Raw genomic sequence first — 144,179 nt, 5'->3', positions numbered from 1 at the left:
GACAACCTAGTAGACAAACTCAATCTGTCTAACCGTAGCTCAGATCTTCCCTCAAAACCCCATTCACAGCCTTCCATGCCTCCCTTTGCACTCATCCCCATCTTCCATCAGCTCAGCCACGACCTTGGAGCCATCCTTGGAGACTTCCTACTGCTTGTCACATTCCTCGAATCCAGCTGTCAGAGAATCCTAGTGGTTTGCTTGAAATCGATCCATGGTTCCACGACTTCTTGCCCTAGGGCTGCCATCTTTGACTTGGATCTTCAGCAGTGTCTAAGGCACCCCGCCTGCCATTGCCCTGGAACCTACACAGCACTCATTCAACACGGTGACCACAGTGAGTCTTTTCAAACACAGGCAGGCCTCGGAGATGTCTCCGGCTGGGTTCCAGATGGCACAACAAAGCAAGTATGTCAATAAAGTGAGTCACATGAGCTTTTTAAAAGGTTTCCTGGTGCATATAAAAGTTATGTTTACACTATCCTGAAGTCTATTGGGCTTCCCTGGTGGCTCAGACAGTAAAGACACCACCTGCAACACAGGAGACCTGGGTTCGATCCCTGGTTGGGAAGATTCCCTGGAGAGGGAAATGGCAGCCCACTCCAGTATTCTTGCCTGGAAGAATTAAATGTGCATATGTCTAAAAAAGCAAAGTGCATACCTTAATGAAAAGTACCTTATTGCTAAAAAATACTAACCATCATCTGAGTCTCCAGTGAGTCCTGATCTTTTTGCAATGTGAAATTAAAGATCACAGGTCACCATAATAAATGTAATGTAACCATGAAAAAGTCTGAAATATTTCGAGAATTCCCAAAATGTGACACGGGGTCAGGAAGTAAGCAAACGCTGTCAGAAAGATGGCGTCAAGAGACTTGCTCACCGCAGATTTGCCACAAACCTTCAACTTATAAAACATATAACATCTGGGAAGCTCAAAATAAAGCAAAGTGCAGTAAAAGGAGGTCTGCCTGTATAAGTCTGATTGATGTCATTTTTCGGCTTAAAACTAAATTCCCAAGTGCTCCCCTTGCACTCAGAGAAAACTCTTAGTTCTGATTGTAGCCCTGCCAGGCCCACGAAGGGCTTCCCAGCTGGTGCTAGTGGTAAAGAGCCCATCTGCCAGTGCAGGAGACGTAAGAGAAGTGGATTCCATCCCTGGGTCGGGAAGATCCCCTGGAGCAGGAAACGGCAACCCACTCCATATTCTTGCCTGAAGAACCCACGGACAGAGGAGCCTGGTGGGCTGCAGTCCATGGGGTAGCTAAGTCACAAACAAGACTAGGCATCTGAGCATGCAGGCCCATGAGATCTGGGCCTGTGCCCTTTCTGACGCCCTCTGTGCCAGGCTCCCTCTCCTCGCACCCTTTGCAGCAGCAAGCCAGCTGTGCCCCCTGCCCCTTCCGTGGGCCTCTGCTCTTACTCAGAGTCTGCTTCTCAGGGCCGTCCTCCCCAGATATCCACAAGCTGATGCCCTTCCTCCATCAAGCCCCCGCTTAAGTGTCTCCTTCCCTGACCTCCCTGATTTATAGTGGATTTTTCTGCTTGTGGTCTTTATTTCCCCAGGGTAGAACATAAGCTCCATGAGGGCAGGGATCTTTGCTTTGTTCATTGATTTATCCCCAATGACTCAAACAGTACCTGGCACATTCATTCAATGAATAGTGGTCACTGAATTGCTCTGCATCAGGCCCTGAGCCAGCCACCTTCCACCGCGATCCTGTTTCAAGGCTAAGCACTCCTGTGAGTAACGGCAGAGGCAGAACAGCGGGGCACCAGGAGGCTGGAGGGACTTGTCCAAGGACACAGAGTAAATGCCAGCCCAGAAGCTGCCCCCGAGTCTGGTTGGAGTCCAGGGCAGAGACGCTGCCGTGCTGCAGGCAGAGCCAGTGCCAGGCCGTAAGGGCCCTGGGTGCTCAGCTGATGAGGCTGGACACTGTCTAGGCCAGGGGCTCTCCCCCTTTAACAAGCATCAGAATCACCTGGGGATGTTGATAAACACCGATTCTTGAGTACCAGCCCTGAGTCTCTGAGTCAGTAGAACTGGAATGGAGTCAAGAATCTGCTTTTTGGGGACTACCCTGGGGTCCAGTGTCCCCACTTCCAGTGCAGGAAGCCTGCGTTCGATTCCTGGTCAGGGAACTAGATCCTGCATGCCACAACTGAAGATCTTTTGTGCCACAACTAAGACCCAGTGAAGCCAAATAAATAAATGAATATTAAAAAAAAAAGAATCTACTTTTTGAACATGTTCCTGGGTGATGCTGCAGCTGCTCTGGGGACTCAACTCAAGAACCACTGGTTAGGCCATGAGAACCACGGAGGGGCTTTCATCAGGAGAGGCAGAAAGGGCCATGGGCAGGTTGGATGGGAAGGGAGGACCCCTCGCCGGGAGCAAGACCAGGTTTCAGGCAGAAGTGGAGCAGAGGGTGGCCAGGCTGAACAACAGGTCGGGCAGCCCCAAGTCCCCTTAGGTCCTCTCCCCCAGCTGGTGACTATATCTCCTAGGAAGAAGAGGCAGGCCTCCTGGCTCCTCGCTCACTTGAAATTTTAATTATCTGCCAGAGCGTGATTTCCACAGCCACCCCCTCTAGAGGCGGGTGTGAGACAAGCCAAATAACTCCAAAACACATGATTTCAGCAAAAAGGAATCACAGTCTCCCTGGCAGCGCCTTGGCAGCAGAGTGGTGACGAATCCAGAGTCAGTGGAGGAGGAGGCAGGCAGGGGCCCTGTATAAGCCCCAGAACTGCGTTACCTCAATTGTCAGATCAGTTACCCAAGAACTACTCAGGAGTGTCTGCCCCACCTGGGCCCTGGGGGCTGAGGACTCAAAACGGGCCTTCTCTGCGGGCATCGAAGGGATCAGATATATGTGCCATCCCAGGGTGTGAGGTGCACACTGGCGTCTTCACTGTGATAGTTGTGTGTCTATTCAGAAGTGAAAAATGTATAACTAGCACATTCAATCTGTGCTGTTATGGAGAACTCTTTCTTACAGTGGAGCTACACAAGTTTTTTTATTTTTTTAAGCGAATTGATCTCAAGAAAATGTTAATTAAGCCATGGGTATCCAGCAATTCTATAATGCTTACTCACTATTCATGGATGAATTCATCAAAGCTTTATAATAAGCCTATAAGATAGGTGCCATGATTATACCTATTTTACAGATGGAGAAAACAGAGGTGCAGAGTGATTAGTTTGCCCAGTAGGGAGTAGAGGGGAGCTGAGATCTAGGTTCTGTGCTTGTAACAGCCTCTTGGTGACATAGGCAAGATGTGGTGCTGTACTCTGGACAATGTTCCTCCGAACACTGATGGTTGGGAAGCACCCAGCAATCATCCTTCCTGCCTCAGCCATTCTACGATTTCAGTTCAGTTCAGCTCAGTCGCTCAGTCATGTCCAACTCTCTGCGACCCCATGGACTGCAGCATGCCTGGATTTCCTGTCCATCATCAACTTTTGCAGCTTGCTCAAACTCATGTCCATTGAGTCAGTGATGCCATCCAACCATCTCATCCTGATGCCATCCAACCATCTCATCCTCTGTCATCCCCTTCTCCTCCCGCCTTCAATCTTTCCCAGCATCAGGGTCTTTTCAAATGAGTCAGTTCTTCACATTAGATGGCCAAAGTACTGGAGTTTCAGCTTCAGCATCAGTCCTTCCAATGAATATTCAGGACTGATTTCCTTTAGGATGGACTGGTAGGATCACCTTGCTGTCCAAGGGACTCTCAAGAGTCTTCTTCAACACCACAGTTCAAAAGCATCAATTCTTCGGGACTCAGCTTTCTTTATAGTCCACCTCTCACATCCATACATGACTACTAGAAAAACCATAGCTTTGACTAGAAGGAACTTTGTCGGCAATGTCTCCACTTTTTAATATGCTGTCTAGATTGTTCATAACTTTTTTTCCAAGGAGAAAGTGTCTTTTAATTTCATGGCTGCAGTCACCATCTGCAGTGATTTTGGAGCCCAAGAAAATGAAGTCTGCCACTGTTTCCATTGTTTCCCCATCTATTTGCCGTGAAGTGATAGGACTGGATGCCATGATATTAGTTTTTTGAATGTTGAGCTTTAAGCCAACTTTTTCACTCTCCTCTTTCACTTTCATCAAGAGGCTCTTTAGTTCTTCTTCATTTTCTGACATAAGGGTGGTGTCATCTGCATATCTGAGATTATTGATATTTCTCCCGGCAATCATGATTCCAGCTTGTGCTTCATCCAGCCAGGCATTTCACATGATGTACTCTGCATATAAATAAGCAGTGTGACAATATACCACCTTGACGTACTCCTTTCTGGATTTGGAACCAGTCTGTTGTTTCATGTCCAGTTCTAACTGTTGCTTCCTGACCTGCATACAGATTTCTCAGGAGGCAGGTCAGGTGGTCTGGTATTCCCATCTCTTTCAGAATTTTCCACATTTTATTGTGATCCACACAGTCAAAGGCTTTGGCGTAGTCAATAAAGCAGAAGGAAGTAGATGTTTTTCTGGAGCTCTCTCGCTTTTTCAATGATCCAACAGATGTTGGCAGATCTCTGGTTCCTCTGCCTTTTCTAAATCCAGCTTGAACATCTGGAAGTTCATGGTTCACGTACTGTTGAAGCCTGGCTGGGAGAATTTTAAGCATTTCTTGCTAGCATGTGAGACGAGTGCGATTGTGCGGTAGTTTGAGCATTCTTTGGCATTGCCCTTCTTTGGGATTGGACTTCAAAGTGTACCGAAGCAGTGATGCAGGAAGCATGATGTAAAGAGCTGCCTGTAATCCTACCAACCACTCACCAAGCCTCGCGAGAGGACAGAGATGGACTGGATATGTTTGTTCCAAATGTGAAGGGCCTGTGGTTTGTCTCCAAAGCCCTTCCTTTACTGTGGGTAAGCAGAGAGGAGCCTGTCCTGAGGGCTGGAGGGTGGGAGGTGGAGTGAAGCACAGGCAGCAGGCAGAGCAGGGGGGAGACATGACCTGGGGAGACCTCAGGCCCTGATAGGAGTCTTCAGTCCCACAGAGATGGATGTAATTTGGAATCTTCCAGGTCCTAGGCTTCCAATCCTCATACACAAGAGACTTCCCTTTTTATAATCAATATTTAAAGTGAATCAGAAATTTGTGTAACTGGCATATCCATGCTGCTATGGAGAGTTCTCTTTTAAGCTAAATTTGCTTAAGTCTTTTTTAAAAAGTGTTCCCTTTACTATCCTGAAGTTTTAGGTAGTAAAACATACCTACATACATGATTTTAATATATATGCACATATATATGAAAGCTCCCACCCATAGTGTAAAAGAAAATAATTCATAATACAGTAGCACAGATTTCAATATGTCAGTGCTCTGGCCTGACAACATTAGATGAGGTAGTGAAGGGATAGACAGTGAGACACTGGCTCCTATTTATTCATATAATGTATTAATTTGTCTTAAAGAAGAATAAGGCACTTGGATGCCTGATGCCAAAAAGTATAAGAAGCCTAGGAAAATGAAGAGCCAGAGGCTGAGTGGCTGCTGCTGCTGCTGCTGCTAAGTCGCTTCAGTTGTGTCCGACCCTGTGCGACCCCATAGACAGCAGCCCACCAGGCTCCCCCGTCCCTGGGATTCTCCAGGCAAGAACACTGGAGTGGGTTGCCATTTCCTTCTCCAATGCATGAAAGTGAAAGTGAAATTGCTCAGTCGTGTCCGACTCGTGGAGACCCCATGGACTGCAGCCTACCAGGCTCCACCGTCCATTGGATTCTCCAGGCAAGAGTACCGGAGTGGGGTGCCATTGCCTTCTCCAGAGGCTGAGTGGACCCTACATTAAAAACCAGCATCAGCATTAATATAAATAGACCTACCTTATTCACAGGTGATAAGAGAAAGGGAAATAACCTGAACTGAAGTTTGGCGAATATGTCAAGACAAATGGCGAACAGCCTCACAGAGAAGCTGGGCCTTCTCTAGAAGAGCAGTGTCCAGATAATTCCTGTGCTGTGGCCTACGACAGGGTAGCCCAGAGTATGCAGAAAACATACCTCCTGCCTTGAAAGTTCAGTACCTGCTGAGGCACACAGCCAGGCGCGAGGAATGTGTCGTTGGAGGGAAGACAGGACGTAGCATATACATGGAGAAAACTAATAATAATAACAATGCTAGAGGCTTTAGAAAGGTTGTGTGGTCAACCGAAAACTCTATCATCATAAAAATGGAAAATAATAAGCAACCCCCAAATAAATAAATTTAATGTGTAACTTTCAGAACATAAATCTCTTATCATTAGGACAAAAGAAAAAATTAAATTATTTTTAATAGCCAGAATTTTTAACATTTTGGAAATTTTTAGTTATGAAATTTAGCGAAAGTTCTGCATATCACATAGCGCGACTAATTTAATACAGCTTTGTTCTAAGTCTCTGACAAGAAAGATATGAGGAGTGATTGCTTTTACAGACTGTTGGAAGCCCTTTTCAACTAGTAAATATGGAGTTGTAAACTCGATGGTAGAAGATGAGTTGGATGCATATAAGAGAGAAATTGGTTATAGTCATACCACCTGAAGGCACCTGATCTCAGAAGCTAAGCCGTAGGGGGCCTGGTTAGTGCTTGAATGGGAGAAACTGGTCAATAATCTCCAGACAGAATGTTCTCTTCCATTTAAGCCTCTCCCATTGTAAAAACCCTTTTTTCCTAAATTACTAGGATTTCATGCAAAGTCTTGTAAAAACTTGTCCTTTAAACTATTGAAGCATTCTTGATTGCATTTGTGCTCTTTAGCCCAGGGAGATGTTTTCAAGCCTGGAGAGATGCAGACAGTTCTTCCTTGTGCCTTGCTCTGCAGGACCACCCTACCCAGAATAGGACTCAGGCATCCTGGCCCCCTCCTCGACATGCCAGCAGCATTCACCGTCCTTGGGACAATAAAAATCGCTGCTCTCCATTTCCAAAATTCCCCCCTAGGGGGTGTTATCAATCAGGGAAGAATCCCAGATCTGTACCGTAAAGGAAAACTCCTGATCTCTGGCTTTATTAAGTCCCTACTATGTGCCTGGTTCTCAGGGACTCCTCACAGCAGACTTAGAAGACCATTTTATTATCCCCATTTTACACATAAAGAAATGAAAGTGCAGAGGGATAAAGGGATGAGGCAAATGTCACCCAGCTGGTGAGAACTTGGCTGTGTCACACCACTGTCCTCATTTGTCAGATGACTGGTAAGCAAGCACTCAGTAAGTATTTATGGAACGAGAATACAAAGAATAGACTGGGAGAACTGTCTGGGAAGTTTTCTTCACTCTAGCACCCAATCCAGTATGTTTCTGGAATTCGTAAAATAAAAAATGAACTTCCTGAATTTGATAAATCATGGAATAAGAATTCCTATTTAAAGAGTATAGAAATTAAACAAGATCCACATTTTGAAAGCAATTGACATATAATACTTTCATCCTTCTTTACTCTACTCTCACCCTTCAAGATCAAGATAAAAATTCACCTTAATAAAAAAGATCTTGCCCTTGACTTCAGCACATTACAGATGACGAAACTCTTCCATATACATGATCTCAATTGATCTTCTGATAATTCCAAGCGTTCAAAGAGTTGGTTTTGAGCCCCCACTAGATATCCAGAGACACCAGCTCAGGGAGGAAGCCAGACCCTAGTTCTTAGCCCCTCTCAGATTCTCTCACATTTCCTCCCACTCTTCAAGGATTCTGCTTGATTAGCATTACAAGCAGGTCTTTGGCTAAGCCCAGCCCTGCACAATCTGGCCTTGGGTGAAAATTGCACTGCAACCAACTTTGCTGGAATACTTCCCTTCAAGCTTACATTGGCTCTTCAAGGAATTTTTCCTCTCCCCACCTGAAAATACCTTGAAGATACTCTGAAAGCTCCTCTCTAGAGGGTTTTCTCAGCAGACCCCTTTCCAGCCTGCTCCCCTTGGGGTGGCAAGTGGGAGCTGCCTCACATCTTGTTTTAGGGAGAAGTGACTGGTAAAACAGAGGGCAGGAGCTGGAGAGGGCAGGACCAGAGTCAAAGCTGCTCTTGCCTGGAGCTGAGATGGAGTCCACCTGCCCGCCAGATGTGACTTCCAGCATCTGAGATAGGGAAGGGATGGGCAGTTAGAAATGGTGGAAATAAGGACAAAACAAGGTCTCCAGCAGCCGCTTAGGGATCCTTTGGAGAATATTTGCATGGGAGGGATGTAGGTGGGCAGGAGCCAGGGACTGCCAGTCTTTCTCACAACGAACCACTGTCCCTAATCCTGCTGAATTCAGCCACATGGTGGGAGAGGGCAGGAGAGGGGATGGTGAGCCCTGTCCAGACCAGCGCCTGCAGACCAGCAGGGGCAGGGGCAGGATGTGGTTTCCTGAGTCATCAGAGGAGACATGTTTTCCTCCAGAATTCCCAGCTTGGACTCTTCCCAACGCATGCCCCAGCATCCCTGGCCCAGCCAAGAGTGTGCTTTTGTTGTTGTTGTTCATGCCACAGAAAAATTCAGGGCAAGAGAAAGGACAATTTATGACTGAGCTGCAGGGAAGGGGTGGGTCCATTCTGCAAACATGAGCTCCCCAGCTCAGTCCTTCCCAAATGCTGGATCCCAAGTGTCTCAGACCAGATCCAGTACCCATAATAGCTGCTTAGAAAGTACTTGTTTACAGAGGAAAGAGGGAAAAGAAAACAGAAAGACCACCTTTTTCCGTTTGGTCATCCTTTCCCATTGTGTTTGTAGCAGGCTATGAAATGCATGAATTTCGAGTATATATTCTCTTACTACTTTCCAAAAGCCACCAGAACTGAACTTTTAACTAGAGATTTTGTGCTTTAAATGAGTTTAAAATATCTTTGCAGAGAGTGCAATGGATAAACCCTTAAGAAATGCTAAAATTTCCAGCCCTTTGAAGCATTAACTCTTAGAAACATTTACTTAAAAGGAAAAGACATTCCTAATGAATTAATGGATCCAGGCCTTCCTCTCAGGGTCTGCTCATTTAAAAAGAGAAGTCGTCTTGCAAAAGAAAGGAAAAAGGACTCAGCCTCGAGTGGATCCAGCCAGCAAGGAACAGGAAATGCAGGAGGCTGAGGACCATGCTGTCAGCAGCAACGGAGTGGGAAGCAGGGGTGAGGGGGTGGGGGGCAGAGTGAGGAGACGCAACGTGACAAATGAGCTTGTTTCCTCAAAAACAAAACGGTGCTTTTAAAACAGAGAGAGAGGGAGCAGGAACGCCTTAGATGGGTGCTAGGATAATGCACCGACCGATGGTGACTGTGTGATCCATGCCTACTCGGATCCCATTAGAATATGTGTGGCTTCTGCTTTCCTGTTGTGTTTGTTTGCTTGCTGGTTTTGCCACACCATGTGGCTTGTGGGATCTTAGATCCCAAACCAGGAATCAAAACCAGGTCCGCGACAGTGAAAGCCCAAGTCTTAGCCACTGAACCTCCAGGGAATTCCCATAGCATGTGTTTTCAAAGAAGGAAGAGGGAGGCAGTCACTCACAAAGACAGCAACACTTATTTCTTTAGGGAGTGGAAAAATCTTAGCTATTACAGTGATATGTGGTCTCTAAAGGCCTGTAGTATGTAAAGAAATATACAGTTCATCTGTGGTATTAAAATTTCATGGAGCGGGATGGGAAGTGTTGTGATTGGTGGGGGGAGGTTTTAAACAAGGGGGCCATGATAAAAAAAAAAAGGTTTGGAAACACACAAATTGTGAAGTACACATATATGAGGCAACGGGAAATAGTGACAATGTAGTGAGTATCTGATGAAGTATTAATTGATATTAAATATTAAGTGATAATGGTATTGTGGTTACATTTTTAGAGTCCTTATCTTCCAGAGACAACGACTGACAGAGTGACAGATAAAACAGAGAATAGGAGAGACAAGACAGAGACCAGGCACCCGAGGTAACGGGGAAGAGTTTCATTGGTGTTTCTCAGAACAGTAGAACTTCCTTGCTGCGTTTGGGGACCCACTAACTAGTGGGCCATGGATCAAACTCAGGCCACAGTATGTTTTATTTGACCCTCGCAGTGTTTTAAAATTATTTGAGCCAACATTTTCAAATAAGGAATTTCACTTCCCGTTTCCAGCTTCTTTTGAGGAACCAGACTCTCTGGCATTTGGACCTGAGTCCTTAAACAGAGCCTCTGTTCTTCTGGAAAAGCCACCCCGGATCATGCTGGAAAAACCCATGCTCACAGTATCTCCCTTCCCGCCTTTCCCTTCCCCGCCCGCCCTCAGTGTATGGAAATCATATCAAGAGAAATGGCCATTTACCCCTGTTCACCAATGGCAGGCCAGGTGGAATTTGGCCATATGGTCTCATCGTAGTCTCTGACAGACCTTGATCATCTCTATCTTACAGATGACGACAAAGGCTCAGAGAGGTTCAGCAACTTACTCAAGGATACACAGCTATGTAAAACTGCTCTGTTGATTCCAAAGCCTGTGTTTTCATTTGTCATACCAGCTCAGCCTCTTTCAGGTCACACAACACACCAGCTCAGTCTCCCAGATCCTTGGGCAGTCCTGCTCTGAGGTGGGAAGGCAGGAGTCACTCCAGCTCCCAGTCTGTGGAATGACTTTTTTTTTATTTTTAAACAAGAGGAAAATATTTTTATTCATTCAAACTGCATAAAATGTTACCCACTAAAGATCTAGATCAAATATAATACACAGTCACCCCCGGTATCCATGGGGGATTGGTTGCAGGACTCCACCCCGCCACCTACATCCTCAAATGCCCAAGTCCCTTATATAAAAAGGCTAGTACAATTGGCCCTCTGGATCCGCAGCTGGCTGACTCTGAGGATGGGGAGCCCGTGTGTACTCAGGGCCAACTGTACTCTTCTCAGTACCTGACCCCAGTCTAGTTGGTTCCCTGGCAGGAGTACACCTACCATATTCGACACCCAGAGTGGATCAGTTTTCGCATTTTTTCCCTCTCTATGAGGGAGGTATTCCATTATAATAATCTGAAATAAAATAATATTCTAAAGTGAAATTTGTGGAGCAGTATTCTGAGGTCATAGGGCAATATTTCCAGAATTAGCCAAGCTCCATAACATCCGTGGTCATGAGCCATTTTGTTTGTCATGAACCATCCTGTCCCTAACTAGCCAGCTCCCATCCCCGTATAAGGCAAGGTGGGCACCAAGAGACCTCTGACCAATGATTTAAGGCCACCCTTCCCCATAGGAATTTTCTTTGTCTTGAGACTAAAAACTGGCCGCAAGCCCATGAAAGAGGTCAGCTCTTCCTGGTCTGTCAGGAAGTCGGCCTGCTGTCTCTGCAGTGCCCCCTCACTACCTCGGCCCTTTGTTCTCAATAAATTCTTTCTCTTCTAAAATACTCTGTGTCTGGAAATTCTTTTCCAACCTGCGCTTGGACTGCCTCAATAGAATTGACATATTTCGTGTATAAACTGAAATTTGCACTATCAAAGGAAAATATTACACCTCACAGTTGGTATTTCATTCCACTGTTTTAAATTTTAAACATAAATACAAGCTCTAAGTAGCCTCTTGGAATGAAGGAATTGAAGAGACTCAAGTTCAGTTTCTTAGTCTTTGGGGTCACTGTGCTTTCACATATTTCAAATCTACGGCCCAAACACGGGAACACCCAGCAGCGTTAACCCCTCCCAAGGTGAACTGGACCAATTCCAAATCGTTATGAACTTATTTTTCGAACAAGAGCTTAAAGCTGAGCCTGAGTGTATGGCGAGTTCTCAGAATTAATTTAAATGTAGAATGATACACTTTTAAAGAATATATAATAAAAATGTGCTAAAAGGAAGCCGACATGTATTATTACAACTCTCAACAAGGACAAAGCCAAGTACCTAGAACTTACATCAACAAATGTATTTTTAGGGAATAATATTTTACCACTAAGATTATGGAGAGTGACAGACATAAGGTGATAATACGGTCATTGTTCAGTTCTCAGGCCTTGTACCCCTCATCTCCTGCCTGATCACCCTGTGTGCCCAGTCCCTCCAGGACACACTTTCCTGAGTCCAGCGGGGACCTGGGGGGCTTCCGCTGAAGTAACAGAATGGGGGAAAGTCCAAAATGTGTTGTCAAATTTGGTATCTCAAGTGAAAGTTCTTTATAAACCATGAGGCAGTGTACAAAGCCAGTCAGTATTCTCAGCTTGTGCTTCTGAAATGTACAAGCATTTCAGAAGATTCTAGCATAGTTTGAAGGTGCATAGCTGCTGTTTATTGAGTACTGGGCTCTAAATTCAGGGGACTCCCACAAGCTCCTCCTCGAGTTTAAGAATTTGTCAGAACAACTCATGTGCTCAGTCATGTCTGACTCTTTGCGACCCCATGCACTAGCCCGCCAGACTCTGTCCATGGGATTCTCCAGGCAAGAATACTGGAGTGGGTTGCCATTTCCCCCATTGGGGGATCTTCCTGGCCCAGGAATCGAATCCTCGTCTCTTGTGCCTCACACATTGGCAGGTGGGTTCTTTACCACTAGCACCACCTGGGAGGCTCATAGAATTCAGGAAAGTGCTTTACTGACTAGTTTCAGTTCACTATAAAAAGATAGAACTCAGAATCAGACAGATGGAAGAGGTACATGGGTAAAGGGCTGAGGGAGGGGCCAGGGGCTTCCATGGTCTGTCTGGACACTCTACCCCCCAAGCACCTCGATGTGTTCACCCACTCAGAACTCTGCTGTTTAGGGGATTTTACGGAGGTCTCATTCCACAGGCATCAAATTATTGGCCATTAGTAATTAACTCATTCTTCGGCCCATCAGCCTTCCCCAGAGGTTAAGGGAGAAGCTGGAAGTTCAAACCCTCTAAATCGTGCTCTGGTCTTTTAGCAACCAACCTCTTCCTGAAGCTATTTAGGCACCCCAAGACACCAGTCATTACATATAAAAGACAACCTTTCTAATGAAACAGAGTTGATTTACAACATTATGTTAGTTTCAGATGTACAGTATGATGACTAGTGTTTTGCTTTTTTTTTTTAAAACACATTATATTCCATTACAGATTACTACAAGGTAAACTCCAGGAGCTGGTGATGGACAGGGAGGCCTGGCGTGGTGCAGTCCGTGGGGTCGCAAAGAGTCGGACACGACTGAGCAACTGAACTGAACTGAACTGAACTGTAGAGCATGGGTATAATTCCCTGTGCTATACAGCAAATCTTTGTTGCTTATCTTTTTTATGTATAGTGGTTTGTATCTGTTAATCCCGTACTCCTGATTTGTCTCTCCCCTGCTTCACTGTCTACTTTGGTGACCATAAATTTGTTTTCTCTGTCTGTGAGGCTGTTTCTGTTTTTGTACATAAATTCATCTGTATTATTAAAAACATTCTTGCCGCTCCCAAATGTTCCAAGGGTCTTAGGAGCTCTGTGATGGGAACCAGGGACAAAGTGCAAATATATAGTTGTCACAATCTGCCAGTTGGCATATACCATCCCATTTAATGTCTTCCTCATTATAATTCTGGGAGGAGGATACTGCCATCTCCATTTATTTATTTATTTATTTATTTTTATTTATTTATTTTTTTGCCACCTCCATTTAAATGATTAGGAAACGGAGTCTCAGAGAGGTTAGCAAACTTGCCCAAGGCATCACAACCAAGGCAGGATTCCAATCCAGGCCCTGGATTTTCCACGTCTTCTGGATCCAGAGGAGGGAGGGCTTTACCCTGCTTGGCGTGTGGTGAAAAGGAGACAGGTCCTGTCTGCACATCACCCTGAAGCCAGGGACATGAGAACCCAGTCCCACTGACGGAGCTGGGCCTGTTGATCATCGGGGAGAAGTCACAGCAACAAGGAGGGAAGATGGGTGTGCTTACCTGTTCTTGCTTATTTAAAGGACGTTTTGGCAGCTGAGTGAAAGAGGGATCAAAGTGACCTTGTGCTTTGGGCCAGGCAGCCAGACCGCTTCCAGACCAAGTTAGAATGTGCCTTGGGAGTCCAGCTGGCAAACTACCAGCGAGATAGCCCAAGTAATCAGCCCTGGGGAAGACAGAGTGACAGGAGGACAGATCTGCATCCCTATTTCAGGTTTTGAAAGCTAAAGCTGAGAGAGGCAAAAATGACTTGACCAAGGTCACATAGGCCCCAAGTACCTGAGTCAGGCTCTGAAGCCCCGTCCACATGACTGTGTGGTCAGTGACGTGTCCACAGTGTGGGGCTGCCCCAGGAGGAATGGAAGGCTCCGGGGTCCGGATTTCTTCCCCGGAAGCCACAGCCTCTTATCTCTCGCAGCAAGAAGTTCCCACAGCAGTGATGGCTCTGCCTACGACTTTTTCTATTCTGAGTGCAGGGCATGCAATTAGCATAAATCTGAATACATTTCTCGTTTTTAACAGGAAATAGAAATACATGAGGAAAGAGATTAAAAAGCTCATGTTAACTAGTGAAACTCTGTGTCAGCCCTCTTTTAGAGTCTACCTTACTTTCTTCCTTCTACGTAAGGAGCCCATTCTCAACAGTCGCCCTGTAACAGACTCCTCTTTATCCTCAAGGCCCAGCTGAAAGGTCCCGTCTGTGGTAGAGCTTTTGTGGATCCTCCAGGGCAGAGTTGATGGCTTTTCTCCTCACACCTCCCTGGACTGGGATAGCCTCCTCACACCCTATCTCCCTGTGTTCATCACCTGAGGTTGCCTCAAGTCCATATACCTCAGGGGACTGGCTTGACTGAAAAGCTCTAGAAAGTTCTCTTACTGCTGCAGGTGCCTTGACGCTCTGTCTGCAATTCCCAGCTTCAAATAGAGGAACCCACACCCCAAAAGCTGTCAGGCTGACTTCACACCGGTTTTCACAACTTCCTTCTGACTTTGCGACGTGGTCTGAGAGTCTGTCAAACTCAAAGCAGCGAGGACACGGTTCTGTCTCAACACCAGGCCAGTGGTTAGCTGCAAAGGGCCTGCCACAGAGTCCCCAGTTATCCTGAATATGCCCCGAATATAACTCAGATGGCAGATCCCTGGAGATCCCTGGGCCTCTGGGGATCTGGGCTGAGCCTACTCTTGGATATTTAAATAAAAATAGCCCACATCCCCCATCTTAGATAGCTACATTTCTCCTAGGCAGCCTTTGCTCTTATCTCTGATTTCCTCTGCATTCCCACTCTCCACGCTGTCTTTGCCTCCCTGCGCCACCCCACACTGGACTCAGGCCTGATTGCTTCACTGCCCCCAAATTACCACAAACACAAGGTCCTGTGTATAACAGATTTCCACTCAAAGTTTAAGAGGCAGGAAGGTTGGTTACAGCACATCACTTCGTGCAGGTCACAGCTTTAACTTGAATATCATCTTAAAACCCCACCAAGAGGAGTCTTTCACTGGCCACTTGGACCCTTTGATACTAGGTGCTTGCTTCTTGATATTTTCCAGGTCTTTTCCTTCCAAGGCAGCCCCTCAGCTCCCCCATTTTCCATTTTAATTCTCCCCTCAGCTAGGAGACTTCAGCTTTCTGCTCCCTACTCTGTTAGAGGCTCGGGGAACACTCACAGGCCATCCAAGGGCCCGCTACACCAGTTGGCTGTCCTTGAGCTGCATGGAGAGTCTGCAGGACATTGATTTAACCGTTCCCCTTCCTGTGACCAAATTCCAGGTTGGGGGGTCTCATCTAGGAACAAAGGAAATCCCAGGGCTTGTATGTTGCTGTTTTTCTTTCCGGTTCATCTCTCCAGTCCCATTTTTCCCCAGAACCCTGGATGGATAATGAAAGAGAGAAGAAATGAATGGATGGATGATGACACAGCACACAAATCAAAAGAAGGGCAGGAGGGAGCAAGGGGGCACTTTGGAGTTGGAGTTGGCTGTGAATTTACTGATAACCACACATTCCTGGAAGGGTCCAGTCATGTGGAAAAGCACCTGTCTCTCTGTTTGGTACGGATCAGATCATCTGAATGGTCATTGTGGTCAAATGTATTCACTCCTGTCCTGCACCGCATGAGCAGAATATACATCCTTCACCCATGGACTTGGACTTGGCCACGTGGCTTGCTTTGACCAAGGGGACCCGAGTGGAGTGTGGCCTCTCTAAGGCGAGAATTTAAGATGCATTGCCTGTTTGTGTTCTTGCTCTCAAGCTTTCAATGTTGGCTGTGAGAAGAAGTCATTCTGGGAAGACCAAGAATTGTAAACACATGGAGCAGATTTGAATCCAAGCCCAGCTGAGTCACAGCTGACCCAAAGATCAGGGAGTGAAACATAACCATTTATTGTTTGCAAGCCACTGAGTTTGGGGGGAGGTTGTTTGTTCCCAGTACACACTAACTAACATGGACATCTAGTTCAACCTCTGCCCCAATGCCTAGTTCTACCAATTGGAAATCAAGCCTCAGTTTACACACCTCCAGTGATGGGGAGCTCACTACTTTACAAGGCTGCTTAAACCCATCTCTGGATAGTTAGATCCCAACCCACCTCCCCCACTTAAATTCACCTGTTAGTCCTAGCTCCTTCTGTTTTTTCTTCCTGGCCTCACAAAGCAAGACCACCCTGGTACAGCAGAGATTGTGTGGCAGAGACTGAAGCAGTGTGGTGTTGCAGCACCACCCCCTACCTCCTTAGACCTCCCACTGTTCCTATACAACACGGTCCCCTGTACCATCTCCTCTCTATCTGCTTGCCTTGCCTAGTGTCCTCCACAAATGCAGAGTCTAGAACTGGCTACTGCACAGTAGCCAGTTGACCAGGCCCTCATTTCTATTCGTCTAGACAATATTCCTTCCTGGGAGCTACCTGGTTAGAAGCAGACTGGAGCTGGACAGACCCAGGGGCAAACCCTAGACCTGCTGTGTCACCTTGAACACGCCACTTCATTCTTGGAACCTCAATTTTCTCATCTGTAAAATGAGGATAATACTTGCCTCTACCTTATAGAAGCAGTACTATGCACCATACACCCTTAGCACAGAGCATAGAAAGTACTCAGTCAGGTCGGCAGGTGCCCAGAATGCTACTGGAGATCAGTGGAGAAATAACTCCAGAAAGGATGAAGAGACGGAACGAAAGCAAAATCAACACCCAGTTGTGGATGTGAATGGTGATGGAAGTAAAGCCTGATTCTATAAGGAGCAATACTATATAGGAACCTGGAATGTTAGGTCCATGAATCAAGGCAAATTGGAAGTGGTCAAACAGGAGATGGCAAGAGTGAACGTCGACATTCTAGGAATCAGTGAACTAAGATAGACTGGAATGGGTGAATTTAACTCAGATGACCATTATATCTACTACTATGGGAAAGGATCCCTTAGAAGAAATGGAGTAGCCATCATAGTCAACAAATGAGTCCAATATGCAGTTGCTGTTGCTAAGTCGCTTCAGTTGTGTCCGACTCTGTGCGACCCCATAGACGGCAGCCCACCGGGCTCCGCCGTCCCTGGGATTCTCCAGGCAAGAATACTGGAGTGGGTTGCCATTTCCTTCTCCAGTGCATGAAAGGGAAAAGTGAAAGTGAAGTCGCTCAGTCGAGTCCAACTCTTAGCGACCCCATGGACTGTGGCCTACCAGGCTCCTCCATCCATGGGATTTTCCAGGCAAGAGTACTGGAGTGGGGTGCCATTGCCTTCTCCGCCAATATGCAGTACTTGGATGCAATCTCAAAAACGACAGAATGATCTCTGTTCATTTCCAAGGCAAACCATTTATTATCACAGTAATCCAAGTCTATGCCCCTACCAGTATTTCTGAAGAAGCTGAGGTTGAATGGTTCTATGAAGACCTACAAAACCTTCTAGAACCAACACCCGAAAAAGATGTCCTTTTCATTATTGGGGATTGGAATGCAAAAGTAGGAAGTCAAGAGATATCTGGAGTAACAGGAAAATTTGGCCTTGGAGTATGGAATGAAGCAGGGCAAAGGCTAATAGAGTTTTGCCAAGAGAATGCACTGGTCATAGCAAGCACCATCTTCCAACAAAACAAGAGAAGACTCTACACATGGACATCACCAAATGATCAACACTGAAATCAGATTGATTATATTCTTTGCAGCCAAAGATGGAGAAGCTCTATACAGTCAGCAAAAACAAGACCAGGAGCTGGCTGTGGCTCAGATCATGAACTCCTTATTGCCAAATTCAGACTGAAATTGAAGAAAGTAGGAAAAACCACTAGATCATTCAGTTATGTCCTAAATCAAATCCCTTGTGATTATACAGTGGAAGTGAGAAATAGATTCAAGGGATTAAATCTGATAGACAGAGTGCCTGAAGAACTATGGACGGAGGTTCATGACATTTACAGGAGGCAGTGATCAAGACCATCCCCAAGAAAAAGAAATGCAAAAAGGCAAAATGGTTGTCTGAGGAGGCCTTACAAATAGCTGTGAAAAGAAGAGAAGCAAAAGGCAAAGGAGAAAAGGAAAGATATATCCATCTGAATGCAGAGTTCCAAAGAATAGCAAGGAGAGGTAAGAAAGCCTTCCTCAGTGATCAGTGCAAAGAAATAGGGGAAAACAATAGAATGGGAAAGACTAGAGATCTCTTCAAGAAAATTAGAGATACCAAGGGAATATTTCATGCAAAGATGGGCACAATAAAGAACAGAAATGGTATGGGCCTAACAGAAGCAGAAAATATTAAGAAGAGATGGCAAGAATACACAGAAGAACTATACAAAAAAGATCTTCATGACCCAAATAACCACGATGGTGTGATCACTCACCTAGAGCCAGACATCCTGGAATGTGAAGTCAAGTGGGCCTTAGGAAGCATCACTACGAACAAAGCTAGTGGAGGTGATAGAATTCCAGTTGAGATATTTCAAATCCTCAAAGATGATGCTGTGAAAGTGCTATGCTCAACATGCCAGCAAATTTGGAAAACTCAGCAGTGGCCACAGGACTGGAAAAGGTCAGTTTTCATTTCAATCCCAAAGAAAAGCAATGCCAAAGAATGCTCAAATTACGACACAATTGTACTCATCTCACACACTAGCAAAGCAATGCTCAAAATCCTCCAAGCCAGGCTTCAACAGTACGTGAACCATGAACTTCCAGATGTTCAAGCTGGTTTTAGAAAAGGCAAAGGAACCAGAGATCAAACTGTCAACATCCCCCGGATCATCGAAAAAGCAAGAGAGTTCCAGAAAAACATCTATTTCTGCTTTACTGACTACGTCAAAGCCTTTGACTGTGTGGATAACAACAAACTGTGGAAAATTCTTCAAGAGACGGGAATAGCAGCCCACTTGACCTGCCTCCTGAGAAATCTGTATGCAGGTCTGGAAGCAAAAGTTAGAACTGGACATGGAACAACAGACTGGTTCCAAATAGGAAAAGGAGTACGTCAAGGCTGTATACTGTCACCCTGCTTATTTAACTTATATGTAGAGTACATCATGCGAAATGCTGGGCTGAGTGAAGCACAAGCTGGAATCAAGACTGCTGGGAGAAATATCAATAACCTCAGATACACCGATGATACCACCCTTTGGCAGAAAGTGAAGAAGAATTAAAGAGCCTCTTGATGAAAGTGAAAGACCAGAGTGAAAAAGCTGGCTTAAAACTCAACATTCAGAAAACTAAGATCATGGCATCTGGTCCCATCACTTCATGGCAAATAGATGGGGAAACAGTGGAAACAGTGTCAGACTTTATTTTGGGGGGCTCCAAAATCACTGCAGATGGTGACTGCAGCCATGAAATTAAAAGACGCTTTCTCCTTGGAAGAAAAGTTATGACCAACCTAGACAGCATATTAAAAAAGCAGAGACATTACTTTGCCGACAAATGTCTGTCTAGTCAAAGCTATGGTGGTTCCAGTAGTCATGTATAGATGTGAGAGTTGGACTGTAAAGAAAGCTAAATGCCAAAGAATTAATGCTTATGAACTGTGGTGTTGGAGAAGATTCTTGAGAATCCCTTAGACTGCAACCAGTCCATCCTAATGGAAATCAGTCCTGAATATTCATTGGAAGGACTGATGATGAAGCTGAAACTCCAATACTTTGGCCACCTGATGTGAAGAACCGACTCATTTGTAAAGACCCTGATGCTGGGAAAGATTGAAGGTGGGAGGAGAAGGGGACGACAGAGGGTGAGATGGTTGGGTGGCATCACTGACTTAATGAACATGAGTTTGAGTAAACTCCTGGGGTTGGTGATGGACAGGGAGGCCTGGAGTGCTGCAGTCCATCGGGTTACAAAGAGCCTGACATGACTGTGGGTCTGAATTGAACACTCTTTTGAAGAGGTGTTTAATTTTTCAGGAGACAAATGCTACCTCTCACTTTCCTTACCCCGTCCTGAGGGAGGACGCAGAGGCAAAAGAGTGAAAGAGCCTTTGGGGTCACGCAAACCAGTCTTGGATCCCATCCTTGTCTCTCACTGGTGTGCGACCGTGGGTCAACAAATTCACCTTATATCTTGCATCTTTGGGATGTGAAAGGATTTTGTAACAACTTTATTTACATATAATTCACACACCATAAAATTTGCCCTTAAGGTATACCATTCAATGGCTTCTAGGGTATTCACAGAGCTTCGTATCCATCACCACAATCAATTTTAGAACATCTCCATCAAAACATTACATCAAAAAGAAACCCCACCCTCCTTAGCCATCAAGACCAATCCACGTGGATCTCCAGGCTACCACTAAGCTACTTTGTGTCTCTGTAGGTTTGCCTGTTCACAGAAATGGATACTGCCTTTTACAACTGGTTCATTTCCTTATTAATGCTTTCAGGATGCATCCCTGTCATGTGAAGAATTTTTTTTTTTAATTATCAATCTGGACTTTTTCACATGTCACTTTCACTTCTAGGAATCAATATTAAACCTAACAGCCCCCATGGATACTAAAGGCCATTATCTTCCATCCTTTCACATTCAGTCCTCATAGCAAACCTGTGACAGAGCTTGGGATATCTTGCTGATGGGAAAACAGAGGCTCTTTAAGTGAGGATGCAAGGAATTCTTAGAAAAGATGTTCCCGGCTTGCCTATTTTATACTTCTCTGACCTCACCAGGCAGCATCTCCAGAGTTCCCAGAAGATGCTCCAGCAGACTCATCTACAAAACCTCCCAGGCCCTAGACTCTGGGCTCTGGACCTCTGGGTCAGGGTTCCAAACCACACTGAGACATTTTAAATGTTAATGTATTTTATTGGGCTTTTATTGGTATTTTTAAATAGCCCAGGACTATAAAACTCTTAAAATAAAATGGGAAACTTCAATGACATTGGATTTGGAATGATTTCTTGGGTTATGACACCAAAGGAACACACAACAAGTGTAAAAATGGTTATATTGGACTATATCAAAATTTAAAACTGCACAGAGTGAAAAGGCAACCTAATAGGAGAAAACTATTACACATCTTATATTGGATAAGGGCTTAATATCAGAATACATGGAGAACTAATAGAACTCAACAACAACAACAACAAAACCAGCCCAGTTTAAAAAAATGGGCAAAGGATTTGAACAGATATTCCTTCAAAGAAGATAATGTAGAATGAAATCTTGCCATTTGCTACAGTATGAATGCACCTTGAGAACATTGTTCTACACGAAACAAGCCAGACAAAGACAAATACTATATTATTTCTCTAAAAAACGAAACAAACAGACAGAAGAAAACAAAACTCATAAATATAGAAAACAGAATGATGGTTGTCGGGAAGAGGGGTGCAAAAGGTGGAGGAAATGAAGAGGGTCAGTAGGTATAAAGTTCCTCCCATTATAAACTGAAAAAGCCATGGGGATGTGTTGTATGAATAAAAAAGGAAAAAAGTAGGATTCAGAGAAAATAAAAGGTAGAAGAATTTAATTTTAAAAGAAGATATACAAATGGCCAGCAGGCAAATGAAAAGATGCTCAACATCATTAAAATGCAAATCAAAACCAAGATAACACTTCATATCCATTATGATGACTACTATCAAAAATAAATAGGTATTAGCAAAGATGTAGAGAAATTGCAATCTTTGTGCACTGTTGGTAGGAATGTAAAATGGTACAATGGCTGTGGAAAACAGTGTGGGCGTGCCTTAAAGCACTAAAAATAGAATTACCATATGACCTAGCAATTTCACTTATGAGTATATACCCACAGGAACTGAAAGCAGGATCTCAAAGAGATATTAATACAGCCAAGATTATAGCAGCAATATCGACAGTAACCAAAAGGTGGAAGAAACCCAAATGTTTATCGATGGATAGATAGACAAGTGAAATGTGGTGTATACATACAATGGAATTCAAGCCTTAGAAGCAAAGGAAATTCTGACACATGCTACAACATGGATGAACCTTGAAAACATTATACTAATGGAAATAAGTCGGTTACAAAAAGACAAATACTGTATGATTCCACTTACGTGAGGAAGAGTAGTCAGATTCCTAAGACAGAAAATAAAATGATGATTTCCAGGGGCTGGAGAAGGGAGGAATGGGGAGTTGTGGTTGACTGGGTACAAAGTTTGTTTTTCACAACTGTGTGAATGTGCTTCATACTGCCGAACTGTACACTTTAAAACGGTTAAGATGTTCAATTTTATGCTATGTGTATTTTAGCCACAATTAAAAGCAGAAGTATATGAATGAATAAATGAATGAATGAAAAGAGCCCAGAGTCTCCCAAATTTCCCAAAGGCCACAGTCCTGCAAACTCCAAGAAGACCCAAATGGGTTCCCAGTTGGGAAGGAGTCCCTCCCGCCCCCTGGTGGAGGGAAAGTTGTTTTTAGGCAGGGAAAGTTTTAGGCTGGTAAGTTGTTTTGGGGGGCTTCCCTGGTAGTGAAGTGAAAGTCGCTCAGTCATGTCAGACACTTGGCTACGCCATGGACTATACAGTCCATGGAATTCTCCAGACCAGAATACTGGAGTGGGTAGCCTTTCCATTCTACAGGGATCTTCCCAACCCAGGGATTGAACCTGGGTCTCCTGCCTTGCAGGTGGATTCTTTACTAGCTGAGCCACCAGGGAAGCCCAAGAATACTGGAGTGAGTAGCCTATGCCTTCTCCAGCGGATCTTCCTGACCCAGGAATCAACCAACTGAGCTATCAGAGAAGCCCCCGACTGTCAGCTTGAAGCGTGGTTAATATGCTAGATCTTTCATGAAATCAGGCTTCCCAGATAGCTCAGTTGGTAAAGAATCCACCTGCAATGTGGGAGACCCTGGTTCGATTCCTGGGTCGGGAAGTTCTCCTGGAGAAGGGAAAGGCTACCCACTCCAGTAAACTTGGGCTTCCCTGGTGGCTCAGACAGTAAAGAATCCACACGCAATGCACGATCCCTGGGTTGGGAAGATCCTCTGGAAGAGGGCATGGCAATCCACTCCAGTATTCTTGCCTGGAGAATCCCATGGACAGAGGAGGCTGGCGAGCTACAGTCCATGGGGTCGCAGAGAGTCAGACATGACTAAGCATAGCACACATTGTTTTTAGGCAGGTACAGAGTGTGCTATACCTAACACCCTTTTGGCCCAGGCCTAGGAAGGCAGCACAGGGCTAGGGACAATAAGAGGGTCCTCACACCTTCGTTAGCACACAAAGCACTCACACTCACCCATCAGATTCATTTTGCAGAATGCTGCTTAGGTGAAAATTTTATAGATAAGTAAAGAGGCTTGTTCAAAGTCACACAGCTGGTAAGCCGTAGAGTAAGTCCTCAAGCCCACAAACCTTTTCCAAGCCTGTGCTCTTTCCTCAACCTCTCAGCAATGTGCCACAGAGCCCGAGTGATGCTACCAGCTCTCTCAAAAAAGCTCTGAAAAAAATTTCTCCTCCCAGGCCTTTATCCTCCTCTTACAGAAAATGAAAGTTCCAGGGTTAAAATGTCTGTGCATGTCACTCATTCAGTCCTTCAGCAGGTAGCAGTGACAGCATTCTGGGCTCTGGGTACTTCCCTGGCCCTGTGGATGGAGCGGGAATCAGGTGGATCAGGCCCCTGGCTTCATGGAGCTCACAGACCATAAGCATGGAAACAAATGGGAGATCCCCAGAGTACAAGTGCCCCAAAAGACAAGGCCTAGAAGATCTGGGGAAGACTGCAATAAAGGGCAGCAAGAGAAAGCAGGGCGGGTTCCCTCGTGTGTTTGTGTGCGTGCGTGTGTGTGTGCGTGTGTGTGTGTGTGTGTGTGTGTGTGGTCACTCAGTCATGTCTGACTCTCTGTGACCGCATGGACTATAGCCTCACCAGCTCCTCTGTCCATGAGATTCCCTAGGCAAGAATACTGGAGTGGGTTGCCATTCCCTTCTCTGGGGAGATCTTCCCTCATAGCTCAGTTGGTAAAGAATCTGCCTGCGATGCGGGAGACCCCAGCTTGATTCCTGGGTGCGGAAGATCTCCTGGAGAAGGGATAGACTACCCACTCCAGTATTCTGGCCTGGAGAATTTCATGGACTGTATAGCCCAAGGGATCGCAAAGAGAAGGACACAACTGAGCAACTTTCACTTTCACTTTCTCCAGGGGATCTTCCCAACCCAGAGTTGGAACCTGGGTCTCCTGCATTGCAGGCAGATTCTCTACCATCTGAGCCACCAGTGAAGCCCCTAGTGGCTCAGCGGAAGCATCCACTGGCTCAGTGGTAAAAATCTGCTGCCAATGCAGGAGACCCGGGTTCGATTCCTGGGTCTGGAAGATCCCCTGAAGATGGAAATGGCAACCCACTCCAGTATTCTTGCCTGAGAATAAACAAGAACAGCAACAGAGAAAGCAGGTCTCCTAGAAAAAAGTGGCATTCCGGTTGAAAATTAGAAACTCAAAAGGAGCCAGCCATTAAAGAGCAGCAGAGAACACGCCAGGCCTAAATAACGCAAAAGTGGTGGGAATGTACGTGGCTTCTCAGGAAAACAGCTAGGAGGCCAGCCTGGCTAGAGGGTGGTGAGCGAGAGGTGGGCGGGTAGGAGATGGGTGGGGAGGGAGGCAGGAGGCAGGTGCTGAGGGCGGGAAGCCAGGGAGCAGGGTTCGGATTCTGTTCCAGCCGAGAAGGAGTGTCTTGGAGGAAGTGACAAGAAGAACTCCAGAGTGCTGTGTCCTTGTGAGCGATGACACCCTTACTCTTCCGGGGTCCCCTTTTGTGCCAAGTGAAGGATCCATCTTCCAGGGGCTCTTTTTCCTCCATCCAGGTCTGTCTTGATACTCTGGACAAACGGACACACCTAGGAGCTAAGCAAGCGCTAGCTCGCTCCTCTCATTTCCTTCCCTGTTTGCTTTTCCCAGGCCTGATAGGCTCTGGGCTTGGGTTCTGAACTTTCCCAGGAGCTCCCTATCTGGGCCTTTAGTGAGTAGGCAAGGGTGACCTTCACCGCCTGAGCAGTGGAGCCAGGGGTGAGCACTACTCTGGGCGGGCCCTGAAGGAGAAAGGGCTTAGAAGGCAGAGATCAGTGAGGAAGCTCAGAAAAGGGGAAAATTTAGTGCTAAGTAGAACCTGGAGAGCGCCCGCGGAAACCTAGGCCTGAAGAGAAAAAGTAACTGAATCTAAGGTCGTATAGCAAGTTAACTCCTGTGGGAAGCTCTTCCACCACACCCAGTAATCTAATGGTCCTAGTGCATAGTAATAATAGTAATAACAACAATAATGACTACAGTATAGCTATTGGTAATAATCATTAAGCTCCCACTCTGCCAGACACTGTCTGAAGGCATTTACATGTTTAACTTTTTTGCTTTTCGCAGCAACCCTATGAGGTAGGAGCTATTAGATACCAATTTCTAGAGGAGAGACACAAAGAGATTTAGCCACTGGATCGGGTTCAGACTCAAACCTGTTGCCTTCAGAACCCCAGTCTTTCTTTTTACAGAAGTATAGTTGATTTATAAAGTTCTGTTAGTTTCCGGTATACAGCAAAGTGATTCATTCATAGATATATGTGTTCTTTTTCAGATTCTTTTCCATTATAGAGTATTTTAAGATATTGAATGTTAATTCCCTGTGCTATCCAATAGGTCCTTGTTGTTTATCTATTCTGTTAATCCCAAACTCCTAATGTATCCCTCCCCCACTTTGGTAACCATAGTTTGTTTTCTATGTCTGTGAGTCTATTTCTATGTTGTATATAAATTTATTTGTATTATTCTTTAAGACTCCACATATAATTGACATCATATGACATTTGTCTTTGTCTGACTCACTTCACTCAGTATGATAATCTCTAGCTCCATCCATGCTGCTGCAGACAGCAGAATTTATTCTTTTTTATGGCTAATATTCTATCATCTAGTGTATATGTATGTTTGTGTGCATACCGCATCTTCTTTATCTATTCATCTGCTGATGGGCGCGTAGGTTGCTTCCATATCTTAGCTATTGTAAATAGCACTGCTACGAACATCGGGGCGGGTGTGTATCTTTTCAAATTAGAGTTTTCATTTTTTCCAGAAAATTACCCAGGAGTGGCATTGCTGGATCACACGATAGCTCTATCTTTAGTGTTTTAGGGAACCTCCATGCTCTTCTCCATAGTGGCTGTGCCAATTTACATTCCCACCAACAGGATAGGAACAGGGCCCCACTCTTAACCACTACACTACTAGAGGAAGGCTCAGAGCAGGGAAACCCCTCGCCCATGGTCCCTCCAGCTCACTCACACTCACGCTGTAGTCGCTGCTGGCCACTACCCTCCAAAGGGCATGTCACGTGCCTTTTTATATTGATGGCACCAAGCACAGCATAGGGTTGGCTCCGAGAACACCGGTTGAACTGGAACTAATTGTGGTAACAAATTTTGCCTAAGTGTTGCAGATTCATCCAGTACATGCAGGGGGAAGAGAGAGAAGTTGCAGGAAGGAGACGGATGGAACAAGCCCAGCTGGTGGTCATAGCAGAAAGCACATGGGCTTTCTGAGAAGTCACAGACTGCTCATCTGCGGGATCTTCAGCAAGTCGTTTAGATATACTCAGCATCAGTTTCCTTGTCTAGAAAACTAGGATACAAGTCACAGCCTCACACAGCATGGACTAACTCAACTGATGGACACAGAGTAGGATGTGGCCGATTTTTTCTGCAAAGGACCAGGTAATAAATGTTCTCAGCTTTGTGGGCCATAGCGTCTCTGTCACAGCTTCTTAATTGTTTTTGTAGTGCAAAAGTAGTTACGGACAACACATACTCACAAAAGCAGGCAGCAAGCTGACTGGCCCGCAGGCCATGGTTTGCTGATACAAAGCACCTAGCCGAGATGGGGCACATACAGAGCTGGGTATGACTTGCATGGGCCCCAGGAACCTGTGCCTTTGTGGATCCCTTCCACCATAATAAAATTGTGTGAGGCCTGGAAATCTTCCTTTTAATGTGAAATTTTTTTCCTTATGATTTTAAAATAAACTATTTTCATAGGATACCAAAATTATTGTGGGCCCTAGGCATTGTGCCTCTGTGCCTAATGGATGAGTCAGCAGTTGGCAGACAGCAGGCACTCAGTAACTGGGACCTCCCCTCCCACTCTCTTTTCTTTGCTGGGTGGGACTGTATCTTTGTTGTCTAGAAGTGCATGAGAAAATATCAGAGACTGGGTGGCTTAAATCACACAAAGGTATTTTCTGCTGGTTCTGGAGGCGAGACATCCAAGATCAAGGAGTCAGCATGCTCAGGTGCTAGTGGGGCCCTTCTTCCTGCCTTGCAGACAGCCCCTGTCTCACTGTCTGCTCACATGACCTCTTTTTAGTATGACGGAGAAGGGCTGGGGAGAGAGAGCCAAGAAGCTCTCTGATGTCTCTTCTTATAAGGAAACTAATGTTATCAGATCAAAGCCCCACCCTTATTACCTGGTTTAACCTTAATTACTTCCTTAGAGGCTGAATCTCCAAATACACCCACACTCTGGGTTAGAGTTTCAACATACAAATGGGAGTGGGGAGACAAATGTTTAGTCCTGAACAGCCCGAAATGGGACAAGAAGGAAGGACAGCTTTTATGAGCTCAGGCTTTGCAGTAAGGTCAACTGGGTGTTAGATCCTGGTGGACCCTCCCTGGCATTTATCAGAGAAATCATTTCACTTTTTCTGCCCCCAAGTTCTTCTTCTACAAAATGGGGATAATTTCTATGTCATTGGGCTATCATGGGATATGTATCAAGCATTCAAGAGATACTCACACGTGGTAAGCACACCATCAGTGTTAGTGATAGTGGGCCAAGTGCTGACCCATTCATCAGGCACAGCACCTGGAGCCCACAATACTTTCAGTGTCCCATGACAATAGTTTAATTTACTTTAAAATCACAACACATACACGCATACAAATTTCATATTAAAAAAAGGACATTTCTAGGGCCTGTAGAATTCTACTATGTTAGAAAGTGAAAAGAAAGTCACTCAGTCATGTCTGACTCTTTGGGACCCCATGGACTGTAGCCCGCCAGGCTCCTCTGTCCATGGGGATTTTCCAGGTCAGAATACTGGAGTGGGTAGCTGTTCCCTTCTCCAGGGGATCTTCCCAACCCAGGGATCGAGCTCAGGTCTCCTGCATTGCAAGCCTATTCATTACTGTCTGAGCCACCAGGAAGAGACCCATAAAGGCACATGTTCCTAGGGCCCACAAAAGTCATACGCAGTGCCGTGTGTGCCTGGCCTTGGCTAGGCGCTTTGTGTCAGAGGTCAGCAAACCATGGTCCACAGGCCAAGTCAGCCTTCTGCCTGTTTTTGTAAATATGTATTGTCTATGGTTACTTGTGTACTACAGAAGCCATTGAGAAGCTGTAACAGAGACTATATGGCTCACAAAGCTGAGAAAACTTATTACCTGGCCCTCTGCAGAAAAAAATGGCCACCTCCCACTTCATATCCATCAGTTAAGTTACTCCTCGCCCTGTGATGTTGGTGATGTTGTTAGTGAAGGTGAAGGGATGCATATGAAGATGGTGGTGATGATGTTGATAAGGCTCATCTTATTAAAAAAAACAAACAAACAGAATATGGCCGCAGTGGCTGGGGATCTTGAGCTAAGCATAAATCCTTGCTATCACCAGTGCAAGGAAGATCCACCAGAAGGAGCGGATCCTGGCATCCCTGAATGGGGACCCAGACACGCTGAGTCACTTTTTCTGGGCTCCTTGCACACAACCTTTCTGTTCAAACTCTTCATCCAGTTGAACTAATACTTGTGGCCCCGTTTACACCCTGACACCAATTCTCTGAGATCAGACGGATGTGCTGGAGCTAGTGTCATGCCCACAGGTCTAAGATCTCTTCTGTAAGACTGCCTCCACTTGAGATGCCAGCCACCAGTCTCAGGAGCCACCCACACTTCTCACTGGCTGACTATAAATTTCCAGGTTCCCATGGCTCCCAAAGGCTTGATAATTCTCTAGAATGACTCACAGAATGCACCGAAAGTGCTATACTTATGGTTACAGTTTCATTTTAAAGGATACAGATCAGCACCAGCCACGTGAAGAGGCACATAGGATGAGGTCTAAAGAGAAGGATTCAGAGCTTTTTTATCTTCTGTGGAATACAGACACATCACCTTCCCAGCACACCAATATATTCACCAATCAGGAAGCTCCACCGTGCCATGGTGTCAGAGTTTTTATTGGGGTTTCATTAGGTAGGCATGACTGAGTAAATCATTGGCCACATAATTGAACTCAGTCTTCAACCCCTCCCCTCCTTCGAAGTCAGGCTGGCCCAAAGTTCCAACCCTCTAGTGATAGGTTTACCGTAATACTGAATGGTTTGCCTTGGAAACGAACAGAGATCATTCTGTCGAAGAAGCTGAAGTTGAACGGTTCTATGAAGACTTACAAGACCTTTTAGAACTAACACTCAAGAAAGATGTCCTTTTCGTTACAGGGGACTGGAATGCACAAATAGGAAGTCAAGAAACACCCGGAGTAACAGGAAAATTGGGCCTTGGAGTACAGAATGAAGCAGGCAAAGGCAAATAGAGTTTTGCCAAGAGAGTGCACTGGTCATAGCAAACACTGTCTTCCAACAACACAAGAGAACACGACACATGGACTTCGCCAAATGGCTAACACCAAAATCAAACTGATTATATTCTTTGCAGCCAAAGATGAAAAAGCTCTATACAGTCAGCAAAAACAAGATGAGGAGCTGACTGTGGCTCAGATCATGAACTCCTTATTGCCAAATTCAGACTTAAATTGAAAAAAGTAGGGAAAACCACTAGACCGTTCAGGTATGACCTAAATCAAATCCCTTACAATTATACAGTGGAAGTGAGAAAAGATTTAAGGGACTAGATCTGATAGATGGAGTGCCTGATGAACTATGGATGGAGGTTTGTGACACTGTACAGGAGACAGGGATCAAGACCATCCCCAAGAAAAAGAAATGCAAAAAAGCAAAAATGGCTGTATGAGGAGGCCTTACAAATAGCTGTGAAAAGAAGAGAAGCCAAAAGCAAAGGAAAAAAGGAAAGATATATCCATTTGGATGCAGAGTTCCAAAGAATAGCAAGGAGAGATAAAAAAGCCTTCCTCAGTGCAAAGAAATAGAGGAAAACAATAGAATGGGAAAGACTAGAGATCTCTTCAAGAAAATTAGAGATACCAAGGGAACATTTCATGCAAAGATGGGCTCAATAAAGGACAGAAATTGGATGGACTTAACAGAAGCAGAAGATATTAAGAAGAGGTCGCAAGACTACACAGAAGAACTATACAAAAAAGATCTTCATGACCCAAATAACCACGATGGTGTGATCACTCACCTAGAGCCAGACATCCTGGAATGTGAAGTCAAGTGGGCTTTAGGAAGCATCACTATGAACAAAGCTAGTGGAGGTGATGGAATTCCAGTTGAGCTATTTCAAATTCTCAAAGATGATGCTGTGAAAGTGCTGTACTCAATATGCCAGCAAATTTGGAAAACTCAGCAGTGGCCACAGGATTGGAAAAGGTCAGTTTTCATTCCAATCCCAAAGAAAGGCAATGTCAAAGAATGGTCAAACTACCACACAATTGCACTCATCTCACACGCTAGTAATGTAATGCTCAAAATTCTCCAAGCCAGGCCTCAACAGTATGTGAACTGTGAACTTCCAGATGCTCAAGCTGGTTTTAGAAAAGGCAGAGGAACCAGAGATCAAATTGCCAACAACCGCTGGATCATCAAAAAAGCAAGAGAGTTCCAGAAAAACATCTATTTCTGCTTTATTGACTATGCCAAAGCCTTGGACTGTGTGGATGACAATAAACTGTGGAAAATTCTGAAAGAGATGGGAATACCAGACCACCTGATCTGCTTCCTGAGAAGCCTGTATGCAGGTCAGGAAGCAAAAGTTAGAACTGAACATGGAACAACAGACTGGTTCCAAATCGGGAAAGGAGTACATCAAGGTTGTATATTGTCACCCTGCTTATTTAACTTATATGCAGAGTACATCATGAGAAACGCTGGGCTGGATGAAGCACTAGCTGGAATCAAGATTGCTGGGAGAAATATCAATAACCTCAGATATGCAGATGACACCACTCTTATGGCAGAAAGCGAAGAAGAACTAAAGAACTCTTGATGAAAGTGAAAGAGGAGAGTGAAAAAGTTGGCTTAAAGCTCAACATTAAGAAAACTAAGATCACGGCACCCAGTCCCATCACTTCATGGCAAATTGATGGGGAAACAGAGGAAACAGTGGCAGACTTCATTGCTGGGAGCTCCAAAATCACTGCTGATGGTGATGGCAATCATGAAATTAAAAGACACTTTCTCCTTGGAAGGAAAGTTAAGACCAACCTAGACAGCGTATTAAAAAGCAGAGACATTACTTTGCCAACAAAGGTCTGTCTAGTCACAGCTATGGTTTTTCCAGTAGTCATGTATGGATGTGAGAGTTGGACTATAAAGAAAGCTGGGCCCTGAAGAATTGATGCTTTTGAACCGTGGTGTTGGAGAAGACTCTTGAGAGTCCCTTGGACAGCAAGGAGATCCAACCAGTCCATCCTAAAGGCAATCAGTCCTGAATGTTCATTGGAAGGACTGATGTTGAAGCTGAAACTCCAGTACTTTAGCCACTTGATGTGAAGAGCTGACTCATTTGAAAAGACCGTGATGCTGGGAAAGATTGAATCGGGGAGGAGATGGGGATGACAGAGGATGAGATGGCTGGATGGCATCACTGACTCAGTGGACATGAGTTCGGGTAAACTGTGGGAGTTGGTGATGGACAAGGAGGCCTGGTGTGCTGCAGTCCATGGGGTCACAAAGAGCCAGACATGACTGAGTGACTGAACTGAACTGAATGATAGGTTTGGTCTTTCCGTTGACCAGTCCCCATCCTTAGGCTATCTAGGGTCGCACTGTAATCTCTTCATTAGCACAACAAAGACACTATTATCATTCAGGAAATTTTAAAGGTTTTTAGAGATCCATGGCAGGATGAAAACCAGATATATTCTTTATTATACCACACGTCCCTTGGGAAGCATCTCCTCTGCCTCTCCAAAGCCTTGATTGAATTCCCAGGCTCTTCACTTACTTCCCAATAAGAGCCTGGGAATTCAACCTGGGAGACATCTTGCCCCTGGAAATGACCTCTACAGGGGCTGAGCTCATCTTTCAACCATACGTGCTCATTCTGCTCACCTCGAGGTAACCACAGGCCCTCCCTAAAACTCCTTCTGACCTGGATCCTGAGCTGCACAACTAAACCGCACCTCCTCAGCTGAGGCTGGGTTTCCTCACTTGCTTATATCATTTCCTGGATCTGCTCAGATTCCCTATCTCACCTGACCACCGCCCAAGAGCTCTCTTGTTTAAAGTTAATTTTCATTGGTGTTTAGTTGTTTTACAATGTTGTGTTAGTTTCTACTATACACCAAAGTGAATCAGCTATACGTATACATATAACCCTTCGTTTTAGGATTTTTTCTCCCATTTAGGTCACCACAGGGCATGGAGTTGGGTTCCCTGAGCTATTAATACATAGTAGGTTCTCTTGCTGTGCTTCCTTAGCTCATCCCAACTTCAGACCCTGAGATTACTTAGCTTTCAAGAGAAGCCTAGAACTCTGGCTTGAAATGAGTCCTAAAAAGACATTAAGTCCAATTACCAATAGCACATCCCAGTTTTGCCATTTCTTAGTTGGATAACCTTGAGCAAATCACTTCAAGTCCAGAAGGTTACATTTCCTTATCTGGAAAAGAGAAAAATAATTCTCTATTAGTCAGGATTTGGCTAGGATTTGCCACAATGACAAATGCTTCCTCACATAACAAAATGCTTTCTCAATCACAGCACAGCTCTGTCCCATTACTATATCATATAGAGCACATGGTCTCCAGGGTCACCAGGGCAGAGGATATAGAGGGGATGGAGGAGGTACACTGGCTCTCAGTTGTCCTGGCCCAAAGTGACCCACATCAACTTCACTCACAAGCTACCAGCCCACAGTTGTCATGTGGCTCCCACATACCTGCAGGGATTGCTGGAGGATGTCTATGTGCTATTTGGCAAGTGCCCACAATCTTTCCAAAAGCTCTTTGACTCAGTGGGAGGTGGGGGAAATCAAGAAAGCTCATGTATGTGAAAACTCCAGCCTCAGAGCAAGTGATTGCTAATCAGTTTCCTGATTCCACAAAGGGCTCTGTTTGGCTTGGTGAACCCTTTGGCCCTGATAGGACAGGTGGGTCCTGTTTGTGCTGTTTCACAGTACAACCTCCTGGCTTACAGGCTGCCAGGATAGGACAGGTCCTAGTGATCTGGCCACTGGGGCTATTCATTCCGGGCTGAGATAAGCCCTGCAAAGATTACCACCTTACTTCTCCTGGCTCCTCACCCCCACCCTCACCCTGGGATCAGAGATCCTAATTTCCTCAAATCAATGACAGAGACAGAGCTTATCTCAAATATCATTGACGTTTACCTTGGCAATCAAAGACTGAAAACAATCTGACTTAGTGCGGTCACTTTTTAGTTTCTGGCAAAGTTTAGTCTGTGTAGCTATAACCAAATTGGTTAGTAGAATGGAGTGCAAGACATGGAGTCAAGACAGCATTTGCAGTGACAACAAAAATAGCTGCTGCTGCTGTTGCTAAGTCGTATCAGTCGTGTCCGACTCTGTGCGACCCCATAGATGGCAGCCCACTGGACTCCTCCGTCCCTGGGATTCTCCAGGCAAGAACACTGGAATGGGTTGCCATTTCCTTCTCCAACGCATGAAAGTGAAAAGTGAAGTCACTCAGTCATGTCCGACTCTTCGCGACCCCATGGACTGCAGCCCAGCAGGCTCCTCCATCCATGGGATTTTCCAGGCAAGAGTACTGGAGTGGGTCACCAGTGCCTTCTCCGAACAAAAATAGCAGCAGACATTTATTGAGCATTTATTGTATGCCAGGCTTCTAACCAAGCATTTTATGAGAATCATCTCACTGAACTCTCAGTATCTCTGTGAGGAAGATCCTATTATCATCCCCATTTTATAAGTGGAAAGATGGAAACCTGTCCGTGTGTCACAGTTGGTATGCGGCAGAGCCAAGATCTGTCAGATTCCTTGGCCTAAGAGATAGACCACCCAGCTCCATGCCTAGGATCAAACAGGCTTTGCTGCTTACCAGTGGTAAGCACATTTACCAAATGCAAAGGATTTCCAATGTCTAGGGTATATGAGGATTAAATTAATTCATCTTTCAGCAACTGTTTACTAAGTGCATGCCATGTCTAAGGACCTGGCTAGGTTCTGAGGTTGAGGAGATGGGTCAGGTGTGGCGTTCTTAAAGAGCTCATGGTTCAAGATATTGTTAATTCCCAAAGAGCAAGAAAGAGGCCTTGGGAGTATGAGAGGGAGGAATGTGAAAGTTGGAGACAAGAAAAGAAAAGATCAAGAAGGGCTGAGCCCTGTTGGATGGATAGGCATCAGGAAGCTAAGAAAGAAGGGCTCTACAGGCAGAAAATGACACGTGCAATGGCATAGAGACACGAAAGGACATTGTCTGGGAACTGCAAATGGGCTCTTCGTTGTTGGAACATAAAATCTAGGATGGGGACAGGATGGGGATACTGTTAGGAGATGTGACTATAGAGGTAGCTGGGGCCACCTTCATTCACCCATTTATTCATGCATTTAAGGGCTATCCACTGAGCATCAGAGGATTCCAGGTGCTGTGAGAGACACTAGAGATCCAACAGAGATCTTAAGCAGAGCTTAAAGTGTGCAGGAGGGATATGTGCAAGGAACCAGTAGGTGAGTAAATGAGAGAGTTTCAGAGGGATGCAAGTAAGGGTAAGGGTCTTGAACGCCAGGCCAAGGCGGGGCCATGAAAGAGTTGTAGGCAGAGGACAAACGAGGTGAGATCTGTATTTTGGAAGCTCACTGCATGCAGGAGGGGAGGCTGGTGCACCACCTGAGCAGACACCCCCAGCCCAGGGCCAGGCACATGGTGGGTGCTCAGATAACGCTAGGTATATGGCTCTCAGTGTTGCACTTCTGGATCTGGGGCCTATATCCCTCCCTACCTGGCTTCTTTGTCCCCAAGGACATCTGCTAGACGCCTCCTAATCACTCTGCTGGCTCTGTGCCCAGCGAGGACTGGACAGAAGGAACATCTTGATAAGCATCAACGCTCCAGCTTTGACCCCTGGAGGAGGAGACAGCCTGAGCCCTTGTGCTCCCCTGCTGAGGATTCAGGCACTTTTCCCCAGGGCCTCATCCATCCCCTGAATGGATGGCAGACAGAGATGTGCAAGTCAAGAGCCTTGAGCACAACCCTGGTCTCCACCTCTGACTTGCTGTGTGTCCCAGGTAGATTGCTTCCCTACTCTCTGTTTCCTTCTTAGCAAAACAGGGACAGTAATCCAGCTTCCCACCTCAACAGGCCTGTGATGGGAACAGGAGTAACAAGCCATTTGCTCCTCAACTAAGCACTTCCTGGGGGCTCTCCATGTCAGATGGGAGGGGTGCAGCCCACAGAACAAGAAGAATACATCGCTCCTATTCACTGAGCACTGCCCAGGACCCAAGATCTGCTCTAATAATACTACATGGATTTGCTTCATTTAATGTTCATAGCAACCCCATGAGGTGGGTCCACTCCTCAGCCTCATTTAACAGTCTAGGAAAATAAGGCAGAAAGGAGCTGTAAAACTTCTCCTGGGAGAGGTCTACAAAAAGCAGCAAACTAGGATATGAACTTGGTCTGAGTCCACAGCCCACCCTCCTAGCCACTAGTCCACACTGCCTCACTGCCCACATGGGGCTCACAGCCTAGGTGAGGCCTGAAAATACTCAAAATCAGATGGAGAGTCACACGCTGAAAAGCTGTGTGGTATAAAGCAGGAGGCAGAGACAGGAGGAGTTGGTGGGAGTGAGACCTGAAGGAGGCAGGTGCCTGGAGAAGGGGATATGAGCAGGGCAGCGGGAGGACAAGGCTTTAATTGAAGTGAGGAAGAGGGTGGGTATGCAGAACTCAGCAGGGGGCTGCAGGCCTGAGGCCTCACGGGGAGTTTGCACTTTCTACCAGGAGTGAAGAGAGCTGCTGGAGGAATGTAAGCTGATTGCATTTTGAAAAGAATCCTCTGGACTCGAGGGACAGTGGGAAGACATGGGAAGGCCATTCATAGGACCCTGCAGTGACCCCAGTGAGGGAGGTTGGCCTAGACAGGGGTTGGCCTTGGGGATGGGGAGAAGGCAACTTTGGGAGGATATCTGATGAATATTCAGGACTGATTTTCCTTTAGGATGGACTGGTTTGATCTCCTTGCAGTCCAAGGGACTCTCAAGAGTCTTCTCCAACACCACAGTTCAAAAGCATCAATTCTTATTGCTCAGCTTTCCTTATGGTCCAATTCTCACATCCATACATGACTATTGGAAAAACCATAGCTTTGACTAGAAGGACCTTTGTTGGCAAAGTAATGTCTCTGCTTTTTAATACGCTGTCTAGATTGGTCACAGCTTTTCTTCCAAGCAGCAAGCATCTTTTAATTTCATGGCTGCAGCCACCATCTGGAGTGATTTTGGACCCAAAGAAAATAAAGTCTCTCAGTGTTTCCATTGGGAGGATATAGTGAAGCTGAATTAACAGGAGTGGATAGTTGACAGAGGGTGATGGTGGGAAGCGTGAATCATGGAGGAGCTTCGGGTCTCAGAGAACATCATCTCAACAGGCTGGTTCTCCAAGGAAACAAAGGCTTTGTAAGAGTCATTATGAAACACCCAACTGGAGAAGGAGGGCTCAGATAGACTCAGTAGACAGGAAACCCTGACTCCACCCCCCAACCGACCATGTGACTTATGACTAATTACTTTACCTTCCTGACCCTTAATTTCCATCTTCCAAAAGTAGAGATGGAAACACCCACCTCACAGAACTGCGGGGTTCACAAAGGTGACAGCTCCTGCCATTTGGGTTTTGAATCACTACATATCCTTAGCTACAATTTATTGAGCATGGAGGATGTGTCAAAGTCTATGTTGCAAAATGTTATATACACGATCTCAGTAACCCTCCTATCATTCCACTGAGGTAAGCAAAGTTATTCCCTTCATTTCTCAGTAAGGAAATGGAGGATCAGAGAGGTTAGCAGTTTGCCCAAGGTCATGTAGTGGCTAAAAGAAGAGGTAGAATTTAAGCACAGGGAGATCTTGTTTCAAAGCCTGTGCATTTCATCATCATACTAGCCAGGATTAGTTGGGATGAGGTCAGTGGCAAGTAACAAAGTGCAGACAAAGGTGCTTATACAGTGAGGGATTTGTTACTTCCACATATCAAGAAATCTGGTCATAAGTGATTCCAAGTTAGAGGCAGTAGTTTGATCATGTCATCAAGGACCCACATACCTCCCAGCTTCCAAATCTATCCCTACCGTTCTATCACCAGTATCTTCACTCATGTTTGCAATATGGCTGCCATAGCTCCAAGTATCATAAATGTATCCCCAAAAAGAAGAGATGACATAAAGGGAGTATTCTTTCTTATCATGAAAGAAAAAAATTTCCTCAGAAACTTTATTTCTCATTGGCCAGAAATAGGTCACAAACAGTCCTAAACCAATCTGTGGTAAAAGAAAGTAGAGATAATGTGATATGGCAGTTTTCAAGGGTATCTGCATATTCTTATCACTCTTCTCATCAAGAAGTGGGGTTCCCTGGAATTTGAGCCAAATTTACGAACTTCTTGACCAATAGAACATGGCATAAATGACATCACGTGACCTCGGAGACTAGATCATAAAAGGAGATTCATTTTCTACTCAGTTCACTGGAGCCTATGTGCTGGAATCCTTAGCTGTTATATCAGTCCTAGTATGAGGCTGCCATATTGTGAAGAGGCCCAGCTGGCCATCGCAGATATTCCACACGGAGAGGGCCTATATGAAGAGAGAGAGAGATGCTTGGCCAGCCCTAAGTGCTCCAATCACATGCATGCATGCTCAGTCGCTTCAGATGTGTCCAACTCTTTGTGATCCCATGGACTGTAGCTTACCAGGCTCCTCTGTCCATGGGATTTTCCTGGCAAGAATATTGGAGTGGGTTGCCATGCCCTCCTCCAGGGGATCTTCCTGAACCAGGGATGAAACCCACATCTCTTAAGACTCATTCACTGGCAGGCGGATCACTAGCGCCACCTGGGAAGCCCAATCCCCAATGTCTATCAATGTTTCTGAGATGAGGGATTGATAGCCCAACTCTGAGAAAGCATAGTGATGCTAGGAAGTTTCTCATTGGCCACGCATAGCCTGATGCTCTGATTGCTTGAATGGTGCAAGGTTCACATGAGAGCTGGAGACATCAGTGCTTCCTGATACAGGTTCCTGCACTATTAACACTCTCTGCCCTGCTGGGACAGCTGATTCAATCACTCAATCAATCCTGAGAACTTCCCTGTGCCAAGTAGTCCCTGGGCCCCGAGACAGAGAGATGAAAATATAATGCTTGTTATGCCCTTTGGGAGCTCTCACAGTCGGACAAGCCCAGAAAAAACTTCCAAGTCAGAAATTATGTACGTGAGAGAGTGCAACTCAAATGTGGAAGGAGTTCAGAGCCAAGCAGTCTCTTTTGAATTTTGGGAGGCAGGAGATGAGTGAGGAGGGGCTTTGCAGTAGTGGCAGCCGTGCAAAGCATGGCATCTCTCCTGCCCACCTGTCCTCTTGTTCTTTCCCTCTCCCGCTGTTTCCCTACTATGTAGCCTTCTTTCTGTTCCTGGAACTCCTTAAGCTCATTCCTGCCCTAGAAACTTGGCACTTGCTGTTTACGTTTAGGAAACAGGGAAACATGAAATCCACATCTAAGGAGTATAGAAATAAGGGAGAGAAGGCAGCAGGCACTTGAATTGCCCTCCCAGTGGGCAATGGGCTTCTCGTCCACCCTCAAGTGCTCTGGTTCAGGCCCATGGCCAGGGTTCCTGCACAGGTAGCAGATCTACCTTGGCCCACAACCACCCTGTATATGTCTGGCACTGTGCAAGGAGTTTTATAAACTTCCACTTGCTTCACAATAATCTTGTAAGGTGGCTGTTAACATCCCATTGTACAGATGAGAAGCTGGAGCTCCAGGGAGATGGATGAACGGTTTGCCCACTGATGCATGACTTCCAAGGAGAAGAGGGTCAGCTCCAGGGTCCACACTGTTCTTTCTGCAGGGCTTATCAGAAATAAGGGGAATCCTAGAACTACAGGCCCCAGAGTCACAAAGAAAGCCTCTCCAAGCTTGAATATTTCGGCTTGAATATTCACAACTGCAAGAAACTCAGCCCATGAACTGCCAAATTCTCGCCTGGTGGATTTGGGAAAGAGTAGATCCAGGAAGAAAATCCTAGAAATAGACTGAAGGACCTGGGAGTGGCGTTCATGGGAGAGAGAGTAGCTTTGATTTGAGCTTTGGGAACTTCTCCAGAGACAGCAGGCGTCTCTGCTGCAGTGGAGTTTGAAGGGCTGGAGGCCATGGAGAGCAGTGCAGATACATTGCCATCATGGACACTGGGTGTGGGGTGCTGCCGGGAGATGACGGGCCACCTGCTCAGCAAGGACAGACAGACAGGGACTGGACAAGGGGGCCGTCTTCTGGCTGCACCGGGCCCCCGAGGACGGCATTTTGCATGTGTCCTAGAAGCAAAGCCATTGTGTGGCTGGTGCCCTCCTGTTGCAGATAAGATCAGTGGGTGAGGTCACAGGGGGGCCCATTGTCTGTTAGTCTGGGGCCCTGGCAGCCACATCAATCATTAGCTGGTAATCAGAGGCCTCCAGAAGCCATGCCCTTCTGCAGAGCAGTCTGTCTCCAGCAGTTTCCCACAAGTGCCCAAACACCCCCTCAACCTCCCCTGCAGGAATCTTGGGTCTGCTAGGCTCCCAGCTAAGGACTTGAATAAGTTTCTCCCCACATGCACTGAAAGAGGGCAGATCATTCGAGCTCACAGTCACTGAATCAGAGGGGTTTCATTATGGCCCCTCAGGTGGCCCTAATGCATCAGAAGTGTCTGGCTCTGGCCTCCCCTCGACCTGGGTTCAAATCTTGTTTTGAGTGGTTCCCTCTATCAATCAGAAAAGCATTGTCGTGCGGGTGTTACTACAAGAGCTCAATGGATGGTCATCTTCCTGTAGCATCCTTCAGTTGCCTTTTACTGTCCAAAAGAAAGGTAATAGGTGTTTTCAAAGAGACAAAACTCCACACTGGCTATAATCCTTCTATAAAGTTACAGAGACAGACGTTACAGACAGAGCCATGGTTGTGTGTACATCCATAGGATTCACACAGGAATGGAAATTCCACCAGGCAATCTGGATTGTTCTTTTGTCACTCAGCAAACCATTGCTGACTGCCCATTCTACATTCTGAGAGCTGGGCACACAAGATCAAAACATACGACTCCTGCCAACAGAGAGGCATCCCTGTGAACAAACAATTCCAATCGGCCTGGTAATTCCCATCACCCACGTGTGGACCATTTTCAGTGGCAGCCTTGAAAAAGGAGTCCTGCCTGATGCTGCCTCTGGATACAAGTTGAAAACTCATGGTTCCTTCATCCCAAGAGTTTAGAATTTAGAACAGAAAGAGATACATGGGTAAAAATATCAATATAACCAGATTATGGCATTCACAGATTCATGGGTCATTTTCAGCAGGAGCACAGGAGAAGGAGCAGCTAATCTCCCAGAGGAGGTAAGCCAGGCTCCCCAGAACAGACAGGAAGTGAAATTTGGGAGCCTCCCTCCTCTCCTCCCAGGGCGTCCTGCCCCAGGGAACTCCTGGTGCCAGCTCCCTGCCTCGCTCAGCAAGGCAGCTCTGCCCACACTCGGCACCTTCCCCACTTCTGCTCCGGGGAGACCTCCAGTGCTGGGCTCTCCCGCTGTTCCCCAAGGTGCCCACTGGCACGAAGCTGGCCTCAGGCTTCCAGGAAGGTGTGGCCGAATCAGGTTCTGTGCCCATGGAGGTTTTTTAAAAAGTGTACTTTTTTGGCTTTCTCTGTCTGCTTCAGGAAGATGGTAACTCCTATTCTCCAGAGTTCACAAACACACCAAAGATTGACTTACCCTCCCCCTAAGAGCAAGTTCACAGCCTATATGGTTAACTCATTGTACATCTTTTAGAGAAGAGAAAACAGAACCTCAAGGCATTAAAAAAAAAATGGCAGCGGTGGAGTGAACTCCAAGTCCAAGGCTTTGTCCAGCACAGCACAGCTGCCACGCTTCACAGCAGAGATGAATCAGGTACAGGTGGCTGTGAACTGGCCCCCAGTGAAAAGGATCAAAGGGTCACCATTTATTCAACAAATAGCTATGAAGCTCCTACTATGTGCCAGGCACTATCCTACACACTCGCAATTTGTCGATGATCAAGACAGACAAACATGAATTTCAGTGAAAAAAGATAAGTAATAACTGAGCAAAAAAAAAAAAGAGTAAATGGAACCATTTCAGAGCGTAACATATGCTGTGAAGAAAAATAAAACAGAGTAATAGGATAGAGTGATGGGAGGTGAGAGGGGAGACTTATTTAGATAGAGTGGGCAGAGAAGGCCGGACTGATGAAAAGAGTCCAGTCTTATCAAGAGCTCAGGCCAAGAAGCAGCAGGTGCAAAGGCCCTGAGGTAGGAAGTGCATAGTGTGTTCATGAAACAGCCAGTGTGGCTGGAGCAGAGTGAGGAAGAGACCGAGTGCTATGACATGAAGTCAGAGAAGTAGATGGGACCCAGTCATATAAAGCCTTCTCACACAGGAAGGAAGCCAGGACTGACCACACAGAGAAAAGTCAGCTGAGCACTTGTCACAGAACTTAGGTGGACTGTCCACTTGCTGAGATAAGAGAGCAGGTTGCAAAGCCTGAGATCCCAGTAATCCACTCAGTGGCCTAGAGTCTGCTTACTGGAGGCTGCTTGGCCTTCTGATATATCCTTTTCTACTATCGTGCCTGGTACTACTTAGGGCTTCCCTGGTGGCTCAGATGGTAAAGAATCTGCCTTTACTACGGGAGATCCAGGCTCAATCCCTGGGTTGGGGAGTTCTCCTGGAGAAGGGAATGGCTACCCACTCTGGTATTCTTGCCTGGAGAATTCCACAGACAGAGGAGCCTGGTGGGCTACCATCCACAGGGTCACAAAGAGTTGGACACAACTGAGCAACTAACGAGCTTCCCTTGTGGCTCATCTGGTGAAGAATCTGCCTGCAATGTGGGAGATCTGGCAAGGCATTGCTGTTGAACACAGGCCTTGCACAGTCCTGTGGACGCTTGTCTACTGCAGCAGCTCACTCTGGCTGGTCTGACCCTTCCTGTTGATGCCACAGATGTGCTCTCTGCTTGACACCAAATTTCAACTCCCTTGGGGAACACCCTATACTCAGCTCTTCTTTCTAAGCACTATCCCAAGCATGGTAGTTGGATCCAGAGGGGCTTTCAGCCGTGTGAACTCAGCTCCTCCCGTAAACTCAGATTCCCTTTTCTTTACTGATGAATTCTCTATGGGATGACCAGCGGATTCAGGCCAGGAGCATCACAATGAACTTTCCTAATTTTAAATATCAGAGAGCAGAGCAGGGCTTGAGGGTTTCAGTTCAGTTCAGTTTAGTCGCTCAGTCGTGTCCGATTCTTTGCGACCCCATGAATTGCAGCACACCAGGCCTCTCTGTCCAACGCCAACTCCCGGAGTCTATCCAAACCCATGTCCATCGAGTCGGTGATGCCATCTAACCATCTCATCCTCTGTCGTCCCCTTCTCCTCCCGCCCCCAATCCTACCCAGCATTAGGGTCTTTTCCAATGAGTCATCTCTTCGCATGAGGTGGCCAAAGTATTGGAGTTTCAGCTTCAACATCAGACCTTCCAATGAACACCCAGGATTGATCTCTTTTAGGATGGACTGGTTGGATCTCCTTGCAGACCAAGGGACTCTCAAGAGTCTTCTCCAACACCACAGTTCAAAAGCACCAATTCTGCAGTGCTCAGCTTTCTTCACCGCCCAACTCTCACATCCATACATGACCACTGGAAAAACCATAGCCTTGACTAGACAGACTTTTGTTGGCAAAGTAATGTCTCTGCTTTTAAATATGCTATCTAGGTTGGCCATAACCTTCCTTCCAAGAAGTAAGCGTCTTTTAATTTCATGGCTGCAATCACCATCAGCAGTGATTTTGGAGCCCCAAAAAATAAAGTCTGACACTGTTTCCACTGTTTCCCAATCTATTTCCCATGAAGTGATGGGACAAGATGCCATGATCTTAGTTTTCTGAATGTTGAGCTTTAAGCCAATTTTTTCACTCTTCTCTTTCACTTTCATCAAGAGGCTCTTTTTTCCAAAAGATCCTGGTATAATTTGTTTTAGAAAGGAAATTCACATGAGTTTATTGTTGCCAAATCTTCCCCTTTTTACTCAGCAGAAGCCAGAATTTATTTTATGTGAAACTTTCAGACCTTAAAAAGACCACAAAGGCCTATCAACTACTGAAAAAAAAAGAAAAAGCACTGTTAATATATCATGTATTGGATTTCTGTCATACAAACACATCATACACACATGTATATACATATACGTGTGTTGTATAACACACACACACACACACACACACATATATACGTGTGTGTGTGTACTTTTCCAAATTTAGAAATCAGATTTTTTTTCTTTTATCAATGAGGAAGTGAAAAATGGCTCTGCTGTCAGCCAGACCCTGATGTTCCCATCTGAATATAAATAATACTCAGCGCTCACAGAATACACACTGAGACCCAGTGATGCCAGGCTCAGCCAGGATCACGCTGCATCTGTGTTTTGAACATGGCAAAGAAAAAGCCGTTCAGAGCCACAAAAATAACTGAACACCCCTCCTTTTAGTAATGTGAATGATTCCTGCTTTTTTACTGTCTCCTAGGTAAAGCACGTTAAGACACCCCATGAGCGAACTGCCCTTGCTCCTTGATAATATCCAATCCAGAACCTGCTTCCTTAATCCCACAGTAGAATCATTCAAGGCCAAAGTCTCTAAGAAACCTTCTCAACCACCACCGCCCCCAACCCCACCTCGTGGTTCCTCTGGGCGACTCTCTCTTACCGCTGCAAGACAAACAGACCTAGCTTTTGACTACCTTTGACAAACTACCTTTTGCCCCGGGTGGTCTTTGGATGAGGCCCTTGCTAAAGCTGAGTGCAGAAGAATTGATGCTTTTGAACTCTGATGTTGGAGAAGACTCTTGAGAGTCCCTTGGACTGCAAGGAGATCCAACCAATCCATCCTAAAGAGATCAGTCCTGGTTGTTCATTGGAAGGACTGATGTTGAAGCTGAAACTCCAATACCTTGGCCACGTCATGCGAAGAGTTGACTCATTGGAAAAGACCCTGATGCTGGGAAGGATTGGGGGCAGGAGGAGAAGGGGACGACAGGATGAGATGGCTGGATGGCATCACCGACTCGATGGACATGGGCTTGGGTAGACTCTGGGAGTTGGTGATGGACAGGGAGGCCTGGCGTGCTGCGATTCGTGGGGTCTCAAAGAGTCGGACACGACTGAGCGACTGAGCTGAACTGAACTGAACTGAACTTGATAACAGCTTATCTTCAGCACTTTTCCTTATCTGTCACTAGGACTATCAACTCCTCTTTCATGGTTGCATTGGATGGAAACATCTATATTACTTCAAGCTTTTTTTTAAAAAAATCTTTTAAATTTTTTTAGCTGCACTGAGTCTTCGCTCCAGCACATGGGATTCTCTAGCTGTGGTATTTTCTCTAGTGCTGGCATGCAAGCTTAGTTGCCCCGTGGCATGTGGAATTTTAGTTCCCTTGTTGTTGAGTCACTAAGGTGTGTCTGACTCTTTGTGACCCCATGCAGCACGTGAGGCTTCCATGTCCATCACTATCGCCTAGAGTTTGCTCAAGCTCATGTCCATTGAGTTGGTGAGGCCATCCAACCATCTCATCCTCTGTCACCCCCTTCTCTTCCTGCCCTCAATCTTTCCCAGCATCAGGGTGTTTTCCAACGTATTTGCATCAGGTAACTGAAGTATTGTAGCTTCAGCTTCAGCATCCATCCTTACAATGAATATTAGTTCCCCTGCCAGGGATCAAACCCTTGTCCCTTGCATTGGAAGGTGGATACTTAACCACTGGACCACCAGGGAAGTCCCATTTTCATTTTTTAATACTCTCCATCACATATTTCCTGGTCATGGTATCTCCTCACATACTGTAACTGTTTTGTTTTATTGTATTTATTTGTATCATTTGGCCTTAGGAATCATTACTATGAACAAAGCTAGTGGAGGTGATGGAATTTCAGCTGAACTATTTTTAATCCTAAAAGATGATGCTGTTAAAGTGCTGCATTCAATATGCCAGCAAATTTGGAAAACTCAGCAGTGGCCACAGGACTGGAAAAGATCAGTGTTCATTCCAATCCAAAAGGAAAGTAATGCCAAAGAATGTTCAAACTACTGCACTCATTTCACATGTTAGCAAGATTATGCACAAAATCCTTCAAGCTAGGCTTCAGCAGTACGTGAACCAGGAACTTTCAGATGTACAAACTAGATTTAGAAAAGGCAGCAGAACCAGAGATCAACTTGCCAACATCTGCTGGATCATGAAGAAGACAATGGAATTCCAAAAATTCTACTTCTGCTTCATTGACCACACTAAAGCCTTTGTGTAGATCACTACAAACTATGGAAAATTCTTAGAGAGATGGGAATGCCAGACCACCTTAGCTGTTTCCTGAGAAGACTGTATGCAGGACAAGAAGCAACAGTTGGAATCGAACATGGAACAATGGACTGTTTCAAAATTGGGAAAGGAGTACGTCTAAGGCTGTATATTGTCACCCTGCTTATTTAACTTATATGCAGAGTGAATCATGCAAAATGCTGGGCTGAATGAATCACAAGCTGGAATGAAGACTGCCAGGAGAAATATCAACAACCTCAGATATGCAGATGACACCACCCATATGGCAGAAAGCGAAGAGAAACTAAAGAACCTCTTGATGAAAGTGAAAGAGGAGAGTGAAAAAGCTGGCTTAAAACTCAAAAATCAAAAAACAAAGATCATGGCACCCGGTCCCATCACTTTATGGAAAATAGATGGGGAAAAAGTGGAAACAGTGACAGATTTCATTTTCTTGGACTCCAAAATCACTGTGGATGTTGACTGCAGCCATGAAATTAAAATATGCTTGCTCCTTGGAAGAAAAGCTATGACCAACCTAGATATCGTATTAAAAAGCAGAGACATCACTTTGCTGACAAAGGTCCGTCTAGTCAAAGTTATGGTTTTTCCAGTAGTCATGTATGGATGTGAGTTGGACCATAAAGAAGGCTGAGCGCTGAGGAATTGATGCTTTCAAACTGTGGTGCTGGAGAAGATGCCTGAGAGTCCCTTAGATAGCAAGGAGATCAAACCAGTCAATCCTAAAGGAAATCAACCCTGAATATTCATTGGAAGGACTAATGCTGAAGCTGAAGCTGAAGCTTCAGTACTTTGGTCAGTTGATGCAAAGAGCTGACTCATTGGAAAATACCCTGGTGCTGGGAAAGACTGAGTGCAGGAGGAGAAGAGGGCAACAGAGGATGAGATGGTTGGAAGGCATCATTAACTCAATGAACACGACTTTGAGCAAACTCTGGGAGATATTGAAGGACAGGGAAGCCTGGCGTGCTTTGATCCATGGGGTCGCAGTGTTGGACATGATTTAGTGACTGAGCAACAACAACAATTTGCTTTATGATAACTCCTCATTTTCTGTTCTTCCCACAGGACCATAAGCTCTGTGAGGGCAGAGACCCCCATCCAGCCACCAACTAGAAGTCTGAGAAGAGCTTAGTAAACGGTGAACAGAATCAGATGGGGCCTAGAAGAGTGTTCATCACCAAAGGAAAAAGAGCAAGAGAAATAGTACCAGTTGCAGTATGGACCGTTGGCCTCAGCAGGCAGATGCAGGAGGGGAAATGAGCCCGGCAGGCTTTGGCTGGCTGCCTGCAAGCTGAGACCTCTCAAAGTCTATGAATAGCCATCACACAGGGGAACCCAGCAGAGCTTGAGATCCTGGGACTAGAATCAGTGCTCTATTAATAAGGACAGCAATGCAGTTGGGTCGGGAATGACCTCCAGCCCTGGGACTGAACTTTTCCTCTGTGTTTTTGTCAGCAACTCTGAAATAGATTAAGTCAGATGGCCTTCTTTTAGCTCAGAGAACTGCAAAATGCCAATGGTCCCCATCATCCTTGCTTGTCCAGCTATGTTATTAAATGTTCTAGAAATCCAAAGAAACTCCCTGAGTCTGCTAAGAAATAGAACTCAAGAGGAATGTCACTAACAGCTCAGTAGGTGCTGACTCCCATGTCAAGTTGAATCTGAGGACCTCCTGAGGGAGCAGTGTCCTCTGTGCTGAGTCTGGAAGGAAAGACTCTACTCTTTGGAGCTGAGATGGGAGTAGAGTCAGACAGGGGAGCTCACACTTCTGCTGTGGCCAAGACATGAGCCAGAATTTGTTTGTAGAAGAAGAGATTGTGAGCCCTAAACTAGATGTTAGAAGACCAACTGTTGTCCTTGAGCCAGCTCCAGCTCCCCACACGCGCCATTCTAGAAAACAGGCGAGTGGGAATTTGTGGTCACCAAAGAACAGGTTCTTTTTGTTCTCTTTCTGGTCTGTGTTATGTGCTCTGGGGCAAGTCACATGTCCTTTCTGGTCCTCAGTTTTCCTGCCTGTAGGGAGAAAGAAGGAAAGAGAAACAGAAGGGAATAAATCCTGATTAGAGTCACGTAGACTCTGGGCCAGACATCACGCTGGGCAGGGGAGGTGGAGATCAAAGACACTCTCTGCGTGCTTGGGAAGCCCATTATCTGGAGAGGGGACAAGTAAACAGCTGATCCTAACGCTTGAGGGGCAATCAGAAGTGCGAAGGAAGGAGGCTTCATCAAGGTGTGACAGCCGAACCTCAAAGAATGAGTAGGAGTATCTCCGGGGAGAGAAGCAGGACATGTGGGGGAGGCAGTGATGGCTGGGAGGTGTCTTTTGTTTGGTGAGTACCTAGTGGGGAAGGATTTGTGTATGTATTCTGGGTATTTGCAGCAAAAGTCACAGAGTCCAGTGCCTGCGGGGGCCAGGGAGGTGATGTATATGAGTGAGGCAGGCAGGTGTCTGAGACCAAAGGATGTGTGGGAGCTTCCGTGGAGTAGAGAACTCATGCCCCGTGGAAAGAGAGACATTACTCAGTTCCCATCGAATGCCCCCTTGTAACAACGAGCCCAATGTCTTCTGAGAAGACAAAAAAATCTGTATTTTTATGTGAAGTCTTCTAATTTGTAAATAGCAACTCCAGTGTGCCAGACAGATGAAACAGGTTGGACGTGACTTCTTGGTTCCCCAGTTTGCAGCCTCTGGGCTAGGTAGTCCCTGAAGTCCCTCGCAGCATTTCTTTTTGAAATAAAGCCATGTAGCATAGCGATTGACAGTATGGGATAGGGAGCCAGTTCAAATCTTAGCACTGGGTCTTACCAGCTAATTCACAAAGTTCATGAATGTCATCACCTGGGGCTGCGCAGTGCATAGCCTGAGCAGCTGTTTATGGTTGCCTTGTCTGTAACTATAAGCAAGGGCCTTCTCCTCTCCAAGTCCCATCACTTGTAAATCAGGGATGAATACATATGAGGGTAAAATGAACTGATATGGGTATATGTGCTTAGCTCAATGTGGGGCAGACAGTAAATACTCAAAACAGGACATTTTTTCTTTTTACCCTAGTGTCATTCTGAAGACTCCAGCTGAAAGTACAGGCTCCCTGTGGAAACACACTTCTTTGTGCTGAAGAACTCTGGCTGACGATTGGAAGGGAAGACCCCTCTCTTTGGAGCTGGGCTGGAGTAGCTCATTATTTTCTCAGTAAGACATGAGCCAGGATTAGAACGTGGGGAAACAGACTGTAAAAAACCCAAGCACTAGATTCAGGTTTTGAGAGAATTTTTTTCAAGAATTTATTGAGAGAATCAGTTTGGAATATGTTTGGAAGACTTACTTTTTTAAAAAAATTTCTTGTTCAATAAGGAAAAAGGAAGTCCTCCTCTGCGCCCCACTCCACCCCATCATCTCCCACCACTCCATCAAATGCATGGCAAACGTGAAACCAGTGACTTGGACAATAAATACAAGTGGATTCATTGAAGGTTGGTTTACACAGGACTTAGAACAGAGGACTTAGAACAGAGGACTTAGAACAGAGCCCTGAGAACAGCCAGAACGATTCTCAGCATCCCCCCTCACTCCCTAACTCTCTCCCTGACCACTTACCCCTTCTGTCTCCTCCCTCCTGTTAGCTGTTTATGGGTTTGCCTCCCTGGGCTATGAGCATCTTGACCTCAGGGAACCAGTCCTCAATGCCTTTGTGTCTCAAAACATCCAGGGCACAGTACACATTATAGGTATGAAGAGAGCAAATGAAGGACTGAATAAATGTCTCAGCTCTTAAGGTGGCTGGAGTGACAATGTTATCAGTTGAATTGTGTCCCCCCAAAAGATGCTGTTAACCTGGGAATGGGCACTTATTTGGAAATAGGATTCACAGATGATCTAGGATGGCACCTAACCCAGTATGATGGTTTGTCCCTACAAAAGGGGGGAAATTGGGGGAATTCCCTGGTGGTCCAGTGGTTAGGGCCTCATACTCCCACTGCAGAAGGCACAGGTTCAATCCCTGGTTGGGGAACTGGGATCCCACTGGCCGAGTGGTGCAGCCAAAAAAACGCAATGTGTGTGGGGGATGACTGGGGGCGGGGAATGATTTGGACACAGAGAAATCTATACAAAGGGAAGAAGATGAGGGAGAACACCATTTGTAAGCTGGGGAACAGGACAGTGGCATGAACAGATTCTCCTTCACAGGGCTCAGGAGGAACCAAGCCTGCTGATGCATTGTGATGCCCAACTTCTGGCTCTCGAACTGTGGGAAATAAATGTTTGTAATATCAGCCATCCAATCTTCAATATTTTGTTATGGCAGCCCAGACCTAGCTGATAAACAAAGTTGCTGGGACTTAAACGGGGCATCTGGTCACCCATCTGGCCCAGAGATATAGGACAAGTTCACGGTTGAGGGCTTGGGTCCAGGGTTCTCACTGGGAATGGCGAGCTGAAATGCTGATTTTAACATACACAGGACTGCAGGCCATCAGCTGATGCAGCCAACCTGATTGCTCTTTTCATCTGCTGCCAGCTCGATCCCTCGCCGTTGGCTCCCCTGAGTAAAGTTCTTGAGTATATTTTACCTTACTAGGGTCCTGCCTTCCAATTAGGGTCTGGAACGCATTTCACAGTGCAGAGGCATGGGAAGGCAGCTCTCCTGGGGACCCTGATGTGGGAGTTGGGGGACAGCACAGAGTTGTGTCCCAGACCTCAGACTCTGGGCTGGGCCGCCTGGATCCGGGTTCCAGCTCTGCCTCTTGGTAGCTGGGTCACCCTGGGAAAGGATCTTACCTCTCTGCACCTAGTTTCCCTGAAAAATGCTGACAATAATAACATCTACCTCAGAGGACCATAGTGGGGATTAAATACGTTAATACAAATGTAGCTTACAAGAGTCTGGCTCGTGGGCCTTGCTGTGTGTTTGCCATTACTCCCCTGGGGACTGATGTGTGACTCTTAGCTGGGGTGGCCAATCTCACCCTGGCTAGCCACACCTCTCCAGCCCCAAAGATCCACTGTTTCAAAGAGCTCCATTGCCCCCTGGCTCCTCACTGTGCACAGCCAATGGGCAGTGCTGCCAGGAGGGCAGGGAGAGTGCGGTTGGGTCTGTACCCCATACTTGCTCACTGCAGGGCCCCAAGGGCATGACTGCTGCCCTCCACTCAAGGATGCAGCTCCTTCTAGGCAGTTCTCCCCCTTCCCCCGACCCCTGCTTGTGTCCTGATGTTGGAACCTGCTAGCGCTCTTGTTCTCTTAGCCCTAGAGATAAAGGTGCCCAGTTGCAGCCAGTTGAGGGCACCACACCATCTTTTGGGGGCTTCCCTGCACCCTGTCTTCTCCTTTGTAAAAAGTCCCTTTGCCTCATTCTTCAAATTACCCAATCAGAGTGTGCCATCTGTCTCCTGCCAGGACACTTCCTAGTGCATGAGCCCTGTGGGAGCTCTGTCAGGAAACTCACTCGGGACCCAGCAATAAGAGAATACGCTTATTCACACATGGTGTTGGTAAGAAATAAGCCGTGGCATCAGAGGGACTTGATGCAGAATTTCAGACTGGGTGGACACAAGGGTGGGGGCAGGGCTGCAAATTGCTGGGGGGGGGGGAGGTTGGGTTGGTAGAGTGGGGAGAGGGTGAGGTGGTAGTTAAATTCTTCCACCCTAAACTCGCTGAACTGCGGAAATGGTGCCCAGCTGGCAGGAGCAGCCAGGGGGAAGGCTCTGGGCAAGGAACCAGCCTCTGGCCTCCGTCCCCACACCCAGGCCGACAGGGCTGCAGGTCTTCCCCCAACCCCTACCCACAGGCAGGGACTCTGTGGCCAGGCCGGGCCCAGGACCAGTGAGCCAAGTCCCCACTCCTGCTGCGCACAGCACCCCTGCTCCCATGCCACTAGGAGTGGGAGGGGCCTGCATGACTTCCTAGTGGGCTCAGGTCTCTGCAGGGCCTGCAAGAGGCCTGCAGCCTCCAGGGACCTATTGGAAGCAGGTGAAGCTCAGAGGTAGGTCCAGTTGCTCCGTCTGGAGACAAAAGTGCCCCATGGAAAGACCCAGACAGATATCTGGGCCGGGGAGGAGGAGGCTCAAAACTTCCTCGCTTTTCCGTTATGATTTATAATAAGAAATATATGTTTGGTCTTTGTCCCCAGTTTCTGGTACAGAGCCCTAAAATCCTTGGAATTTCCTAGGCATTAAAAGCAACCAAAGTATCTTGCTCTTCATAAAAAACCTCTTTCAACCACACCTGAATTTATGCTGATGAGGTGACTTATGGAAAGCCCCTAAGGATGGGGCTGGTTGCCAGGGAAACCAACATGATTAAAGGTTCAAACTTCTGGTCCTGCCCACCTCCCAGAAGGGAAGAAGGCTGAGAGGTTTAATCGATCGCCAACAGCCAAGATTTAATCAATCTTGCCTATGTAATGAGGCCTTCATAAAAACCCAAAAGGACTGGATTTGCAGAGCTCCTGGGATGGCGCATGCGTGGAGATCTGGGGAGTGAGGTGCACTCCTGGAGGGCACATAAGCTCCACACCTTTTCCCGGTACCTTGCCCTATGCGTCGCTTCTATCCAACTGTTTCTGAGTTGCATCCTTTTGTAATTAACTGGGGGTCTAGAAAGTAAAAGATTTCTCTGAGTTCTGTGAGCCACTCTAGGAAATTCGCTGAAGGTAGGAGGGCGTTATCAGTGCCTCTAATCTCTACCCATTCAGCCAGAAACAGGGATGACAACTTAGACTTGTGATTGGTATCTGAAGTGGGGCAGGGGGACAGTTTCATAGGATGTGTGTGGGATCTGATGCCACTTCCAGATAGATAGTGTGAGAATTAGTTAAATTGGTTTCAGAGAAATACTTGCTGGTGTTGGAAAAAAAAACAACCCACTCACGGTAGACATGAAACTGAGTAGGAGTGGAGGAGATAAGAGGGGGGAGCGGATTTCCAGCTCAAATCCTCTTGACATTTGATATTTCTGCTCTGCCCTTCTCTCCCTGGTCTCTCTCACTCCCCAGAATCTTTCTCCTAAACCCTCCTCATTTCTCTCAAGATTTCCTGTCCCCAGCCCTAGTTTCCATCTGGTCTCAGGCAAAGTAATTTCATCCTTACAACATCTCCATATCAGCATCATCTTTAAGAATCTGGAAAGTCATTTGACTGACTGCTTGACACATGTGCTTGGTGAACCAAAAAATCTCCCAGCGACCAAAAAGATGAGGTGGGGAGAGGAATTAGAAATATTTTTTGTGTATAGTAATAGTAAAACACCCAGCATGATAGTACATTGCTTAGAGTTATAAAATATTTGTCATTAAAATTACTAAGTAATCATAATAGTAGATATTTATTGCATATTTGCACATTACCTAGCAGCATCCTAAAAGCTTTACCTACCATATCGTATTTAATCTTCACAGTGAGCCTGTGAAGCAGACTAGGAAACTAAAGGTGGTAGGTGATTTCTCAAGGTCACACACTTTTTAAGCGGATTCACACTCAGATCTCCTGAACACCAGAGCTAGTGCTCTGAACCACTGATGCCTGCAGGAAGGAATCTAACCCAAGATCCTAGCTGTTCAGTCACTATCATAGATGAGATGTCTTCAAAAGAGCAAAACAAATGGCAAAAATACCCAGGAATGAAGTTATAGGCAAGCAGCAAGGCTAACACAGCTTAGCAAAACTCAACAAAGGAAATCTGGGATACGGGAGCACAGACCATCAAGTTTCCTAGGTTGCAAGGTTGATGCTCCTCACATTATCCCATTCACTTGTTGTAATGCCAATAAAAATCCCATTAGTGCCTAGGAGAAGATCTTTGCAAATTAATTAAAATTAATTTGAAGAAAAATATACTCAAGAGGAGCCAAGAAAATGTGCAAGAAATGAAAGAAGGAGGGGAGCTCATACTACTCATTCCTGCTTTCAGTGGATATTTATTGATCACCTATTCTACGGGCCTGAAGATAAAAAGATCATCTTTGTCCTCAAGAAGCTTACAGCCCAGTGGTGTAATGGTGTGACTATGGGGCAAAAGTGGACAGAAACAGTGAGGGCCCAGACATAGGTAGGCTCTTAAAAGGCAGGAGGTGGGGACTTAGGGAATAATAATCCTGAAGGTGTTTATTAAGTGCTCTGAATGTGTGGCATCACTGCATCCCCCAGGGGTCCTGTGACTCAGGAATCCTGATGATCCTCACTTTACACAGCAGGAAACATAACCTGCTCGAAGTCACACAGCCAGCGAGTAGCAGAGTGGGGCCCAGAGCCCAAGTCTGTCCAGCTCCAACGTCCCTGCTCGGAGCTCTACAGACAGTAATGTGATGGGACATCAAGACACTGAGATCAGTGTGAGAATGGCTTAGTCAACTGACTGTTTCGGGATGATTATTTGAGAGATGATTAATTTGGTTTTAAAAACAAATTTGACAAGGATTATATATTTAAAGACAAGGCAAAAACTATAAAAGCAATAGAGAAAATAAAGGGAAATGGATCAGATATTTAAACGTAGGACAAAAGCCATGAAAGAAATAGAGAAGAAAAGGGCGGGTGCGGGGAAAGAAAGAGTTTATAATTTTGGGTTGACTTTTAAAAGGTATTTCCCGGCATGACATGAGGGTCAGTAATGGTAAGAGAAGAGAATACAAAGGAGAGAAAGGTTGTATAACTCGAGTTGAGAAAGGGGTTTCACAGCATGACATGAAAGTCAGCAATGATAAAAGAAAAGATCAATAGATATAATCACATTGTGATTTAAAACTTCTTTGCAGTACAAGGCACAGAGACAAAGAACAAAATGAGAAAATATATTCACAACATATATGACAGACAACAGTTGCTATTCAAGGAGCTCATGAAAGTCCATAACGGAAAGAAAAGCACCTCATAGAAAAATGGGCAAAAGACACAAACAGGCAACAATGGAAGGAGAAAGAATCAGAGAGCATCAGGCAGGTTGCTTGCTGTACACACTGCCCATTCTATATAATGAAGTAGGATTTGTAATTAATAAGAATGGGATTCAATCTTTACATACACATACATGAAAAAATACAGGAAATGAACTGTGATATGTTAAACTATATTAAAAACGTTTTTTAAATTTGTGTTGTGTGTATGTGTGTATATTTCAGATTCAAATTGCCTGGATTGGAATCCTGGCTCTGACATTATTAGCTGTATGGCTTTGGACAAATTACTTAACCTTCAGTTTCCTCATCCATAAAATTGAGGAATAACTGTATTATCTTTAACTGGTTGTCTTACAAGTATTAAAACATGTGATATCTTAGAGCAATGCTGTGTGTATGAACTCAGTTGCTCAGTCGTGTCTGACTCTTTGCCACCCCATGGACTATAGCCCGCCAGGGTGCTCTGTCCCTGGAATTTTCCTGGCAAGAATACTGGGGTGGCTTGCCATTTCCTACTCTGGGGTTGTGGGAGGGATGGTCTTCCCAACCCAGGGGCTGAACCTGTGTCTCTTGGGTCTCCTACACTGGCAGACAGATTCTTTACCATTGCTCTACCTGGAAGCCCTAGGAACATACTAAATGCTCAGTTACTGGGAGCTACCATCATCATCATCATCATTCATAGAGCAAAAAAATCCAAAAAAGTAAAAGGATACAAAAAATCAGTTTTTGAATGTCCATGTCTGTGAGAGAAGGGATTGGGATGGGGATGACACTATTACATTTAAGTATGTTTTCTTTGAAAATGGGACTTCCCTGGTGGCTCAGAGGTTAAAGCGTCTGCCTCCAATGCGGGAGACCTGGGTTCGATCCCTGGGTCGGGAAGATCCCCTGGAGAAGGAAATGGCAAACCACTCCGGTATTCTTGCCTGGAGAATCCCATGGACGGAGGAGCCTGGTAGGCTACAGTCCACGGGGTCGCAAAGAGTCGGACACGACTGAGCAACTTCCCTTGCCTTCCTTCTTTGAAAATGAAAGCAAAGAGGGCACTTTCTCCTCTAAGTGGAGGAGCTTCAGTAAAGAAGAAGAGAGTGGAGCCAATGAGTGGAGAGAAGCAGAGACCCACGCTGGTCCCCAGAGGGTGAGCAGTGAAGGAAGTAGCTGTAGGAAGTAGGGATGGGTGATGTTCAGCTTCCCGTAAGGCAAGGCAGTGATTTGTTTATAGAATTGCTCTGTGCTCTTACCAAAAAAAAAAAAGCTCTTCTTCTTTTTTTTTTATTTTTATTCCTTTTCATTTTAAACTTAAGCTAGTTCAAATAGCTTTTTGCTCCTGGTAACCAAAAATTTCTGACCAAAACAAGTAACTGATAACATAAGAAAATACACTCAACCTTACTGAGAAACAAAGAATTGTAAACTAGAACACTGAGATACCCATTTGCACCTATCGTATTGAGAAACATTTAACAGATTGTTAAAAGCTCCATGTTGGTGTAGGGGTGGGAAGAGTCAACATGCTGAAAGTGTACATTTGGTCAGCTTTTGGGAGAGCACTTATCATGAATCTATTTGCTCTGAGATTTAGAGATTGCACCTGGAAGAATTTTCCAAAGAACGTCTTGGACCAGGTAAGGAAGATTCAAGTTCAAAGATGATGACATTGTTTGTATTGGTGAGAAAGCTAGAAACAGCCTAGGAGAACTGACGAGAATTCTCATCAACAGGAGAATCATTACATCAGTGAGACCGCATGTCAGACAGCTACCCAGCGAACCCTGGCTCCTGCTCTTCACACCATTGTCTCATCTGTTCCTCTGGAGTGTGGAAGGACCCATAACTTACTTCTAACCAACAGAACACCTCAGCGTTGACTGCATATCACTCTGTGGCTGGATTACAAAAGATCCTGCCTTCTGTCCTGCTAGCAGAGCCTCTGCCTCTCTGGCTTTGATGAAACAGGTTGCCATGGCGGGGAGGGCCACATGGCAAGGAACTGAGGATGGCTTCAGGCCAACAGTCACTGAGGAACTCGGGCCGTCAATCCAAAAGGAGCCAAAGCCTCTCAACAACTCTGTCAGTAAATTTAAAAGCAGATCCTTCCCCACTCAAGCCTTCAGAAGAGAACCCAACCCAGCTGACATCTTGGTTACAGTCTAGGAAAAGACTCTGAACAGAGGACCCAGCTACGTTACACCTAGAGTCCTGACTCACAAAAACGGTGAGATAATAAATGTGTGTTGCTTTGAGCCACTAGGTTTGCAGTCATTTTTTTCGCATCAATAGAGCACAGAAACTATGTCATTTTTCTGAAGAGTTACATTAGATATATTTGCATAAATATGCGGAACTATCCATGCTACTCTTATGTTAAAAAAATAAGTGACAGAGTAGTATACAAGACCCCATTTTTACAAATAAATGTCTAAAAACATTTGTATGAATAGATAAAAATCTAGAATGAGACATAGATCAAATTATTCATAAGCTTATCTCTGGGGGAATAAGATTTCAGGAAACTCATTGAAGCCATATGGTTTGAATTTTTTTTTACAACAAGCTTTATTGCTTTGAGAATCAAAATAATAATAATAATGGAAGTATTTCCATTTAGAAGAAACAATAATAATACCTGGGTTAAAACATCAAAGAACTTTTAAAAGTATGCTTTGCTGTGTGTGGCAGATTCTGCTTAGTGACCAACCCAATACCTCCATTCCCAGTCCCCTTCTCCTTTCCCTGCATCCACATAGAGCTTAGAAGTGTGACACTGTCACTTTGCAAGTCTCCCTGTAGCTAAGGATGGCCGCAATAGGTCTGGGCAAATGAGCCATAAGTAGATGTTCAAAAGGGGGGAAAATATTGCTGGCTCCCTCCCATTTCCCTTTCTTCCTGCCTCACAAAGCACACTCTGGTGGAAAGAGGCCATTGGAACACCATGTGACATCTGCTATGATAGTGAAGGGGCATCAATCAGATGAAGAAGGCTTCAAGGAAAGGCATGTGATCTAGCCTGGGAACTTGAAGCTGAACTTTCAGAGAAAGTTAATACCTAAACTCGGCAGGGGAGCAGGTGGAGAGAGAAAGGGAGAATGCTCCAACAGAGGAAAATTCAGTCACCATATTCTCAAAAAGCAGCAAATTAAGGATAGGATCGTGTTTTCTGCACATGTGAATATTTTCTCCTTAAAGCAAGATGTGTTCAGCTGTAAACTGTAAAAACGTGGACTCATTTGGTTACGTCATTTGGGTGTTTCATTACTTCACAAGGGGAAAATGTTGGCAAGTCGGTGTTTCCAAGGTTGGTGCAGGAGCCGTGCTGTGTTTGGGTTCTGAGTCCATTTCTTCCATAGTTTTTCCTTCATAGGCACAACACGGTTGCCTCAGCTGCAAGATCCAAAGAAGGAAGTGGCAGAACAAGCAGGCCCAGCAGCAGGAGAAGGCATGCCTTCTGTCCCTCTCTCCTGTTACAGATGGGAAATTTCCCATCCCTGCCCCAAAGACTAACCCTTTGTCTCATTAGCCAAACTGAGTCACATGATAGTCTCTATCTAAAATGGAGGCTGGCAAAGCAAGTCTCTAACTTTCCAGCCTTGACAATGGGTAAAGCAAGGACAAAGGTGCTGGCAATCACCGTGGCAAACAACAGCTCTTGCCCTTCTGCCCCTGCCTGGACCAGGGACAAGCTCCCCAGGATTTCTTGAGCTGGGCCCAGGCTCACCTCCCAACACTCTGATCAATGACACAGCCGGACTCCCAGAGGATCAGCCCAGCATGGGTCCTGGACTAGCTTTTTCTTTATTCCAGGAGTCCCCAGTTCTGGGCTGCCTGTGTCCATCTGCTCTAAATATTCTGTCCCACCCTGGCTTTAGGACATGGCTAATAGCTCTTATTCTGTGCATTAGTCAGGGCTCTGCAAAGAACAGAACCAATAGAATGTGGATAGAGAGAGAAAGAGAATTATTTTAAGGAACTGGCTCATGCCATTAAGGAGGCTGACAAGTCCAAAATCCACAGGGTGGGCTGGCTGGCTAGAGACCCAGGATGAATGCATCATCTACTTTGGATTCCCACGAAACAGTCTATTTTCTACTGGAGTGGGCCGGGAGAACCGACTAGTTAAAAGCAGGAGTTTTGGAGGTAGTTACATGAATCCTGCAGCTAGCTGAAAGACCTCGGAGAAAACTCTAACTTTCAGAGCCTCGGTTTCCTCATCTGCAACCTGGGAGAAACAATAGCATTTACCTTACAGGGCTTTGATAAGAATTATTTGAGTTGATGTGTTATATAAAGAACACAGCAGAGGTACAGAAGATGGTACCTGCTCTGCAAATTTTGTTCCTTCCTATCTTGTGAGTGAGAATGGGCACTTAATGCAGTCTTAAAGTCACCAGGGAAAATAGCCAAGTTCAGGCTCCTTGGAGTTGCCCAGTGGAGTGGGAATGTGTTGCATCTGTCTGAGGACTCCGGCCCTGAGACCTTTCCAACAACATCTCTCTCAAGAGCCAGAGCACATGATGGCCAGGAAATGCTGCACCTCACACACCCCAATCACAGTCTCAGGTGTCCTACCACAAACCCAGAGCCACCTCAGAGCTCAGGATAGAGACAAGAAATGACTGATGACAAAAACCAGTGGGGTTTCCCTGGAATTTTCCACAGACCACTTCGATAAATGTTATCACTATGCCATTCGCCATCTTAATTGTTGCAATCTTTTTTTTTCTAATTTTAAGCTGTCAGACTCGTCAGAGATTACTCATCCAAAGAAGGCACTTTTTTTTTTTTTTTTTCTATTTTGGTCAAATAGTGGTTTGGGTTTCCTCAGAACAAGAAGGTTCTTTCGGCTTCCTTTGAAAGACAGTTCTTACATGTTCAGAGCCAGGAGGACTTTGAGGCCATAAGATCCTGAAGCCCTCTAGCGAGGTGGGGAGGCTATTTGTAATAATGATGACTTCAATGATCAAAGTGCTTAGTTACCAAAGGGCTTCAGATCTTTATTACAGAACTGGAGACTTTTAGAGCTGGAAGGGGTTGCAAATGTCATCCCAATCTGTTGAGTGGCCGACCATGAGTTGCCTTACTTTACAACGTATGAAGGGCATCAGTTGTCTATGAAAACCCTCCAATGACTTCATTTCATTTAGGATGAAATCCCCATGCCTCACTATGATCTTGTACCAGTACTATCTCCAACCATGCCCTGTCTCCCTCCTACACTCAGTCATGATGAACTTTGTGTTCCTTGCCAAGTCTGAGTTTGTGCCCACCTTGCATTTGCCCCTACTGCTCCTACAGGGGACACTGTTGCCCCTTATTTTCCTATTCCTGGCTCAGCTCAAATGTCACATTCTCAGAAAAACTTTCTCCGATTGTCTTTAAGGAAGTGCCTCGCCCAGTCATACTCAATTACATTACCCCACTTTGCTTTCTCATAGCAATCCTCTTTAGTTAAAATTATCTGGCTTATTCCTATTCAATGTCTTTCTACACCTTCTAGCATGTCAGAGCTTTGTCTTTCTTGTTCATTACTGTATCCCAGAGGCAACTCAGTGCCAGACACATAGTAGGTCCAGTATCATGTGTTGAAAGAATGAATGAATTTAATATTCATTTCTTCCATGTGAGCCTCATCCTTTTGAGGCAGACCTTACTGTTTTGCTTATTTAATGGTGAGTTGACATTGTTGAAATAAAGACCTCTTACACTGATATTCAAGAAAAGTATAGGTAACCCTTCAGTAAAAGGTCATAAAATTAATGTCTGTCCATGTTTACTAAATAATGAGCTTCAGTTTTGTAAATCATAAAAATTATAATTCTCAAACCATAATATCAGAAGAATGAGAATGTTTCTGAGTGCTTATAATCTGTATTTTGATTAAGGATCTTACAGTGGATTTTGAAAGGCTTTATTTAGATTATGTGTGAACTTAATACATGTTAATTAATAAAACAATGGTTTTTAATGTACATTTTCTTAAAAAAAAAATCCCATTTTCTAAATGGGCTTGTGCCATGCTAAGTTGTTTCAGTCATGTGTGACTTTGTGCGACCCTATGGACTATAGTCCACCAAGCTCCTCTGTCCATGAGATTCTCCAGGCAAGAATACTGGAGTGGATTGCCATTCCCTTCTCCAGGGGATCTTCTTGACTCAGGGATCAAATCAGTATCTCTTACCTTTAACCTGCATTGGCAGGTGGGTTCTTTACCACCAGTGCCACCTGGGAAGCCCAAATGGGCTTAGAGATGGGAACTGATTCCCAAGGCCCCTTATCTAGAATTCACTGTTTTGTAACAAACCACCCCAGAGCTCACTGACTTGAACCAACAAGAATGTATCATTTCTCTCAGTTCAGTGCGTGCCTGGCTGGCTCTTCTGCTGGGCTCACCTGCGCTTACACATATGGCTATAAGAGTTGGGACAGCTGGCTGTCTCCCACCATGTTGTCCTTCAAATGTCTTCACAGCCTGGGGACCTCAGGGATGATCCCAAGAGAGTAAAAGCTGGGGGATCAAGGCCTCTTAAGGCTTAGCCTCGGAAATGAGCCAGCATCACTTCTTCTGGGTTCTATCCATCAAAGCAAGCCATAAGACAGGCCCAGACTAGGGGAAGGGACATAGACTCCACTCTCAATGGGAGATGCTGTCACACTGCAAAGGAGCAGAGGGCCATATGGTGGCCGTCTCTGAAAATCTGTCACAGATAGTAAGTGCTGGAACCAGCTTGACTGAACCTCTGACTCAGCAAGGAAAACCAAGGACCAAGTTGTTATCTGTGACTCCAGAAATCTAAATGGCCTAAATCAAATTTATCTCTCAATTACATTATGTGTCTACCACGTGGCTGGCTGTGCTTCTGAGACCTCACTCTGGGACCCAAAGTAAGGGAGCAACCTCTCCATGGCATATCTCCTGAACTCATGACAGACAGAAAAGGGAAACAAGGACTCACTGGCCCAGAGCCTCTGCATGGAAGTGACACAAATCACACCCATGGTTACATCAGTGGCCAGTCGGGTCACAGACAGTTCTTCCTCTCCTGGGAGGGACACCGAACGTGAGTGGACAATAATCTTATCCACACGGAGCCCATTTTCCTCTTCAAGTCCTTTAAAAATAAATATCCTTCAACAGAGCCAAAATCTGTCTCATTTTAATTCTACTGTTGGTCCAAGCGCTGTTGTCTCATCTGCTTCCTCTGCCCACAGAGCAGAGAGACAAAGGTCGTTGGAACTGTCTCTTCTCTGGGAGCCGCCCAGTGTGAAAACCTGCCACAGCCCCTCCATTGCTCACAAGATCAAGTCTAAGATCCCACTGGCATCCTCTTAGGCGCCCCCACATTTTGATTCCTGCCGGCCTGCCAGGCTGCACTCCCTGAATGCCCCAGGCTGTTTGATGGCTTGTGTAGCTCACCGAGCTGTTTCCTCTGCCTCTGTGGCCCTTCTGCTGTTCTCCACCTTGTGAAGTGTTGTTTTCCTTTTAAGATCTGCCTTGAAAACCATGCCTCTCTATAGACAATTTTTGTTTTCTTTGGCAGGGCCAACCAACTTTTCCTTTTTCTAAACCTCTTCATTATAGCATCTGTTCATTCACTCATTCAACCTACACTTTTAAAGCATTTATTACTGCTCCAGGCTCTGGGGAGACACAGGGAATTATACAAACAAGTTTCTAGCTCCTTCACTGGTTACATTCTGGTACGCTAAAGCAGGCAATAAGCACATAAACAAATGAATAAACAAAATAATTTTACATAGTGATAAATGTTTTCATTACAATAAGAAAGGGGTGATAGCAAAAACTGGTAGCAAGGAAGTGAATGTTGTAAGTAGGATGATCAGGCTTTGTGGCCTCTCTGGCTTTTGGGCAGCTGCAAAAGATGTAGGGCAAAAGATGTAGGGGAAGCAGAGAGAAAAGCCAGTTCAAATGGTCTGTGGTGTGATCCAGCTGGGCTTGTTGTGGGCACAAGGAGGAAGGTGCTGTGGCTGAGGAACATAAAGAGAGGCAGAGAATGGTGAGACATGAGCTCAGAGAAGTGGGTCATGGCCAGATCATGTGGATGGTGTTAAGGAGCCTGGATTTTATTCTAACTACAACACAAAGTCCTGGAAGTTTTCATCAGGGAAGTAGAAAGGCATGATCTAATTTACACTTTTTTGAGATAACCTATGTTGCTTTGTGAGGCTTCCCAGGAGGCACCAGTGGTAAAGAACCTGCCTGCCAGTGCAGGAGAAGGCAATGGCACCCCACTCCAGTACTCTTGCTTGGAAAATCCCATGGATGAAGGAGCCTGGTAGGCTACGGTCCATGGGGTCGCTAAGAGTCGGACACGACTGAGTGACTTTACTTTCACTTTTCCCTTTCATGCACTGGAGAAGGAAATGGCAACCCACTCCAGTGTTCTTGCCTGGAGAATCCCAGGGACGGCGGAGCCTGGTGGGCTGCTGTCTATGGGGTCGCACAGAGTCGGACACGACTGAAGCGACTTAGCAGCAGCAGCAGCCAGTGCAGGAGCCATAAGAAATGTGGGTTCAACCCCTGGGCCAGGAAGATCCCCTGGAGGAGGACATGGCAACCCACTCCAGTATTCTTGCCTGGAGAATCCCATGGTCAGAGGAGCCTGGTGGGCTACAGTCCATAGGGTTGCAAAAGAGTCATACATGACAGTAGAGACTTAATACACACACACACACGTTACTTTGTGAATTGTAGGTGAGCAGGAGTAGAGTCTGTGAGACCAACTCGGAGGCTTTTGCTGTCATTCCAAGACACTGGTGACTTGGATACACCATCTACAACAGCCTCCCCCAGAAGCTGTGACCTCTGCTCTCCAGGGAGCTATAACCTAATCTCTGCATCTCAGCACACACATAGCCCTGAGGGGGGGTGGTCCACAGTGACAGAATGACGGGGTGGTGTGTCAGTCAGCAGTAGCACATACCTGAAACTTAGACTCAGCAGAACCAGCTCCCTTTCCCCCTGCTTTGCCAAGCTTCTGCAGAAACTCCCCTCCACATATCAGATGGGGCAGCTCATCTGACTGCCTGCCTCGCTTACACTGAGTTAGCAACCCAGGCCTGGCACAACCCTCGACATCCTGCCCACCCAGGCTCCACTCCACCAAGGTCTGCTGGGTTACACAGCAGCTTTGATATCTTGATCTGTAAGAGAGGCTTTGTCCCATGGAGCCTCTATGTTTTCATCTGAAAGGCAGGTGTTATTTTCCCTACTCCAAGAGCCCTTTTTTCCCAAGACCTTCCTTCCTACCTTTTCTCTCTCTCCATCGATCCCTTCAACTAGAACAAATCCACTCTGGGGATTTCTGAAACTCCACTGAATTTTTTTTTTTTTTAAATTAATAACCCCTGAACTGATTTCTCTGTGCCCTTAAGCCTCTTTGTTTCCAGTCCAGATCCCAGAATTATCCAGACTTTTCCCTCTTCTAGCTTGATTCCAGGTGGCTGGGAGCTGGACACCCAAGGGGAGCAGGTACCACCTGATCCCATGGGTCTAGCCCTCCCAGGGCAGGCCCTCCAGCTGTGGACAGAAACCAGCGCTGGACCACAGTCAGGAGTCCCCTTCCACTTAGCCAGGGAAGACACAGCTGGAGGCTGGGTCCCAGGCCAGGCAGTAGGGGGAGTGGGCGGGAGGGAGGGGCGGCGGGGGGAGTGGGCGGGAGGGAGGGGGAAAAGCGAGGGAAAGAGGGGGGAGCGTGACCAAAAAAAGACAAAAGAGAAAGTGTCAGAAGCAGAGAGAGAAGGAAAGAAGGTCCAGGAGAAAGCAAAAGACAGAGTGTGGGAGAGTGTGGGAGAGGCAGAAAAGCCGGGGAAGAGAGGATGTGAGTGTGTGCGTGCGCCGTGGGGGAAAGAGACGACAGAGAGGGAGAGAAAGAGACTTGGAGAGGGAAGGAAGGGAAGGAGCGAGCGGGAGCCAGGAGCAGCGAGCTGGGGGCGGAGACGAGGAAGTGGGTGCGAGGCGCAGGGCGCGGGCGGGAGGGGAGCGCCGCCCGCTCCATCCCTGCCCGGAGCGCAGCAGGCGCGGGCGCAGGACGGAGGCGAGACCGAGCGGAGCCACCTCGGCAGCAGCAGCTCCAGGTAACGCGGCCGCGGCCTCCCCGCCGGGCCTGGGCCCGGGGTGGGGTCCCCGGGCAGGCCCTGGTGGAGAGGAGGGGCGCCCCTGGCGGCTGCTCCCGGTTCCCTGTCGCCGGCTTGACCCTGACCCCGGGTTCGCGCCCCGGCCGGTCCGCGTGCGGGCTGTGCCTGACCTTGGACCAGTCCCTTTGCCGGCGAGACTCAGTTTCCTTTTGTGACTCGCGGGGGTGGCGCCCTGGGAACGTGGCAAGCGCGGGATGCAGCCCCGGTCGGTCTGCGGTGGTGCTCTGGGCGCGGGATCGCGCGGAAGTCCCCGCTGCCCCCGTGGGGATGGATTTGGAAAACCCACTTTCGCAGAAACAGCCCATGTTTTGTCCCTATGTCTGGGCGCTGGCGTTTTCTCAGGGCGATGTCTATGGGCGCAAGGAACGACTTTCTGCTTAAGGAAAGCCGATAGAGGGCAGGGGGTGGGCCGGGAGAAGGCTCCCAGCTCCTTAGGGAGCCTTCGCCCCCCTGGACTGTCACCCCGATGCCCGGGAGCGAGGACCTGGTAGCGGGAGCTTCTGGTCAGCGAGCCTCCAGGATGGAGCCGGGCAGGTGGCCTCGGCTTGGAGGCTTGGAAACGCAGTTCTGCCGCCTAAGGAGTGCAGCTGACCTTGAGCATGGGAGCCTCAGTTTCCTCCCCCATGAATAGGGCCAGACTCATGCAGACTCTGAGGTGGTTGTGAGGATAAGAAGGTGGGGCAGTCAGGTGCCTGCGGGTCGTGGTATTCCCCGGGTGGCAGCTGTCTTATCCTAACTCTGGTAGCCAGAGTCCTGGTGCGGATTGCCTCCTGGGAACTCATTTGTATGTGCCAGATCCGTCCTGGTCTCCTTTGCCAGAGATGGTTAGCGGTCCAGCTGGGCATGAAGCAGTGCCCATGGAACGAGGAGGGGATTGTCAGGAGCCCCACTCCCCAACCCAGATACAACATCCTGGTGGTTATTTTAGACGTGTCGCCTTTGAGATGACAGCTTATATCCAGTAAAGACTCCTGACGGAAGCTCTCTGAGCCTCAGTTTCCTTATTTGTAATAGAAAGTCATGAATTCCTTCTTGTTCATGAGACTCCTGTTGCTGGAGGTTATGAAAGGCAATTAGTAAATGATCTTTATTGACACCTCTGACCCTGAGTTATGAGGAGAATTGAATAGAATGAAAAAAGAACATTTCTTTTTCACCTGCCAGGCCTGGTAACTCAGCGCGTGATGTATATGGTATTGGCTATAGTCATTGCAATAATCATGGAAGCCAGTGCCATTAAATCCCAGTTTACAGAAAACCAAGGCTCACAGGGTCTGTGATTGCCACAAGGTCACACTGGTGGGAAGTGCCTGCCCTGGGATTGGCCCCAGTCCTGTCTGACTGTAGAGTACTTCTCAGAGCCCCGAACTGCCCCCCAAATATGGTGGTGGATGGTGTTCCTGGCACCTGCTTAGTTGCTTTCTTGTTGGCTGGTTTCTTGTGAAACATGTAATAGGAAGAGGAGCTACATAGTTGCTGGAGAAAGTGAATCTCAAGTCTGGCTGTGATATGTCAGGGGGTTCCTTTGCCAGGTGATTTCTCCAGTGGTCTGGAAGGAAGGAGGGTCACGACCCAACACCACACATGAAGCAGACACCAGGCTGATGCACTCTGTCCCGCCAACTTCTTTTCTTTCCCCTGCCGCCTTGTCCCAGTTCCTCTCACCTCCATTAACCTCAACCTAGGCTGCCTCTCTAGGTTGCAAGGACAAGCTTCCTTCTGCAACCTCTCATGATGACTAATGGAACTGACCCTCTGGGCTGAGGTGTCTGAAGGGAAAACAAATCCAGCTGTGGTCCATCTCCACGAGGGCCCCAGAGGAGGAGAAAGATTGGGTCCCAGTCTCAAGGATTTAGCTCAGCTTAGGGAGAAAGTCCGTGATGATGGGAAACTGGACACCGTGCTCTGGGAAAATGAGTGTTCCGGCAGGCTGGAGGGGTTCCTTTGCCAAAAATGTTCTAAGAGAAGAGGAGGACATCCAAACAAGATGATGGGAATATAAACCAAGGCTCAGCTGGAAAGAGATTCATCAATAGAGAGTACCTAAATGTTCGAAAGTAGGAGATCAACTGAGGAAACTATGGAACCATCATGTGGCTAATAAAAATGGACAGTCCTTTTCTTGATGATAAATTTTATGTTATCTGTATTTTACCACAATATAAAAAAACTTGAAATTAAAGTATAGTTGATTTACAACATAGTGTTAAATTTCTGCTGTTATAGCAAAGTAATTCAGTTATATGTGTATATATATATACATATATGTAAATATATATTTAGAGAGAGAGACATTCTTTTTTAAAATATTCTTTTCCATTATGGTTTATCATAGGCTCCTGAATATGGTTCCCTGTTCTGTACAGTAAGACCTTGTCTATCTATTCTATATGTAACAGCTTACATCTGCTAATCCCATCCTCCCACTGCCTCCCCCCTCAGCCCCCTTCCCCTGGGCAACCACCAGTCTGTCCTCTATGAAAAATGGACAGTTCTTAACAGATGGGGACATGCATATGTGTATACGTGGCATCACAAATTGGTGGCAAGTGCTTAGAAAAAAGACTGGAAGGATATAAGCCAAACAATGTTAACAGTGTTTGCCTATGGGAGATTTATTCCCACTTTATAATTTATGAACTTTCTAGATTTTATTCAATGAACATATACTATAATAATTAGTGGACATAGAACTGTCTGACTTTTAAGGACCTTATACTCCACCCGCTCCCACCTCTTCCTGGCCAGCACCCAGGACACAGCTGGTGTATGGAGGCCTGTCAGCAATAGGGACCCCTCTGTGCTGAGGCCTGGCAGGTATCTGAGAAGGAAGAAGGAACACTAACTTTTGAATACCACCACCATATGGCGTTAGTTGTGTTTTACTGTGTGCTCGTGGTGATTCTGTGAGGCAGGTGCTATCGATAACCCCATTTTTCAGAGAGGAAACCGAGAGTCAGATTTCTTCAGCCACTTCCCCAGCATCACACAGGATTCAAACCCAGGCCCCCTGAATTCAGAGTCTGCACTCCTAGCTGGAGTCAGGAAGGGTCAACAGATTCCATCTGTTGGCACTTTAATACTTACCAACAGAAACCCTGGGGGAGGCAGTGCTTCTCTGCACTTTCCAGGTGAAGAAATGGCTCAAGAAATTCACTGGCGGTTCGGTGGTTATGACTCAGCCTCTTACTGTGGGGGCCCAGGGTCAGTCCCTGGTCGGAGAACGAAGATCCTATAAGCTGTGTGGCATGACTCCCCAAAATTAAATTGTTTCTTTTTAAAAGAAAAGAAATGGCTCAGCAGTGACCTCTGAAGTGCCAGGCCTTGTGCTGGGGACCCAAAGGTACATAAGATGCCATCCCTGCACAGACGTGGGGGAGAGCAGTGTGTAAACTGTGTCCGCAGGGTTTCCGTGGTGGGGATGGGAGGATTGTTTTAGGGGACTGTGGGGCCTCAGAGGAGGAAGAATGGAGGCTCCCCGGACAAGATGGTATCTGAAATTGTTCTGGAAGGATAAGCAGAACCCACCAGGTGAGCAAGACAGGTTAGAACACTGGTTCTCAACTGGGCACAGTTTGGCCGCCCAGGGACATTTATCAACATAAGGAGATAGTTTTGATTATCACAACTGGGGGTAGGGAGGTGTACTGGCATCTAGTGGGTAGAGGGCAAAGATGTTGCCCCACATCCCACAACGCACAGGACGGCCCCCACAACAGAGAATTTACCTGTCCGAAATGTCAGCGGTGCTGAGTTGAGAAACCCTGGAACAGAAGAGAAGGGCCTTCCTGAACGTGGTTGGCCCGTGCAGAGCACCTGCGGATATTCACCAAGTGCCACCTTTGAGCCCGTAATGGCACTCCTGGCCTCCCTGCTGCCACTCTGCCCCCACCACCAGCCAGAGTGGTCTCTTTTTAAAAAAAAAATAAAAGCTTTATAGAGATATAATTCACCTGCCATAAAATTCAAATATACAAGCCAGTTGCTTTGAGTATATTCACAGAGCTGTACAACCGTGACTGCTATCTAATTCCAGAACATTTTCATCACCCCAAAGAGAAACTTTGTACACATTGGCTGTGACTCTCTATCCATCCACCCCCACAAATCACTGGTCTATTTCCTGTATCTGTAGGTGTGCTTATTCTGGAGATTTCATGTCAGTTGAATCATGCAACATATGACCTTTTGTGTCTGGCTTATTTCGATTAGCATAGTGTCCTCAAGGCCCATCTATGTTGTAGCGTGTGTCAGTACTTCACCGCTTTTTATGGCCCAAATAATATTCCATTGCATGGATAGACCAAATTTTGTTTATCCATTTATCAGTTGATGGTTGATGGGTATTTGGGTCATTTCTACCTTTTTGGCTATTATGGGTAACACTGCTCTGAACAGTTGTATACAGGTTTTGTCAGGACATAAATTTTCATTTCTTTGAGGTATGTACCTAAAAGTAGAATTATGAGGTCATATGATAACACTGGGTTTAATCCTTTGAAGAAGCACCAGAATGTTTTCCAAAGCAGTGGCACCATCTTACATTCCCCTCAGCCCTGTCTGAGGTTTCCAGTTTCTTCCCATCCTCACCAATGCTTATGATCTGACTTTTGGATCCTAGCCATGCTAGTGGGTGTGAAGTGATATCATTGCGGTTTTGATTTGCATTCCCCTGATGGCTAATTAATTTGAACATCTTTTTGGGTGCTTCTTGGCCATTTGTGTATCTTGTTTGCAGCACTGTCTTTTCAAATCAGCTTTAAAACTTGGTTGCATGCTTCCCTAACTTAGACCGAACCGCAAACCCCACAGAGCAGTACCGGGCCTGCCTGACAGGGCCTTGGCCCTATCTTTGACTGCATCTGCCCTCACTCTGCTATGGCCAAGCCAACCTCAGAGCAGCAAGCCCGTCGCTGTGTGAGTCCTTTGCAGGGGTGATTCCCCTACTCCCAACTGCCACCCCATCCTCCTTTGCAAAGCAGCTCTGGGGTCAGCCTCAGAAAGAGCTTCCCTGTTCTTTTGGTCTCAAGGGCCTTCCCTGACACCCCCCAGGCCTTTTCTATCCCCCCTCAAGGTTTCTTTTGATTATCCTTTTTAGTATCTCATAAAATCCAGAAGAACTGGCCTCCTGTGTGACCCTGGGCAAGTGGCTCCCCCCTCTGGGTCCCGGCTGCCCCATCTGAAAACAGACACAGGTGTATGAGCTGGCTGACCTCATAGGGCCTTTCCAACTCTGCCCTTCATTGATGCCAGCTTCCCTGTGGCAGCCCTGCCAGGAGGCGCCGGCCTGGCGCCATGGCAGTGAGAGAAAGGTGGCTGGAGCCAAGTTGGTCACAGATCGTAGCAGGCAGCGTGGCTGATTATCGCCAGCCCCATGGGGACAGTCTCCAGGAGCATGTGGCAGCCAGGCACAGTAGGAAGAATTGTCAACAGCTCGGCCCAGGTCTCCACCTTGGCCACTTTCAGCTCTAGAGTCACCCACTTTCCCCAGGAGAGGAATCTTCCAACCTCCAAACCCTCTCTGAACATTAGAGCTATCCGGCCCCCTCACTCGGTCACTTAACAAACACTTCCTGGTGGCCTGCTTCTTCCTAGTCCTGGTGGTCCCCGAAGACCTAGAGACAGAGAAGCGCCACACCTGCCCAAAGACCCAGGCGTTGTGGGGAAGGCAGGCTTGCAGCCAACAGCAGGACAGCAGCAGCCCTGAAGTTGCGAGTAGACCTCGGAGACTGGGATACCCACTGCCCGGGGGGAAGCGGGAGGATTTGCCGAGCTGGGTGCAGGGTGAGCGGGAGTGCAGCAGGTAGGCAGAGTGTCTGGGTATTAAAGGCATAGGGAGAGGTGTGTAGACACACGGCTGCAAAGCCTCCAGGTGTGCTCAGGGCGTTCAGAACAATTAGGTTTTGCCTGAGGCTCTGGGGACAGTGGAAGGAGGTAACAGAGGATTCAATTTGCCAAGGTCCTGATCATGGAAAGCCTGCAGTGCCAAGCAGAAGAGTGTGGACTTAGCCCCATAGGCCGCAGGACCCAGGCAGAGATTGGAGGCTGAGGATAGAGGCCATCAGGTTGCACTTTTGAAAAGTGCCCTTTCCCCAGACAGCACAGAGGCCAAGGTGCTGGGGAGAGAAGGGGAGACCAGGCACCCCGTCTGGATACCCTTGCTCTTTCCAGATGAGCAGAGATGAAGGCGGAGCACTGCCGCTGGAGGGAAGGGGACAGAGTCTAAAGCTGTTTGGCAGACAGAAGCCCCTGAAGGAGATCGTGGAGTCTAAATAATGAATGACACGGGAAATGCCAAGGCCAGCCTCCCAGGCTGCTGTGACGGGGAGGCATGGGAGCTGTGGGAGCTGGCCCGTGAGGGTGGCGTTTTCCTGGTGGCTGAGACACGACCATAGAGGCAGCAGTAGAGGGGGTCCAGACCGAGGGATTGGGCTGTGCAAAGGCACAGAGGTGTGAGACTGTCGAGAGTGAAAGGAAGGGTGAAGACTTCTGAGTGATAAGTGGGGAGGGGAAACTGAGGCTGGGGAGGGCAGAAGGGGCAGAGACTCTGGCCTCTGAAGGCCACAGGAGTCCTGGCTATGGCACGACTGCGCATCCCTTCCAGACGCAGAACACTCACTACCCCAGAGAAAGCCCATTGCTAGACTCAATCACCCCTCTTCTGGACTCCGTACCACACTCCCAGGGCAGAGATGGGTAAATGTCAGACCCCCACCCCCCCACCTCGAACACTGACTGATGGATTTGGTCTAGGGCAGAATTTGCAAAGCCGTATGAAAGGCAAGAAGGTGGTTAGAAAAACAACCAGATCCTGGGGGCCGACCTTGCTCTCTGAGAGCACCAGGAATGTGCCAAGGTCATAGACGCCTGCTGGTGGAGGACTTTCGCAGGAAACTATAAGATTTTTTCTTTTAAGCCATTATTTTAAAATGAGATTTCATTGAAAAGTTTGGGTCTTTTATTTATTTTTTTCAAAGACTGTATATATTTTCAGATCTTCCTTCCTTCCTTTCTTTCTTTTTAAATATTTATTTATTTATTTGGCTACTCCAGATCTTAGTTGCAGCGCACAGGATCTTCAATCTTTACTTCTAGGCCTGTGGCATCTAGTTCCCTGGCCAAGGACTGAACCCAGCCCCCCTGCATTTAGTGGTAAAGAACCCATCTGCCAATGCGGGAGATGTAAGAGACACAGGTTCAACCCCAGGGTGGGGAAGATCCCCTGGAGGAGGGCATGGCAACCCACTCCAGTATTCTCGCTTGGAGAGCCCCATGGACAGAGGAGCCTGGTGGGCTACAGTCCTTGGGGCTGCAAAGAGTTGGACGCTGAAGCGACTTAGCATGCACGTACCCTTGCCTTAGGAGCACGGAGTCTTAGCACTGGCCCACCAGGAAGTCGCCTAGATGTTTTATTTTAAAGCCAGAAGTACTCGCTTAAGGGCTTCCCTGATAGTTCAGTTGGTAAAGAATCTGCCTGCAATGCAGGAGGCCTGGGTTTGGCCCCTGGATTGGGAAGATCCCCTGGAGAAGGGAAAGGCTACCCACTCCAGTATTCTGGCTGGAGAATTCCATGGACTCTATAGTCTATGGGGTCACAAAGAGTTGGACAACTGAGCAACTTTCACTCACTCACTTAAACATCATATTTCCAGTTTCTCCTGAAGAATGTGGTGATCGCGTGGCACCGGGCTCTTACTGACCACAGTGGCCCAACCTCTGGCCCAAGTCCCGATCCAATCTCTGGGTCACCATGCTTGTACCCCCCATATCCCGGAGGATGTAGACTGTTCACACACAGCCTGCCTGGGTCCTAGGCCCTCGGACCTAGGAGGTCTGACCAGCCTCCTAGTTTTCTCTGCCCTAGTACCTTTCCCTTGCCCTACATTCCCTGACAGGTCCTGGGAGCATCATTGTCATGGTAAAAGTAGGGCTGGCAGAGAGAGAGTGGGTCTGGGATCTTATTTGGCTTTTTGGAAAGCCCTGCAATCCACAGGGCCTGTCAGTCACAGCACACACTGGATCCACAGGGCCTGTCAGTCACAGCAGACACTGGTGGACTCGGTCCAGTAAGACCCCAGCTGACTTGATTCACCCCTGAGTGTCCCTTGGACTGCGAGGAGATCCAACCAGTCTCTCCTAAAGGAAATCAGTCCTGAATATTCATTGGTAGGACTGATGCTGAAGCTGAAACTCCAATACTTTGGCCACCTGATGCGAAGAGCTGACTCATTTGAAAAGACCCTGATGCTGGGAAAGATTGAGGGCAGGAGGAGAAGGGGACGACAGAGGAGGAGATGGTTGGATGGCATCACCGACTCAATGGACATGGGTTTTGGTGGACTCCGGGAGTTGGTGATGGACAGGGAGGCCTGGCGTGCTGCAGTTCGTGGCGTCACAAAGAGTCGGACATGACTGAGCGACTGAACTGAACTGATTCCCAGTAAGGATTCCTTTGTTTCAGTAGCACCCTTCCCCCATTTGGGAAAATACTGCCTTTTTCTAAAGGTTTATTATATAGCTAGGACTTTTTCTTCTTACTTTTTCATTAAATAAAACACTGATATGGCTCAGAAGTACAATATACAAAGGTGTGTGCATGCTTAGTCACTCGGTCGTGTCCAGTTTTTTGCATTGCCATGAACTGCAGCCCTCCAGGCTCCTCTGTCCAGGGGATTCTCCAGGGATGAATACTGGAATAGGTTGCCATGCTGTCTTCCAGGGGATCTTCCCAACCCAGGGATCGATACCAACTGAGCCACCAGGGAAGCCCATAAAAAGGTACATGATATAATATTCAAAGGCCCTGTCTACCTTGCCCAAAGAGGGGGTCAATTTTATTTTGTTGCAATGTATCTTTTCAGATTTTCTTCATGCAAAAACATATACACTTCATATATAAACACATGCATGTGTACTAAGTCACCTCAGTCGTGTCTGACACTTTGCGATGCTATGGACTGTAGCCTGCCAGGCTTTTCTGTCCATGGGATTCTCTAGGCAAGAATACTAGAGTGGGTTGTCATGCTCTCCTCCAGGGGATCTTCCCGACCCAGAGACTGAACCCATGTCTCTTCCATCTCCTGCATTGGCTGGTGGGTTCTTTACTGCCATCGCCACCTGGGAAGCACCATATATAAACACATGTTTACATATATATGTATGTATTCTCATCTTTGACATAAGGAGAATATATTAGACACACTTCTGCATCTTCATGTTGCTTTTTAGTCCCAGTAGGATCAATTCTCAATGTAGAAGATTTTGAATAAGGAGATGTAGAAAAAAAAAACAGTAACAAATCATTGTATCACCATCCAAAGAAAGCCACTATTACCATCCAGCCTGCCCTTCTAGACATAAACTTCATTTGTTGTGTTTCTCCCCAGCCAGTTAACAGGGTAGGAGTTCATAGTTGCAGTCATCATCTGTATACAATCTGATTCCTGCTGTTTTACTACATAAATATAAGCATTTCTTCTTATTTCATAGTTTCCAAAAGGTGATAGCAAAAGCTCTAGTAATTCCATTAGGACATAATTTACGCCACTGTTCTTCCAGTTTTGAACATATAAATGTCATTTGCAGTATCACCTCTCATAAATAATACAGTTAAGCCTACAGTTTTGTGTGTATTTGGAATTGTGTTGAGTGAGCATCTTCAGAAAGCCTGCATCCGGAGTAGAAGCCAAGCAGCAGTGATTTGGTCCCCAGGGCTGGGGGCTGGGGGCGTGTAGCTGAGGGGAGGGTATGGGGGGCCTTGGGGGAGAAGGGGCCTGGAGGCCAGCAGGCAGCTGGAGGGACGCGGGCTCTGGTCCTGGCCTTGTGCCGAGTGTTTGGGCATCTGTAGAGCACTCCTTGCGCTCAGCACTTAGTAGTCTCTGGAGCTTCACACACGTTTGCCCAGCTACTCCTCACAACAGTCAGATAACGGGAAGGTTCCTGTTATTTCCATTGTGCCAGGTGAAGAATCTGAGGTGGGAGAATCCAAGTCCCTGCTCCTTATGGCCGCATAAAGAGGCGGTGGGGCCAGAATGTGGCCCAGGTCACTGGTCCTGGGGGCCCCTTGCTCTTAACCCCCCACAAGCCACTCTACACCCTTGTGTGTTTGGGACTAGTGTCCCCGTTTTGCAGAAAGGGAAACTGAGGCTCAAGGCAAAGCTGCCTGGCTAACAGTTCCTCCCTGGCAAGTAGCAGAGCTGGGATTTGAACCTGTGGCAGCTGCTGGGAAAGACCTTATTTTTCTCAGGGCTGAGATGGGGAAAGGTGAGAGGCGGGCTGGAAGGAGAAGCCTTCTGACCCACACACGGTCCCAGCCAGCCTTGGAGAGTATGCAGCCCTGCCCAAGAGCTGCCCCTGTGCTCAGATCTTCCAGATGAAGACGTGTTTACCTGGGTGCCTTCTCTTGTAGAAGGGCGGGCAGGAAGACCAGAGAATGGCCATGGGGCAGGGAGAGACATTTACCAAGGAGCCACTGCGTCTCTAACGTCCCGTTACCTTCACATTTCTTCTTGCCAGCATCGCATGCTGTGGTTTTATGCTCATTTACAGATGGGAAAACTGAGCCTCCAACAGGTTCCCGGTTCCTCTCCACTACACAGCATTAGCTTCCTGGGTTGAGCAAAAGACTCCAGTGTGGCCGGTGGCCCTGAGCGGCCTGGGGTGGACTTGGATGGTCAGTTGTCTCAGATAACAACAATCATCCCATCACATGGTGAATAGGTTGGCTTTTAGTTCTCCTTCAGACTTTCTTCTTTATGCAAAGAAAGTTATCAGTTAGGTGCTAATGTGTCTTTAACACCTTTGTAGCAGAGCCTTTATAACTAGGAGTGGGTTAGGCTGGCTTTTCAGGCAGCAGCAGCTACATGGAATTTCATAAAATCAGCTCTATTTCCACTGCCTTTGTTTGCAGGGTAGCCTGTTTGAGGAAAGTGATCCCGGTGATTATTGTAATAATAAGACAAAATTCCTTTTGTAATTCATTCCATCACTTTAAAGAAAAATGTTAAGTACAAAATAGAACTGGTGTATTTTGTGAGTTTGGCAAAATCATGGAGTTGGTCCATGAATGCATGAGGTTGGGGAACACAGGAGGCTTCAGACAGGATATGCTGTTTGCAACTGGAAACCGAGAGGGCTCTTCCCTCCTCTGGCCAGCTGCGTGACCTCAGCCCAGGCATTCGGCCTCTCCGAGCCATCTTGGCAAAGTGTAGTAATAGCGACTGCCCTGGCAGCTGCACAGGGAGTTCTCCTGCAGGACTCACTCTGAAGTATGGCACGTGGAGGGTGTGGAAAGTGGGGGAGGGCAGAGAGGACTACCTAAGATAACCAGTGAGTGAATGTTCCTGGCAAACATTCGCTGTTTGCTGTGGATATCTTTAAGGTGACCCAGTGAGCTGCAGGACCTTCGCCCTCTGAGAGCAGGCTATATACCCTGCTGGGAGGGCAGTGCCTTGCTGAAGTGAGGTGGGGGTGGAACAGGGAGGAAGGGACATGCGTGCTGGTGAGGGCGGGTCTGGTGCCCAGCTCCACTGTCACCGCTGGTGCTGATGCCCGTCGTGGTGATGTGACAGTGGTGCTGGTGAGGGCGGTACTGGCAGTGACAAGGGCCGTGAGGTGTTCAGTTGGAGGGCCTGAGGACTTTTGTATCACAGAGAAGCAACAACACAGGAGCTCTGTGAGGCTGTCCAGGAAAAGGGACTTAGATTAGTTCTCTGGGGCCTCATAGCCTTTCAGGAACCTACAAAAATGTCTGCAAACACATACACACACACACACACACAAATACCAGATCTAAAATGCAAAAAAAAAAAACCCCACCAAATTACAAATAATAATTGTTTAATTGACAATTTATGACAGCTAGTCAGTGGCAGCTCTTTATACTAAACAGCTAAATATAAATCCTATTTTCTATGGAATGTGTTCTAGGAATATTGTAATGCATTTGGTATGCAATATGGGGGTATGCTTTCAAATGAAAGAGTATGTAGGATTCTATAAGGATTTTTAAATGGCCATGATTGACTGGCAAATAATTTATAAGCTAGTAAGCCCCCATCACCAGAGCTATGCAAGGCCACTGGGGATGATTGCCTCTCTGGGATGCTATAGAAGGGGTTCCTGAGCACCAGATGACCACTGAGTGTTGTTTCTACCCAGAGCCCTCTTATTTTAATTAGTCTGGGAGTTTGTGATTCTTTCCCTCCCATCCCCTCCAGACATGCACGCACATCAAATTGCTACAAGAAACTTTTAAGATATTCTAAGCCCATCTTCCCTCTTTTCTGCTGAGGAAACTGGTGGCGTAAAACCTGTGGGAGGTAACAGAGCAAGTCAGAGTCACACCAGGGTCTCAAACTCAGGTTCCAAATTCCCTACCCAGAGCCCTCTCCACCCAGCCTCTGCACCCCACAGAGTTTTGTCCTGGGTGGCAGAGATTTGGGTCCCCCTGCAAACACTGGCAATCCAGGGTATCATCTCCCCCAGAAGAATCAAGGTAGAATTTTCATTTGGCCCCATCGAATCCCTGTCTTGGAAAGTACCCCCACCCAGATCTTCCCCACACTTATTACCACAAGTCTGGTCATGGGCTTTGATCGGGTTACAAAGCACCATAAACCTCAAGTTCCTCATCTATAAAGTGGAGATAAATAATGGTGTCCATGTAAGAAGGCTGTTGCAGAGAGATTAGATGGGGTAAAGTATGTAAATATCAGTTCTTAGACCATTGCCTACACTTTCAAAGCACCCCATAAATGGGGTATTATCTTGCAATGATGGCTGCTTTCAGTATGCATCAGTCAACCCAATAAATATGAATTGAGCCCCCTTAAGTGCCTGTCAGGGGGCAAAAAATTGATCCTGGCCTTCATGATGCCTATTTTCTATTCAGGAGAGAGATACAGTGAACAAATAGGGAAAAAAAGAAAAAAGTGCCAAAAAAATTGGCTCTCTCTGTGGAGAGCCAAATGGAGGGGATAAGGTGAGGGTCCAAGGAGCTGCTGCTGCTCCAGGGGTCAAGAAGGATGCCCTCCACAGAACTGATATTTGAGCCAAGATGCCAGTGTCCACATCAGCAGCAGATCAAGGCAGAGGCCTGAGGAGGGATTGTGCACGTCCAAGGCTCCAGGGCAGGGTCAGAGTGGCCGGGTACCCAGTGAGTCCTGAGGACGAGGAAGGAGGTCAGAGAGATGGGGCACGGATCCTGGGGGTGGTGGTCTTGTGAGCCAAGGAACGTGTATAAGGGACAGTGTGGGTGAGACAGGAGCAGGAGGGCAGTGCTGGAGACTAAAGGGAGGAGCAGAGATGCCTGTTGACAACTGTCAGAAAAGTCCAGACGAGAGATGGTGCTGGCTGGGACTCGGGCCAGGATGGCAGCAACCAAAGAAAGTAGCCTCATTCAAGACGTGTGCATTTCAGAGGGAAAGTCTATCGACTTTGCTGATGGGTTGAATGTTGGGGATGAAGGAAAGACTGTGGTCCAGGATGATGCTTGAATATGTAGCCTGAGCCCCGAGGTGGATGAAGGGGAAACATAAGCTATGAAAGAGACTCAGAGATCCTCCTTCCCTTTGTGTCCCCAATGTCCAGAATAGGCAAACTCTATGGAGCCTGAAAGCAAGTCGGTGGTTGCTGGGAACCGGAGACAGGGAGTGATTGCTTAACAGGTGTAGGTTCCCTTCAGGGTGATGACCATGTGTGAAAACCAAGTAAAGATGGGATAGTTACACAACATCATGAATGGACTGAATACTATTGAACTGTGCACTTTGATCTTATGTGCCTTTCACCTAAATTGGAAAAAAAGGAAGAAATAGAGATGCTCCTAAACAACAATGACCAAGGGAATTTGTTGTCACTCGATGTGGCTTCAGCTTCCCACATCATCCGTTATCAGAGGCCAGGCAGATGACCTGGGTCTCTCACTGAAAAGAAAACACCTCAGCAAGAAATGGTCACACAACTAGTCTAACTGGTCACACAAGTGGGCTAAATGAACTGAATTATGTGCATGTCTTAGTTGGTGGGGGGACGATGGTGGTTGGCGATGGACACTCAGAGACAATGGAGTTAGACCTGGTTCAAAGCCCATTGCCTGCCTCTTTACCAGGTGTGGACCTTTGGACAAGTGACTTAACATCTGAACCTGAGTTTCACAATCTGTCAAATGGAACTAATAATACTCTGTGCCTCACAGAGATATTTGGGGCTTCCCAGGTGGTGCAGTGGTAAAGAATCTGCCTGCCAAGGCAGGAGACGCTAGAGATGCGGGTTCACTCCCTGGGTTGGGGAGATCCCTGGGAGTAGGAAATGGCAACCCACTCCAGAGTTCTTGCCTGGAGAATCCCATGTACAGAGGAGCCTGGCGGGCTACAGTCCATAGTCCAAGGGGTTGCAGAGTCGGATATGACTGAGCTCTGCAGAGCAGCCCAGAGATACTAAGCTACCTGTGGGTGCTCAGCAGATGGAAGAGGTCAGTGTTATGGCTTCCAGCCCAGGTCATCTTGCCACACTGTGATGCCTGAATGATGATGTTCATCATAGGAAAATGTCCGCTTTGCTGCACCATGCCTTTCTGGGCTGGTAGACACACATGTGTGGGGCTCTTCTTTGGCTATGCCAACAGCAGCGGTTACAGAACCTGCCCCAAATTCCAGACAATATTTGGGTCCGTTCACCTCTCAGCCTGTGCAGAGGGGCACTCTCCCCCATCGAGGGGGCTGCAGTGTTTGGGACAAGATGGGGTTGAGAGCAGAAGTGAAAACAATCCCAGCTTCGGATCCCTGTCAGCTCAGAAGACACAAAAGGGTGGAACCAAAAACTCCGACCACCAGGAGCCCAAGGCATTTCTCTCTAACGAACAATCTCAACCAGAAATCATTTACTTTCGTAAGAGGCTTTTACCCAACATCAAGCCCACTGTGGGGAAGGAGTTAGAAATCTACAACCATGAAGATCAAAGACAGCAAAAGAGGAAGTATCTTCAGCTGCAGATGCCCAAGGAACTCACACCATCTCTTTGGAAAGCCTGAAGGGCGTAGTTTCTTTCTCTGTAGGAAAGGTGGAATAATAGCAACTGAGAACCAGGATTATGGAGTCAGACAGACGGGGGTTCAAATTCTGACTTTTCAACTTGGTGATATTGAGACTTTGGGCAACCTCACTTTACTGAACCTGGGTTTCTGCATTTTTAAAATGAGGAAAAGACCTCTTGCCACAGGATGTTGTGGTAAAGCGTGAGTGAGAGGATGTTCAGAGAGCAGATAGACCTAGGCGTGTTGTGAACCAAGCATCCGACGTATGTTCATTGGTCAGAAGTGCATCATTGACAGCTGACTGGGATCAAGAGGGTGGTGTCCCACATGCCACCAGTTCTCTAAGCAATCTCGGACCTGTTGGTTGAACCTCCAGGGCTGGCCTGCTGCCTTTAGAACTAAATGCAAACTCCTCAGCACTTCCTGCACAGCTACATTTCTGCTCCCCACCCTGAGAATTGGCTGGAAAGGTTGACAGAGGCCAGATCATGCAGGGCTAGGGCCGGGCAGGCATTGTCATCTTTATGCAAATGATAGGAGAAGCAATTGGAGGGGCTGGGCCTGATCAGTCCTATGCAGTGACTGCGGGAAGAGCGGTCCCTGAGGGTGAGCTTGGAGCAGAGGACTTATTAGTAAAGGGCCTTGATTGACTAGTCAGTCAGTTCAGTAGCTCAATCGTGTCTGACTCTTTACAACCCCATGGACTACAGCAGGCCAGGCCTCCCTGTCCATCACCAACTCCAGGAGTTTACTCAAACTCATATCCATCACATCGGTGATGCCATCCAGCCATCTCATCCTCTGTCATCCCCTTCTCCGCCTGCCCTCAATCTTTCCCAGCATCAGGGTCTTTTCCAGTGAGTTGGCTCTTTGCATCAGGTGGCCAAAGTATTGGAGCTTCAGCTTCAGCATCAGTCCAACTAATGAATATCTCAGGTTGGTTTCCTTTAAGGTTGACTGGTTTGATCTTCTTGCTGTCCAAGGGATTCTTAAGAATCTTCTTCAGCACCACAATTTGAAATCATCAGTTCTTTGGTGCTCAGCCTTCTTCATGGTCCAACTCTCACATCCATACGTAACTACTGGAAAAACCATAGCATTGATTATGGTAAAAAGATTCCCAAGGTCCCAAGGGACATATGGTGAAGGAAGTCTTTCCCCCACCCTTGGCTCAGCCCCCATCAACCTCCCTGGAAGCAGTCAGTCCCTTTTCACATGTGCCCTGCCTGGACTAGTCTGCGTGTCAGTGCAAGAGCACGAGAGCAGGCACACGTGCCCCCTTTGGCATGTCACACTCTACACATGCGGAAAACATTCCACATCAGCCCAAACGCCTGTGACAGTCCTTTATTTAAGTTTAATTTTTTTATTGAAATACAGTTGATATATGATACTATGTAAGTTACAGGCATACAATATAGTAAACCGTAACATTTACAATATATCCTTGTAGCTTATTTATCCATAATAGTTTGTACTTCTTAATCCACTACTTTTATATTGTCCCCCCCTCCCATCCTTCTCCCTACTAGTAACCACTAGTTTGTTCTCTGTATCTGTGAGTCTGCTTCTTTTTTGGAAAACAGCAAGGAAGTTTCTGAAAAAACTAGAATTAGAGTTCCCATATGACCTAGCAATTTCACTCTTGGGTATATATCTGGAAAAAAAACCCCACCAATTTGAAAAGAAACATTCACTCCAATGTTCATAGCAGCATTATTTACAGTCGCCAAGGGATGGAAGCAACCTGAGTGTCTATCACAGGTGAATGGATAAAAAAGGTGTGGTGCATATATACCATGGAATAGTATTCCACCATAACCAAGAATGAAATATTGACATTTATGGCAACATGGATGAACTTAGAGGGTATTATGCTGAAGTGAAGTAAGTCAGACACAGACAAACAAATACTGTATGATATCACTTATATGTGGAATCTAAAAAATATGAGAAACTGGTACAATTGATTCTTTTGATGATTGCATTGCATGCTGTCACAGGGACTTGAACACCACTTCCAGGTCATATGATGAATTCCTCAAAGTGCAACTGCTGGGTCAGTTGTCTGTTTTTAGCATTCATGGGGTTTTCCAGGCCCCATAAGATGTTGCCTTCTGCACACACACACAGCTGTCACCTGCCACCACCCACAGCATCACCCACAGCATCCTCCCAGGTCCCACAGCCCCCTGCTGCTCCCTACCCTCCATGGCCCCCGCCCCCATCGCGAGGCAGTGTCTGAACTGCTGGAGGCTGGACCCACCTCACCCTTTGGGTGCGCCCCCGGGCCCTGCCCTGCATCCCAGTCTCCCAGTGATGGAGTCCCAGAGCTCTATCAGCCTTTCTGAAGTGGCATGGACCCTGCCACCTGGCCTCCAGTCACGCTGCTCAGCTCCTTTATTCTGCGGCCACCGTGGGACTTGGAAGACCCGTCTTCCCTCCTTCAAGAATGTGAGTCATGCTGCTGATATAACTTCCACTTCTCAGGCCCCTCTGGGACTCCTGGGCGGGCAGCGCTCTTAGGGGAGCTGACCCTGGGGCCACTCTCTGATGCCAGCAGCACCAGGAACCTAGAACATTCGAAATGGCGAAGTGACGGGGCAATGTTCTGGGACATTATCGCTCATAAAGATGAGGAACTGCCTGCCAGGGACCCAGTGACCCCTGCGTCTCATTACCAGCCATGATAACTGGGAGCAGCCAGCAGGGCCCAGTGAGGCCTCCCTGCCACCCTGCGGCCACTCCCCGCCCCCCTGATGTCCCCGCAGGACTGCTGGACGTAAAGCCACCTCTGGCCTTCCAGTCGCGTCATCCTCCACTCACACCCCGCCCCCCCACCCCTAAGGGTTCCTATGGTTCTGCAAACATCCCCGACTCGCTGCCTCCCAGTGTTTGTAGGAGCTGTCCTCTGTTTGGAGCCCACTTGTCCCCTGTTTTCACTGAGTGACCCTTTTCCTTTCTGTTCGATCTCAAATCCCATATCCTCCAGACCAGGACGGGTCCCTCCACTGTGTATCACTGTGGCTCCTTGTGCTTAGTCGCTCAGTCGTGTCCAACTCTTTTCGACCCCATGGACTGTAGCCCGCCAGGCTCCTCTGTCCATGGGGATTCTCCAGGCAAGAATACTGGAGTGGGTAACCTATCCCTTCTCCAGCAGATCTTCCCAACCCAGAAATCGAACCGGGGTCTCCTGCATTGCAGGGGGATTCTTTACCAGCTGAGCTACTAGGGAAGCCTGTAGCTTCTTACACTCCCCCTTTATAGAACTGTCAACATACTGCAGTTGAGTCAGCAGCTCTGCTGTGAGTTACTTCATATTTGCACCCCCCAACCACCACCACGCAGTCGTAGAAGCTCCAAGATTTGTCTCCCATGTTCACCGCTGTCTCCTGGCACCCAGCACACTTTCTACCCTGGGATCCACTCCCTACATATATAGAGCATGTGTGAATGCAGTTTCCTGGCTATGGGGCTTTCGACAATAATAAAAGGCAACATTTTTTATTATGAAGTATTATTCTTATACTATTATTATGTTTAATGTAACCTGCCATATGCCAGGCACAAAGTGTTTTACATACCTTTGCTCTCTGCATTTTCACAACCACCAAGTGAAGAATGACATATCATTACCCCCATTTTATAAAAGAGAAAACTAAGGCTCAGAGAGGTTGCGGTCATGCCCAGGGTCACCAAGCTCTTAAATGACAGTACTGAGATTAAAACCCAGATTCATCCAATGTCAAAGTCCTTGTCTTTCAGCCCCTGGGTGTCCTTTCACTTGTAGGCGTGTCAATTTTTGCACAATAAGGATCAAATGACCTACTCCACAAACTTGCCCACTGGCTCCCCCAGAAGGTGCCTAGCAAACAATGGTTGCCTGCTGAATATCATTTTCTTTTCCTATTGTAAAAGATTGCTTGGAGAATTGGATTCATCTTCCAGGTTGAGTGAGAAACCCAAAGGAACTTTAATTGATTCCCCCAAATTGCTAGCTACTCCCCCGGTGGTTTGCCTGGGGGTTTAGGTACTTAAACTGCAAAAGGGGAGCTTCATTTCACCTCTTAGTGAAAAGGGAAAGAAAAGTGTTGGACTCAAGTTTGCTAAAACTTGATGGGAGGCGACCCCAGCCCCTAGACTAGTTAACCTTCTAGATGGCCTCGCTCCTCTGTTGGCAAATAGAACAGACCATCAGTGGCATCTCTTGCAGGATTTTGTGGGTGGGAAGCAGTGAGAGGGGAGTTGGGGCATTAGGCAGACTGGTGGGCCTTTGGGCTGTACCTCTGCTGGGGAGGTGACCTTCAACACTTCAAGCCCCCATTTTCTTTGCAGTCACAGGAGAGGATTGAGGAGGGTCATGGTGTTTCAGATTCCACCCACCACAATGCATTCCTCTGAGAAGGCAATGGCAACCCAGTCCAGTACTCTTGTCTGGAAAATCCCATGGATGGAGGAGCCTGGTGGGCTGCAGTCCATGGGGTCTCGAAGAGTTGGACATCACTGAGCGACTTCACTTTCACTTTTCACTTTCATGCATTGGAGAAGGAAATGGCAACCCACTCCAGTGTTCTTGCCTGGAGAATCCCAGGGACGGGGGAGCCTGGTGAGCTGCCGTCTATGGGGTCTCACAGAGTCGGACACAACTGAAGCGACTTAGCAGCAGCAGCAGCAACGCATTCCTAGTGAGACACACTTTGATGAGGAATCACCAAGGACCACATCCAGAGGAGAATTTTCCAAGGGCCCTGGAAACTCAGATTTCTACTCAGTGGAAAGTTAAAGAACCTCTCTCTCCTGTGCATCCTCTACCTATCTCTACCAGAAGTGGGTATAAATGTGAAGCAGAAGTGAGAGAAGATGGAGCAGGTACCTCTGGAAGACTCTGAAAGACTTCCTGGAGGAGGTGACAGAGACAGCCAGGTCTTCAGGGAAGAGTGAGAGTTCCCCAGGCATGGAAGGGAAGAGGGGCATTTCAGGCAGTGGGAATAGCATGTGCAAAAGCACAGAGTCATAATGGGCCTAGGACTTTTAAAATCAGAAGGAATTAAATGCCACCAGAGCTATTTCTCCAAGTGTTGTCCAACTAAAGGGCACCGGGCAGGTAGGAGCTAAAGCTAAAGAGAAAAGACAAAACCAGGTCACGCAGAACCTTGAACGTCACATCGAAGATCTATCTATACTTAGAGACGACCGAGGCTGGTCATGGGAGGTGATCAAAGCAGATTTCCCCGTGCAGAGCCCAGCACAGTGGGTTTAATACACATCTGTGAGCTCACTGAGTGCCTTTAGCACACTCAGCTGTGGCTGCTCTTGAAGGCTAATTGGCCACCGTGGCCTCGCAGAGGTGCTCCATGTGATGAATCAGACTCTGAGCAGGGCACTGCTTTTTGTTATGGCTGCATTTGCCAGGTGACAACTGAAGGTCAGAAACCTCCCCGGAGGGCAGTAAGGGGCACAGCAACCCATGAGTAAATTCTTCAGAAAGTGATTTTTTCAGAGGCTCTTAAGGTGAAAAATGAGACAACAAAAGAGGAAGCAGTGTGACACATACAACTGCAATATCTGTGGTCAGCCTGCAAGACCGGGACGGAAAGTGGCTGAAGCCAGTTTTAGTGAAAATTCCATATCATTTTCACACACACACACTCACTCTGTGTACCCTGGGCCTCTCCCTTAGACAACAAGAAATGCTTGCTTGTTGGCTGGCTGGCTGGCTGGAAAGACAGATGGATAGGTGGATGGAAGCTGGAGACAGGTGGTCTAGATCCAGGCCCTGCTTGCAGACAGACACTGAACCATATTAACAAAGCCAGGCACCAACAGTATGAAGTGAAAGTAAAAGTGTTAGTCACTCAGTTGAGTCTGACTCTTTGCAACTCCATGGACTATAGCCCTCCAGGCTCTGTCCGTGGAATTCTCCAGGCAAGAATCCTGGAGTAGAGTGCCATTCCCTTCTCCAAGAGATCTTCCCGACCCAGGGATCCAACTGGGTCTCCTGCATTGCAGGCAGATTCTTTACCTTCTGAGCCACTATTACTCGGTACAAAGTACAGGAAAGGGTGCCCCTGCCTGCAGGCTTCAGGAAGACAGAGGTACAGGGATCCCCCTGCTTTTTGAAAGTTTGCTTTACCTCACTTCTCTTTCACGAAAGACCTACATTAGTACCTGTTTTGTACCGAAAGAAATCCAAGGAGGATTTTTGCTTTTACGAAAAAAAAAAAGGTGAAAAGCAAAAATAACATTCAGGTTTGTTTTGCAGTGAGCTGTTATAGAGGCAGTCTGCATGCACCACCCCCCCTCACAAGCTCCTTCCCTGGGAGCCACATTCAGCATCTCAGCATCAAGCTGTGAACTGTATCTGAGCATCTGTGCTTTATCTTGATTTATTTTGTGCGTCCGTTAGCAAGATGGGTCCTAAGATAACGTCTTCTTCACTTTACACCATGTTGGCTTTCGAAAGATTTCAAAACAACAGCATGCTTTCAGATGGTGCGGGAGGGCGTGGGGACTTGTGTTTGAGCTAGGCCTTGAAAAGGGTGTCGTTGACTGAAGACAAGGAAGAACAGGATTCTGAGTGAAGAAGACAGCAGAGGCAAATTCAGGAGGAAAGAGACTGGGTGCATTTGGGCGAAAGTCAGGGTGCCTGGATGGCAGAGTGAGGGCGACAACTACAGGACTATCTGCTGAGATCCACTTAGAAGGACAAGCTGAAGTCTGTGCAAGAGTGGGCCTGAAGGCAGCTGGAGGGATGTGAGCTGAGTCTGAATCCAGGCTCTCCTGCCACTTACTAGGGGTGTGACACCACTGGGCCTCTCTGAGCCTCGCTCTGTACAACTGTTAAATAGCAACAGTGATTCCCCTCGTGGGCAGCCATTGTGAGGCCGAGGTCTTTCGTTTACTATGCGTGAAATCACCTTGCCCAGGACTCTGCTGTAGTGCAGATGCTCCATCTTGGGTTGACCCATTCCCCTGCTAATAGACGCTCAGATCATCTCCCATCATTTGCCACTTGCAAGCCTGCTAACGCAGACCTCCTTGCTCATGGCTCTTCTCATGATGGTGGTGGTTATTGCCACAGCCTAGGTTCCCAATAGAATGAGTTAGATCTAAGTGATCTAGAAGGGTGTCCACTATATAATAGAGATTTTGAAAGAAACAAGGAAAGGAAGTATCAGAACAGCGTCCTATATGTGTCTGGTACAGGCAGAACCTCGGAGAAAGAATGGATGGTCTCCGTAAGACCAAACAGTCAGCAAAGGTCACCTTCCCAGTGTGAGGGCTTGGGTATGCAATGATTCAAACAGTTGGCCCTTCCTGTATACCTCAGAGCCCTTGGTTTACTGCAATAAGCAACGTCATCGCTTTTAAAGTTTGAAAGGAAGGTTCAAGAAAGTGTTTTTTATATTAGCTGTGATGGTAACAACGATGGTGATCATGAAGACAGTGATCTTGGGGTCGTGACCCCAAGGGCCATGACCCTCTAGGGCCATCATTCTACCCACAAAGCTCCACACAAAAGCTCCTGCCTCCACGAAGGTCACTGGAAACTTCTGGAACTCCGGCTGTAAAACAGAAACACAACCAAAGTGGCTGTTGTGTGAAACTCCTTGAACTCCATGAAGAAAGGAACCAGCCCTTGCTTTGTGGTGGCTGTGGCCATGGCCCCAGCACCTCAAACAACACTGGGCACGTTGTAGGTTCTGAAAGAAATATTTGCTGAAAAGAGCAGAGAGAGGGAGGCGACAGAAGGAAGGAGGAAGGGAGGGAAAGAAGAATTAATTTTTAATGATATGAGAGGCCGGTTTATTCAGATTTGAAAGTCTTCAAACGTTAACTAAAACATCAGTTCAAAATACCTAAACCTGGCTATTAAGGAAACTCAGAGGAAATTTTGATCAGAAATAAAGGTTCTCAAAAAAAACCAAACAAACCCAAAACAGTCTTGCTGCTACACCCTCCAAAGTTAATTAAGTGTGGCAGTAACAGCCATACTGTTTGGGCTATTTATGTAACGGAAAGATCTTCTAAAAATAATACTTGGAGGCCCAGCCTGCTAGGCTAGGTGGCTGAGCCAGCTGGAGTGGCAGAAGGTGACCAGGAGCCTGATCCCTACACCGACACAGTGGCTGCGATTAAACGATACCTCTCTTATTCAGATTGCAAATCCACTCCAGGCCAAGAGCCTGGGAGAGACTTCGTTTATGTCAGATGGCGTTGAGCTCCTTTCTGAGAGGAATTCCGCTACCAACTTGATTTTCTGCACGCTCCCAGACCTCAGGAGACTGCTGCTGGCTGTTCTCTGGAAAACCAGGATCTGCTTGAGAGAAAGGGTCCAGGAATCAAACAGGGCCTTAGCTTGTTTTGCATGGATCAGAATCATATAATATCACCACTAAGAAGGAATTTAACCTGATATTTAACCAAAAGAATCACGGTGTGTGCAGGTATTCCATTGAAGCGAAGTTTGATGTGAGACCAGAGGTAGAAAGGAAGGAGGGATGGAGGGAGGAAGGAAGAAACTAGAAACCACCAAAACACCTATGTTAGAGTGATGATAAGCAAACCACCGCCAGCCACCCCACGGACTGCTATGCAGAATACCTGTGTCAGAGTGACGACACACAAACCACAGCCAGCCACCCCACGGACTGTTAGGCAGCCATTTGAAAGACTGAGCGAGTTCTGCACCCGCTGACCTGGAAAGTGAGGTTTAGAGAGATCTCCAGAGCAGGTGTGGGGCTGCAGTTGGCGGACCAGGACAGCAGGCTAGATCTGGTCCTCTCTGTGGTTTTGTGCATCACGTGAACTAAGAATAGCAATTTTACATTTTTTGCCCAGAAATTGCTTTAAAGAGTTTGAGAAAAATTCAAGAGAAGATTTTGCAACACATGAAAACAATGTGATGTTCACATTTCTGTGTCCATAGTAAAGTCCAGGATCACTCATTGTTGGAGGTGCCTTCACACGAAATAGAGTTAAGTAAATTGCGGCAGAGAGCTTGCAGGACACAAAGCAGAACATATTCACTAGCTGGCCCTTTCCTGAAAAAGCTGGTTGGCTTCTTGTTCAGAGTCTGGTGATGTTTTATAAAGCTAGAGTGTAGAACACTGTTCTCAGCCCTTGAGCAGAGTCAGTGTATTAACGCTGGCTATTTTTTTCATTCATTTTATCATTTATCCATCATGGGCGTAATGCCTCCCGGTGGAGCCAGGCCCCGGGAATCAGCGGTGACCAAGCAGACACAGCGCCCGTTTTCTCAGAGCATAGAGTCTGTGTCTAGAATCTCTAATGAACAGTATAAATGTGAGTCCGTTCTACTGCATCACACGTGATGACTTGATGCTCAGCCCCTCGCATCCCATCTCCCTTCCTCCTCTCATTGTGTATCCTGATTGCCTTGGTCCCTTCTAAGGAGAGATGCTGGACTGGCCTTCTGGTATCTTGAAGTGAGGTCAAGATCTCATTTTGAATTGGCTCATTCTCTCGGTCTGGTTCAACATGCTCAAAACTCCATCTTTGTGTTTCTAGCTCACGCGCTCCAGTGGACCCTCCAGGGCGAGGCAGCCGTGCAGGACCCCCATCACGTGGATGGGGGCAGCCGTTCGCCATGGAGAAGGCTGCAGCCATAGCTCCACATGAAACCTCCCCAATAAAACCAAAGCCACCTCCAGACTCATGCCCCAGTGCCTCAGTCTCCACACAAAAGCCGGAGGGTGGAGGTGCGTTCAGTCCTGGGAGGAAGCCAGCTCTGTCAGAGGCGATTTGAGGACTGCGGTTTGAACCAGGAACCTCGCTTCGAGAACTAGACGTCCGTCATCCTCCTTCCTACTCATGCCCCGCACCTTCTTGGAGATCATTTTATTTATTTCTAGAATAAATAAATAAGCACTAGCTCGGTCCCTGGAGCCTCCCCACGTTTGGATACTTCTCTTGGCTCTGGTGGGCAGCCTGGAGCCCAGCGGTGGACATAATTGATCTGCTGGGGAGCTGGAAGAGGAGCACCGCGGGCCCGGGGCGGGGCAGCGAACCCAGGGGAAGAGCTGTAGGGACCCAGGATGGCGTCCAATGGCACGGCCTCTTCCTCTTGTCTGGACCCCACTGCGCTCAAGGTCACCGTCACCTTAGTCCTCACGCTCCTCATTCTCATCACCATCGCCGGCAATGTGGTTGTCTGCCTGGCGGTGGGCTTGAACCGCCGGCTCCGCAGCCTGACCAACTGCTTCATTGTGTCCTTGGCCATCACTGATCTGCTCCTCGGCCTCCTGGTGCTGCCCTTCTCTGCCTTCTACCAGCTGTCCTGCCAGTGGAGCTTCGGCAAGGTCTTCTGCAACATCTATACCAGCCTGGATGTCATGCTCTGCACGGCCTCCATCCTCAACCTTTTCATGATCAGCCTCGATAGGTACTGCGCCGTCATGGACCCCCTGCGCTACCCCGTGCTGGTCACCCCAGTCCGGGTCGCCATCTCCCTGGTCTCAATTTGGGTCATCTCCATCACCCTGTCCTTCCTGTCGATCCACCTGGAATGGAACAGCAGGCCTGAGAACCACAGTGACAGTCACACCATCCCCGAGTGCAAAGTCCAGGTCAACTTGGTATACGGTCTGGTGGACGGGCTGGTCACCTTCTACCTGCCGCTGCTTGTCATGTGCGTGACGTACTACCGCATCTTCAGGATCGCCCGGGAACAGGCCAGGCGGATCCACAACGTCGGCCCGTGGAGGGCAGCCACGCTCAGGGAGCACAAAGCCACGGTGACCCTGGCTGCCGTCATGGGGGCCTTCATCATCTGCTGGTTCCCCTACTTCACCGTGTTTGTTTACCGGGGGCTGCAAGGGGACGGCGCTGTCAACAAGACTGTCGAAGACGTGGTTCTATGGCTGGGCTATGCCAACTCGGCCCTGAACCCCGTCCTGTACGCCGCGCTCAACAGAGACTTCCGCACGGCCTACCAGCAGCTCTTCCACTGCAGCCCCGCAGGCCACGACGCCCACAGAACTTCTCTGGGGTCCAACAGCTCTCAGCTGATGAGGCATCCGAGCCGGGGACCCAGGTGGCCGGAAGAGAGGCCCCTGAGGCTCCAGGTGTGGCGTGGGACTGAGGTCACGGCCCCCCGGGGAGCCACAGACAGGTAACTCCCCTGGCAGTTTGCGTGCGGGACAGAGCGGTGGAGGGGAGGGTCTCCCTCACGGTGACAGCCATTCACCAGGTGCTGCTTCGGCTGCTGTGTGCTGGGAAGTCTTCATGAGCACTTTGCAAGCCTTGTGTTGTTCCATCCTCCCGAACCCCCCCTGAGGTAGAACTTTTGACCTCCGTTTTCAAAAAGAGTAAGTCAGATCTCAGAGAACTTCACCAGGGTGCCACACAGAGCTGGCATCTGCATAGAGCACCCCTAACTCAGAACTGGTGGGCCCTCTCTTCTAGCTACCTCGTCCTTGCAATCGGGGGTCCTAAGTGTGAGGCACAACTCTGCACACTTAGTTAGTGGTCACAGGTGTTCACTTAAATCTGCCGACAGCCCTCAAACAGCCATGCACCGTGCTGCTGCTGGGGGCTTGAATCAGAGACCCTATTCAGCCCACAGTCTTGAGCACCTGTTACACACCAGCTCTGACTTTGTGGGGTGCTCAAGCGGGAGGAGAAAGAGGCTTGGCTGGGTTGGAAAGGCACAGCCTTGAAAGCCAGGTGTGGGCATCGTAATTGTAGGTTTTAGGGGAAGATAGAAGGATTAGAAGTTAGGATGGGGGTAACCGGATCACCTCTGTGCTTTGGAGAGAGGACTCTGGTTGTCCCCTCAGACATGGACCAGAAGAATGAGATGGAGACATTGGTGAAGGGAGATGTGGGACTGCTCCATAAGAGGGAAGAGAAAAGAGCAAAATCTAGGAGGCTAGTAAAAAGTGGGCTTGGAGATCACTGGATGTCTGAGACACAGGGGATGCAAGAGAGAGGATGCCCCAAGACTCCACTCTCGAGAGGTACCCTGGCTGAAAAGATAAGGTCAGAACGAAGTTGAGATAAACTCACTTGTGACAAAGCCCCTGAGAGGTATTAAGGGAAACCTCCCCAAAGACTTGAGTGGCTCGAGGAAGCTCACACTTGGAGAGAAGGGTCACAGGTCTTGGTGAGCTCCATCTAGCTGTTGAGAGGAGTGAAGGATGCTGGTAGAACATCTGACACATACAAATGCTCAGGAAAAGTCACCCTCCATTCTCTTCCCACAGACCATGCCTTTGCCCCTCAGAATGCTGGTCTGTGTGAGTGATCCATCTATCCATCCATCCGGCCACCCATCCATCCATCCATTCATTTGCAAACATGTGTCAACTTCCCACCACGTGTCAGGAACTGTGGTGGGCAGCAGGGATGTAGAAATGACATGTTGGCATTTGTTTTGACAGACAGGTATGGAAAGTCCGCTGCACAGCCTCATCTCGGCTCTGTGCCTTGAGCACATCTCTGCCCCTCTTGGGCCTCAGTGTCCTCATCTCATGGAGATTGGGGTTTGTCCTCAAGCAGCCTGCCCTGCTCACCTCCCAGAATCACCCGAAGCACATGGGAGCCAAGGGATGCGAACAAGTTCTGTGACCCCCCTGGCAGGATACTTGTCTGCTCTCGAGCTCTGAGCACTGGACTAGAGAAAAAAGCTTGGATGCCACTGCACATCTACACCCTCTGGGAGCTGGTATTGTTGGGGACAAAATTGCCCAACTGGACTCCTTGGCCTGTGTCCCTCTGGCCCTTGCAGCAACTGGGTGTGGAGTGTCCCCCCTTCAATATGGATCCCAGGCCCTCTCCCTTCCCCCTGCTATCTTGCCAGAACAAGCTTCATTGCTTCTGCATCCAGCCTCCTCCAGGCCTCCCAGCCTCTAGATTCTCCCTCTCCAATCCATCCTCCAAGCCACCCAAAGACATCTCTCCAAAGGGCAGATCAAGAGGTCTGACAATAGATGAGATGACCCTGTCCTTCCACACTGCTTCATTCAGGAAAAGCAGTCTCAAGTACAAAGCTAATTTAATTCACAGAGCAAAGGACAAAGGACAGAATGTACACTCGGGAAAAAGCCGTTGACACGGTTCAGTCTGGTCATCATTCCACTTGCTCCTGCACTAACCAGTGGGACCCGGGTTAATAGGCTGCCTTGACCCCCAGATCCTTAGGGAGACAGCCAGTAAGCACCCACTGGCAGTGACCAGCCCTCATCAAACACCCGTTAGGTGCCAGTTTTACCTTGGCCATTATTTCTGTGTATTGATCTTTCTGTGACAGCATCTTGTCCCCACCCCTCCCAGGTGCTGGGGAGCAAAGGGAGATAAAGCCAGTCCCCCACTGATGCTACTACCCTCGCCACCTGTAGCTATTCATGATCTGGTTGAGGAACAGATGCCATGGTTCAGCGCTGCATGAAGACTTGAAATCCAGTGTGCAGGACACCCAGAGGAGGCAGTGATGGCCCAGAGAGCCTGGGAGCAGCCCTCCAAGCTGAGCCCTACATGCAGATGGGAACGGCCCTCCGGGTGGTGGCGCCGGGGCCCCGTTAGACTCAGGGCTGCAGCTCGTTCTCTGTACCGCCCTGTGAAGTAGATGTTCAGCTTCCACGTTACCGATGGGGGGAGCGAGGCTCAGAGAAGTGACTTGTTCAGGGAACTCAAGCTAGTGACGCAGCCAAAGCCAAGGTCTCAGCAGAAGCAGACATAGCAGCCCCATTACTGAGTGTCCTCTGGGTGCCCGGCATGCGGCGGGCAGTGAGTGTCCACCTCCTCTTCCGATCATCACCACCACCCTGGCCGCCAAGGCCAACTGAGAGACCGTGCCTGCCTGGGTCACATGCAGCTGCCGCGGGGCAGAGGGGTCCAGCAGAGGAGGTAGTGAGCCGGCTGGAGGGCCTCGTATATGGTTGTGGGAGTGGGAGTTCAGGAAGCCAGGGACAGCTAGAGGTTGCATTTCCAGTGGAGGCTGCCAGGGTGACTGGGGACTTGTGTGACCCTTCGTAAGATTGGCTCCCAGCTTCCCTGATGACCGATAGTATGTCCTTTCTGCTCCCCATTTGGGTGCAAAACCCAGCTTTGACCTGGCAGAGAACGCTTATCACCGCCAAAGGGCCAAGTACCCTTGGTTGGCGGTGGTGGAGGTTGGGATGGGGGGGCAGGCAGGGGCAGGCAGGGGCGTGGCACAGTCAGCCAAGGGGAGTCTCCAGGAGAGAGTGGCTGAGCTGGACGGTCCTCCCCTCCCTGAGGCCGACCAGCAGCCTCCTCCCCAGCAGCATGCTCTGTCTGCCCTTTCCTGACCCCAGGTGGCCACGTTCACCTCGCCCCTCATCACCTCTCCCCATCTTTGATCCCCGGTCCCCAGCCTCACCCCCTCTGTTCCACTGACCCTGCTCAGTAAACCCCACTGCTTCCACTGGAAACAGGCCTGGGTTAGCTCCCAAGGTAGGGCTGCTGTAACAAATGACTGTGAACTTGGTGACTGGAAACAACACAGATTTCTTCTCTGATAGTTCAGGAGACCAGGAGACTGAGATCAAGGTGTGGGTGGGGTGGATTTCTTCCAGAGCCTTCAGGGGAGAATCCTTCTCCTTGCCTTTTCTGGCTTCTGGGGGCCGCTGAGCTCCTTGGCTTGTGGCCCCTTCTTCACGACACTCTGACCTCTTGCCTCCATGGCCACATCTCGGTCTCCTCTTCTCTGTCTGCCTCCTTCCTTTAATAAGAGAAGTTGTGATTACATTTAGGGCCCCCTGGCATAACCCAGGATAACTTCCCCATCCTAATGTCCTTAACTTGATCACATATGCAAAGTCTTTGCCACATGACATTCTCAGGTTCCACCATGAGGATGTAGACCTCTGGGGGCCCATGGGCAGCTGTCAGAAGTCCCAGCTCCCTGACTTAGCATGAGGATTAGAGGCCCTTCATGATTTACCCCTGACCACCTCCTGACAGCATCCCCAGGCCCACAGCCACCCTCCAGCCCCTTCTGCCCTCACCAAAGCAAACCACTCTATGAGTTCATTCACACACACTCACTGAGAATTTGCTGCATGCCAGCACTGTTTGAGGGTGTCGCACTGAGCCAGGCAGAGGCCCTTGTCCCAGAGGGATGTTATTCTGGGGCAGTGTCTCTCTGAATGTGGGCCCTCAGCCAGGGGCAGGCTTCCAGGAGCAACGTAGTCGACATTGGCCACACTGTCTCATCCGGGCAGAGCTAGGATTCCAGCCCAAACCCCTCTGACCCCAAAGCCAGGCTCTTTTCATGGTAAAATGCTGAATGGACTTGAGTTCAGCCCAGACTCGGTGCTAGTTCCATAGACAGCAGATGGGAAAACTAAGGCCCAGGGACGCAAGCAACCTGAGGCCCAGGGCAAGTTAGGGGAGAGGCTGGAAGGAGACCCTGCTTCTCTGAATCCCTGCGCAGGGCTCTAGAGTCCTTCCCCGTACACTCAGCCACCCTGTGCTGCCTCCCAAGGCAGGCTCAGAGTATCTGTGTCTCTCTAGGGACGGGGTCCTCCACCTCCTTGTAGGGTCCCTGTGCCCACTGCCATCCTGCCCGAGGCCCAGAGGCAGGAGTCAGAACTCAGGAAGGAGAAGAGGCACAAAGGGAGGCAGGGAGCCCCTCTGGCCCTGTGGCCAGCCCTCTCCCCTCACAGGCCTCTGCCTCCCATCCGCCCTCCTTCCTTTTGCTGCTAGCGAGAATGTTTCCTCAGAGGGGACGACCTTTGGCTCTGCCCCTGGGTGCTCTTGGAATGCAACACCAAGTCCTCATCCTGACCCACGAGGCCCTACCCTGCCGACTCTCCCCACTCCCTGCCTCCTCCTCTGCACCCCTCAGTTCTGTCCCCAAGCCATGCGTCCCCCTAGCCCAGGACAGCTTCTCAGCCCTCTTGGCACATCCTATCTATTCGGTGTCTGCTCCCCTAGACTGTAAGCCCCCTGAGGGCAGGCCCACATCTGTGTTGGTTCCTGCCTAACACCTAGCACTGGGCCTGGCACAGTTTGCCCGGTAGTGTTTGTTGAATGAATAAGTGTATGAGTGAATGCGTAAATGTCTTGTCCTAGGTCCGCAGGAGCCCAGAGAGGTGACTAACACCACCCTTGCTTAAGAGATCAGGGAAGCCAAGCTCAGAGAGAAGTTCCTGGAAGCGAGTGGGAACTCGGAAATCCCTGCTTCCCTTTTTTTACTCTGATATCACTAAAGGCGTCAGCAACAGGTCTGACTGGGGGATCCACAGCCTGCTGTGAATCACAAAGTCACCCCACACGCCTTCCAGGAATGTTGAAAGGATCCCGGAAATGGGGTGGGAATCCAGAGTTTGGACAACCTGGATGTGGTCCATTGTGTCTCCACGCTGCTATGTCCCAGTTTGACCTGAGGTTGGGAGCCGGGGGAGGGCGGAGCTGGCTTTATCTTCTGCTCCAAGTCCAGTCTGGTCTGGCAGAGGAGGCTGGGATCCCCTTAGCCATAAAAAGTTTGCATGACTGATGCATACACGCTTCTTCTTAAAAAGGAGCTTTGCTCAGAAAGGAAGCATTGCATAATTTACCCCAAACTTGTCCACTCATATCATTTGGGTTCTGAAATAGACTAACCTTCGGCACGTTGATTCCAGTATTTCTTTAAGGGCCTTTCCGAACTCTTGGCACAGGTGCCCAGAACAGCTGGTATCCTGCACCCCGCTCCCCATCCCCTCCCAACTCCCACCCCGCCATGCCAAAGGGCCTCCCTGCCCCCTGCCCTGGAGCCCTGCTGTCAGCTGCCTTGTCACCCCTGCCCTCTACGCCTGGCTGTCACACCGCAAGGCTATTGGGGTGTCTTCCTGCCTCGGGGTGGAACTTAGGGAACCTGATAGGAGCCCTGGTCCCCCCTAGTTAGGGGTTGGGTGATGTTAGACAAGTCACGGACAGTCTGAGCTGTGGTTTCCTTACCTGTAAAACTATGACTGTTATCAGACCTACTCTGCAGAATTGGGAGAGTAAAATGGAATCAAGGATGCCGGCATTTAGCACAGTTCCTGGCACGTGGCAGATGCTCTAACAGACATGAGTTTTCCTTGTTGGCCATCCATCTCTCTTTTTCTTTCTCCTCATTTTGTCTCTTTTCTGTCATTTTCTAGCTTTCTTTTATATAACACTTTTGTTGAGATGTACTTCACTTACTGTAGGATTCACTCATTTCAAGCATACACTTCACTGGCTTTGAGTCAATTCACAGAGTTATGCCGCCATCGCCACAGTCAATTTTAGCACATTTTCATGACCCCAGAGAAACTCTGGAGCCTTTAGCTATCAGCCTCCCCACCCCTGCGCTTCCCACCCAGGCACGGATGTACTTTCTGTGTCTATAGACATGCCTGTTGTGGGCATTTCAGATGATCCATGGTCTTCCGCGCCTGGCTGCTTCACATAGCGGGTGCTGGTGAGGTGCTTTCTGCATCTTCTGTCTTTTCTGACCTCCTTTCCTTTTCCCCTTTTGCTCTGTGCTTTCTTTTCCTCCCATCCCCCACTCCCTCCGTGTCCAGGGTCCCGTCTCTCCTTCACCGAGTGCTCGGGCTTCCTGGCCGCTCCTGGTCGTTCACGGCCCTGGGGGTGGGGCTCCGGGTATGAGGCTACCTCCTGGACCGCGTGGTGGCCTGCGTCCCCTCTCTTGCCTGAGTGAGCTGGGAAGGCCCTGCTCAGGCCTAGGGGTGTCTGTCCTGCTACACAGCAGAGCAGATGGGCTGCACCAAGTCATTAATCCTTTTCATCTTCTGTCTCTTCAGAGAGTTTGGGGAGTGAGACCCCCTCCCAGCCCTGGAGTCAGGGGAAGGAGAGCAGAGGGAAAGGAGGTGGGAAGCCTTTTACAGCCTCAAAAGTCAAGGAGAATAAACCGTGGCCCCCAGGAGTCACTTGAAAGGTAGAGAACCCCTCCTTTCCCACCCTCTGGGGACGGCGCCTTTGAAGCAGGCTGGAGGCCCCAGCGGTGCCCGGCCACCCGCCCTCCCTCCTGCTGGCTTGGCACAGGCCCCCGCCCCTGCCCTTTCCTGACCCTCCCTTCTGGCTCCTTCTGTCACAGGTCTGACAGGACTGCTATGCGGCTTCCGTCCCGGGGGCTGCGATGGGGAGGGAGGGGGAACCGTGCCTTTGGGCCTGCTGCTATCAGCTTTGCACCAATGAGAAAAGGGTGAACACACTAGGTGAACAAATTAGGAGAAGGCCTTTTCTCCAGGGCACCCAGCCCCAAAGTACATGGCTTGGCGAGCAGAAGGAGGTCTGGATTTCAGCCCTGATACCCTCGTGCAGAGAACAGAGTCACAGAGGGCCTGCACGCCTTCCAGACCCCTGGGAGAAGGCAGGGTGGAGGGCAGGGCTCAGCAAGCCTCTCCTGCAAAGGGCCAGACAGGATAAGCAAGTTAGCTTCTCGGTGCCCGTGTTCTGTGGTAACCACTACTCAACCTGCTGCTATAGCAGGAAAGCAGCCCCTGACAATACATAAATGAATGGTGCTGGCTGCCTTCCAATAAAACTTTATTTATGGGTGCCAAAATAGGAATTTCATATCATTTTCACTAGTCACAAAATATAATTCTTCTATTCACTTTTTTTCCCACCATTTCAGGCTAGTGTCTGCCAACCCCTGTGTACTGTGCTGTGTTTAGTAGCTCAGTCATGTCCGACTCTTTGCAACCCCACGGACTGTAGCCTGCCAGGCTCCTCTGTCCATGGGGATTCTCCAGGGAAGAACACTGGAGTGGGTTGCCATGCCCTCCTCTAGAGGATCTTCCCAACCCAGGGATTGAACCCAGGTCTCCCACACTGCAGGCAGATTCTTTACCATCTGAGCCACCAGGGAGGCCCAAGAATACTGGAGTGGGTAGCCTATCCCTTCTCTGGGGGATCTTCCTGACCCAGGAATCAAACCAGGGTCTCCTGCATTGCAGGCAGATTCTGTACCAGCTCAGCTACCAGGGAAGCCCGCCAACCCCTGGGGTGGGGGAAAGGTAAGGGTGCTAGCATTTACTGGCTTTGTGACTTTGGGCAGGTGGCTTGCCCTCTCTGAGTCTCAACTTGCTCATCTGCAAAACGGAGATAAAAATACCTCCCTGTGAGGATTTTGATGAGGCTTAGCACCAGTTGATGCAAAGTGCCCAGCACAGGGTAGGTGCTTGTAAATGGTAGTTTTTCTTTCTTTCTTTCTTTTCATTTCTTTCTCCCTTCCTCCTCTCCTCTTTCCCTCCCTCCCGCCTTTCCTCCTTTCCCTCCTGTGGCCACCCTGTAAATGAGCAGCTGCAAAGTCCAAGACAGGCTCTGTGGACTTGTATCTCAGCTGTGCCACTGAATCACTCAATTTGGACCCTGATCCTGAGCCTCGTGTCCGTTCTCTGAAAATGGGGAGGCTTGGACCCATCTCAGGGGACCATTCCAACACTAATTATATATAAATGCTTAACAAGAGAGAGAAATTATGCCAAACCCCCAATAGTGTTTATGTCAAGAATCTTCTGGCAAGGGCGGGGAGGAACCTGTTTTTCATACTAATGAATTGCTCTGAGGATGAAGAGGCAAATTCAGTAAAACCTGTCTTTGTCACAGCCTGAGCTTTGCGGGCAGGGGGCATGTGCAGGTAGGGGTGCAGATGGGGTGCAGGACGGGGCTGCTGGGAGGGCCTCAGCCTGGCAGACAGGGGACCTGACTTTCTTGCTGCCTCTGGCACAGACAGCTGTGTGGTCTTGAGAAGATCGCACCCCTCTCTGGGCCTAGGCGTGCTCTTCTGTGAAAGAGGGCTACAGCTCCTAGCAGCTGTCACTGCTCCCAGCAAGACAGCAGTGGGTCACAGGCAATGCCGTATTCCTTAAACCCACAGCAGCTGTTTGTGGCAGCGTCGGGGGACTGGGGCAGGGTGTGCCTGAGACCCACTGGGCATTTTAGGGTGTCCAGAGTCCCCGAGGCTCCCCTGGGATGTGAGGGCCATTCCTTTCCTGCCCGTTTTTGTGCGGAAAAATGGGGGCTCGGGTTGTCCTAGCTCCGCAAACTGGCAGGTGGCTGTGCTTGTCTACATCTGCGCGTGTGGAAGGCTGCAGCTCGCAGTGAGGACCGCAGGCACTGGGACTCGTGGGCAGGCGGATGAGACTCAGGCCTTCCTCATTCCAGGACTGAGCACATGCCATTGTCTTCTGGAGATGGTGCCTCTGCGTGGGCAGTGGGACACTTCCCAGCACCCAGAGGCTTCAAGGAACTTCCTCTTTCCACACTGACTCGGGAGACACAGAATATTTATAAATACTTCATCATCATTGAAATGGAACGTGCAAATTAAAAGTCAGAGAGAAACAGCAGTCATGGGGCCATCTTCCACATGCCCTGAAGTCACTCTCTGGACTCCCTTTCTGTCTCTGTGAGCAGATGTGGTCCTAGGATCACAGCGACAAGAGGATCCATGCATGGAGTTCTCTAAGACAGGTCTCTGTCTCAGGGCTGCTGAGTCTTACTGATTCATCCATTCACCTGCCCTTTAGAGCCCCTGCCCTGTATGGTGGGGGAGGTGGTTACAGGGGGTGCAACTAATGGAGCTGTCAGATGAGCTGTCAGGGTACAAACACGTGGGATAAGTGCTGGGACCTGGCATGTGTGGGGGCCAAGAGGGCCCCGGGGGGCCCAGCAATTGGGCAAAGCCTCCTGGAAGGGGTGAGGGCTCAGCGGACTCCTGAAGGACAGGCAGGAATTTTGTAAGCTGAAAGGCGGAGGTTGGAGGTGCCATTCTAGGCAACAGAGGCTGGCGGTGGGGGAGGAGGGGAGAGAGGGACTGGGATTCACAGGGTCTGGGAAGTCAACCAATGGGCTTGAATAGAAAAGGTACTTCCTTTTCTGAAAAGCAGGACTGATCACCCCAGCCCCTCCCTCCTTTCCAGGGCTGGAAGAAGGACCAAGGGCATTAATGTCTGGCCTAGGACAGAAGCTTAAAGCACAATGCTGAGGTATAAGACTCTTCGTTTCATTCTGCTCTATGTGCCCATAGGCCACCACTTAACAGATGGTGGGAAAACGTACATTTTCCAGGTCAGGGGATCTCAGTCACTTCCTGCTGTAACCATGGTGACTTTGGAAGTTGAACCCCACCAATGTAAGAGTCCCTTCCCTGCCCACTCCTTCCCTGCAGGGTAAGCTAAGCTCCTGGAGGCTGTCTGGCCCCACAGCATCCGTCTTCATCTGTGGCGCCCATGCCATGCCTGAGCCCAGGGGACACAGCTGGCCTGCTCCAGGCCCCCCGGCATTGCTGAAGGCCAGCCACATCCTCCCATGGGCCTTGGCCTCCACTACAGGCCCCCACACCACCTGGCAGGAAGGCCCCCAAGGCCCAACCGCATGCTGAGACTCACTGTAGGTCTGGGGGATTTTAGGGGCCTTCTGCACCCCCTTGGAGGCAAAGGAACTGGGGTACAGAGCTCCATGAAGCCTCCTCACTGCCATGTCTGCAGGAGACCCCCCCTCACCTCACCTCCAATGAGCATTCTGACCCCAAAGGAGGGGCTGGGGACAGGGCCCACTCTAGCAGGGAACTGACGCCCAGCCTCCTCTCTGGGGGGGTCGGGGAGCTGCTCTTAACAAGGCTCCCGAAGGCCAGATGCCCGCGGACCCTCTCACATGGCTCTGTTTCTCTTCTGGATCGTGGTCTGAATGGTGGGAGGGCCAGCCCAGGTGAGAACCCATGGCAAGCCCACTGCATCTCCAAACAGCGTCCCCTCCCGCCCTGCCAGAGACACGAAGCCCACCCGACACAGCGGCCTGCAGTCAGCAACAGGCTGCCTGGGGGTGATAACCAGTAACCCCGCTGCCCTGCCAATGGCTGAGCCTGGTAGCGTCTGATTGCCTGGGAGCTGGTTGACCTCAGGCAGGTTACCTCTCATGCCTCCGTTTTTTCAAGTGTCAAATGGGGATGTGGCAGGTACCCACTTCAAATGGGAGTTACAAGGGTTCGAGGAGAGAACAGACACACAGGCCCAGAGAACAGGGTCGCCCACAGCCGTCCACTGGTGGGGGAGGGTTTGCCTGAGGAGCCTGGAGACAGGCCAAAATGTTCCTCTATGTTTGCATTTTGCCCTTGTCTAGGCATTATTTTTGCTATTATAAGCAACCCTGTGGTGAACATCTCCATGCAAGAACATTTTGTTTCTTTCAGATTATTTCCGTAGAAACTGAATTTCTGGAACAGGAATTACTGGTGAGAGGGGAGGGATATTTTCGGCCTTGTTACACGTTGCTTAATTGTTTTCTAGCCTGGCTGTGCGGTGCGGGGGAGGGGGTCACTGTCAGCCACTTCTGACCATGCAGCAGGGAGGGCCTTGGAGCTGCTGGGAGGGGGCCTGACAAGGACAGAGGGCATCGTCAGCAAGGAGGAGAGGCTCTGCCATTTAGGCTGGACAGGAGTGAGGGAAGAGGGGAGCAGAAGGGGCTGAGGAGGAGCCATCAGGGAGCCCACATCCAGGGCTTGAGCCCTTCAGAGACTAGAGAATGCACAGCGTGCGAGTTGAGAGTTTCACTTTATTCGGGCAAAATGAGGACTGTAGCCTGCGGGACAGCATTTCAGACAGCTCTGAGAAGCTACTCCAAGGAGGCAGACGGGAAAGCCAGTATGTACATGATTTTGGTGAAGGGGTTATACATCAAACAAGCACATATTTTTTTTTGCAGAAGGTTTCTGCTAGTCACGAGGAGCACTTGTCACCATGAAGGATTTCAGGGCTTTCTAGATATGAGGAGATGTAAGAATTAGGCTCATAGAACCGGCTCCTGAAGCTATCTATCTGAAGACCTGTTATGCCAGTTTTTCCTAGGGCACAGAGTGCCCCATTGCTGCTCTCCACCCTGAACTCCTTCAGGGGCTGTTGAAAGTCAGCAGCTGCAGCTGCCCATGGTTTAATCCTTGTAGGACGTTCATGGCAAGTGCCAATTTGTAGTTGACAGAAGCAGATAAGTCTCAAATCTAAAGGACTGACATGATGGTGCCAGGACCCAAGCCTGGGATGTAGTGCCCTACTGGCCTGGAGCAAATGGCTTCCTCTCTGAGCCTCAATTTCACATCTGTGAAATGGGCATGACCCTTCGCCTGCCTCCCAGCAGGGATAGAATGAATGATAGGAAATGACTTCGAGATTGCCTCGGGTACCGTGGGTTCTTTGTCCATGAGCATCCACTGGCGTGAGTTGAGGGGGGGAGGGCAGCGTCGGGGGGTTAATTCAGTTTAAAAAAAAAAACTCCAGTTTCAGGATGCGGATTGAGCAAGCCGGGCAGCCTCACGTGGAGGTTACTGAGGGTTGGAGCACCCGGGCAGGGTGAACACCGGCTCCCCTCAGGACTGGGGAGATCTGAGCACTGCACATTGGACGGGGAGGAGAGCGCTCTCTGAAGCCACCCCCACTTATTTGCTGTGCGAGTGACTGAAGGGTTTTGGGAACTTCCTCAACTGTTGCGGATAAGAGTATCATAGTATCATAGTGTCAAACATATCACACGGATACTATGAGAGTTCAGTGTTAAGGCTGACCTGTGATTACTCCCATCGTTTTATTATTCTGCCACCTCATTCATCAGCAAAGAATGGGTGACACAGAGGCAGAGGAAGGGCTGAGCAGAGGTAGGGCTTGCCACGCCTTTACATGCCTTGAAGCAGCAAATCCAATGTGCTATAACATGCCCAGCGCTCCTTACCAGCCGTGTGACCTCAGATGAGTTTCCTAACCTCTCTGTGCCTTTGCTTCCTCCTCCATCAAATAAGGTTGATGTGCGAATTAAGCTGAGGTGGATGTGTGAATTAAACTGAGCTGCTATTGACAAAATGCCCAGAGCCGGGCCTCGTGTGCAGCAGAAGCTCAGTCGGCCGGGCCTCGTGTGCAGCAGAAGCTCAGTCGATGGTGGCTGTCATCTGGCTGCCCTCAGGGCCCAGAGCACAGGTTTCGGACCTCGCCACTGTGGCACAGAGCCCTGTTCCTCCAACCACTGGCTGTGTGACCTTGGTTAGGTCGATTGCTTAACCCTACAAAGAGCCGGTCCCCTCCTCTGTAAAGATGTGGGTCGTGGGCCCCCCATGGCACGCAAACTCACAGTAAGTGCTCAGGGTGACTGTTGGCTGAGGGCCTTAAAGAGGACCCCATGGAAACCACCAGAGCCCTGCCCGAAGCCACGGCTGTCCCAGTGGGGGTGCACGCCCCGTACCAGAGGGGCACACTCCCCGCCCCGCCCCTGGGGCTCCTACACCCATGGCAGGTACAGTCACACTAAGCCATGCTGTCAGCAACTCCTGGAGACCAGCCAGGCCACATGACAAGCTGAGACCATACTTTGGTCAGTTCAAAACACTCCCCAGGCAGAGAGCCTTTAGCGGCGCTTGGGTGCCTGTCAGCTCCAGCAAGGCCAAGCTGTTCTGGCCGCTGAATTCCTTTGCACTCCCCTCCACTGCAACTTCAAGTTCCTTTTTCTCCAGCTGACCTAGACCATTCCAAGTTCTCAGAGTACGACCCACGACTCGTGCTGCCTCCCTGGGCCTCGAGAAACTACCCACCTTTCCAACACACCTGTTCAATTTCCACTCATTGCCCCAGACCTGATTCTAATGATACGTGCTCCACGACACCTCCCCAGACCCCCAGGGCCAGAAATGGCTGCTGTTCCAGACCGCCCTGCCCACGCCCACTTACTCACACTCTGATGCATACACTCCCATGCACACTCAGGCACTGGCATGCACGCTCTTGGGTGCACACATGTGTGTTCACACACACATACCCACTCACATCTTTGAGCAACTTGAGACCAGTGACCTTGCCCTGACCATCTCTGCATCTCTCATATTAGCTCTCTGTCGTATTGACTTAATCTGGCCCTCAGAAAGGGAGTGGGAAGGGAGCAGAGTTGGGAGTTGAGAGCTGTTGGTTCACATTTCAGCTTTGCTCCTGAGTAATCTGGGGGCATCACTTACTCGCCTGGAGCCCCAGTCTCCTAGTCTGTGAAGTGGGACACCTTCACTTACCTTGGAGTGCCACTAACTAGAAAAAGAATGCCAAACACCCCACTCAGGACCCAGCACATGAGCATTCAGCAAAGGCTTGCTTGTCAATCACTTACTAGTCATTCACCAGTACAACTCACGGATGCTGGCTATGTACCAAGCCGCCCGGGGTTGTGAGAGTCACTACCAGCCCTTCCCTTGAGCTCCTAGTCTGGTCCCAGGCTGTGGCCCGCCAGCATTTAGGGGTGTATGTTTTGGGAGGTCTGTAATCAAGATCGCTTTCAGGAGCCTAAAGTACCCTGACCCTCACTGTCCTTTCCCTTGCCACAGGAAAAAAAAATACAAAGGGGTAATAGTTTGTGACTGTCACTTATTATCTCAACTTAGTCCCGGGGAGTTCTATGGATGTCTTATCTGTAATGAAAATGAACACTGTTTTTGCAAAGCTCCTGCAGGAAGCCTTTGCCCCCAGCTTGCTCGTGATGCTTGAAGGACAGAAAGAAAGCTCCATCTGTGGATTTAGTCTTGAGCTCCCACTACCCTGTCCTGGCCCTCCACCCTTCAAAGCAGACTCTGTGTTTACTTCCAGAAAATTATGAAAATGCACTGGGAAAAAAAAAAAAAACAGTTCTTTCATGAGCGAAGGGCTGAAGTTTGGTCATTTCAGCCATATATTGGGTAATACTGGTTTGTGACAGTAAACAGCTGAATGAAGATAACACTCATGGGAGTGGGCTCTGGTAACTTGGCATCCAGGAATTTCCGCCTCAACGCTTATTTTGGGACAAACAGAAATTAGGTCTCCTTGGAGAAGAGGGTCACCTCTGATTTTCGTACAAGCATAAGGCAGGGAGTCAGACACATGGTTTGTAGCTGGCTCCCAGGGTATTAGAGGATCACTTCCCCTTTGTAAGCTCCTCCACTTCCCTTTTCTCAGGAATGAGAGAGGACTTCCCAGGGAGCTGGTTCCCAGGATGTCGGTGAAACTGCCCATCTGAGAATGCTGGCTCTCCCAGGTGCTTGGGTGTGGGATAAGCAAGGGCCTGGGTTCAGGGATCAGCCCAGCCTTCAGCACACAGTCCCTCAATCACCACTCACTTGGTGACCCTCAGGGCAAAGCAGCTCATGGCTGTACCCATCGCAGGAAAGAAAGGAGGAGGGAGAGGAGAAGAATCTTCTAGAATTTCTCAGCCTTTCCCTTCTCCCAGCCCTTCCCCTGGGATCATGCCCATTTCACAGATGAGAAGATGAGTTGCAGCAGGAGGTGGAATTGTCTGAGACTGACAGCAGGGGAGAATGCAAGACTCCAGCTTCCAAATCTCACCTTTTGGCCCAGTCAGCCCCACACAGGGCTGGTGTCCAGCAGGGACTGGCTGAAATGCTGCCTCTCGGCTCCGAGGTCCTGGCTCAGACTGCTCTTCTGGGCTGCTAGTAGTGGGAAGGTAGCAACAAGACCAGCACGAGACACCACACAGGGGGCTACAGGCTGCCCCGCAGCCAGGAGATGTGCTTCCGCCCATCTGTGAAGTTGGAAAGTCAGGAGACAGGAGCATCACTGTCTAAACTGAGACTGATTTGGCCCTTCATTCATTAGTTCACACACACGATTGAACCCCTGCTATAAACTTGGACAGTGAGGTAGACGATGACAGATCCTACACCTGTCTGTAGTCTGGGAGATAGACAGGTAAACTGATCGTTAGCAAAAGAAGGTTAGTGTCTCAGCAAAGGGGCTCTAGGAGGCAGGAGGGAATCAGTAACTTTGGGAGACAACTCCCCAGAGGAGGCTATGCCTGAACAGAACTTTGAATCACTCCAAAGTGCACAGCAAGGAAGATAAAGGAATTTCAAACAATGGGGATGACATGCATAAAGGGGTAAGTATTTACAAGAAATAGCAGATTCTCATATGGGCATGGTGGTTCTGTGTGATAATTTGTACTATAAGAAGTAGAGGGTAATGGGAAAGGGCAGTGACACTCATTGTCTGCAGTCCTTACAATAGTCCTGTGAGCTTGCTACTATTAACATATTTCACAGATGAGGAAACCGAGGTTCAGAGCAGGCCAGAGCAAGGCTTCTCACCGAAACTGAGTCCTGACCCCTAGTGGCTGAACATATTATAGTGCCTACCTACGTGAGAAAAGATGGAGATTCAAAGGACATATCTTTTGGAATGCTATTAGGACACTTAAATGCCAGTAGCAGAAAGCCAGTTATAAGAGGCTGGGATTGGTGGAGGTTTGGAATTGGCTTAGAACTGAAGAGCTCAAGAGTAGCTTCAAGGTGGACTCAGTCATTCAAATCTTATCATAAATTTGTCTTTCTCCAGTTCACAACTAGTTTCATCCTAGGCTGCTTCATTTTCAGTTGAAGTCTCCCCGGGGTGCCACCAGAAGCTCCAACTTACATCTTCCCACCTTAGTACCCACCCTCCATGCAAAATATGTCCCTTTCTTCCTGTTCCAACAGAAAGTTTTAGGCTTAAGTTGCATTGACTGGTTTGGGTCATATCTCTACCGCTGTACCCAGACCTGGAGCCAGGGCAATGAATAAGAGGTAAATCTCACCTCACCCACATGGATAGAGTAAGGGAAGTTTGGATCCCAAAGAAGAATCCAGGTACCATTACCAAGAGAAGGAGAATTGATGAGGGGAAGGTAAAAATGAGATGTTTCCATAAACTGTTACTGAATTATGTGCTCTCCTAAAACCCCATTAATGTCTTCTAGCTCCAAGTGTCAGGGCAAAAATGTGCCATGAAGGAATATTAACCCTACTAGGATCTCTAGACATGTGTAATGTAAGAGAGTCTACATAGGATGGGAATCCAACTTCTTTGGCATGGATGGCAAGCTATGTAAAGGCGGAAGGGCTCCATGCCACCAGACATTGTGAAGTTAAATATGCATGGTAACAATCTTTTATAAGAGGATAGAAATTCTATATGGTGAGGAGGAAACAGAAGGAGAAAAAAAGGCTGTTTAAAACAGGCAAAAAAAAAAAGGACAGGAAATTTTAGAAAAGACGGGACAAATATAAAACACAAAATCTCATTGAATAAATTAGTCAAAATCCATCAGTAATCATAGGTAATATAAGTGGAATAAGTTGTGGCAATTGAAAAAAAATGAAGGTTGTCAGATATGATTTTTTAAATCCAAACAAATATTTTTACAAGAGATAGACTTAAGGAAACAAAAGTGTAGAACGTATAAGGAAGGAAATATAAGATATACTAGGCAAATAGTAACCAAAAGAAATCTGGGTAGCTGTATTAATATCAAAGTGAACTGTAAGCAAAAAGGACTACTAAAAATAAAGATGTTCACTACCTTTTCAAAAAGATTCAGTTCACTAGAAGGATAAGAATTTTAGACCTGTATATGCCAAATAAACTCGCTTCAAAAAGTAAAATTGACAGAACTATAAAGAAAGATTAATCATTAGCATGAACAATATTAAGAATGAAAGGGAGATACTATTATAGATTTTGCAAAGATTAAGATAATAAGAACAGTGTGATCAATTTTATGCCCCAAACAAGGGAAAACTCAGATGCAGTGAACTAATTCCCAGCAAAACAGAATTTGTCAAAACTGACTTGGGAAGAAATAGAAAATGTGAATGATCCTATAACCTTTAAAAATAAAGTGAATGAAACACTAGTAGTACTTGGTTTTGCTAAGGAGTTCTGCCAAACACTCAAGGAACAGATCATTCCAGTGCTGCTCAGACTCTTCAGAGGAGAGAAAAGGGAAACTCTCCTGTTCGTTTAATGAGACCAGCAGAGTGTAAACTGAAAAACAGGTCTGCAAAGGGAGATCATAAAAATGAGAAACAACTCAGATGTCCATCAAAAGGTGAACAGATAAATAAATTGGAGTATCTTCCCATACTGGAATACTTTATGACAGTGAAAATGAACTACAGGTCCACATGTCAACACAGCTTAATCTCAAAAATATAATGTGAAACAACAACTAAAAAAAGGTAATACATAAAAAAAAACCCTAAAACATGATTCTATTTATATAAAAGTAAAATGCTGCCAGAACAACACAATGTATTATTTACCAATACATACATATTTGCTGAAACAAGTCAGAGGCTGGTAAATTCTGTTACTTAACCTGAGAGGTGGTTATGCTGGTGTGCATTTTAATATTCTTTAATATTTTAAGCCACACATATGTGTTTTTTATATAATCTCTTAGATGTATTTTATTTAAAAATATTTAAGGACAGAATCGCCATGTAGCAAAAGGATCTGTCTGAGTAGAGGAGTTATTTGAGGTGTTCATTTTCTTCTTTCTGTTAGTCTCTATGTTCTGAATCTTTTACTGTGAACATGTGATACTTCATAATCACATTATTTTAAGGGATTTTTAAACCTTTTAGGAGAAGGTAGGTAATTTCGTAGCCTAGAGCTATCCTGTCTTCCATAATTTCACTAATCTCAGTGAAAGTCATTTTATCACACTTCAGGCTCCGTCTGGAATGTTAATCCAAGGTTAGATCCCTGCCTGCTTGGTCAAATATGTACCCTGCTGGCATGGAGAAGAACTGGAGCCTCTGAAATGCCAGGGGTGTGACCTTGACGTCCAGGTGAGAGTGGGGCTGGCCAGACCCGTGGCGAGAGGCTGGACCCTGAGGCCTCCAGCATTGGCTAAGCCAGAGCATGCCAGGCGCTGAGGGAGGCTCGGGTGTCGGCTGTGTCCCTGTCCACAACGTCTTACAGAGTTGAAGCCGTATCTGCAGCTCCGCTCTGAAGGACTCTAAGAAGAACAATGATGCTCTTCTTTCTCTCTGTGGGGAAGGCAGTGAGTTTGATTCCTCTGGTGGCCAGAATCCCATAACAGATGATGGCTAGAGCTGAGGCCAGGCACGAGCTTCAGTAAGACATCCAGAGAGGACCTGGTCTCAGGACCAAGCGAAGGCTAGCTCCCAGCCTGACACTGGACGTGGAAAGCCACTGCTCCAACAGCCTAGGCAGGGAAGCAAGAAGCTAGGTGACAGCCGCTGCCTTAGACAGAGCTGAAGCCAGATTTTGTCCTGCCCTGGAGCTGCAGAGACCCAGGCAAGTCTCTAGGGGCGACGGGTGAGCCAGGGTGGGCCAGGACTTGCAAGGACACCCCCGGAACCACAGTTGCTGGCAGATCCCCTTCCCTGTGCAGCCCATGGTCCTCTCCCAACTGTATTATGTGCACTTAAGATCTCTACACCCCTGGCTGTTTTCACCAAAATAGATTGATAGGACTTTATATTATCACCATAAATGGAAATGCAGTATCACTTGTGGAAAATGGAAGTGCTTGTGAACACAGAAACAATGACACAAGACAATGCCCCCCAAGTCTGTGCAGATTTCACTGCCTGATTAAAGCTCTGAGCCTGCCCTTGCTCCGGGTTATAAAGGGAGACCTGCATGCTGGGTGCTGAAAAACACAGGCCCGCCATGTAGAGCCATTCTCTCTTGACCTCAGAAGGCTTGAGATAAAAATGATAAAGGAATTCTTACTCACTGAATGTAGTGGAAGGAAAAAGCAGATCAGCCATCCACATTGCAGCACGCAATAGGCAAAGGAATTTTGTATACCTGGATGTGGGGGACATCCTTTCTGAAAATGTACATCAAATACTTTGTTAAAACTTTGCCTCCCAAGTGTTTGGCTAACTTTCCTTCAATGACCTTCAATCAGCTTGACTTAGCAGATATTAACTGAGGACCTACTATGTGCCAGCCACTCAGTAGAGGTTTGAAAGGCAAGTTCCTTGCCTTCAGGGACCACACGTTCTAATGGAGAGTCAGACGTATTCACAACTGGTTTTAATGCAAGGCTGAACAAGTCTTTGTGTCTTCTCCTCCCAGCCTTCCCCCACTCATGCAAAACAGGATGCAGGTATTCAGGAATCATTTTACTCAGACACAGAAATAGTAAACATTCATTGGGTTCAAACTCTGAGCCAGGCAATGTATGGGATACCTGTAGACATATTTTATAACACTTATCCTTTCAAGAATTGGAAAGGTGGTTATCTTTACCTCTGCTTAGAGGGGTTAGGTAACTTGACCAAGGGTACACAGCATGTTAGAAGCCAACTTGGGAGTTGAAAGCTAGTCTCCTAAATGTTCCTCCGTGTTGGAACCCCTGTTGACATAGGAGGTCCCCCCACCCCACCCCCTCAATTCTGTCCCATCTCACCCCACCCTTCCCAGGGCCCAGATGAGAAGAAGCAAAGGCCAGAGGCCGGGTCTACCCACTGGCCTTGCTGTGATGGTCACCTCACCCTGACCTGTGCTTGTATCTCCCCAGGAATCCAGCACTGTCCCACACTGCGTGCTCCAGCAACCTTCTAAGCTGCTGCAAGAGCCTTTGGGTGCTTAGGTTCCTCCAGAGACACATGGGAGGCCCCTGGGAGGAGCAGCCAGGGGCGCCACTGTCAGAGGAGCCGCCAACAACACCTGCCCAGGAGTCGGTGTGGACGCTGCCCTCCGAGACTGTGTAGACCCGGCCCCAGGATGCTGAAGATAACTGCTCCCCATCACCAAGATTTGACTCCTGGAACCACTAAGGACCCCAAAGCCCCACAAACCACAAGGACACACCCCAGCTTGAGTCTGGGGACTCCCAGAGCACACAGCGAGTGGGTGCTGGGGTCCTCTGGGCTGGAATGGAGCTGGCCTGCCCCGCACTGGGACTCCCCTGGGTCCGGGTCTGCCAAATCCCAAGAGTTCAAAGCTCACGTTGGTGCTGGCCCTAAGTCACCAGCAGAGACGGCGGGACTCCTGAGGACCTGTGTGTGTGCAGAAACACGGGTGCCTCTGGGCACCGCAGAGGGTGTTGCCATCCCACTGCTCTGCGGGATGCAGGGAGGGAAGAAAAGGGAAGGGAAGGACATCGATCTTTAATGAACACCTTCTGTGTGCCCGGTACTTCCCCTGCGTCGGCTCACGTAGTCCTTAGTACGCGTGGCAGGGATCGCCGATGTCACTTTACAGGGGTGGAGACAGGCTCAGAGAAGCATGGGGCCACTCAGCTAGAAGGTGCGTCTCACACAGGACACTTGAGAATCGCTGTGGAAGGAGGGAACAAACAGACAAACAGGAGGATGGGCAGAAATCCAGGCCTCCAGCCTGTGCTATTCGCCGGGACACTACCCTGCCTCTGCAGAGAGGCCTCGGTACTTCCTTGACTCAGCCGACCCTCCTGCAAGCGAGGCTCAGATCCCGAGCCTGGGGGGGCGCCCTTCATGCTGCACTTCTGACTCTCTCTGGTGCTTTCCATCAGGAAGGAGCAGCGTGGAGCAGATTTGCTGGGGAAAATATGAGGGGCGACAGGGAGGGTCAGGTTAGGGGGACGGGGAGGGGGACCCAACAGGCCCAAGTCAGAAAGTTGGCCCAGCCACGCCCTCTGCTGGAGGCGGGGGGACCTGCGGCGGCCTCCTCCTTGGAGCAGCCCCTTACTCACTCTGCCCCGGGGGTACAGCTCCCCTTTCCTACTTTCAGGGTTGTTGAAGAGACCTAAGGAGGTGGAGGAGATGAGGGTGTCCATGGGCTCCCCTCATTGACCACTGCCCCTCCCTGAGCCCCCCTCTTCCCCTGGTTGCAAGACCCCCTCCTGGGGTCCCCTGCCCCACCCTCTCATGCCTTTTCAGTCCCCCTCCCCAGCCTTCACATGTGGCCATTGCCCAAGGCTCTGTCCTGAGTCTTTGCCTCTCACGCCATTCCTCACTCTCTGTGGCCTCATCTGCACCCCCGAAGCTACCAGGAGACTTACCTCGGAAACTCCTCACAGACGTGTACCTTTCAGGTTCCTGCTGGAAGCTCTCCGCTGTTTCTCAGCCTCACCTGGAGCATGTCTGCCACTGCACCCTGACCTTTGCCCTGCACCTGCTCCTCCCCCAGGGTCCCCCTTCTCAGACAGAAACCCTACCGTTGGCTTCAAAGGTCCTTCTTGGCCCCCCTTCTCCTGGCTCCTCATGTGTCTCCACCTGCCCTGCCCTCACTTGGTCCCGCTGCCATCCCCTCCATCAGGAAAATAGGAAAGCTTCCCGGATTCCCCACTGACCCGCCCCTCCCTCGTCCACGGTCTGTCCTCTAGCCAGAGTGGGCTGTGCAAAATGCAACCCCGCTGAGAAAACCAGCCCGCAGGCCCCACACGGTGGGCCCTCATGTGCCCTCCAGCCTCCTCCTTTCCCCCCGCCCCCAACCTCTTCACCTCAACCCCACCAGCCTTCTCCTTTGGGTTTGTTTATCTCGCTGCTCCTTCCAGCTGTGCCACACACAGAGCTGTTTCCATCACTTGAAAAGCTGCTCTTGTCCTTTCAGCCACGGGATCTTAGCTGAAATATTACTTCTTCAGGGAGTCTTCCGGAGTCTTCCTTGACTGTCCCTATTGGGTCTGGCCTCCCACCGCACCCCTAGAACCGTCCTTGGAAGCCGTGGGCATGCCTGTCATGTCTGCATGGTTCCCTGACCCTGATTCTGCCTGTTTCTGTTGACCATTGTGTGTCTAGCTCCTCGGAGACTGTTTGGCCCACGTAGTGGGAGCTTTAAGCAATTTACCTGCCAATACACCTGAAGGCACGTTTTGCCCCAGTGTTCCCCAGAGATGCTCAATCTGTTGGCTGGATTCCTCTGGAAAGCTCAGAATCCCTCTCTTGGAAGTTTTCCCAGGAATCTGAGACAGGTGGGTCTCTATGTAATGGCCCAGGTAGATGGAGCATAAGACGGGTCTGGCTGATCACAGACTCGGGGTCAGGGCTGACGTCAGGGTGCCTACGTGCCACCGGCCACTGCAGATCTTTTTCTGAGCTGCCCCATGCTCCTGAAGACCTCCCGCATCCCCTGCTGGCTGCAGAAGTGGGGCGTGTGCTGCACAGAGGAGAAGCATCTGCACTGGGCCCCCAAATCCACATTCCGTGTTATCATGATGTTCCAATAAAGCTATCAAAACAGATGCTGCCTTGTGGTTTTATTTTTTAACTTCCTGGTGAGGAAATACTCCTCAAACTTCATCATACAGTGTGTCTTGATTTAGAAAAAGAATTATGATAAAATGTTGGGATAAAAGCCAACTGAGAAATTGCCTTGAAAGGTAAAAGAGTCCTCAGGAAAGGAGGTCTTATCTTGAAACATCATGTTAGAAATGAAGAACAGGCTGGTCAGAAGTTACGATCTTCATCTGACTCACCTAGTGAGCCAGGTACATGGTAGGCACTCGATCAGTGTTTGCGGAATGGAATATTTCTGAAGTTGTCAGATTCGGTGATGCCTTTGTTAGGTGGGAGAGAAACACATCTTTAAAATGGAAAACTTGTCAATCAAAGAAGTCTTCTGCAGTGGAGAGTAAGTGAAGTGCAAGTGAAAAACCAGGTCAAGGATTCTATGCAAGGAATGATTCCCAAAGGCACTCATGAAAGGGTTTGGAAAAGGAGGGCGGGAGCAGACCAGAGTCCAGGTCACCACTGGAAAAGAGTGGTGTCAGCAATGAGTGGTGTTCGCTGGGGTGGAAGGAGGAGGCTGTGGAATCCTGAACCTCGGGGGCCTCACAGAAAGATGCACCAAGACATACCTTGATGAATTCCCACAGGAAGCAGAGAAGAAATCGTTTGAGTCATCACAATCAAAGCTTACAGGAGATGATCTGCCTGAAATGGATTTTCATATATTTCAGAGCAGAGAAGACAAAGTGTGTTAAAGGGTCCTTGGGGAAGATGAAAGTAGCAGACCGAGGCAGTCACTAGCTAATGTCAAACAGTTCTATGTAGGCGGTATAAAGAGTGAGGAAGTGTCTGCTGAAGGAAAACTGTGTGTGTGCTGAATATTGGGGCATTTTATAGATGCCCAGCCAGGGCCAGAAGCCTGGGGACCACAATTTCCAGAATCTCATCCCAACAGGTTTAGATTGCACCAATGGAAGTGGAGGAGAAGCAAAACCAGTGTTGCTAAGTAGTCCAAGGAGGGAGGGACAGGAGGAGGGGAAGGAGGCGCTGGGAGGCTTGAACACGGCTGTGGGTCATGGAGCAGAGCAGTTCCAGATGGAGCTGCATCCAGAAACGTTGTCTCATCATAGAAGAGATCTTTCTGAGTCCAGCTTGGGAAGGGGGTGATTTCTCACAGCTCCGTCATCCACTTGTGCCTTTTCTACCATACCCTGTGGGGCATCCTTCACCCCCAAGAAGTCACAGCAGTCCTCCTAGAGATGCCTTACCTCCACTCAGGGCAAGCAGAGGCTCCCTTGGCTCACCATGGGTTTCCCACGAGCTTTCCCAAGCCTCATGTTCCTCCTTGGGCTCTCTGTGGAGGACAGCAGACTTGTCCAAGTCACATCACTGGAGAAAGACTGTATCATTTCACAAGAGCCACAGTAGTGCTGCATGACGAATGTCCACAAACACTCTCAGCATATGACAGTAACATTTACGTAGCTCAGAAATTTGTAGGCTGGCTAATGGAGGACGGGCTCTGCTGCGGGGGCTCCTCTTAGCTCTGCAAGTCTCTTATCCTCTCTTGGGACCAGAACGCCCATCCAGGTGTTTTCTTGCAGAAATGGCAGGGACCTAAGAAACCAAGCCCAGCAGCACAAGTGCATTTCAGGTTCCTGAACATCTTGCCTGCAAACACACCATTAGCCAAAGTAAGTCACACGGCCCAGGCAAAGACGGAGTGAGTATATCTACCCCTTCCATGGAATTGAGGTGGAGAGAAGGATGAATGTTACAGGATAACCATCTAATCCACTACAGTGGCCAAGCCTGGATAGGAACCAAAGGCTGCCTGACTCTAGAGCTCGGCATCCTCAGGATGAAGAGACCTGGGTCTCCCAAGCTATTGGAAATTCCCTAGAGCTCTCTAAACCTCCTACGCCACAATTGTAGTTGCTTCCATTTCCAGTACCCCACATACCTTATGCTCACTCTCTATCCTGGCCTACAGCGAGGTCTCCAAGATTCAAATCTGGGCCCTAGCAGAAGACGCTTCTGTGCTCCACCAGCACCATTTTACCGCCCCCTCAAATTATCATCACTTGGGCAGGGCATTCAGGGTCACATTACGGTCTGGTTCTGCCTAAAGGTCCAGGCTCACCTCATACCTCTCTCCTTTTGCTCATCCTGCCCATCCAGCCCGAGGGCCTAACTTCTTATACAGTCTCATGCTATGGCTATGTCCCCTGCAGAATGTCCTTCCCAATCTTCAGAATTCCCCTCAGCCATTCTTGAAATTTCAGCTGGCCTCACCTCCATTTCAAAACTATCCCTTGCCTTCCTAGAAGAGCTAACCACTTTCTCCTAGGTGCTCGCTCTGTCAGAGGACACATCTCGCTCATCCCAGGGGTTCCCAGGCTCAGATGACCTCAGGGACCATCAAAGTTCACTAGTGGAAAAAAACAGAAAAGGACACACTGTTAGTTTTTGAATAATATCCCTGCCATTGGTTTATGCCCCTGCCATACTAATTTTGTGTATATATATATATTCAGATTACCCACGGGTTGCAGCAACTCTGTGCACAGTGATATAACTTGATGGGGATGTGGAGCCAGATCCTATTTTTTAGGAGAAGCCACAGTCTGGATTTCTAGTAGTAATTTTTATTCATTTTAATGAATTAATTCATTTTAATTAATTTAATTAATTTTAATTAATAATTTTTAATTCATTTTAATGAATTAATATGTTAAAGACCTCAGAAAAGTGGTGGGCATGTAATAAGTTTTGTAGAAGTATTAGAATAAATGGGTGAAGAGACAGATCATAATAGAAAGATAATAATGATAATAGAAAATAAATTAGATAGATAATATGTAGATCTTTGAAAAGAGGGCAAAATTTTTTTAAAAGAACACTGTACAGACAAAATCAAGCCTTTTCACAGGCTACATTTGACCAAATGACCAGTTCTTGAGAGACAGATCATAATAGAAAGATAAATTAATAATGATAATAGAAAATAAATTAGATAGATAATATGTAGATCTTTGAAAAGAGGGCAAAATTTTTTTTAAAAGAACACTGTACAGACAAAATCAAGCCTTTTCACAGGCCACATTTGACCAAATGACCAGTTCTTGGTCTCAGATACAGAAGTGCCCTGTTTCTCTGTTGGAACCCTTGGAGGACAGGGTGGGAATATGGCATGTGGCTTCCCGTTCAGAGCAGAGCCCCCTGAGGACACTCCCCACTGCCCACACTCCCAGCCCTCCCTGTGACCCTTCTCCCTGTGGGTGAGGTGGACAGAGGGAGAGAAAGCAGAGGAGAAGAATCTTGAAGAGAACGCAAATTGCTTCTGTTTTGAAAAAAGCTTTCTCTTCAGTGCTCAAAAGATCCAAAGAGCCTCCTGGTCCTCCAAAAGGGTCTTCGAAGTGCCTACTCCTCCCATCTCCATGGTCAACGCCGTGGATCAGGCCTTGCTGCAGCTTTCTTGGGCTCCTAACTAGCTTTCTATTTCCCATTTTCCCCTCCTCTAATATGTCTGGCCACCTCACTACACCCTTAAAGGGGGAGTAGCTCATGGTCTCGGTCTGGCTTTGAAATCTGATTCTGTGTGAACACTTCACCTCCTTGCACACTAGTTTCTTCTCCGTAAAATGGGGGTAATTACAGTATCTCCCAGGGTTGTTGGAGGTCAGGCCCACAAGGTGCTTCGAACCATGCAGTAAAAGAACTTAGATATGAGTACATGCTTGATAAACGTAAACTTGATAAACGTTCTTTTGTTATTGCTAAAAGGCAAATCATTCTAAGCACTCTTGTACTTAAATGCCTTTGGGGCTTTCATCACCTGTGGATACAGACCAGGCTCCTTGGCTTGGCACTCACAGCCTTGCCTGATCTAGGCTATGTTGTCCGTTGGTGCTCCCATGTGGACATAGGTTCCAGTCTTGAGATATACACACACCCTACTCTGAATGGCTGTGCGTTCTTGCTTTGTCAGTTCTGAGTCTTCTAAATACTGAGACCTGGCAAGCGATCCCTTCCCCAAAGTTGGGGAAATCTACCACCACCCTTGGAGCTTAGCCCAGGATGTGAGACCAAGTCAGGGCTGCCCTAAGCACCCAATATCTCACAGAGATTTAGGGATGGAGAACATCCTGAGCTTACTCCGAGCCCTTGTCCCAGGAACCCAGCGTACATATGACCTGTTGGGCTGAGAGTGATACACGCAATCCTCTCTGGCCGTCATTTTCTCACCCATAAGATGGCAGTGCTATGGACACTTTCCTCTATGCTATTTCTAACCTGCATGGCCTTTTCAAGAGAAGGCCCATTATTGTTAACTGAGTCCCCTTGTTTTTGCTGAGCACCTGGATGAATCTGAAAACTTTTACTTGAAAAATGATAGGAGAAGGATCTGGGGTTCCTGGGGTAGCAGATGGTGAGGGGGAGGGATGGGAAGAAAGGAAAGAGATGAGAGCCACCACAGACCATGCACTTTTCCAAAATGACACTTCAGCGAAAAGGGAATGCCCAGCTTGCCTGTTACTTTTGTGAGCACTGATGTGAGGCAACTCCTTCTCCACAATTCCTCTGACAACAAGATCTCCAGAAGAGTCCACTTCCTTGTGCATATTTCAGTATATATGGCTCTTGGGGGGCATCTAGGAAAGGGGTAGCCAGGTCCGTGTAGAACATAACAGAAGGGACCCTAGATGGTGTAGGTACCCAGAGGCAGAGGAGACCATGAGAACCTGAGAACCTGAGCCCATTGGAAAGTCATCAGAGTCTGGGGAAGACTGTTGACTTCCTAGAGGGTAATGAATGAGTGGGGTCAAACCAACCTTGTCCAGATCTCAAGGGACTGGGGAGCCTCAGACGTCATTTTGGTTATAGAATATTCATAAAATCTACCTTGTAGATTTAAGAGATATGATTAATAAAAGTATATAATGGATACACGGAGACATAAGTATTTGAAGTGCTCTTTCCTCATGGTTACATCCTGCAGAAAGTGGCTGGCCTCACAGTGCCAGAAAAAATGTAATGGGAATTTCCAATGTGAAGAGCGAGCCTCATACAGCATAAAACGCTAAAGCACCAGACGGATCTAAACAGGTGTTTCAAATGGTCTGAAAAAGTTTAGACTCATATGACATGTGAGTAGAGGAGAGGGGAAGGTCCCCTCAGTTCTTGGAGTCTGTCTCCCCAGAAACAGGTCGCTAAAGACAGGCTCAGACCAAGATGAACTCTGGTTTGAACCAGGCAAGCAGGGTAGGGAGCTCTGAAATATCAAGGAAACAAGCCACAAATATGTTCCCTCAGATATCCAGACATTCTTTCCTCTTAAATGGCAAAATGTACATTGACTCCTATACTTGCAACAAAGTAAATGTTTTTTGGAATTAAAAAAACAAAAACAAAAAAACTCTTACTGTGCTGATTCTTCTCCGGGTTTTTAATTTTTTAAATTGAGATATAGCTCATATACCATAAAATTCACCCTTTTAAAATTTATAATTCAGTTGAGAGAGTAGCATTGACATATATACACTACCATGTGTAAAATAGATACTTAAAGGTAAGCTACTATATCACACAGGAAGATAGCCCAGCCCTCTGAGATGACCTAGAGGGGTGGAATGGGGGGAGATGACAGATAGATAGATACTTATGGCTGGGCTTCCCCAGTGGCTCAGTGGTAAAGAATCCGTCTGCAATGTGGAAGACCTGGGTTAGATCCCTGGGTCGGGAAGATCTGCGGGAGGAGGGCATGGCAACCCTCTCTAGTATTCTTGCCTGGAGAATCCCCATGGACAGAGGAGCCTGGGGGGCTACAGTCCATGAAGTCGCAAAGAGTCGGACACGACTGAAGCAACTGAACATGCACGCACATACTTACAGCTGATTCGATATTGTTGTACAACAGAAGCTAACACAGTATTGTAAAGCAATTATCCTCCAATTAAAAATTTAAAAATATGTATACAATTCAGTACTTTGTAATATATTCACAGCGTTGTACAGCCATCACCACTGTCTAAAGAAATCCCATGCCCACTGGTGGTCACCCGCCTAGCTCTGACAACCACTAATCTCTCTCTTCTCCATGGATTTGTCTCTTCGGTACATTTTGCCACACACACATTACAGTCAGACAGCAGTGGAATCCACAGTGATATCTGCTGAGATTCAGAAACTCAGTCATTTCTGCTGCTGACCAATAAAAATCACGCTGCTTACCAATAAAATATATACGACGTAAAATTAAAACTCTTTGCTATATGTCCCAGTAAGTTATCTGATTTGGATACTCTCCAAAGGAACTTAAGGAAAGAACCATGACCACACACACACACACAAAAGGAAATGTTTTGCTGAATATTTTCAGAACTGACTCCACTGGGATCATGGACATGAATGAGTAAGTGATTTTCTTTCTGTTTGTAGCTTTTATTAACAGAAAAATCAGTTTTCCCCTGATCCATCTGTATAAATGTGGAACAGAGATTGAAAGACATGGATTTAAAGGAGTGCCAAACTACTTCTCCGCCTGGTGTAGATCACAACAAACTGTGGAAAATTCTTAAAGAGATGGGAATACCAGACCACCTGACCTGCCTCCTGAGAAACCTGTATGCAGGTCAGGAAGCAACAGTTAGAACTGGACATGGAACAACAGTATGGTTCCAAATAGGGAAAGGAGTACATCAAGGCTGTATATTGTCACCCTGCTTATTTAACTTATATACAGAGTACATCATGCGAAATGCCGGGCTGGATGAAGTACAAGCTGGAATCAAGATTGCCTGGAGAAATATCAATAAACTCAGATGTGCAGATGACACCACCCTTAAGGCAGAAAGCAAGGAAGAACTAAAGAGCCTCTTGATGAAAGTGAAAGAGGAGAGTGAAAAAGCTGGCTTAAAACTCAACATTCAAAAAACTAAGATCATGGCATCTGGTCCCATCACTTAATGGCAAATAGATGGGGAAATAATGGAAACAGTGACAGACTTTATTTTCTTGGGCTCTAAAATCACTGCAGATGGTGACTGCAGCCATGAAATTGAAAGATGCTTGCTCCTAGGAAGAAAAGCTATGACCAACCTAGATGGCATATTGAAAAGCAGAGACATTACTTTGCCAACAAAGGTCCGTCTAGTCAAAGCTAGTCATGTATGGATGTGAGAGCTGGACCATAAAGAAAACTGAGTGCCAAAGAATTGATGCTTTTGAACTATGGTGTTGGAGAAGACTCTTGAGTCTCTTGGACTGCAAGGAGATCAAACCAGTCAATCATAAAGGAAATCAGTCTTGAATATTCATTGGAAGGACTGATGCTAAAGCTGAAACTCCAATACTTTGGCCACCTGATGCGAAGAACTGACTCCTTGGAAAAAATCCTGATGCTGGGAAAGATTGAAGGTGGGAGGAGAAGGGGATGACAGAGGATGAGATGGCTGGATGGCATCACTGACTTGATGGACATGAGTTTGAGCAAGTTCTGGGAGTTGGTGATGGACAGGGAGGCCTGGCGTGCTGCAGTCCATGGGGTTGCAAAGAGTCAGACACGACTGTACAACTGAACTGAACTGACTTGCACCTAGGTCCAGACCTGCCCCTGGCAAGACTTTCTCAGAAAATCCCTTTTCTATTGTTAGAAAAATTCATTCAAAACTTGGGAATAAGACTAAAGAATGACAACAGGTCTTTGAATGTCATACATGAGTATACCTAGCAGGCCTGACCAGGATTAGTTAGCAGATCCTCTTGGGACACATCCCTTTATTTACTATTTACTGTTGATTAAGGACCAGACTCTGCAAAGTTACAGGTTAACTTGTATAAGAGTGTGTGTATACATGGTAAGTTGCTTCAGTCGTGTCTGACTGTTTGTGACCCTATGGACTGTAGCCCTCCAGGCTCATCTGTCCATGGGATTCTGCAGGCAAGAATACTGGAGTGGGTTGCCATGCCCTCCTTCAGAGAATCTTCCCCACCCAGGGATTGAACCCAGCTTGTATAAGAGTAATTTAAGCTGCAAATAATTTTCTTTTGGCCCAGTATAAATGCAGAGGCCTTCTCTCCCATAGAAAAGACAAGGCTAAAAGTTACGGTTTATTGTTCTATAGAACACCAACCAGTTTGGGATCTAACTTAACAATCTTATTTCAAGATTCTTCCTTTCCAGATATCTAGCTGTCTCTCACACACTTGTTTGAGTTGGTTCTACTTTCCTGCTTATTCCCTTACTAATGGGATAAATTAATCTGTCACATGTTGACTATACATTTGCATAATTCATGTTTTTAATCTTTCAAAAATTATGCTTTAACAAAACAATTAGGTTTCTCACCACAGACAGTGAGCAACAATGCTGCTGTTGGGGTTAGTCTATCTTTTAGACATGAAAAAGAAAGTGAAAGTGAAAGTCACTCAGTCATGTCCAGCTCTTTGCAACGCCATGGACTATACACAGTCCATGGAATTCTCCAGGCCAGAATACTGGAGAGAGTAGCCTTTCCCTTCTCCAGGGGATCTTCTCAACCCAGGATTTGAACCCAGGTCTCCCGCATTGCAGGTGGATTCTCTACCAGCTGAGCCACCAGGGAAGCTCAAGAATACTGGAGTGGGTAGACTATCCCTTCTCCAGTGGATCTTCCTGACCTAGAATCAAACCGGGGTCTCCTGCATTGCAGGTAGATTCTTCACCAGCTGAGCTACTGCTGCTGCTGCTGCTAAGTCGTGTCAGTCATGTCCAACTCTGTGCGGCCCCATAGACAGCAGCCCACCAGGCTCCCCCGTCCCTGGGATTCTCCAGGCAAGAACACTGGAGTGGGTTGTCATTTCCTTCTCCAATGCATGAAGGTGAAAAGTGAAAGTGAAAGTGAAGTTGCTCAGTCGTGTCCGACTCTTAGCGACCCCATGGACTGTAGCCTACTAAGCTCCTCCGTCCATGGGGTTTTCCAGGCAAGGGTACTGGAGTGGGTCGCCAGTGCCTTCTCTGAGCTGAGCTACTAGGGAAGTTCCAATGAGCACAAGCTTTTCCAAGATGTACAAAGATATTTGGGGCCTGAAACAATTCAGAGCCTCCAAAATATGAGAAGAAACATGTAAATCAAGGAATCAATCAATTCTTAGTTAAATACTGACAAAATACACTATTTTAAATGTCTATATAAAGTATAGCTTGTTGACCATAGATCACTTCCACTCAGGATTATATAGAAATTACTTTCAATATGACATCTTCTCTGTGGTCACAACTTCTGATGCCAGGAATCCCTTAAGAGTAAAGGGGAAGGCATATTCTGTGTGTCAGTTTTACCAACAGTAAAATGGAAATAAAAATAGCTCTGTACTTGGAGACAATCTCTTAGAGGAACAGCTGGTCCCATCTGCCCTGTTTCTGAGATGAGATTGATTCTAGACTACAGAATCCCAGATCCACATGCCAAACCTGCCTGGGCTCCCCGGGATCTGGCAGGAAAGGGTGGGCACTGTTCATGCCCTCTCCTGACTTCCTGCATCTCCAGGACACTGTGTCCTCTCTCTCTCTGGTCAGTTGCCATGCTTCAGGACCTCTGGCGTAGGCTAGGGTCATGATGCACGTCAGCTGTCCATCCTAGCAACAAGATCCACTGCCCTCTTGCACAACCCGCCAGACTTTGTGTGAAAGCATCCTAATATCTGGTGATGACAGCCATCCAACTGATTTGGCTTCATGGAATCTTTGCTGCAGGCTCTGAGGATCTGGCAATAAGAAATACTAAGAATATTCTGGTCTTGAGCTGCCTTCTGGGGAATCCATTCACCACTGGTATCCATGGTAACACTTAGGGGCAAAGAAGAGGTCTCAACAGGGATTTCACGTCCTCATGTCCACAGGTCCTTAGCTGATTTTTTTTTAAAGACCCTCATTTCAATCTTTTATCATCTAGAAGTGTCAATTTTGATACACCATGGATTCATCGTTCACATTACCATCTCTTTCAAGCACAAGAAACTGAATTGCTTTAAAGTCACTCTTACAACTTTGGGGTAGGGGTTGAGGCTCCCTTTCTCACTTCTCTGAAACTACGGTCAAACCCACTATATCATTGCTGACAAAGCCAAGTTCTCTTCTGACCCAAGATAGGAGGAGAAAGCAAGCACACAAGTTGCAGGTCTCAAAGTTTTTACTAAGAAGGATACACTCCTCTCTAAGCCTCAAAACCCTAAGATCTGAATTCCTACTCCAGTTCAAGTTCTAAGGGAACTTTAGAGTGTATAATTTATTCATTTGTACCTTGGTTTTCTCCATCTGTAAAATGGGAGTGGCATTAGCCTAAGGATCAGGTCATGATTGAATGAGATAATGTTTACCAGTTTCCAGCACCTATTTGGTACCTCGTAAATATTTGCTCTAAAAGTCCCACAATTTTAAAGTGTGAATAATTTTCACATGTCACCAATTGAAGCTAGTAAAGTTTTCTGGGTTTAAAATAATCCTGTAGTTTGATGAGTGCTGAAGATATACTAATCTGGGGGACTTTCTCTACATCTTATCAACATATGAGGATGTTTTCAGACCCTACCTTAAATGACTCGATTAGTGTTAAATTCAATTACAGTCCACCAGCTGGCTTAATATTACTGCTTGCAAAATATGTTTAAATATAAACATTGATTGGCTTTGATTTTGCAGTCTTATTTTTACATTCTGGAATAAAATGAGGCAGAAGCTAGACAGGGGGAGGGTGACGAACCAGTGGGAAGGGCAGGAAGTGCTGATCTGGAGGTTATAAACGGCAGCAACTGCCATAGGAGCACTCATGAGTTTGTTTAAATATTTACTCAACATTTAAATAGAATGTGACTTGCAAAGAATTGGAAAGGATTGAAATCTTTTATTTGGCAAGATCAGATCCATCCTTCTTCTTCCAACCAGTGGTCTCCAAAACCAAAAGTGACATGCTAATAGGAGGAAATGTAAATGATTCACTTTTGTGGACTGCTGAGTTAAGGCTGCTGGGTTTACCGCTGCTCAGCTTGTTCTTCGGTCTACTTAGACTGTTTCTTGCCTTGGCAGGCAGCTGTCAATCATGGCTGCCCAAATCTGTAAGCCTCCTCTCCCTTTTTCTGCAGTTTCCTTTGTTGTGAATTTCTCCTGCCCAATGGAGAATGCACACATCTGACTTTGCCAGCCTCCTTCACTCCTTGAATGCAGACACGTGACTTAGAATCTCCTGATCAAGGGCAGGGAGCACCTTTGATTTAAAAAGAAGCTCTGTGCAGAAAGCAGTGGATTCAGGCGCTAATGCATCAGGCTGGAGGGCGGGACGCAGTCACAGCTCCAGCCAGCCGGTTCTGCCACAAACCTGTGAGCTTTCTAATAACCCCTGTGCTGATAAATCCCTTCCTGCTTGATACCCAGCGCCTGGCATGTATTAGGTATTCAGTGAATTCTCATTGAATGAGGGTCTGTCGAACCAAAACCTCTGCTGGGCACAGCTTTTCAAGAACCCGCGTGCATACTTGGGGAAAAGCACTGGATCTGCTTCCAGGCGTGTCTTCCCTGCTTCACTGAGAAGGTGGTTGCCTGGTCGCCTGGGCCTGGACCCCAGGCAAGGGGCCAGCATTGTGGTTCCTGTGCCTTGGAAAATCCTTCCCTGGCCCTCCAGCTGCACCTCCCAGAGTTGGGGGTCTGTGGGGCCAAGAGGATGTGCCCACTGTAGCCTACCTGCTCCTCCTTGTGAAGCACACTTGGAGGAATTAGATCCCTGGATTTCCTCAGCCGAACATGCTAAAGCCCCATTGTAGGGTCTGTGCAGGCTCTACGCCAGAAACCAGCCTCCACGGGACAGACTTATGCACCATATGCATGCCTGGGCCCGGGTGGCTAATTTTGTTTTATTTTTTGGCTGCGCCGGGCCTTCATTGCTGCTCGGGCTTTTCTCCAGTTGCCGTGAGCAAGCAGTGGCAGTGTGCGGGCTTCTCACTGTGGTCGCTTCTCTTGCTGCAGAGCACCAGCTCTAGGGTACATGGGCTTCAGCAGTCGTGGCTCATAAGCTTAGTTGCTTTACACTATGTGGAATCTTCCTGGACCAGGAATCGAACCCATGTCCCCTGCATTGGCGGGCAGATTCTTAACCACTGGACCCTACCAGGGAAGTCGCCGAGGAACTGTTTGCAGGGAGGGATATGCGGGTTTTAACCCTTGAGCACGTGCAGGCTGGGGACATAGGGGGCGGAGCCAGGCTGGGAAGAGAGGAGGGATGGCTTCATGCCAAGGTCCAGCCCTCCCCTCCCATCATGCTCTGGTGCCCAGCTCCAAGGAGCCCAACGATTGCAGATTTGAGCCTGATCTTCCAGGTAGTTTTTACAGTATACTTGGTCAGGGTAAAAGGCTAGAACATACTTCATTTTAATAGTTTGTCTGTGTACTGGTTACCTATTGCTGTATAACAAATTACCCCCCATCAGCAGCTTAAAAAAGCACACATTTATTATCTCACAGTGTCTTGTTTCAGGAAGCTGGGACTGTCTAGGTTGACTTTCCTGCTTCAGTCTCAGAAGGCTGCAGTTAAGGCACATGTTGGCCCAGGGGCTACGGTCTCATCTGAAGGCCCGACTAGGCTCAGTCAGTGCTTGTGGGCAGCATTCTGTCTCTTGCAGGCCCTGGATCAGTTCCTGCCACATGGGCCTCCCTGACATGGCAGCTGACATCATCAAAGCACGCAAACCAGAGGCAAGAAAGTCTGCCAGCAAGCCAGGAGTCACAATCTTCTGTAAACTATGATGGAAATGGCACTGTCACCTTTGTCATATACTATTGGTAAGAAGCAAGTCACTAAGCCACTCCACACTCAAGGGAACACAAAGCACCCTTTGGCCAGGCCCTGAACGCCCCTTCCCCAGGGGCTCCCAAACGCTTCATTTGAGCCAAGCCCTGGGCTGAGTGTGCCAGCTTCTTGCACAGAGCCCAGGGCTCCCAGAGCACCACCCTGCCCCCTGGACAAATCAGTAAAGCCCCATTCAGAGGCAGCCTCCATGAAGGACAGAAATTACCACCTCTAGTTCCAATTACCAGCTGAGCTAATTGTAAAAGTAATTGCAATTGAAGGATCTAATTACCAGGCTGGGCCAGAGTAATGCCTCCCCCCGCCTTTGGGGAGACTCCTGTTGCCTCCTGGGGGCTACAAACATAGTGGGAATCCCATTCTGGAAGACACAAGAGGTCTGGCTTGGATCCCAGAGACCAGAAGGCAACCCCATATCAGGCTTCCCGGTGGAAAGTGGCTTCTCCCCGTGGGTTTCTGCCTCAGCCCCGGACTCTTGAGCCACTAGACCTACTCTTGTGCCACGGTCCATCCCCAACTGTGAGCAGAGGCTTCTGCGTGCTGGCTTCCAAGTCATGGCCCTCACCCCTGCACTGCCCTCCCCCACGGATCTGTAGAGCAGGCACGGTCAGCTCTGAGGCCCTGTCTCCCCTGTCTGGCCTGGAGCTTGTCCCCAGCCTGGCACCTCTTGGAATACGCCTCCCTGCCCCACTCCGCCCCACCCCCACCACTTCCACAGCCCACCCACAGGACCCATTCTGAGCGTCTCCTGCCAGCAACACCCAGGCCTGCAGAGCACATCCAACCCAGGAAGCTGAGTCTGGCCTGGCTCCAGGTGAACCTAGCAGAGGGCACAGTGCAGGAGCTCAGAAGTCACCGGAGAGAGGATGAAGGTCCATGCAGGGTGCCCAGAGAGTGGCCTCCTCCCTACCTGGCAGCAGCTCCAGCTGCCTACTGGCCTGCATTAGGCCTCCCCCAACTCCCCGCTATGTCCCCTAAATAGCCATCCTTGGGCCTAAACCATACACGCACTTTCAATATGGCCCACCTTCGGGAGACTGGAGCTGGGGCAAGGCCGGCACCGATCCTAGAATCAGGCCCCAGTTCCCCAGGGTGTGATCTGGAAGAAGGGAAGGCGATGGGCTCCAGGCGGGCACATCCTCTGGGCCCACGGACTCCTCGCCTGTGGGGAGCGGCCCAGCTGGAACACCGAGACAGGGTCTTTCAAAGCTTAGGAACCACGGCCCGGGTCCCTCTTGCCTGGGACTGGAAATTGCACTGGGAGAGCTCCTTGTTCTGTAGAAAACTTTCCAACTCAGGAGTGGCCTGATCTGTTTCAAGCTTTTAATAGGCCCCCATTGCCCTTGAAAGGGCTTCCTTGATAGCTCAGTTGGTAAAGAATCTGCCTGCAATGCAGGATACTCTGGTTCGATTCCTGGGTCGGGAAGATACACTGGAGAAGGGATAGGCTACCCACTCCAGTATTCTTGGGCTTCCCTTACGGCTCAGCTGGTAAAGAATCTGCCTGCAATGAAGGAGACCTGGATTTGATCCCTGGGTTGGGAAGATCTTCTGGAGAAGGGAAAGGCTACCTACTCCAGTATTCTGGCCTGGAGAATTCCATGGACTGTATAGCCCATGGGGTCACAAAGAATCGGACATAGCTGAGCAACTTTCACTTTCATTGTCTGTAGGACAGGGCTTCCCAAGTGGCGCTACTGGTAAAGAAGCAGCCTGCCAATGCAGGAGACATAAGAGATGAAGGTTCAATCTCTGGGTTGGGAAGATCCCCTGGAGGAGGGCATGGCAACCCACTCCAGTATTCTTGCCTGGAGAATCCCATGGACAGAGGAGCCTGATGGGCTAGTCTATAGGGTGGCACAGAGTCAGACACGACTGAAGTGACTTAGCGCACGCACACACACACACACACACACACACACACACACATGCACGCCCTTACAGAGACACTTACCTGTAAGCCCCAGGCCAAAAGGCTGATGACCCAGCCCAGCTCTTGCCCTCAGGGAACCCCCAGCCCTGTGGGAGGGTAGGATCCTCAGAGAGCCAGGAAAGATGCAGAGAGATGTGGGCACCATGAAGCCACGCCCAGAGCATGCTGAGAGCCCTAAGCTGGGCAGGAATGGGAAGCGGAAGGAGGGGCGGGGAAGGGGCAGGGAAGGAGGGTGGGTAGGACAGAATCCACACGTTCTGGCTGGGCCAACCTGCATTCTCTGCTTCTGTCACTTCTTCCTCTGCCGCTCCCCACCCCACCTTGGCTCCTCCAGATCTGATGGAGCCCCTGCTGCTGCTGCTGCTGAGTCACTTCAGTCGTGTCTGACTCTGTGCAACCCCACAGACGGCAGCCCACCAGGCTCCGCTGTCCCTGGGATTCTCCAGGCAAGAATACTGGAGTGGGTTGCCATTTCCTTCTTCAATGCATGAAAGTAAAAAGTGAAAGTGAAGCCCAGCAGGCTCCTCTGTCCATGGGATTTTCCAGGCAAGAGTACTAGAGTGGGGTGCCACTGCCTTCTCCGGATGGAGCCCCTGAAGCTTATTCAATCTGGCAGAGGGAGCGGGTGGGTTTCCTGAAAGGAAAGAACACAAGATGATGAATGCAACATGAATTTCAGAGCTCTGGAAAGGGAGGGCCACCAAAGCTTTGGGCCGCTGGATCACAGCTGACTCACCTCTCCCTTACTGAGGTCAGCTGGACCCCTCTGATCCCAGCTCCCTTTTAACCTGCACCCCACCTGCTACCTTCCCTGGCCCCTCCCTCCACTCCCCATTCCTGCCCAGCTTAGGGCTCCCAGCATGCTCTGGGCGTGGCGTCAGGGTGCCCACTTCTCCCTGCTTCTTTCCTGTCTCTCTGAGGATCCCACCCTCCCACAGGGCTGGGGGCTCCCTGAGGGCAGGCCTGGAGTTTACAGATAGATGTCTCTGGAGACCTGTCAAAATGATCTAATGAATAAGCACTTTTCCCACAAATAAGGTGATACATGAACATCTGTTATCTAACCTTGAACACTTAAAATTTTCCATGGTCCAGAAGCAGGGGTTGTACCACCAGGAAGTTCTCCTGGAATCTTAGGCAAGAGTACCGGAGTGGGTTGCCATTTCCTTCTCCAGGGGATCTTCCCGACTCAGGGTTCAAACCCGGGTCTTCTTGCATTAGGAGGTGGGCAGACACTTTACCCTCTAAGCCACCAGGGAAGCCCCTTCTCCCTGCTACAACCAGCCTGAAATTCGCTCAGACCCCAGAGGCCAGGCACGGGGCGGCCACCAGGGGGCAGTGCGGGAACACATATGCTCACCAGCAGCCCCTGCGAGCGCCCTTCCCTCAGGCGCCCACCTCCCTGCAGAGAGCACCTCCGCCCAGCCGCTGCCAACCCGCAGCTCTGAGTTCCCGCGCTTCTTTGCACTGTTTAACAAGAAATCAGGGCTGTGGGATCAGGCAGATCCCGGATCAAACCCAAGCTCTCTCATTTCCCTCCTGGCTGTGTAAATTTAGGCAAGTTCCTTCCCTTCTCTGAGCCTCCGTCTCTAACCTTTGGGGTTCTTGCTATGCCCTCGAGAGCCTCCAGAAATGGCAAATTGCCACGTGCGGATTGATGATCGGTTAATTATCATTCACCCATAGTCTCAGTCCACTGTCTGATTCCCAAAGCATGCCACATTAACCCAACTTCAGCTTTAGGGGAAAAATGTTGAAAATGCCAAGCCCCGTAACAAGCTTATAAAAAGCTCTGATTTAGCCTCTATTAAAGACATCATGAACAGTTTATTGATTTTTTTAAGGGAAATGAGAAGAAACAGAAGCAAACCCTTCAGGGTGCCAATTGAATTAGCAGTTGGGAGTTTATTCCACAAGAGACAGCGGGCTCTGCAGAGCGCTTCCACTGGTCCCTGCCCCTCTCCTGACTTCTCCCCCTGCCCACAGCCGTGAGCTCTCTGGGCTTGTTACAAAGGAGAGCCGCAGTGCCCAGCCCAGTACACACAGTTGGTGCTCAATCAGTCCACACGACATTGCTCTGAGGAAGGCATTGGGAAACACTTTCTTCCCCACCATCCACTAGGGTTTCTGACGGCATCCTCAGCAGTGCTTGGCTGCAAGCCCTAAACCCTGACTTGAGGGAACTGAATCTATTGGAAGGATGTCAGCTCAAAAAATGAAAGGCGCTCAGGGGATCGAGCTGAGCAAATGCTGGAGCATCTCTGGGGGCCCCAGATGGAGAGAACTCTTCTCCTGGCGGCCAGGCTGCCATCCCTGGGATGAATGACCTCTCACGGTCTCTCCCTGTGGTTCAAGACTGCTGGAGGAGGCCCCACCACCACCCCCAGCCTGGCCTGCATCTTGATGGGCAGCCCCAGGACCATACCCCCAGAGAGCTCAGGAGGGACAAGGCCCCCAGAGAAAGGGGCAGGGAGGCTACAGACCAGTGAAAGTCTGCCACATCATTTGATACAGCAAGTTTGGGCCCCCAGAGCAGACTCTCCTGTCCCTCTGCCCAGCTCTGCAGTGTGGAACAGAGAAAGCTGTGGTGTGGGGGAAGCAGGCAAGATTCCTCCTTCTGAGCGTGTGAGAGCTGGCTGAGCAGGTAAGGTTCACAGACGATGGGGGAGAGAGAGGCCCCTGGTGTAGACAGTCCTGGGTGTTCACTACAGCGCGCCTGCCACTTGCTGTGCAACGTCAGGCAGACCTCTGCCTCTTCTGGGCCTCAGCTGTATCATCAGTAAAGACCTTTCTGCCGCCATGGTCCCTCCATCCAGCAGAATCCCAATAGATGGGGTCACTAAGGCCTACAGAGGTGCCAGGGTTCCTCTGTCATCCACTACCTCTCACACACACTCACACACACTCACACACACTTACCAGTCCCCAGTGAAATAGAAGCCCCTCCATATCTCATTCATTAAACAGCAAACTTCCAGAGACGGGAAGCTGGCCTTGAGTTTAAGCCCCTTTGTTCATTAGCTGCCACTAATCTTGAATTGAACTACAATTTTTAATTGAAGCATAGTTAATTTACAATGTGTTAGTTTCAGGTGTACAGCAAAGTGATTCAGTTGTAGATATATAGATTCTTTTCCATTATAAGTTATTATGAGATGTTGAATATTGTTCCCTGTGCTATACAGTACGTCCTTGTTGTTTATTTGTTTTGTATGTAGTAGTGTGTTTCTACTAATCCCAAACTCCTAACTTTTCCCTCCCCTTCTGCCTTTGGTAACCATAAGTCTGTTTTCTACGTCTGAAGAAGTTTCAGTCTCTTCAGCTGAAATGTGTGATGTGACTAACACCTTACTACATACAGGTTTGGTGGAAGCATCGGATGAGATTACAGATGTGTGAGAACTCTGTCAATTGTGGAACTAAGCAAATACAAGATAGCTTCTAAACTGTATTTCCAAGTTGTTATTTTTGCCTTTCCCTTTGGTGACGTGGGAGCTGATTCTGAAAACAAAGCCTAGGGCCTTTTATTTGGGAATAAACAAAGCCCTTTTTTTTCTCTCTCTGGGTTTTGCAACTCGCTTATCAGGAATCCTGCAGCCCTCTGAGTCCTGCCTTCAGTCTGCAGACCCATGCCGCAGATTCCTGGGGAGCCACCCCGTGAGAAGGGGCTCAGCACGGTCCCTGCTCACACGCTGGATGACTCAGCCAGTGGGTTTGTGTGTGTGCATGTCAAGGATTCCGTTTATACCCAAAGGTGGTACTCGCCAACGCCACGTGTGTAGTGCTAGCCACGAAAGTTAGACCCAGAGAAGTCTACTCAAACCCAGCAGACATTTATTTCTTCTCTCACACAGTGCGCAGGTCTGAAAACTCCAACCAGAGAGGCCCTGCATCTCCAAACTCTATTTCCTTTCATTTTGGTTTACAGATTGGACCGTTCTTGCCTAAATGCGTGTCTTTCTTGTATTACCTTGCTACGGGCAGCAGAAAGAAATGAATGACCACTAGCTTTCAGACTCTTTTTACCCCTTCTCCGGAGACAACCACATCCATGGCCCATTTTAGGCAACGATTCATTAGGTGTTCTCAACTGCAGGACGCGAGTCCCCCGCCTTCCTGCCTGTGACCTCCACTTCCTCCCCACCCACTGCCCAGCGCTGGGCCATGCCACTCCAAGCTTGTTGCTATGGCAACACCTCCACTTCAAGGTACCAATTTACTAGAGTATTAATTAGAACCATATAAGCTGCTGAGACATAGATCCAAATGAATAAAGACTGAAAGCATCAGAATTTGGTTTCTTCTTTGCATGAGAGTCCTGAGCCTGTGTTCCTAGTCAGTAGGAGCTTCCTCTTCCTCGTGACCAAGGAGCAGGCTTCACTCTGCAGCCACATCCCCTTGGAAACAAGAGCCTTGTCACCGTCTCCTTCAGCTTTAGGAAGGGAGGAAATGGGAAGGGACACACCTGCTCTTTAAGAGGCTCAGCCTCCCAAAGGAAGTCCATTGCTTCTGCCTGCATTTCATGGGCCAGAACTCAGAACTCAGTCCACGACCACATCTATCTACAAGGGAGGAGGAACCAGGAAGGTGAGAAAAGTGAATTTGAGGGGAATAGGCAACGGTCAAGTCCAACCCCATCCTTAGATATTTCTCTCTGGCCCACTTCACATGGCTGGTAGTGCATCTACTGTCATTCATTCATTTAATAAATATTGACTTAGTACCCGATTGTGTGCAGGCCCTGTGTGAGGGAAATCAGCAATACATCAGTGACTCAGACACCATCAGTGTCCTCAGTGAGCTCAAAGCTTAATGGAGAGACTTAAAAAATGAGCAATTACACCAAAGTAGGATCAAAATTGTGCACCCCAGGATGACGTAGCTGATGGAGAGAGTACGAGGAAGGCAGCTGATAACACGCTGAAGGACTCCCTGGAGATGGCATTTAGGCTGAGACCTGCAAGATGTGTGACCGTTGTCCCAATGGAGGGCGACAGTACAGAGCGTGGCTCAGCCTGCTAAGCAGAGTGGGGTTGGTTGAGAAGAACAGACTGGAGTCCTAACTTGCCTTCCACAGTGAGTCCCTGCGAGATGGTTCAATCTCCGGGTAATGGAGGGAAACCAGAGAGGGGTAGAGATTCACAAGGTGGACACACTAGGTACTAAGGGGGTTATTAGTTTCCTAGGGCTGATGTGACAAATTATCATGAGCTTAATGGCTGCAAACAACAGAAATGTATTATCTGACCCTTCTGACAAGGAAAATGAGGATATTCGGAAGTCAGAAGAAAAGGCGGCAGAGCCCCAGCGGGAAGTTCATCACCCCCACCCATGGACATCTGTTTGTGCCTTGCCTACCTTCACTCTCTCCCTTCTGGTAACTGCAACCCAAATTTCTGCATGGAGATACTCCTGCACGTTCTTAACCTGGGGCTTGGACCATTACCAAGTTGGAGCCAACCAGAGTCATTCATGCCTGGTTCAGTGGTGGGACTGGTCCAAGCCAGGACAATGAAAGCTTTCTTGTAAGTTATTCTGGAGTGGCTGGGGAAGAAATTGCTGCCAGTGACCATTGTTGGCCAACTCCTCTGAGATAATCCATGGAGAAAAAAGACTTGAGTCATATTGAAAGAGATTGTAACATTGTTTGAGAATCTAGATCTAGCTGTCCCTGAAGCCAACATCTCAATCATGTGAACAATAACACCACAGCAAAATCCCATTCGGGCTTAATCCTCTTTCTAGCAGTGGCAACCAAATGGGTGTTGGCACAGCCAGCCTCTGGCGCTAGTCTTAGGTCTAGGGGGCACAGCTGACATCTCTCCCCTCTTCCTCAATTTCCCCCATTCTTCAAGACTGTGTTTCATGCCACCTTTCCAAGGAAGGTGTCCCTGATTCTCCACACTCCCAACTCACCTGGCCCTGGCTGGAATGCTTCCCATAGGTTCCTGACCTCTTCCAGGTGACCACGTCACCCAAGTACCTTCCCAGAGCCCTCTTGACTTTCCTTGTCCTCTCACCCTCAGGGAATGAGCTGCCCATCTGCTCTCTGGCTACTCTCAGCTCCTGGAGCATGAATCCGTCAGAACCAGATGCTAAGCTGCGGGAGAGGCAGCAGCTGCCTTCCTCGAGATCAGGGAGAAGGAAGAGTCGCTGGCACCTTGCCGAGGGTTGCTGTGCCTTGTCCTTGAAGGATCCCCAAAGACAACCCAAGGCTTCTCACCCTGGGGTCTTCTCTGCAAGGCCAAGGTCACCCAACAGGAGGGCAGCAGGTCATCTATCAGCCCCTAGACAGAGAAGGCTCCTGGTGACCTAGCCCTTCCATGTCTTTGATGGCACGGGTTCTACTTGAATGCCTCCAGAGACAGGGAGCTTACCATTTCTCTGGCAAACCATCCTCTCCCTGGTTAGTGGGTCTACGTTTGCCCCCTAAACTTACTTTTCCTCCGGTCTTCTGGGAAAGCCTGACCGCGTGCCTCTCCCCACTGCCCCTCCACTCCCAGTGCTGGCCCCAGGCCTAGCCCTCACTGGCTGTGCACTGGGAATGTCTCTCAAGTTCCTCATCACTTCTGCCCCCCATATTTCCATAGTTCCCACCCTTTTACTTCAAATATCTCCAGCTCTTTCTGGAGGGATCCCTGGCATGTCATGTAGCCATGACATGAACCAGAAGGTTCCAGAACCCCCAGAGCTCCCAACCTCACCCAGCTAAGTGCATGACCTTACCCAAGGCAGGCAGAGATTAGCAAAGAGTCCCCACCCTCAGACCACCTTCTTTCCTTGAATCCTAAGAGATCCTCACCTAGGGGACCAAGGAGGCAGATGGTATCTCACCTGGGGTCTCCAGGGAGGCCAGGATAGTGCATTTGCTGGTGAGGGACATTCAATTACATCCAGCCCAGGAGAGGTGACATATTGGGCTCAGCATTGATCCTTGGATCCAACACTGCAGCTCTTCCAGGCTTCCAAAGAACCTGTGATCCCTCTGCTACAGCTGGTACAGGCTCTCAGTAAATGTCTCAGGAAGGAAGGGGAGTGGCAAGAAGGAGAAGAAAGCATTTCTGAGCACCTACTGTGTGCTAGGGGCATTTACTGAGATCTCATTCACTTTAGGGTGCAGTCCACGGGGTCGCGAAGAGTCAGACACGACTGAGCAACTTCACTTTCACTTTTCACTTTCATGCACTGGAGAAGGAAATGGCAACCCACTCCAGTGTTCTTGCCTGGAGAATCCCAGGGATGGCAGAGCCTGGTGGGCTGCCATCTATGGGGTCGCACAGAGTCGGACACGTCTGAAGTGACTTAGCAGCATTCACTTTATCCATCAAGACAGGGTGGCAATTGCTCCCACCTTCAGAGAGGAAATGGGATGAGGATAAGGTCACACAGTCTGTGAACATCAGAGTGGGGATTTGAATCCAGCCTGTTCAGGGCTGACCACCCTTTCTCTCTCTGACTTTCCTTCTTTGAGGAGAGCACAGGCTATAAATGCTCCAGCAATGTCACCGGCTGCTCCTGAAAGATTCCTGTGGCTGCTGCAGCTCTTCCCCTGGGAGGAGGAGGGTGTGGCTAAGGGGAAGAGGCAAGGAAAATTTTAGATGAAAGAAGGGGCACCCTATTTCTCCAGATCAGAACATCAGATTTCACGAGCCTGGTAGCTTCTCAGAGCTGGCCGAGTAAGACGTCTGTTCTGCCCCAAACCACCCTCCTTCCAGAAGTCACCCCAGCCCTGGGGTATGGAGCCATACTCTCCTTCCCAACTACTCACAGCCCAGTGACCTGCCCTGGGTAAGCTTTGTACTTAACAAGGGCCAAGGGAATATTCATTGGAAGGACTGATGCTGAAGCTGAAGCTTCAATACTTTGGCCACCTGATACGAAGAGCCAACTCATTGGAAAAGACCTTGATGCTGGGAAAGATTCAAGGCAAGAGGAGAAGGGGACAACAGAGGATGAGCTGGTTGGATGGCATCGCTGATTCAATGGACATGAATTTGAGCAAACCCCAGGAGATTGTGAAGGACAGGGAAGACTGGCGTGCTGCATTCCATGGGATTGCAAAGAGTCAGATATGACTGAGTGACTGAAAACAACAAAGGGACCCATAGTGGCAGAGGAGAGAGAGAGTCAGTGTGCAACATCTTCATTCAGTTACTCCATGAACACTTATCCTTGTTGTAGATCCCACTCATCGAGTTCCCACCGTGCATGTTGTAAGTTCCAGCAGTGCAACTCTGGGCAAATCTGTTCCTCTCTCTCGGTCTGTTTCTTTTCTATAAAGTATGCACGATTCTAATGTCTGCCTTAAAAGAATGTTGGAAGAACTAAAGAGAATGAGTAAGCCCTCAAACAATGTTACTTACTACTATTAAACTACTTCTATCTTGACACGACACAGCTAAGAAGGTCCTGTTATTCCCATTCCCCAGAAGAGAAAACAGAAGCTCAGCAAGGTTCAGGACTCTGCTCGAGGTCCATCTAGGGAGACCTGGGGATGAAGCCAGAAACTTTCTTCTTACCCACTCCATCTTCACTCCCAGCAGCACACCAGGGACCAGGGGTCCTCAGGCACATCAGGCCTGATCCCTTGTCCAGTTGCGGAAGACAGACACATAGACAGCTCCAACTCCAGGGAGTAAGAGCTGTGAAGGAGGGCCTAGGGAGCTAGGCTGCGGGGGAAGGGTAAGAAATGGAGGAGAGGTCCTAACCCTAGGGAGCTGGGGAGCCCTGGGGAGACTGCATGAGAGGCAAACTTTTGGCCAGGCCCTGAGGGTAAGACCTTTATATAGGAAGCAACTGGAACAGTAGTTAAGGACAGAGCTTGAAACCTGGCTCTGTCCCTCCACTGTGTGATCTTAGAGAAGTAAGTTCACCTCCCTGAGCTTCCATTTCCTCATCTAAATAGCTTAGCAAGTGTGAGACCAGGTAAACGAAAACACCTAGCACCTGGTAGGTATTTATCATGTACAAAGCTTTCTCTCCTCTCAGTCTCCAAATGCTTATTGAGTACCTCCTGCATGCCTGATCCTGGATGCAGAGATCAACCATGATCTCACTGTACAGGCAAAGATGCTCAGTGAGCAGAAGCAACTTGCCTAAGGCCACACTGGTTCAGAGTCTATCTTGTGCTCATAGAGCACTTACCAAGAGTTCACCACCTTGGCAAACCCTCCAAACATCTCTGAGAGGATGAAGTGACCGCTTCTATTTCATGGATCGAGGGAACGAAGACCCAGGATGGGGTTCCTGTAGAAGATCATCAAGGACCTCCTTTGACAGGATAAGGACAACACCCTCCCCACTCCCATCAGAGCACCTCTGCTACCAGGCTCCAAACAGAGCCCTGGACCGAGCCAAAAGTCCACACAGGCCAGCTGGCTCCAAATAGGGGGGCAGTTGCCTATTTGAAACCAAAGTTCCATCTTTCAGAGGAAATAAGCTTATCAGAAGGGGATGAGTTAGCTGCTCATGGACACAGGTAGTTTCTTCACTTGTAAAATAAAAATGAAAATAATCCTACTGCTTGACGTTCCCCTTGTCTTGGAGAGCAGAGCCCTGCCCTGATTTACCTCTGGACTCCACCTCATGCCTCTCACAGCCTAGGAGCTTAGGATGGGGCTGAGCATCACCCCAGCTGTAGGCACAGCACCCAGCAGGGCTGGCCAGCATGTCACAGTCCCCCAGCTGCAGGGTTTAGACTCAGACCCAAGACTCCTGGTGTCTCTAATGGGAAAGGAAAGCTCTTTCAAAGGAGCTATTGAGAGGTGAAGATGGAAGCAAGATGCTGGTCTACCCACCAGTGAGGACAGCAAAGGAAACAGAACCCAGAAACAGATACAGCATCGTAGGCCCATTGTCTGATTGGACACAGCCTTGTCTTTGGCTTAAGCAATCCTCTAGAATATTTAATTATGGAAACCAATAAATGTCCCGCTTTCCTTAAACCACATTGAATCAAGTTTCTGATCCCAGCAACAGCAGAAACTTGATGAATACAGTAACCCAAACAGGAGCTAAAATATCACATTTGCCATGAAAAAAGTGTAAGAGAACACTAACATCTTAATGGTAGTAATTAAACGGGAAAACAATGAAATTAATTAAAAGAGTTTTATATAACTAGAAGATAGTACTTAAGGAGAAAATTATTTATTTAGGCAAGCATAAGGGGGAAAATGGAGACTTCTGAAATCTGAAGAAGGCAGCAGGGCACTCCCAGGGAGAAATCATCGTGGAGAAACCATCGTGAATTAACACACATGCTAACTGCGGTAGGTGGGTCTCTGACTGTGATTGCATACCATCCCAAAACAGCCAGCACACTTAGTGGTTCTACACCCACTTTCAAAAATGAAGAAATTGATGTTCAGAAGGAATAGACACAGCCAAGCACATATAAAATTTGCACCAAACTCCATTTCACACCAAGTCCAAGTCTATTTCCTCATCAAATAAAGCATTCAACAATAATTTACTACCAGCACCTAAGATACCTCTTTGATCACAGTCTCTGTGGTCATCACAGGAACATTATAGAAAATACCCCAAAGTATAAATCCATGGTAAAAAGCAGGGCCACTACCAATGGGGACTGGACTCCAAAGGCGGCCTCCATCTCCCACCCCTTCTGGGGTCTCCAGAGGACAAAACTAAGGTTTAAGACTGACTGCAGAGTCTATGCATGTCCTATAGGACCAGCACACCCTCTGGCCCCAAGACCAGAATTTCCGAACTCACTGCTCTCAACAAAAGTGCTGGTAGTCTTGCCTGAAAACCCATTGTCCCTTTCTTCCATAAAAAAGGGAAGAAATCCCTTGCACAGATCATTATACAGTCTCTACCCGCTGGTTCAAATGAAAGGCAAATCTTTTGTAAATCTCTTTCAACATTCCATCCAGAAACTCTGCACCGATGGGAGATACGAGGAACTCAGAGCCAGGTAAGGTCACGCTGGACCCTGTTTAGCCAGGACAGAGCATGGGGCTACCATCCAGTGGACATCCACTCTTGTACCCAGTGTTGGGCTGAGTTTTCTGAGTGCCCGAGTCCTTGGCAGGGAAGTAGTGCTGGTCTCCATTGCACGGATGAGAAAACGGCAGAGAGGGGCAAGCACAGAGCCACCCAGGGCAGAGCAGGACTTGAACCTGGATCCCTCTGCCTCCAGAGACTGCAACTCCTACCTCACTGCGCACTCTCACCATTCGAGCACAGTGAGAAACAGTAGCCGAGCAGCAGCAGAGCTCAGCTCCAAGAGATACAGTTCTTTTTTTTTTGCGCAAAAAAAGCTAACAGGCCCCCTCCCTCGCATCTGCAGCGTAGGGTTGCAGGGATGCTAATGAACAAAGTCACTCAGTCTGCCCTGACATCCTCAGAATACATCGCCCTGCTCTGGGAACACGTCTCCTTAGCCCCATAAATAATTGCGAACCCGTGCGTTCCGTGGCATTTCTGCTGAAATCATCACTCACCCACACTCTCTGTGCTTCCTGCAGAGCCAAAGCAAGTCTTTCTGATTTTAAAAAATGCAGTCTTTTATTGAAAATAGTTTTTGTATTCACCCTCCACCAAGCACCTCCTCAGTGCTGTGCTCTGTCTTAAGCAGAAGAGACACAGAGATGACTTGGACACAGACCTGCCCTCAGGGAACTCAGATCCTGCAGAGGAGAGAGAGAGACCCAGCAGACCATTAGAACTGCACCATGTAAATTATTTACCAGAATTAGGAGGAGGGGCCAGTGTGGGGAGGGCAAGTACAGACAGTGCCTTGCAGGGGGACATGAGGAATCAAGGCTGAGTCCAGGGCAGTGCCACGATGGGGAGAAAGGTGCTCTTGGAAGGGGGCAAGAGCCTAATGGCAGAAGGCGCAAATCTTCAGTCAAGCTATTAAAATCATAAAATCACAAATGATTGGTTTTTTGGGGTTTTTTTGTGGATATGAAGGGTGTGCTGCGGTGCACACACCAGTAACTGATCTTAAGGGACATGCACAGATGCAGGAGTTGAAGGCCATGTGGGAAGAAAGCCAGGAGCAGGCAGAAATCAAGGGAGGTGTGAACTGCACAGACTCTGACATTGCCGAATTAATTAGTCCATGCCAGCTCCCACAGTCATTGGCTTGATCATGGACATGTGATCTCAATCAGCCAACCAGAGTCGACCCTGGGACTTTTGCTGGGTTGTCTAGCAAAGAGAGTTGTTTTTCCCCTGGAGCTGCCACTGATCACTGTGAGGGGAGGGCCTGCCTGAGAATGGAGCCAGCACAGAGGAAGCATCCTCTTAAAGCCATTGTTTAATCCCTCTGCATGACTGAAGTTCCCTCCACCATGGGATATTCAATTGCACAAGCCAATTTTTTTTCTTTTTTTAAGTATTTGTGATGGTTTATCACACTGGTGACCTCCAGGGTTGTGACGGTGAGTGCAAAGACCTGTGACAGTAGATGGAAGATGGCCAGTGTTTCCAGATACTCACACTCAGAAGGCTGTGGAAGAAAATGCAGTTTTGTAGATGAGTGGTGGCCAGATCACAGAGGGCTGTAATGTTAAGCCAAGTATAAGCGGTGGGAACCAGGAAAGAAATTTAAGCAGGGGAGTGGTATAATCAGATATATATATATATATACATCTGTGGGCTCACTCTGTTTATTCAAATGTGTTTAAAACCTAGAAAGAATTCCCCAAGTAGGAAGCGAGCCAGACATTTTTCTTCTCCAAGTTTTTCTGCACGAAGGTGCTATCCAAGGTACTGAGATCCCCAAGAGGACTCTTCCAGGAAAGGAAGCATGCTAAGTCTTGTGGGAGGAGATTGGCATGCTGGCTCATACATTCAAAATGCCAGCTAGTTCTAGTCCCTTATTTCTGCACAAATTGAATCAGCCCTGTGCAGTTTGTCTCCTTTCTCCTATAAATGGGGAAGAAAGTCTACTAGTGTATGGCTTCTCCCTGAAATCAACCTCAGGGCACACACAAATCTTTCATCCTTGCCTCTGCCTGGGCTGATGGAGCAAGGGACTAATAAAACTTAGAGACAAAAGGACTGGATAACGAGTTCTTTGATACTGAAGTGTGCAAACCGCCAGAATGATTAACATACCTGTCTGGGGTTGGTGGTAGAATATTGGTCCCAGTTCTTCAATTCTCCCTGCATCCAACCTCTTTTTCATATGATGAGTCCTTCTCATCAAAAGAGTAGGGCGTAGTTCCCTTTTCTTTGACTTTGGGCTTGGCCATATGACTTGCTTTGGCCAAAACCGGTGGACAGAAGTGAAGATGAGCCTGTTCCAAGCTTAGACATTACCAGACCCAAGCATTTCCACTAAGCTTCTTGCAGGGTTATCATCACCACGGGCAGAGTGTGTGCCAGTGTGACCACTGCCGGGGGATAATTCTCCATGTCTCCTCCACACAAGAGGAGAAGGGGATGACAGAAGACCAGATGGTTGGATGGCAACACCAACTCAGTGGACATGATTTTGAGCAAGATCTGGGAGACGGTGAAGGACAAGGAAGCCTGATGTCTTGCAGTCCATGAGGTTGCAAAGAGTCGGACATGACTGAGCAACTGAGCAACTACAAACCACACATCTTGTGAGCAGAGTCACAGCTGGCTACATAATTTGCAGGTCCTCACTGCAAAATGCAAATGTATAGTCTCTAATTTTGAAACTACTCACAATTGAAAGATCAATGATTTTTATATGTGTGGCCCTGTGCAGTTTCACAGTGCACATGGCCAGGAAGCCATCCCTGGCAGCAGCAGTGATATCTTTTATTTTAGATCAGTTCAGTTCAGTTCAGTCACTCAGTTGTGTCTGACTCTTTGTGACCCCATGAACCACAGCACACCAGGCCTCCCTGTCCATCACCAACTCCCAGAGTTTACCCAAACTCATGTCCATTGAGTCGGTAATGCCATCCAACCAGCTCATCCTCTGTTGTCCCGTTCTCTTCCTGCCCTCAATCTTTCCCAGCATCAAGGTCTTTTCCAGTGAGTCAGCTCTTCGCATCAGGTGGCCAAAGTATTGGAGTTTCAGCTTCAGCATCAGGCCTTCCAGTGAACACTCAGGATTGATCTCCTTTAGGATGGACTGGTTGGATCTCTTTGCAGTCCAAGGGACTCTCAAGAGTCTTCCCCAACACTGCAGTTCAAAAGCATCAATTCTTTGGCCCTCAACTTTCCTTATAGTCCAACTCTCACATCCATACATGACTACTGGAAAAACCATAGCCTTGGCTAGATGGACCTTTGTTGGCAAAGTAATGTCTCTACTTTTTAATATGCTGTCTAGGTTGGTCATAACTTTCCTTCCAAGGAGTGTCTTTTAATTTCATGGCTGCAATCAGCATCTGCAGTGATTTTGAAGCCCAAATAAAGAAAGTCAGCCACTGTTTCCACTGTTTCCCTATCTATTTGCCATGAGGTGATGGGACCAGATGCCATGATCTTAGTTTTCTGAGCTTTAAGCCAACATTTTCACTATCATCTTTCACTTTCATCGAAAGGCTCTTTAGTTCTTCTTCACTTTCTGCCATAAAGGGCCAACAAATGATGATCTTTAGGTCAAACTCTGTCCATCAGCTATTGGGTTTGACCCTGGAACTAAGGAAGTTTTTACATTTTTAAATGACTGAAAAAAAAAAATCAAAAGAAGAATACATTATGTGGCATATGAAAAGTGAACTGTTAGTTGCTCATTTGTGTCTGACTCTTTGGGACCCCATGGGCTGTAGCCCACCAGGCTCCTCTGCCCATGGGATTTCCCAGGCAAAAATACTGGAGTGGGTTGCCATTCCCACCTCCAGGGAATCTTCCTGACCCAGGGTTTGAACCTTCATCTCCTGCGTTGGAGGCAGATTCTTTACTGTCTGAGCAAAATTCAAATGTCAGTGTTCATAAATCAAGTTTTACTGAAACACAAGCCTGAATACTGATCGCCGTGGTGTCTGTGCTGCCTTCACACTACTACAGCAGCGCTTGGTCATTGCAGTAGAGACTGTGTGGTCCACAAATTCTATCATGTTTGCTTTCTGATTTGTTACAGAAGAAGTCTGCTGACTCTGTTCTCAGCTAGACAGAAGAGTTACCTAATCAATTCCTGCCGGTATTGGCTGAGCACCAGCTCAACCACAGATCTCTGAGAATGAGTGCTACTATCATATGGCCCCTGAGATCCTGTCAGAGAGTAATGGAGCAAATTCTAACCTGTAGGGCTTCAAGTCAAGTTAAAGTTTCTCAAATAATGGTATGTGGGATGATTTCCCAAGGACATGGAGGAGCCTTCCATGACATTGAATTGCATCATAAGAAAGCACTGCTGTTTCCCATTCTCTTTAACTGCTTATTTCATCAAGGAGGAGGTTTCAACTTGATACTGGTAAGTCTT

General features: G+C 48.0%; 1 protein-coding gene across 6 annotated transcripts; it reads left to right on the top strand.

The window, feature by feature from the left end:
- The first annotated feature begins 64,967 nt into the window (after positions 1 to 64,967).
- HRH2 (histamine receptor H2) lies at positions 64,968 to 114,040 on the top strand. Of its 6 annotated transcripts, XR_014058495.1 has the most exons (5): positions 64,968 to 65,005; positions 89,632 to 91,234; positions 92,505 to 92,788; positions 97,860 to 97,993; positions 111,397 to 112,014. XR_014058495.1 is itself a non-coding variant. In XM_081506125.1 (4 exons), exons 2-3 carry the CDS (start codon positions 90,159 to 90,161, stop codon positions 101,035 to 101,037), a joined length of 1,128 nt encoding a protein of 375 aa, XP_081362251.1. In that variant the 5' UTR covers positions 64,968 to 65,005; positions 89,632 to 90,158; the 3' UTR covers positions 101,038 to 101,051; positions 111,397 to 111,996. The 6 variants fall into 6 exon arrangements, 2 of the variants coding, with proteins under 2 accessions (XP_081362251.1, XP_081362250.1); XR_014058496.1 differs by lacking the exon at positions 92,505 to 92,788 and having other exon boundaries at positions 111,397 to 114,040; XR_014058494.1 differs by lacking the exon at positions 97,860 to 97,993 and having other exon boundaries at positions 92,505 to 93,041; positions 111,397 to 112,016.
- Positions 114,041 to 144,179: the final 30,139 nt, after the last annotated feature.

The sequence above is a fragment of the Giraffa tippelskirchi genome, chromosome 7 (assembly GCF_054371585.1).
Source record: "Giraffa tippelskirchi isolate mGirTip1 chromosome 7, T2T-mGirTip1v1.2.pri, whole genome shotgun sequence".
NCBI classification, from domain to species: domain Eukaryota; kingdom Metazoa; phylum Chordata; class Mammalia; order Artiodactyla; family Giraffidae; genus Giraffa; species Giraffa tippelskirchi.
This window is presented reverse-complemented; position numbering and strand designations above follow the sequence as displayed.

Bases quoted from the DNA above. Each gene is read 5' to 3' on its own strand.
- HRH2 (XM_081506124.1), top strand. From the start codon at position 90,159: ATGGCGTCCAATGGCACGGCCTCTTCCTCTTGTCTGGACCCCACTGCG. The intron at 91,235-111,396 runs GTAACTCCCCTG...GTATCTCCCCAG, and splicing joins CCCCGGGGAGCCACAGACAG to GAATCCAGCACTGTCCCACA.